This window comes from Phytophthora infestans, genomic scaffold, assembly GCF_000142945.1.
Source record: "Phytophthora infestans T30-4 supercont1.9 genomic scaffold, whole genome shotgun sequence".
NCBI classification, from domain to species: domain Eukaryota; phylum Oomycota; class Peronosporomycetes; order Peronosporales; family Peronosporaceae; genus Phytophthora; species Phytophthora infestans.
The window spans coordinates 1,118,430-1,227,010 of NW_003303750.1; the positions used below are offsets into that span (position 1 = coordinate 1,118,430).

Sequence of the window (108,581 nt, forward strand, 5' to 3'; positions counted from 1 at the left end):
TTCGTGTCTACGTAGACAGTAACGTATCGTAGCGTGTAGTACTCACTTATTACTGTAGTTTCAATTTATGAGCGCCCATTAGTGGAATACGCGCTGTGAAAGGTTGATGGTACATACAGCATGATTTAGCTTATGTCCCAATGAGTGAGTGTACTTGTCGTCTACGTGACGTGTATGCGGATAGGAAAGGCCAGCTTGCGGCTGCTCCGCAGTAGATACCATGTGCTAACTATCATATGAAACGCGCTACGTTCTTTAGGTGCGTCAACACGCTTGGTAGCGCCACAGTCAGTTTACCGTATGTGCGGTCCCAAGCCTTGCGCTGCCCGCCGGTATACAAATTACAAAGATAAGCGGGGTTAAGGGCCTAAAAGGGTATATTTACCAATTACTTTCTCTTCTGCTGCTTCTTTTGCTCGATGTACTTGACGTTTCGGGCGGTCAGCTTGCGAAGGCGACTGCGCTTCTTCTCCTTCTTGGGGTACCAGTCAGGACCCATCGCCTTCTTGATGTTCGCCAGGCTTTCCTGGCGGCGCACTTCGGCCGAACCAGGTGTTCCTTCCAGAACTCAACCGCTTTTTGGGCCGTTCTCGCAGGCAATACAGCGCCGCACGATGACCCGCCCAATGATTGTACGGAATGCGTAGCCGTACTACAGCTTCCCGCAACCGACGCAGCGCGCCCGGGCATCCGTCGTAGACCGTTGCGGGTTCAGCAGAAGCGGGTCAATCTTCGCCTCGCATTGCTTGCACGTAGGGCCCACCATTTTGCAAACTGTGAGTATGTTAACAAATTATATTGTTTTAACCAATTGCTTGCGTCCAAATATTAGCCAATAGCACGGTACTGTAAGACTGGTATTTATTATTAGACAAAATATTAAAATGTTTTAAAAAATTACAATTTGGCTTTGCTATAATATATTATTATCAGATTTTTAAGCAAATACATACTTTACATGCAATATAAATTGACTAAAACAACTATCTATCGTGCGCGCATGCATTCGTCGGGTGGGGTGCACGGGAGCAGATAGCGCAATGAGCGTGCAGCCGCGCCCCTTCATTGCACGGTGGCAGTGGTGAGTGCCAAGTGAAGTAAGAAAGATATATATTCGCAAAGTCCCTACAAAAAGCGCTGGTCGTGAAGCCTACTTTAATATTAAAAATACTATCGTCTCCACTTTAATGAGTGTGTGTGGAAAATAGGATCGCCGAGCTCTTACAAATGCGGCCTGTCAAGCCTATATTAATATCGTCTTTACTTTGAAAAGTGTGTGGAAAAAAGCATCCCAGAGCTCTTACAAAATACTGGTCTGTGAAGTCTACATTAATAATAATAAATATCTCTATTTGCAGAGCTCTTAGAAAATAAAGTGGTTACTGTGCCCGATTTTCAGTACTTACGACAGGTTTTGCGTAGCTAAATGTCAATAATCAAGTATCTGCGCAGCTCGCCTGGCTGTTTGCAACCAATCGGTGCGTTTCGTGCTCGGTAAAAATGTTTGCATCACGTCCAATCGGAGGAGCGAGAGACGGTCTGATCGTGCGACAGATCCAGTCAGTGTCGCAGGTCGGCAGGTATTGCCCAATCAGGGCGCGAGTTAATTGTGTCACGCTTTTGGATATATTTGTAATTTTGGCATAGTTAGGTCGAGTCAGAAAGGTAGGCGCGGTCGGTAAGATAGGACGAAACTGTATTAGACAAACCGGGTGTAGCCATGCGAAAGGGTAGGAAAAAGCTGAAAGAGAGGAAAGCGACGGACTGATTGACAGACGGACGGACGGACAGACGGACGGACGGACAGACAGACACGCTGCAAGGTTAGAAGCGGAGCGACTAGCGCTCTGGGCGTCCGCTTCGCGGACGCTAGGGCATGGTCGGTTGGTGTAGTGCGAGCTGACCACCTCCGCTGCGCTGCGGTGTGCTTAGCGTTTCTACGTACAGCAAATCAACATATAGTACATGTATACTGTGATCTACGTATTTTACGTTCCAAAACAACACCGCACACAGTATCCTTAGTGTTCACGTGTTATGGTAGATATGACCAGGGTTTAACGTGATCTGCAAGATGAGCACCATCTTACCCGGGAAGGTTTTGTCGATAATCTCGTTTGAGCGCATTGCTCCCAAAATGACACCAATCGGAGGCGCGCGTGGTTGCAAAGCTAATATATGCTGTACGGAAGACGGGTCAGTATCAATGATGCTACGAAATATGCGTAGATCGGTGAGGAATCCCAGTGTAGCTAGAGTAAATACGCCTACTCACACATATTACCCATCTGCACGTCATCGCCGTGAGGCAGTCGACACATATCATCGATTGCGACGGTCTATTAGAGCAATGTTTTTTAGCTTCTCGCGCGAAGTATCTTTTAGGATAGGTAGTATTTGCCGATGGTCGCCACAAACATCAATATTATGCTTTAAAATTATTATGCTGAGCTGTTTGTGATGTTACTGAAGGGTCTTTCCACTATCTTCCGCATACATTTATCTTACTTGCATAGCTGATGTACAGGGCTCGGAAAAAATGATTATAATATAATAACTGTGCAATTGTATTGACGGAATAATGGATTATTGACAAATTGATCTTTCCGTAAAATATGCAATTGTGCCCGTAATAATTATATTGAATTTTTACCCAACGTAAAAAGCAACAGAGAGTAAAGTAGTGGTTGTCAAGCATGCAATCAAAACAAATGGTTTACGTGTGTTTGCCAGAGGCATCAGGCTGAGCTTTCGTGCCTCTCATTTCTCATTTCGCCAGTGCCATGTCAACTTCTCGCGCCATCTCCAGCTTTTTCTTCACGGACTGCAACAACGGGCAGTTTTCCTGCAAGCAGTGCGGCAAGGCTCGCAAGCAGACGCCGGGGACTGGCTACACAAATCTCATCAACCACCTCGCAACGAGCCATCCCGGCTACAAGAAGACTTACGACGAGAGCCAGCGATCGTTCGGCCAGTCCCTCGAAGCACACGGCTTCATTGACCCGCGCACTATGGAGATCTTCAAGTGGATGGAGTGGGTTCTCGTCCGGAACATGCCCCTGAGTGAGGTGGACGACGCCATGACGCGTGCGCTGGCTGCAATCAAGCCAGTGTTTTCGAAGACGTTGGTCAAGTACATGCGTCACGTGGCGGGCAAGGTGGGAACGCGTATTGCGGCAGACATGGGCAACCAGTTTGGCCTCATGTTTGACGGCTGGACTTCAGGGACCTACCATTTCATCGCTATCTACGGTGTCTTCACGAAGGACGGGGCGCTACACGAAGTTTTGCTCGGGCTGTCTTCTGCCGAGCACGGCCAGACCGCTGATGCTCACATCGACATGATTGATGCGGTGCTGGATGTCTACAAGAAGGATCGCAGTATGGTCCTGTTTATGGTTGCTGACAACTGCCCTACAAACCAAGCCGTCGCTACGCGCATGGGAGTACCGCTCGTAGGATGCGCAAGTCATCGCTTCAGCCTCGCTGTCGGCCGGTACCTTGAAAACTACAAGCCGCTGATCGACCAAGTGCAAACGCTGTGTATTCAGCTGCGGCACGCCAACAATGCAGCAGATTTGGCTCGGCTTACGAAGTACAAGCCGCTGAAGGCAAACGCTACGCGCTGGTCATCCACTTACCAGATGCTGGCTCGTTATGTGGAGATCCGGGACGCTATCACAATGGTGACAGCTGTGGAGGACCTCTTACCCCGACCAAGCACCCATCGGCAGATTGGCCAGCTTGTCACTAAGCTTGAGGCGCTAGACAGCGTCTGTGTCAAGCTACAGGCCGAAGAAGGTAACCTTGCCGATGTGCGACTCCTTTTCGACGCTGTCATTTCCAAGTACCCAGGGACGGCACACCACCTTAGTGCATCGGCTCGAATCGTCCACTCGCCGGCCTTTTGAGAATGCGGTTGTCAAGCTGCTGTCGGATCGACCGTTAAGCGCCGATGAAGAAGAAGCTGTGGCTCGTTTTGCTGGCCCTGCTGATCGCGAACCAGCAGCACCGAACACGAAGAAGAAAACAGATTTCGCGACGGAAACGCTTCGTCAAGCGAAGAGACCTCGCCGAACCGCTGGAACCAAGTACATTGACGTGCTACGAAAGGGTTCTCCAACCAGCAATCGCTGTGAGCGCCTCTTCTCGCAGTGCAAGTTGGTGCTCAACCCTCTACGCTCCAGCCTGTTGCCAGCTAACTTCGAGATGTTGGTGTTCTTACGCGCTAACCGTGAGCTCTGGGACTTCACTTCTCTGTTGGGGTTCCATGAGTCGGCCGATGAAGACGCAGAGTAGATGAAAGTCACTCAAGAAGGATAACCTCTTATTAGTGATAATATGTATTATCATTAAATATAGCAGGTATAAAACTTTCAGATACAAAACCCATATCCGCTGGTGGACTGCCTGCCGTCGCCGGCGCATTTTTTGTTTGCTAGAGTCTACCCTAAGCCCGGACAAAAGTCCCGGTGGTAGCCACCAGCTTCTCTTACAGGTGTGGGCCTTGAACCCTGTGCAGTGGATTGGTAGGGTCATCCCAAACCACTGCACCGCTCTGACCCTACCAATTCCTGACAATAATTGCAGTACTTATTATTGTTTTTATCGATACGGAATAACGGATTATTTTTTTTCTAAATCCAATACAATATTTTATTTAATTTTCCGAGCTCTGCTGATGTACTTTCGGACTTATTTGCATAGCTACTGACTGACAGAGTGGCGTAAATCCTTTCCGACTGACATTATACTGGGTCCGATATGTACGATAAAAGGCCTCGTCCAGATCGGACGAAGAAGCACCACTGCGTGCACATTCTTTTAACCGGTTGCAACATATGAAGATATATGGCTGTAAGGGGAGTATCAAATCGTAGTGATGGTTAGACTTGAATTGAATAATACTTCATGTACATTAGATGGAGTACTTTCGCTGCCTACTTATTAGCTCGGCGTGCTATTTGATGTGTCCGTGCATATATCGCGAGGTCGTTAATGAGTGTATTTGCCACGCGCTCGTGATACCCAACCTATGCGTGGGGTCCCTGTTTTCTTATCGGGACGTTTGCATCGTTGTGCTAGCTTTCTGTGCTTACGCTATTGATATTTTAGTCTGTATAATCAAGCGCGTCACTAACTGGGCACAGCAGCGATACAGGTACGCTGAACGCGCGTCTCTTAGCAATAGCCAACGCGATATATCCGCGCGAGGCGGGAGTACCTTATAGTCATCCGCGACTCAACCGAGCTCTCATCTTGGCCATTATGAACAGGACACTAAAGTACAATATTGCGTTCAGACACATCGACTTGCCACGTTCATCTGTACGGTCTGCACTGTCACGCAGTGGTAGTATCTATGTCAACAGCAGCTTATTCGTCGCACGTAGCTCCCACTCAATACTGTAGTTTAAATTTGTGAGCGCCAATTAGTGAAATATCCGCTATAAGAGCTGATGGTACAGATTGCATGGTTTTGCGTGTGCCCACGTGAGCGAGTGTACGTGCCATCTATGGTGACGCGTATACGGATAGGAATCACCAATTTGCAGCGGTGCACAGTTGATTCCATGGCTGATTATCTACGCTCTGTAGGTGCGTCAACACCATAGTCAGCTTACCGTATGTGCGGCCCCAAACCCCGCACCGTCAGTCAGTATACTAAATACAAAAAAAGGTAGGAAAATGGGGGCCTAAAAGGGTATATTTACCAATTACTTGCTCTTCTGCTGCTTCTTTTGCTCGATGTACTTGGCGTTTCGGGCGGTCAGCTTGCGATGGCGGCTGCGTCTCTTTCTCTTCTTGGGGTACCAGTCTCTCCTTCTTGACGTTTGACAGGCTTTCCTGGCGGCGGACTTCGGCCGACTCAGGTGGTGGGGGCTTTTCCTCCCAAAACTTAACCGCTTTTGGACCGTTCTCGCAGGCAATACAGCGCCGCACGATGTCCCGCCCGCTGATTGTACGGAACGCGTAGCCGTACTACAGCTTCCCTCAGCAGACGCAATGCGCCCGAAATCCGTCGTAGACCACTGCGGGTCCAGCAAAAGCGGGTCAATCTTCGCCTCGCATTGCTTGCACGTAGGGCCCACAACTGTGAGTATGTTAGCAAAATATATTGCTCTAACCAATTACTTGCGTCCAAATATTAGCCAATAGCACGGTGCTGTAAGGGTGGAATTTATTCATTAGGCAAAATATTTAAATGTTTTATACTATTACTATTTTGCTTTGCTTTCATATTAATATTATAAGATTTATAAACAAATACATACTCTACATGCAATATAAATTGACTAAAACAATTAGCTATCGTGCGCGCATGCATTCGTCGGGTGCAGGGCACGGGAGCAGATAGCGCAATGACCGTGCAGCCGCGCGCCTTCATTGCACGGTGGCAGTGGTGAGTGTCAGTGAAGTATAAAAGATATATATCACAAAGTCCCTACAAAAAGCGCTGGTCGTGAAGCCTACTTTAACATTAAAAATACTATCGTCTCTACCTTAGAAAATGTGTGGAAAATAGCATCGCCGAGCTCTTACAAATGCGGCCTGTGAAGCTAGTAGTCATATTAATACTATTAATATCGTCTTTACTTTAAAATGTGTGTGGAAAATAACATCCCAGAGCTCTTACGAAATACTGGTCTGTGAAGTCTACATTAATAATAATAGATATCTCTATTTGAGAAGTGTGCAGAGCTCTTAGAAAATAAAGTAGTAACTGTGCCCGATTTGCAATACATACGATCGGTTTTGCGTCGCTGAATGTCAATAATCAAGTATCTGCGCAGCTCGCCTGGCTGTTTGCAACCAATCGATGAGTTTCGTTCTCGGCAGAAATGTCTACCTTACGTCCAATCGCGAGGGTGAGAGGCGGTCTGATCGTGCGACAGATCCAGTCAGTGTCGCAGGTCGGTCAATATTGCCCAATCAGGGCGCGAGTTAATTGTGTCACGCTTTTGGATATATTTGTCATTTTGACATAGTTAGGTCGAGTCAGAAAGGTAGGAGCGGTCGGTAAGATGGGACGAAACTGTATTAGACAGGCCGGGTGTAGCCATGCGAAAAGGCAGGAAAAAGCAGCACGAAAGGAACCGGACGGACTTATTGACAGACGGACGGACGGACGGACGGACAGACAGGCTGCAAGGTTAGAAGCGGGGAGACTAGCGGTCTGGGCGTCCGCTCCGCGAACGCTAGGGCATGGTTGGTTGGTGTAGAGAGGGCCGACCACCTCCGCTGCGCTGCGGTGGGCTCAGAATTTCTACTCAAAGCGAAGCAACATATAATAAATGTATACTGTGATCTACTTATGTTACTTTTCAAAACCACACCGCACAGAATTCCCTTATTGCTCACATGTTATGGTAGACATGACCAGGGTTTAATGTGATCTGTAAGATGAGCACCATCTTACCCGAGAACGTTTTGTCTATAATCTCATTTGAGCGCATAGCCACCAAAAGGACACCAATCGGAGGCGCGCGTGGTAGCAAATGTAATATATGCTGTACGGAAGACGGGTCAGTATCAATGATGCTACGAATTTGCATAGATCGGTGAGGAATCCCAGTGTAGCTAGAGTAACTACGCCTACTCACACATATTACCCATCTGCACGTCATCGCCGTGAGGCAGTCGGCACATATCATCGATTGCGACGGTCTATTAGAGCAATGTTTTTTAGCTTCTCGCGCGAAGTATCTTTTAGGATAGGTAGTATTTGCCGATGGTCGCCACAAACATCAATATTATGCTTTAAAATTATTATGCTGAGCTGTTTGTGATGTTACTGAAGGGTATTTCCACTATCTTCCGCATACATTTATCTTACTTGCATAGCTGATGTACTTTCGGACTTATTTGCATAGCTACTGACTGACAGAGTGGCGTAAATCCTTTCCGACTCATATTATACTGGGTCCGCTATCTACGACAAACATACGAAGATATATGGCTGCAGGCAGAGTATCAAATCGTAGTGATGGTTAGACTTGAATTGAATAATAGTTCATGTACATTAGATGGAGTACTTTCGCTGCATACTTATCAGCTCGGCGTGCTATTTGATGTGTCCGTGCATATATCGCAAGGATGAGTGTATTTGTCACGCGCTCGTGATACCCAACCTATGCATGGGGTCACTGTTTCTTTATCGGGACTTTTGCATCGTCGTGCTAGCTTTCTGTGCTTACGCTATTGATGTATCAGTCTGTATAATCAAGCGCGTCACTAACGGGGCACAGGCCATTCCGCAGCGATACAGGCATGCTGACCGCGCGTCTGTTAGCAATAGTCAACGCGATATATACGTGCGCGGCGGGTACACCTTCTGTTAGCAATAGCCAACGCGATAAATTCGCGCGCGGCGGGTACACCGTGATCCGCGACACAACCGAGCTCTCATCTCGGTCATTATGGACAGGACACTAAAGTACAATACTGCGTTCAGACACATTGACTCTGTACGGTCTGCACTGTCACGCAGTGGTAGTATCTATGTCAACAGCAGCTTATTCGTCGCACGTAGCTCCCACTCAATAATGTGGTTTAAATTGTGAGTGCCAATTAGTGCAATATACGCTATAAGTGCTGATGGTACAGATAACATGGTTTTGCGTGTGCCCACGTGAGTGAGTGTACGTGCCATCTACGGTGACGCGTATGCAGATAGGGACGGCCAGCTTGCAGAGGTACACAGTACATACCTCGTGCTAGTTATTATATGAAACGCGCTACGCTCTATAGGTGCGTCAACACGCTTGGTAGCGTCACAGTCAGCTTACAGTATGTGCGACCCAAGCCTTGCACCGTCAGCCAGTATACAAAACTATGCGGGGTAAGGGGATATAAGGATGTATATCCAAATCACCTGCTCTTCTGCTGCTTCTTTTGCTCAATGTACCTGACGTTTCGGGCGGTCAGCTTGCGAGGGCGGCTGTGTCTATTTTTCTTCTTGAGGTACCAGTCAGGGCCCAACACCTTCTCGACGTTTGGCAGGCTTTCCTGGCGGCGCATACTGTAAGTCTGGTATTTATTATTAGGCAAAATACTATAATGTTTTAAAATATTACTATTTGGCTTAGCTATAATATATTATTATCAGATTTCCAAACAAATACATACTTTACATGCAATATAAATTGATTAAAACAATTATCTATCGTGCGCACATACATTCGTCGGGTACGGTGCGAAGCCTTCTTTAATATTAAAAAATACTATCGTCTCTACTTTAGAAAGTCTGTGGAAAATAGCATCACAGAGCTCTTACAAATGCGGCCTGTGAAGCTTATGTTAATACCGTCTTTACTTTGAAAAGTGTGTGGAAAATAACATCGCAGAGCTCTTACAGAATACCGGTCTGTGAAGTCTACATTAATAATAATAAATATCTCTATTTGCAGAGCTCTTAGAAAATAAAGTGGTTACTGTGCCCGATTTGCAGTACATACGACAGGTTTTGCGTCGCTGAACGTCAATAATCAAGTATCTGCGCAGCTAGCCTAGCTGTTTGCAACCAATCGATGCGCTTCGTGCTCGGCAGTAATGTTTACCTTACGTCCAATCGCGAGGGAGAGAGAATGTCTGATCGTGCGACAGATCCAGTCAGTGTCGCAGGTCGGCAGGTATTGCCCAATCAGGGCTCGAGTTAATTGTGTCCGCTTTTTTGGTCATAATTGTAATTTTGACATAGCTAGGTCAAGTCAGAAAGATAGGCACGGTCGGTAAGATGGGACGTAAATGCATTAAAAAGGCCAAGTATAGACATGCGAAAAGGCAGGAAAAAGCAGCAAGAAAGGAACCGGACGGACTTATTGACAGACGGACAGGCTGCAAGTTTAGGGAGCGGGAAATTAGCACTCTGGGCGCCCGCTCCGCGGACGCTAGGGCATGGTTGGTTGGTAAAGAGAGGGTTGACCACCTCCGCTGCACTGCGGTGGGCTTAGAGTTTCTACTCAGCGCAAAGCTACATGTAATAAATGCATACTGTGCTATACTTATGTTACGTTCCAAAACAACTCCGCATACAATAACCTTAGTGTTCACATGTTATGGTAGACATGACCAGGATTTAACGTGATCTGCCAGATGAGCACCATCTTACCCGGGAAGATTTTGTCTATAATCTCATTTGAGAGCATAGCTCCCAAAATGACACCAATCGGAGGCGCGTGTGATTAAAAAGTTTACATATGCTGTTCGGAAGACGTGTCAGTATCAATGATAATCCAAATTGGCATAGATCGGTGAGAAATCCCAGTGTGGCTGGAGTAAATACGCCTACTCAAACCTAATGCCATCAGTCACGTCATCGCCGTGAGGCAGTCGACACCATATCTTTGATTGCGACGATCTATTAGAGCAAGGTTTGGTCAGCTTCTCGCGCAAAGTATCTTTTAGGACCGATAGGTTTTGCCGATGGTCGCCACAAACACCGATAGTATGCCTTGAAACTGTTCCGCTGAGCTGTTTATGATATTACTAAAGGGTCTTTCCACTATCTTTCGCATGCATTGATCTTACTTGCATAGCTGACGCACTGACAAACTTATTTGCATAGATACTGAATGACAGAGTGGCGTAGATCCTTATCAAGTGGCATTTACTGGCTCCTATATGTATGCCAAACACACAAAGCCACATGGCTGTAGACAGAGTACCATATTGTAGTGATGTTTAGACTAAATTTGAAAAGTAGCTCATGTACAATATATGAAGTATTTTTGCTGCCTACTTATCAACTCGGTTTGCCATTTGATGTGTACGTGCTTATAGCGCGAGGCCGTTAATGAGTGTGTATAACACGCGCCCGTGAGAGCCAAAACATATGTATAGGGTCACTGTCGCTTTCTCGGTACATTTGCGTCGTCGTGCTGACTTACTGTTCTTACGCTTCAGATTTATCAGTCTATATGACCAGGCGCGTTACTAACTCGGCAGTGGTCATACCGTAGAGATACAGGCTAGCTGACCGCGCGTCTGCTAGCAGATATATACGCGCGCGACGGGTACACCCTATAACCATCCCAGCTCTGATCTCGACCAATTTGAACAGGGCACTAAAGTACGGTACTGCGTACAGGCATATCGACTTGCCACATTCCCTTTATTGGTCTGCATTACCGCACACGTGCTCGTGTCTACGTAGACAGCAACGGATTCGTCGCATGTAGTGCTCACTCAATACTGCAGTTTCAATTTGTGAGCGCACATTAGTGAAATTTACGCAGTGAACGTTGACAATACAGATAGCGTGGTCTTGCCTTAGCCCAAGTGAGCGAGTGTACGTGTATGCAGATAGAAACGGTCAGATTGCAAGGGTACACAGTAGATACCATGCGCTAATTACTATATGAAACGCGCTACGCTCTGTAGGTGCGTCAACACCATCGGTAGCGCTGTATTCAGTTTGCCGTATGTGCGCCCCAAGCCTCGCGCTGCCCGCCAATTTACAACATACAAAGATAAGCGGGGTAAAGGGGCCTTTAAGGATTAATTTCATAATTACTTGCTCTTCTGCTGCTTCTTATGCTCGTTGTACTTGGCGTTTCGGGCGGTCAACTTGCGAGGGCGGCTGCGCCTCTTTTCTTCTTGGGATACCAGTCAGGACCCATCGTTTTCTTGACGTTTGACAGGCTTTCCTGGCGCCGCACTTCGGCCGAATCAGGTGGTGGAAGCTTTTCCTCCCAGAACTTAACCGCTTTTGGGCCGTTCTTGCAGGCAATACAGTACCGCACGCTGCTTCGTCCGCTGATTGTACGGAACGCGTAACCGTACTGCAGCTTCCCGCAGCAGACGCAGCGCGCCCGGGAATCCGTCGTAGACCGCTGCGGGTTCAGCAGAAGCGGGTCAATCTTCGCTTAGCAAACTGTGAGTAAATTAGCAAATTATATTGAATTGACCAATTACTTGCGTCCAAATATTAGCCAATAGCACGGTACTGTAAGGCTGGTATTTAATATTAGACAAAATATTAAAATGTTTTAAAATATTACAATTTGGCTTTGCTATAATATATTATTATCAGATTTCCAAACAAATACATACTTTACATATAATATAAATTGACTAAAAGACTATGTACCTTGCGCGCATGCATTCGTCGGGTGCGGTGCACGGGAGCAGATAGCGCAATGACCGTGCAGCCGCGCGCATTCAATGCACGGTTGCAGTGGTGAGTGCCAGGTGAATTAAAAATATATATATTCGCAAAGTCCCCACAAAAAGCGCTGGTCGTGAAGCCTACTTTAATATTAAAAAATACTATCGTCTCTACTTTAGAAAGACTGTGGAAAAAAGTATCGCCGAGCTCTTACAAATGCGGCCTGTGAAGCTTGTGTTAATATCGTCTTTACTTTGAAAAGTGTGTGGAAAATAACATCGCAGAGCTCTTACAGAATACCGGTCTGTGAAGTCTACATTAATAATAATAAATATCTCTATTTGCAGAGCTCTTAGAAAATAAAGTGGTTACTGTGCCCGATTTGCAGTACATACGACAGGTTTTGCGTCGCTGAACGTCAATAATCAAGTATCTGCGCAGCTCGCCTGGCTGTTTGCAACCAATCGATGCGCTTCGTGCTCGGCAGTAATGTTTACCTTACGTCCAATCGCGAGGGAGAGAGAATGTCTGATCGTGCGACAGATCCAGTCAGTGTCGCAGGTCGGCAGGTATTGCCCAATCAGGGCTCGAGTTAATTGTGTCCGCTTTTTTGGTCATAATTGTAATTTTGACATAGCTAGGTCAAGTCAGAAAGATAGGCACGGTCGGTAAGATGGGACGTAAATGCATTAAAAAGGCCAAGTATAGACATGCGAAAAGGCAGGAAAAAGCAGCAAGAAAGGAACCGGACGGACTTATTGACAGACGGACAGGCTGCAAGTTTAGGGAGCGGGAAATTAGCACTCTGGGCGCCCGCTCCGCGGACGCTAGGGCATGGTTGGTTGGTAAAGAGAGGGTTGACCACCTCCGCTGCACTGCGGTGGGCTTAGAGTTTCTACTCAGCGCAAAGCTACATGTAATAAATGCATACTGTGCTATACTTATGTTACGTTCCAAAACAACTCCGCATACAATAACCTTAGTGTTCACATGTTATGGTAGACATGACCAGGATTTAACGTGATCTGCCAGATGAGCACCATCTTACCCGGGAAGATTTTGTCTATAATCTCATTTGAGAGCATAGCTCCCAAAATGACACCAATCGGAGGCGCGTGTGATTAAAAAGTTTACATATGCTGTTCGGAAGACGTGTCAGTATCAATGATAATCCAAATTGGCATAGATCGGTGAGAAATCCCAGTGTGGCTGGAGTAAATACGCCTACTCAAACCTAATGCCATCAGTCACGTCATCGCCGTGAGGCAGTCGACACCATATCTTTGATTGCGACGATCTATTAGAGCAAGGTTTGGTCAGCTTCTCGCGCAAAGTATCTTTTAGGACCGATAGGTTTTGCCGATGGTCGCCACAAACACCGATAGTATGCCTTGAAACTGTTCCGCTGAGCTGTTTATGATATTACTAAAGGGTCTTTCCACTATCTTTCGCATGCATTGATCTTACTTGCATAGCTGACGCACTGACAAACTTATTTGCATAGATACTGAATGACAGAGTGGCATAGATCCTTTCCGAGTGGTATTTACTGGTTCCGATATGTATGACGAACATAGGAAGCCACATGGCTGTAGGCCGATTACCTGATCGTATTTATCTTAGACTTGAGTCGAATAGTAGCTCATGTTTATTAAATGAAGTACTTTCGCTGCCTACCCATCAGCTCGATGTGCTATTTGATGTATATCGCAAGGTCGTTAATGAGTGTATATGCCACGCGCTCGGGAAAACCAAAACATATGCATAGGGTCACTGTCGCTTTCTCGGTACATTTGCGTCGTCGTGCTGGCTTACTGTGCTTACGTTTCTGATGTACCAGTCTATATGACCTGGCGCTTTACTAACTCGGCACATGCCGTACCGCAGAGATACATGATAGCTGACCGCGCGTCTGCTCGCAGACATGTACGCGCGCGGCGGGTACACGTATAACCATCCCCAGCTCTGATCCCGACCAATTTGAGCAGAGCACTAAAGTACGGTACTGCGTACAGACACATCAACTTGCCACATTCACCTGTATGATCTGCATTAACGCACACGTGCTCGTGTCTGTGTAGACAGCAAATTATTCGTCGCGCGTAAAGCTCACTCCATACTGTAGTTTAATTTATGAGCGCACACTACTGGAATATACACCGTAAGCGTTGATGGTACACATAGCACGGATTTGCGTGTGTCTAAGTGAGCGAGTGTACTTTTCATCTATGGTGACGCCTATGTGGATAGGGACGGTCAGTTTGCAGCTGATAGCACGTGTTAATTATTAAATGAAACGCGCTACGCTCTGTAGGTGCGTCAAAACGTTTGGCAACGCCAAAGGCAGCTTACCGTATGTGCGGTTCCAAACCTCGCACTGTAGTCGGGTATACTAAATACAAAGTCGGGTATACTAAATACAAAAATAGGTAGGAAAATGGGGCCTAAAAGGGTATATTTACCAATTACTTGCTCTTCTGCTGCTTCTTTTGCTCGATGTTCTTGGCGTTTCGGGCGGTCAGCTTGCGAGGGCGGCTGCGCCTCTTTTTCTTCTTGGGGTACCAGTCAGGACCCATTGCCTTCTTGACGTTCGCCAGGCTTTCCTGGCGGCGCACTTCGGCCGAATCAGGTGGTGGGGGATTTTTTTCTCCCAAAACTCAACCGCTTTTGGGCCGTTCTCGCAGGCAATACAGCGCCGCACGATGTCCCGCCCGCTGATTGTACGGAATGCGTAGCCGTACTGGAGCTTCCCGCAGCAGACGCAGCGCGCTCGGGGGTCCGTCGTAGACCGCTGCGGGTTCAGCAGAAGCGGGTCAATCTTCGCCTCGCATTGCTTGCACGTAGGGCCCACCATTTTGCAAACTGTGAGTAAGTAAGCAACATATATTATTTTAACCAATTACTTGCGTCCAAATATTAGCCAATAGCACGGTAATGTAAGGCTGGTATTTATTATCAAGCAACATATTAAAATGTTTTAAAATATTACAATTTGGCTTTGCTATAATATATTATTATCAGATTTCCAAACAAATACATACTTTACATGCAATAAAAGTGACTAAAAGACTATGTATCGTGCGCGCATGCATTCGTCGGGTGGGGTGCACGGGAGCAGATAGCGCAATGACCGTGCGGCCGCGCGCCTTCTTGCACGCTGACAGTGGAGAGTGCCAGGAGAAGTTAAATAAAATAATATTTGCAAAGCCCCTTCAAAACGCGGTGGTTAGCGTGCCCGATTTGATGCACATACGACAGGTTTTGCGTAGCTGAATGTCAATAATCAAGTATCTGCGCACCTCGCCTGGCTGTTTGCAACCAATCGATGCGTTTCGTTCTCGGCAGAAATGTTTACCTTACGTCCAATCGCGAGGGCGAGAGGCGGTCTGATCGTGCGACAGATCCAGTCAGTGTCGCAGGTCGGCAGGTTTTGCCCAATCAGGGCGCGAGTTAATTGTGTCACGCTTTTGGACATATTTGTAATTTATGCATAGCTAGGTCGAGTCAGAAAGATAAACGCGGTCGGTAGGATGGGAGGAAACTGTATTAGACAGGCCGAGTGTAGCCATGCGGGAAGGCAGGAAAAAGCAGGAAGACAGGAACCGGACGGACTTATTGACAGACGGACGGACACGCGACAAGGTTAGAAGCGGGGAGACTAGCGCTCTGGGCGTCCGCTCCGCGGACGCTAGGGCATGGTTGGTTGGTGTAGTGCGGGCTGACCACCTCCGCTGCGCTGCGGTGTGCTTAGCGTTTCTACGTACAGCAAATCAACATATAGTACATGTATACTGTGATCTACTTATGTTACGTTCCGAAAACATACTGCACAGAATATCCTTAGTGCTCACATGTTATGGGAGACATGACCCGGGTTTAACGTGGTTTGCAAGATGAGCACCATCTTACCCGGGAAGGTTTTGTCTGTAATCTTATTTGAGCGCATAGGTCCCAAAATGACACAAATCGGAGGCGTGCGTGGCTGCAAAGTTAACTCTTCCGTTAAGAGAGCAAATCTTGAATGCACAGACTATTTTTCACATGCTTGATATCAAGCATGTTAAAAAAATTCTTAACGTAAAATTTGTATAGGAAAAAAAAGATCGGTGTCTGTATATTTGTACAAGATCCTACAATCGTACGTATTATGAACCCACATGCTTTATATCGAGCATGGTGAGTAAATTTCGTAAAGCCCACACGCGACATCATGCATGAGCAAATGGCTCTTTTATTGGGAATGAATCGTTTTTGACGGAGTCACGTGCAGAACGGCTACGAAAGCAAATTTGTGTATTGCATCTGTTTGCTAAAAGCAAGTCATTTGGACTATTACCTACGCAGTTTCACTGTTTCCTACTCTTGGTGCTCTCTCTCTACCGCGTCGTCACCCCCAGTTTCCGTTGTCTCGTTCTGATATCTATCAGAATTTTCACCACCATCACTTCCCTCATTGCCGAGGCCTGCGGCTTCCTCCTCGTCCCCACCGCCCCCCCCTCCCCTTCACGGCCCTCTTGTCCTTCCGCCAGCTTTTGGGGGGGGGGCTCAGCTGGATACCGCGGCAGTGGCGCGGCTGTGGGCGCTCGCTTCCATTGCGCCAAAGTTGGTGCCAAATGGAGAAGCAAGTCTGGTTGTTATTGGGGTAATGTGCTTGGCGCACCTTGTCACACAAGTAGACACTGCATTATACGTGTTAGATAGCAGTAGTAAGAAACATAGAGCATAGCAACGTACCGTTTTGAGCCTTTACTGCAGCCAGGACAGTAGAATCGCGTCACCTGCCGCTGTGTACTGCTTGTTTTCCGTATAGTACAGACCTTGCACTGCCGTTGACGTCGCTTTCGAATTCCATCACCTTCACCCATTGGTCGTCCATCTTAAGCTGGTGGGTGGACGGTGAAGCGTCGCCATGCAGTGGTGTAACTAGTCTAGGTGAGTACATCTTTGGACACATACAGTAATAGTTAGCAAAGAGAATAACAAGCAGAATAAGCACCTTACTTTCCGTGTTTGCAAATTCGGCTGACCCCCTTTGTAGTAGCTGGGCTTGCAACTGAGCGATGAAACCGGTTAGTTTGAATGGTCCCACAGAATAGATGTTCCTCTCAAGAAGCTGTAGCGAGCTTTGTATCTATTATATTAGATAAATCAGACCCTTCTACGATGCGCCAATTGTCAATGATGCCCTTCCAGCGTTCGGCCTCCTCCTTACTTCGTGGAGGTCGCTGTCCCCCGCGACGGTTTGTTGTAGAAGCTGCGCCAACTGCAGGTGTAGAACTCGGTGAATCGCCAGTTGGAGGCGCATCTAGTGACAGTTCATTACTCGTCTCCGTGTCGCTCTCGCTTGGAATCTCAGCATCCACAACATCTTCAAGATTGTCCATGTCCTCGTACCATTCTGCTGACCCAGTGTCTGAATCATCGTAATCCGAATCCAATGCACCACCATCATAGATGTCATCATCGTGACGGGAATCTTGACGGGAATAGAGAGGAGGCGGGGTTGTGGGAACCGCAGTTGCGTGAATAACCGTAGCCATATCCAATGACCTTGCAGAACCAACAGTAATATACAGCATGCTGTCAGAAATAAATCTCCCACATGCTTGATATCCATCATGTGACACCGTACCTGGCAGCCGAAGATTGAGGTGGCGTTAGCGGTGAAGTCTGTTGCGCAGAGGAAGCACCTTCCGATGTCGACATGGGTCCACGATTTGCCTGCGTTGTGTTTGTTCCACATGGCGGAGATGGCGACGTGTCACTATAGTCCAAATCGCCACCAACAGACGCATCGCTACAAGCAATTACGAACATGAAGTGTGAGAAACACATCGTACGCAAAACGCATAATCTCCTCACCTGTCGGCTTCGTCATCAGCAGCGACGTGTGGACTTGTTGTCCGCGCAGATTTGTCAGCTCTTGAGCTCTTCGATGCTGCGCGCTTACGCTTACCTTTTGCTTTGGTCGTGCCAGTCGCCTTTGCCGGTCTTTTCTTCTTCGCCGCCCTCTTCGGTGTTGTTATCTCTGCCGCTGTCGCCATGTCAAACTCAGCTTCGTCGTTTCCTTGGTCTTCTCCCGTTTCCACGTAATCTTTATCTCCGCTGTCACTCCCATCCTCATCAGCAGAAGCAGCATCGGCAGCAAGCTCTTCTGCATACAATGCTGCGACAGGCGCCTTCCCTTTCAATCGCGGCGCTCTTGCCAGCAAGTTGTAGTACCTCACTAGTGCACCCTTCTTCTGGTACGTAGCTGGAGCAGGAGGCTTGCGTGAAGCCACTGTCATCCATGGCCGCCTTTCAGTCGTTGCTGACGTAGGAGCTGAAACAAGCGGTTCACCCGCAACGTCGTCGCCAAAGTCAGCATCGCGGTCACGCGTACCGTCGACATACGCACGGTGCTCTTCAAGCAGCCCAGCGCGTTCTGCGCCTTCCTTCCCGTCGAGACAACGCAGGAACGCCTCCGCTTTAGCGCGCGTGACGCGGCGGCATCTTGGTCCCGCGTTTCGTTTTGGAGAATGAATGGATGGCTCAGAGGCCTCTCGTTTGAAGCACTGTCTTTACGACAGCGTATCTCCAAGGAACTTTCTCTTTACAGTTAGGACCCCAAGCCCTGTACACCGGGGACTAAACGGACTAAACACCCATTCTATGACAATCCTCACATGCTTGATTATCAAGCATGTGAAAAAAAAACATGCTTCCTTATCAAGCCTTAGTAACGGAAGGGTTAACAAATGCTGTTCAGAAGACATGTCAGTATCAATGATGATCCAAAATTGGCATAGATCGGTGAGGAATCCCAGTTTAGGTGGAGTAATTACGTCTACTCAAACATAATATCATCTGTCACGTCATCGCCGTGAGGCAGTCGACACCGTATCATTGATTGCGACGGTCTATTAGAGAAAGGTTTACTCAGCTCCTCGCGCGAAGTATCTTTTAGGACAGGTAGATTTTGCCGATAGTCGCGACAAACACCAATACTATGCCTTGAAATTGTTCCGCTGAGCTGTTTATGATATTACTGAAGGGTCTTTCCACTATTTTCCGCATGTATTTATCTGACTTGCGAAGCCGACGTACTTACTGACTTATTTGCATAGGCACTGACTGACAGAGTTGTATAGATCCTTTTTGAGTGGCATTTATCGTTTCCGATAAGTACGACGAGCATGCGAAGCCACATGACTGTAGGTAGATTATCAGATCGTAGATATCTTATGCTTGAATCAAAATGTAGCTCATGTCCATTAGTTGAAGTACTTTCGCTGCCTACCTAACTGCCCGGCGTGCTATTTGATGTGTCCGCGCATATCCCGCCATGCCGCCAATGGGTGTGGCCGTGATAGCCAGCACCCATGCATTGGGTCACTGCTGCGATCTCGGTACTTTTACATCGTCGTGCTAGCTTACTGTACCTACGTTTATGATGTATTCGTCTATATGATCAAGTGCGTCACTAATTGGGCACAGGTCATACCCGTGGTGATATAGGCAGCCTGATACAGGCCAACTGACCAGGCGTCTGCTAGCAGTAGTCAAAGCAATATATACGCGTGCGGCGGGTACACCTTGTAGCCATCAGCAACTCAACCGAGCTCATATATCGACAACTATGGGTAGGGCACTAAAGTACAGTACTGCGTACAGACACATCGACTTGCCACACCCACCTGTATGGTTTGCACTACCGCACACGTGCTTGTGTCTATGCACACAGCAACGTATTTGTCTCGCGTAGTGCTAACTCAATACTGAAGCTTACACTCGTGGGCGCATATTAGTGGAAAATAAGCTGTGAGCGTTGGTGGCACAGATAGCATGGGTTTGCGTGTGCCAAGTGAGCGAGTATACTTTTCATCTACGGTAACGCGTATGCAGATAGGGATGACCAGAGGCAAGGGTACACAGTAGATAACATGCGCTAATTATTATCTGAAACGCGCTACGCTCTGTAGGTGGGTCAGTACGCTTGGCAGCGGCATAGTCAGTTTACCGTATGTGCGGCTCCAAGCCTCGCACTGTCAGCCAATATACTAAATAGAAAAATAGGTAGAAAATGGAGCCTAAAAGGGTATATTTACCAATTACTTGCTCTTCTGCTGCTTCTTTTGCTCGATGTTCTTGGCGTTTCGGGCGGTCAGCTTGCGAGGGCGGCTGCGCCTCTTTTTCTTCTTGGGGTACCAGTCAGGACCCATCGCCTTCTTGACGTTCGCCAGGCTTTCCTGGCGGCGCACTTCGGCCGAATCAGGTGGTGGGGGATTTTTTTCTCCCAAAACTCAACCGCTTTTGGGCCGTTCTCGCAGGCAATACAGCGCCGCACGATGTCCCGCCCGCTGATTGTACGGAACGCGTAGCCGTACTGCAGCTTCCCGCAGCAGACGCAGCGCGCCCGGGAATCCGTCGTAGACCGCTGCAGATTCAGCAGTTGCAGGCCAATATTGGTCTTGCACGTGGGCCTCGCCATGTTGCAAACTGTGAAGGAAATTTTATAATTGCTAACGTTGCGTAAAAATATTAGGTATTCTAACGGATATTGACTGCTGGGTGTTTAATATTTAGCAAAATATTAAATAGTATTATTATATCATAAACATGAAATTATTTTAACCAATAAAGTACGTCAAAATATTTAGCCAATACACGGCCATTTAATGCCGGTACTCATTATTACACAAAAAAAGTTTTATTTTATTTTTTGGCAATCGCTTAAATAATGATATTATTATTTTTAAACAAACATACATTTCAGCAATAATAGCACCATCACGTAAGTATCATTCGCGCATGCAGTGCTGTGTCCGGGTGCAACTATAATAACGCAAAGGTCGTGAAGCCTCCTTAAGTAACATTAATACTAATAAATGAATATATCGTCTCTACTTTGAAAAACGTGTGAAAATAACAACGCAGAGCATCAACTGCATGGGCTGGTTACGGTGCCCGATATGCAGTACATACGATAGATTTTGCGTAGCTGAATGTCAATAATCAAGTATCTGCGCACCTCGCCTGGCTGTTTGCAACCAATCGATGCGTTTCGTTCTCGGCAGAAATGTTTACCTTACGTCCAATCGCGAGGGCGAGAGGCGGTCTGATCGTGCGACAGATCCAGTCAGTGTCGCAGGTCGGCAGGTTTTGCCCAATCAGGGCGCGAGTTAATTGTGTGACGCTTTTGGACATATTTGTAATTTTCGCATAGTTAGGTCGAGTCAGAAAGATAGGCGCGGTCGGTAGGATGGGAGGAAACTGTATAAGACAGGCCGAGTGTAGCCATGCGGGAAGGCAGGAAAAAGCAGCAAGAAAGGAACCGGACGGACTTATTGACAGACGGACAGACACGCTACAAGGTTAGGGAGCGGTAAACTAGCGCTCTGGGCGCCCGCTCCGCGGACGCTAGGGCATGGTTGGTTGGTGTAGTGTGGACTGAACACTTCCGCTGCGCTGCGGTGTGCTTAGAGTTTCTACTTAGAGCGAAGCTACATATAATAAATGTATACTGTGATCTACTTATGTTACGCTCCAAAACAACACCGCACACAGTATCTATAGTGTTCACATGTTATGGTAGACATAACCAGGCTTTAACGTGATCTGCAAGAAGAGCACCATCTTACCCGGGAAGGTTTTGTTCAATCCCATTTGAGAGAATAGCTACCAACATGACACGAATCGGAGGCGCGCGTGGTTTAAACGTTTATATATGCTGTTCAGAAGACGTGTCAGTTTCAATGATGATCCAAATTGCCACAGATCGGTGAGGGATCCCAGTTTAGCTGGAGAAAACACGCCAACTTAAACATTATACCATCGGCCACGTCATCGCCGTGAGGCAGTCGACATCATATATTTGATTGTGACTGTCGATTAGAGCACGATTGGGTCGGCTCCTCGCGTGAAGTATCTTTAGGACAGGTAGTATTCGCCGATGGTCGCCACAAACACCAATATTATACTTTGAAACTGTTCCGCTGAGCTGTTTATGATATTACTGAAGGGTAATCCACTATCTTCCGCATGCATTGATCTTACTTGCATAGCTGACGCACTTACGGACTTATTTGCACAGCTACTGAATGACAGAGTGGCATAGATCCTTTCCGAGTGGTATTTACTGGTTCCGATATGTATGACGAACATAGGAAGCCACATGGCTGTAGGCTGATGACCTGATCGTATTTATCTTAGACTTGAGTCGAATAGTAGCTCATGTTTATTAAATGAAGTACTTTCGCTGCCTACCCATCAGCTCGATGTGCTATTTGATGTGTCCGTGCATATATCGCAAGGTCGTTAATGAGTGTATATGCCACGCGCTCGGGAAAACCAAAACATATGCATAGGGTCACTGTCGCTTTCTCGGTACATTTGCGTCGTCGTGCTGGCTTACTGTGCTTACGTTTCTGATGTACCAGTCTATATGACCAGGCGCTTTACTAACTCGGCACATGCCATACCGCAGAGATACATGATAGCTGACCGCGCGTCTGCTCGCAGACATGTACGCGCGCGGCGGGTACACGTATAACCATCCCCAGCTCTGATCCCGACCAATTTGAGCAGAGCACTAAAGTACGGTACTGCGTACAGACACATCAACTTGCCACATTCACCTGTATGATCTGCATTAACGCACACGTGCTCGTGTCTGTGTAGACAGCAAATTATTCGTCGCGCGTAAAGCTCACTCCATACTGTAGTTTAATTTATGAGCGCACACTACTGGAATATACACCGTAAGCGTTGATGGTACACATAGCACGGATTTGCGTGTGTCCAAGTGAGCGAGTGTACCTTTCACCTATGGTGACGCCTATGTGGATAGGGACGGTCAGTTTGCAGCTGATAGCACGTGTTAATTATTAAATGAAACGCGCTACGCTCTGTGGGTGCGTCAAAACGTTTGGTAACGCCAAAGGCAGCTTACCGTATGTGCGGTTCCAAACCTCGCACTGTAGTCGGGTATACTAAATACAAAGTCGGGTATACTAAATACAAAAATAGGTAGGAAAATGGGGCCTAAAAGGGTATATTTACCAATTACTTGCTCTTCTGCTGCTTCTTTTGCTCGATGTTCTTGGCGTTTCGGGCGGTCAGCTTGCGAGGGCGGCTGCGCCTCTTTTTCTTCTTGGGGTACCAGTCAGGACCCATCGCCTTCTTGACGTTCGCCAGGCTTTCCTGGCGGCGCACTTCGGCCGAATCAGGTGGTGGGGGATTTTTTTCTCCCAAAACTCAACCGCTTTTGGGCCGTTCTCGCAGGCAATACAGCGCCGCACGATGTCCCGCCCGCTGATTGTACGGAATGCGTAGCCGTACTGCAGCTTCCCGCAGCAGACGCAGCGCGCTCGGGGGTCCGTCGTAGACCGCTGCGGGTTCAGTAGAAGCGGGTCAATCTTCGCCTCGCATTGCTTGCACGTAAGGCCCACCATTTTGCAAACTGTGAGTAAGTAAGCAACATATATTATTTTAACCAATTACTTGCGTCCAAATATTAGCCAATAGCACGGTAATGTAAGGCTGGTATTTATTATCAAGCAACATATTAAAATGTTTTAAAATATTACTATTTTGCTTTAATAGTAATACTATCAGATTTTTAAACAAATACATACTTTACATGCAATAAAAGTGACTAAAAGACTATGTACCGTGCGCGCATGCATTCGTCGGGTGGGGTGCACGGGAGCAGATAGCGCAATGACCGTGCGGCCGCGCGCCTTCTTGCACGCTGACAGTGGAGAGTGCCAGGAGAAGTTAAAAATAATATTTGCAAAGCCCCTACAAAACGCGGTGGCTAGCGTGCCCGATTTAATGCACATACGACAGGTTTTGCGTAGCTAAATGAATTGTCAACGCAGCTCGCCAGGCTGTTTGCAACCAATCGATGCGTTTCGTGCTCGGCAGAAATGTTTACCTTACGTCCAATCGCGACGGCGATAGACGGTCTGATCGTGCGACAGATCCAGTCAGTGTCGCAGGTCGGCAGGTATTGCCCAATCAGGGCGCGAGTTAATTGTGTCACGCTTTTGGACATATTTGTAATTTATGCATAGCTAGGTCGAGTCAGAAAGATAGGCGCGGTCGGTAGGATGGAAGGAAACTGTATAAGACAGGCCGAGTGTAGCCATGCGGGAAGGCAGGAAAAAGCAGGAAGACAAGGAGTGCGACGGACGGATTGACAGACGGACGGAAAGACAGACAGACACGCTACAAGGTTAGGGAGCGGGAAATTACTTGAGTTGCAAGTTGCAAGTTGCAACAACTTGTTGATAACTCAGATGCCATGTTTTTATATTTTTTACCAATGTGATGCTGTTAATTTGTCTGAAGCCCTAAACGCAATGGTGCAAAAGTATCTGCCATTTTATTTACTTTTTGAGCTCTAGCCCTAGCAAGGAGAGTGTCATTTGCTGGAAGATGGCGTCGCTCCTGCACGACATCCAGCTTGATGAGGCCTCCTACGTGGACCTACTGCGCAAGATCATCGGTGTATCCGAGAAGATGCAAAATGCGCCGAGTCTGGGGCTTATCCCTCAGGTGAATCTCGTGTCCGATATTGTGCTAGCCGAGCTCCAGCCCTACAACAAAACGAACGGTGGATATCTGACCGTCGAGCGCGTGGAGTTTGTGGCTGGTCGTGGCAATGCTTATCAGCACCCGGATTTTGCTCACAGCGAGAGGACGGTGGCGTTCGTAGGCTCCCACATGGACGTGGTGCCTTCCAACCCCGAGGGCTGGGAGAGAGACCCCTTCACGCTTACAGTGGAAGGTGACAATCTGTACGGACGTGGTACAACGGACTGTTTGGGCCATGTAGCACTCATGACGGAGTTGTTTAAGGGACTGTCCCAGAAGAAAGTCAGTATCGAGACTAAGGTGGTCTGTGTACTCATCGCTTCCGAGGAGAACTCGAAGATTCCGGGGGTAGGGGTGGAAACTCTGATGGAGTCTGGCAAGATCGACTTTATCAAAAAGGGACCCGTCATTTGGGTCGATTGTTCAGACAGCCAGCCTTGCATTGGCACTACTGGTGCGATCACGTAGACTCTGAAGGCCACTGGGAAGCTGTTTCACAGCGGTCTACCCAATTTGGGTATTAATGGCATTGAACTGGGCATGGATGCGCTGACCAAAATCCAGGAACGGTTCTACAAGGACTTTGGTCCTTTACCTCAAGAAAAAGAGTACAATTACTCGTGTCCATCGACTATGAAGCCGACAAAAATTGAGTCCTCCACCAACGGACTGAACCAAATGTATTTTTTTACGCAAAAATATGCTCAAAGTGTATGTACTTACAAATGTTCATGTTGTGTGCCAGTCCGCCATGGGTGAAGATCACAGGCGGCGTGCGCTTATCGCCGTTCTACGAGATGAAAGATGCGCGTCGCAGTTTTGCTTGCCACTTTACAGGGTTGATGAGGATGAACTAACCGTCTTCGTGTTGCCAGTTAATTGCCAAGTTGCACTCGTATGTCGACGACCTGAACGCCAACATCACGTCACTGGAGGGAAAACGGGGTCCTGTGTCCAAATATACGCTACCAGAAGAGAGTTGGAGCGGCAAACTGGAGCTGACATTCGCGAAACATTACTTAGAGGGAATCGCATGCTCGCTCGAATCTGTCGGCTACAAGCACGCGCCATCATTTCTACACCACAATCTTTGCACTACAGATTTTAACATGCGTATCCTCCACTTTAAGGTCGTTGCATGCTGCTATCGCCGATGTGCTAGGCGAGGCTAAGCCGTTCTCCATCAGTGGCAGTTTGCCACTAGTGCGCGACTTGCAACGTGCCGGTTTGGATTTGACATTGACAGGTTTCCAGGGGGTCCGAAAATGATATTGTTATTTATCGTAGTAGCATCTTCACGATAAATTATCGCGAAGCTAGCTTGTATGTTGGCAATACGTTATGATGCTTTAGCTAGAAGACCAATAAATTATTGAGTTACTGCTGCAATAACCAAGGTTTAATGAATCAATAACAGGTATCTACGCTCGAGTTGCTGTGTCAAGTGTTTGTGCGTCCCAGTAACCAGCATTTTCGCGCAGGAAGAGAATCATTTCTAAAGTAATGGGCTGCAGTCCATGGCGTTCTTGGCCAAACGTGGTACGAGCAACGCTAAAAAAGCGCTCCACCACGTTGGACGTCGCAGGGATTGCATGCAAGAGCTTGTACTTGGTCTCCTTCGCGGCAAGTCGGCGTCTCTTTTAGAGCAGCTGGGCGAACGAATTTTCGCCGTCGTCCTCGTCTTCACTCACTGCAGGAGGGCCTGTCGACTTGAACGGAGTCAACACTGTTTTTTCAGCTCGCATGAGGCGGGCTGCATTGCCGCCTAAGACCGTACACACTCTGACTCAAAGTCAGAGCTGTGAACAATTTCAGCGCGTGAGCCTAGTGTTCATAGTGAATACAAAACAAATTAGCAATGGATACTAGAAAAGGAAAAAAATATGCTGCACGTACCAATGTATCGAGCGTAGTGTGGTTTGATGGAAATCAAGCCATCCAGCCACACTCGAGCATCAAGTAGTGATACTTCGTTTCCCTGCAAAGCCTTTGCAACGGACTCAACCTTCTTCAAGTCTGCTAGCAGAGCACGCAAACGGCGGTTGTACGAAGGGGACGGCAGCAAATCTGCGATGTCGTCGTCATTGCTGTCGATAAACTCCAGCAGTGTGAAGTACCGCATCACCATAGCGAAAGTGGAGCTCCATCGAGTATCTTGGCGGGTGACTGGACAGAACGGCGTTTTAGTTCTACATTCAAAATAGAAACCCAATTAGAAACGTTTCTAACTACATCATTATCAGCTCAAACTTACCTCAGCTTGGCACTTTGCTTCAGGTTACGAAGCTTGATCATTAACTTCTGGACAGCATCCAGCTCGTCCTCATAGTCTTGCATGTCAGCTTGCACTGCTCGGTTAAGGCGGTGGCTGGCACAGCCGATTAGCGGCACACCCATCAGCGTTGCGAGCCGCCGGTTAACCGAGCAGTTGTCTCCCACCAGGAAACAGCACTGGCCCAGCTGCTTGCCGTAGTCCCGAGGCAGCATAGTGGCAAGAAACTCCATGTGGCCGCGGGCGGAGAGGTCTTCCTCCTCCTCGCTGAGCAGTGGAGCCATACAAAGAAGAGGAGTCTTGACGACCCCGTCCACCTCGTAGCGAGCGTACACTGCAATGTAATGCTCTGAAGCATGAGACCACCCATCAAAGATTAGCCCAAAAAGGTCAGGCATCTCTTCAGCGATGCCACGCTCCACGGCCCGCGTCACACTACTCATGCCAGAGACGAGCGTCTCGACACAAATTGAGTCAAGGTTAGAGTACCTATAGAAATCAAATAGAAACAGAAGTTAGAAATTCATAGGCAACTTTAGAAATGCGTATGACTTACCTTTTGGCCGCCTCATTCTCACAGAATGATAACGGAAGATTGCTCTTTAGGATCCACTCCATCCAGCTGAATAGATTGAGATAGGAGCACCGCACGTAGTTGAGGATAGACCTCGTCTCGGCCGAGCCGGCGGCGAGCATGAGGCTCTCATGGGTTGGGTGCTCGCTTCGAACGTGCGATACCAGGTTGGAAAAGCCATTGCGGCTAGCCTGCTTTCGAACCGTGCCGCAACGACATCGGTAGTACTCGAGGATGACTTCATCAAGCTCGTCGCGGCACGGTTGAAAGAAGAACCCAGCAGTTTGTGCTGGCGTGAACGTAGAGCGCACACTGCGTCGAGACGAGAAGACCATGGTAACGGGAGTGTCAGCGTGGGAAGTGAGAGAAAAGAAAATGAGTCTGCTGAGATCAGCCGATTCGGCAACAAAACGACTGGTTCGTGGCGATCGATTGACTGCTGCAGATAACTTCAGGAAACTGTACGCATAAATTACCGTATGTAATATGCAGCCACCATAAATTATGCACGAGCCTAGTTTAGGGTAGCAACATAAATAATGTCTGCTTATTTATTGAAATTACTGTGTCGTCAAAAAAAATTTCGGAGGCCCTGCAGGTTTCGGCAAGAGCTCGGTCTACCACGGTGATAATGAATATTGCCAGCTGAGCGACATGAAAAACGCTATCAAGATCCTTGCACGCACGGTTGCCAATGTCGAGGCAGCCACCTCGACGTAAATACTCACTCTGTCTATAACACGTTGAGTATTGAGTCGAAAGTCTGGCCCTGGCTGCATTGTGCAAGATTAATGTATTAATACCGGTAGTGTACACAGTAACTGATCTGTTCGTCTACATTTCTATATGATGAGAGTGCTCAAAAAGGTATCTGAACCCTGTTCACGTATACATGTACCGTATACAAGAACATCAATTTTGAAGTTCTTGGCTTTCTTACTGACGATCTTCCTGGAAGATGACGACGCTGCAAGATCTCGTGCTAGACGACAAGGAGTACGTGGAGCTTCTCCGCAAGCTCATTAGTGTGTCGGTGCGTGTGTTCACAAGCCTCTCACATCTGTCGTCTCTGTGGCCCGCACCATCTAACGTTAAATCCTAAATTTCGCTGACAAACCCAAAGGAAACAGTGCAAAATGCGCCTGGTCTGGGATTAATTCCTCAGGAAAACCTAGTGTCGGACTTTGTACTGACAGAGCTCAAGCCTTTTACTGGATCGGAGCTGAGCGTCGAGCGTGTCGAGTTCGTGGCTGGACGCGGCAACGTCATCATCAAGTACGCGCCACCTTCGGCTGCTAGCGACAAGACGCTGGCTCTGGTGGGCGCCCACATGGACGTGGTGCCTGCAAACCCGGAGGGCTGGGAGAGAGACCCCTTTACACTCACCGTAGAGGGCGACAAGCTCTACGGACGCGGCACCACGGACTGTCTGGGGCATGTGGCTCTCCTGACCTGTAAGCACCGCATTAGGGTTTATATTAGGGTTTAGAATTAGGGTTTGACAAACGGCTTGCTAGTGTTGTTCCGGGAGCTAGCCAAGCACAATGTGCAGACCAAGACGCAAATCGTGTGTGTGCTCATCGCGTCGGAGGAGAACAGCGAGATTGAAGGCGTTGGCGTCGAGACGCTGATGGAGTCCGGGAAAATCGACTTCCTCAAGAACGGCCCCGTGTTCTGGGTCGACTGCTCCGACAGCCAGCCTTGTATTGGCACAGCTGGAGCTATCACGTGGACTCTCAAGGCTACGGGCAAGCTGTTCCACAGTGGGCTGCCGAACTTGGGCATCAACGGACTGGAGCTGGCTATGGATGCCATGACTAAGATCCAGGAGTATTTCTACAAGGAGTTTGGACCAGTGGACAAGGAGAAAGAGTACAACTACTCGTGTCCATCGACTATGAAGCCCACGCGCATTGAATCGTCGGTCAACGGACTCAACCAAATGTACGGAGTGCTGCAGAGTGAAGTGGGAGTGAAGATAGATGGCTAACGGGATACTTGTTGTGTCCTTTTAGTCCGCCATGGGCCAAGGTCGCAGGTGATGTGCGTCTCTCTCCCTTTTACGACATGAAGGAGGTTTGTTTTAGTGGGTCAAACTAGTCTGATCAGGTTAAATTGGGCTAATTCGTTGCTGCCTTATGCTGCACAGATGATTGCTAAGATGACGGCGTTTGTGGACGATCTTAACGCCAACATCACGTCTCTGGAAGGAAACCGTGGTCCGGTCTCGAAGTACACGCTCCCGGATGAGAACCGCAAGGGTAAGCTGGAGCTGGTGTTCGACAAGAGCTACTACGAAGGCATCGCCTGCTCGCTCGACTCGATTGGCTACAAGTACGTCGCATCGATATTTTAACTCATGCCTCTTTTGACTCGGATCTGACGATGTTGTATTCTTCTAGGGCCCTGCATTCGGCGATCAGTGAAGTTCTGGGAGAGGCGAAGCCGTTCTCCATTAGCGGAAGGTAACACCTTTATATACCTGGTGAGGCATGTTCCTTGGCTTGTGCTAACTTAAATGCGTGCTTTGTAGTCTGCCGCTTGTCCGTGATATGCAGCGTGGTGGCTTTGACCTGACGCTCGTTGGCTTTGGTAAGAGCTCGGTATACCACGGGGACAACGAGTACTGCCAGCTGAGCGATATGAAGGATGCCATGAAGATCCTTGCGCTCACGGTCGCCAACGTCGATGCTGCTCAAGAGTAATCGGCCAATACGACTGACATACATAGGACGCAGTATATCGAGATGAAGCGGTAGTTTTTTTACTGACTTGTGTTTATGGTGGGCAATGAAGACAAAATCAAACGTGTGTGAACTGTGAAGTCATGTTTTATTGTAGTTGCTGAGGTTTTATTACGAGACCAGGAGCTCAGTCGTCCGTGTTGGGGACTCTTTTACGCTGCCAAGACATCTGCGAGAACTGAGGACTGTGCGGTACCGTGGCTTTCTTCCGGTTGAGAGCTTCTGCAGCGGCGCGTTTACTCGCGACAGCTTCACGGCCGAGGTTGAGCATGGCAGCGGTGACTGACGACGGGAGCTTGGCGTACGAGCGGTTGGTGACCAGGTTGACGTAGAACAGACGTCCAGTCTTGGGGTCGGAGCGGCGAGCCCACTCCTTCGGTAGATTGCTGGACGTACTGGAACCTGTTCGTCGACTAGAAAGCATCGAGCTGCGACTCGTAGAGGACTCGGGCGTCATTGCACTGGACGGAGAAGAGGCCGTCGACGACGTGCCTGGCACGACCTGGACATTCTGGCGATGGCCGTGCGCGACTCGAGAAGTAGACGATGCAGTCGAAGCACTCGACGTCCCAGCGAAGAGGTTGTCGAGCTGCTGCTGCTTGACGGGCAGTTTCCAGGACGCCACTTTGTTGAGTGTGTCGTAGAAATACTCTCGGCCACTCTTGGAGTGAGTGCGACGTATCCAGCCCTCGGGAAGCGGCTCTTTTCGAGCAGATAACGTCCGCACCGTCCCGGCAGAGCTCGTTTGTCGACGTAATGAGGACGCGGTGGCCGCTGTGAGAGTGGAGCTGACACGCTCAGGACCTCGGACGGAGTCACTCTTGACGGACTCGCGGTCGATGGATTCGTCTCCACGTGCACTTCGCTGGTTGCTGCTGGACACGCGTGCGGACCCAGTGCGTGTGGAGATCGCTGCCGTCTTGACTGCCCCGCTCCGACGGTCGTGGATGGAAGACGTCGATGAGCTGTGACTGGATCGGTGAAGTCTCGAAGACGCAGTGGGCGCCATGACGCTGGAGCGAGAGTGACCCCACTTCCCTCCGCGGTCGACGGACTCCAAGCCGTTGTTGCTGCTGTGGCGGTTGTTGCTGCTGATGCTGGAGACGGACGAGACCTCGTCGTCCTCCCGTTGCGAGCGGTACGACATCCCTCCAGAGCTGCTTCGGCTCGTTGAAATGTAGGACGAAGACGTCGATCGACGTGACGTCGCTCCAGCACTTTTCGGACGAGCTAAAGAGCTCGCTGTAGCAGTCCGGGACGACCGATGTGTCGCTGCTGAAGGCGGTTCTGAGCGAGCAGAGCTCGTGGTCTCTTTGCGTGGCTTCTCGTCGTCGTCGTTGGTCTGCGTGGTCGGTTCTACAGCCACTGGCTCCTGAGGAACAGCTTCCGTCTCCTCATCCTGTTGCTGTCGATGCTTGGTATCCGGTTCCGAATCCGAAGACATAGGCCCGTCCGTCTCCGGTTCCGCTGGCGTTTGTGTCTTGGACACGACCTCCGGGTTTTGTTGTACCATGACTACAGTGGACTCCATGGCCTTAACGTGTTCCACCTCGTCGTTCCTCTCCTGTTTGACCTCTTGTTCGTCCTCCAAGTCGTCCACTTCTTCGGCAACGGCAGTCGGAACCGGTTCCGAATCCGGAATGGGTGGAGGGAGCCCGTACTTCTGCAACAACTTGACTTCGCTCTGTATCAGCGTCTTCAAGTGCGTAAGCGAGAACTCTTGGTAGTCGAACTCGAAGTCGAAGGCCTTGTCCACTCGGAACACTGGCGGCTCACCCAGTTGCGCTCTTATACTCTTGAAGTAAGGATGCGCCAGCGCCTGCTTCGCCGAGATGCGACGCGCAGGATTCACGCACAGCAATCGACGCAGCAGACTCACAGCTTCTGGCGACGCACGACGGAATAGTTTAGTGAGAGCGGAGGGGGAACAAGGCGGCAGACTGTCCAGGAACGCCAAGGCGTCTCCTTCCACGTCGTAGCCGCGTTTGTCCCGCGCTGGAACGGGTAGAGCACTGAAGACACGAGAGAGTTGATCCAGGAAGTCGGAGCCAGGGAACATGGGTCGACGATTCAGCAGCTCGCCGAAGATACAGCCAATGGACCACATATCCACCGCCTCATTGTATACTCCCGAGGGTGCCAACATGATCTCAGGCGGTCGGTACCACCGCGTGACGACGTACTCGGTCATCAAGGCTTGGGTTTTATCCACTGCACGTCGAGATTCCGCGTCGGTTGGAGACGTGACGCCGTCCGTACGAGCGCTGTGTGGGATGTACCGAGAGAGTCCGAAGTCCGTGATCTTGACGTCGCAGTTCTTGCTGACCAAGATATTTCCTGGCTTGAGATCGCGATGCAGAACGCCGTTCTCGTGCAGCGTTTGAGCGCCACAGAGAAGCTGGTACATGATGGCTGCAATGTGCGCGTCTTCGAGCTTGGTCTTGCTCTGGATGAGCCGGTGGAGATCCGTGTCCACGAGGTCCATCATCAAGTACAGCTCGTCCTTGTCCATGCACGTACTCAAGTTCTGCAGCGACGCGATGTTCGGGTGTTTCCCGAAGTACCGCATGAGGCGAATCTCGCGTAACGTGTGCTTGGCGTCCCACTCGTCCCCTGCCATTGGCGTGATCTTCTTGATAGCCACGTTCTTCTTGGTCTCCGTGTCCGTTGCCGCGCACACGATGCCGTACGAGCCTTCTCCGAGCACTTGAAGTGGCTTGTACTTGGCTGGCACGTTGAACTGGCAGCTCTTCAGAGTGAATCCCGAGCCTACAGGACAGTCGTTCTCCGGCACTGAAGGCGTATCGTTGTTGCTTGCTTCTGTCGATACTGTAGCCATCTCCGGATTAGCTTGAGGCTCCTTGTCCTGTGGCTCTGATGGTCGTTTACTTGCTCGCTCTCCGAAGGCAAGAACCTCGTCACAAATGTACTGACGTAAGGTGGAGAGCGGTAGAGATTGAGTCTCGAAGGCGAATTCGAGGGAATGAGCGAGGTGTAGAGCGGTGATCTCCCCCCACTCTTCTTGAACACCCTCGAAAAACGGATGCATCAGTGCGTCGTCCGCTGAAATCCGCTCTTTGGGGTTAAAACACAGCAGCCGACGTAGTAAATCCAGAGCTTGAGGACCTACAGCTTCGCCTAGTTTCGTCTCGAAGGCACCTGGAATAGGAGCGGGAAGTGACGAGAGGAATTTCAGCGCATCTTTCTCGATAACGTAGCCTCGATCTTCAGGTTCAGGCACTGGGAGCACTTGGAACACACGTGTGAGTTGGTCCATGAAGTCTGTACCTGGAAAGAGTGGTTTACGGGACACGAGTTCTCCTAAGATGCAGCCTACCGACCACATATCGACGGCTCCGTCGTAGCTTCCGTTGGGTGCGAGCATGAGCTCAGGCGGTCGGTACCAACGCGTCACTACGTACTCGGTCATCATGGATACACTGTCGTTTGAAGCGTGTTCCGGTCCCAATTGAGCTTTCTTAGGCATCATTCGGGCCAGCCCAAAGTCCGTGATCTTCAACTCGCAGTCCTTATTGAGCAAGAGGTTCCCTGGCTTCAAGTCGCGATGGAGAACGCCATTGTCGTGCATCGCCTTGACACCAGAGAGAACCTGGTACATTATGACTCGAATGTGTCCTTCAGTAAGAGGACAAGAACTCTGGATAAGGCGATGCAAGTCCGTATCGGCAAGTTCCATCATCATGTACAGCTCGTCCTTGTCCTTACACATGCTCAAGTCCTTGAGTGATATGATCTGTGACGATACAATAAAACGTTAATAATTTTTATGCTACGAAAGTGAAAAAAGTGAGTATACTCACATTTTCATGGGCTCCAAGACATCGCATAAGGCGAATTTCACGCAGTGTATGCGTGGCATCCCACTCATCGCCAGCCATGGGTGTGATCTTCTTGATAGCCAGCTTTTCATCGGTCTCGGTATTGCGTACAGAGCACACGACACCATAGGAACCTTGTCCGATAGCGTCGATGGGTTTGTACTTGGGGTCAACGTTGAAGCTACAGCCGTTGATAGTGAAGCCGTTCTCGTTGATCACCGGTACGCTGCGATCATCTTTGCCCATTTTTAAGCTGGAAGGAACGATCGAATAGTTTACAAGACTAGAAGCAGTCACTGCATGCGGGGAACAAGGAGAAGCTTGCTTTGCCTAGTCACCCAGCTCAACTCGTTTTGGTGTGGGACCGACCAGACCTTGAACAAAAAGCAACAAGCTCAAGGCCAATTTTAGTGCTCGTTTGTCCGCTGACATTTTCACTAGCACGGCATGCGATACTTCGGATCGAGTCTGGGGATCAAGATAGCTACACAAAAGAACGGCCACAGTCGTTTTGAAACGAAGAAGGCGACCAAAATATCGCGAAACCAACATCGATAGGTATCCTTGACATGTAGAATTGATAAGCATTTCAAGTTCCTTGGCGTTTGGTCTTAAAAATAAGTGAGATCGACGCTATCGAAGTACTATTCTTCTCTTCTTCTTGCCCTAGAACGGGAGCTTCCACCACGCGATAAACTCCGCCCAGCTGATTGCGCCACTGCACAAGACATGCGATGAGGCCCATGCACTGCATCTGACCAAGACACGTCAATTTCGTACCTCTCGTCTGTGTCAAATTCCTTAGCCAGATATTCCAACTCGACCTCCGAGAGCGGCTCACCGAGATCCTCGGCGATGTCGCGTAGCTTGCAACTAAAACGTTAGCTCACTATACCACGCGTCGAAAGAGAGAGAACGCGATCTACCTCGTCAATATCGATATCCCCCGACCCATTCTTGCCACCAGAGGCTTTTATGTCAGCCTCGATTCACCCAGATCAACCAAAAATGGCGTCACTTTACCTGGTCGTAGTCGTCAAAAATCTTTTTGAGCTCGCGCTCGTGCTCCTCCGAAAGCGTGGCTGACTGTTAAACACTGGAGCTTTAGCTCATCCAGACCAAGATCAGCTCATAGACACCCCACCATGTTACTTGATTGAGGCCGTTCTTCTGTGGAATGGACGGTCTCCTTTGCGTCCCTTCATGAGCGATCTTTGGTATCTGATTCCCGACGCTTCTCACTTTGGCTTTAGCGTGTCAAACTAGATCCAACGTCATGCTGCTGTCGACATTCCTCTTACTATTAACGTTTTCACTTGCGTTCGCTGAGCGCAACACTCTGTGTGACGATGGTGGACCTTTGACGTGCTCTGTCATGTCCAACACTCTCACCGACTATCGATGCGGTTCTCATGGACTCTGGGCGCTTCAGACCGGCTGCTACGTCTGCGTTGACGCCACGACATGTCACGTTCTCGACACAGCGATAACATCCGCCGAGGCACAGGAGAACAGTCGCACGCTGCCGAAAGCCAATGGCAACGATATCTCGATACTGCTACAAGACCAAGCCGACCGCAACGCCGAGGATCCTGCATTCGAACACGCAGCCATGACGAACGCGGCGTCACCTCGAGCAGAGGAGACGACGAAGCGCTCTGAAGTGTCCAACTGGCTGTTCTCCATCCCCGTGTGCTTGGCAATTGTGTCACTCGGCTTAGCCATCCGCGCTCGACTTCCTCAACGACGTCGTGGCTTCCAGCGTCTACAAGACCACAACCGTCCGAATCGAGACACGAATGCTCTTTCTCAGGACGATATCAACCCATTCTGCTCCAACGAAGTAGAAGAAGACGTCGATATCGAGACGGCTGGACACTTCCAGGGTGAACCAAGTAACAGTGAAAGCGAAGACACACAGTTTCTGTCCGTGGAAGAAGACGCCTTCACGCTAGCGGAATCCGAAGCCATCAAGCAAGCTGTATTGCTACACATTAAGGCGTTTGACGAACAAGAAGCGGGGATTTAATCTACTCATGTGTAGACTAATCCTGTAGGTTAAAGACTCATTCTCTCACTCTCTCTCGTACACTACTGTTCCATCTCTTTTTACCGCTCGAAGAAAGTATCGACGATCGATCGTTCCTGTGTCTACCATACCAGGACTCAGGAATACGTTGTTGCTGGACTTGTAGAACTTGATTCCGTCCTTCACCGCCATGGGGAAGTCGATGTACAACAACAAGTTGCAGTTTGACCGCATGCCACTCACCACGTCATCGTCCACAACTTCCCTCTCGGCAAAGTGGATGTGGTTTCTCTGCATTTTAGACAGCCCAGAGGCCCAGATATTGTCCCAGAATTTAAGGTACGTCCCGTGAACACATTTGTCAATGGCGTTGGGGTCTTCCAGCGGGGTCAAGAGCTCTTCGTCCTGCACCAATTGGAGCGTGTGTCCTTGATTGGCTCGGATAAATTTCACGGCTCCGGACTCGTCCGTGGTCATTGAAAAGCGCTTTTTTGCGTTGGTACGCACAACTTCCTCGACTTGTTGCTCCGTGAATGACTGAAACAGGGGGAGAGCGAGAAGTTGGGCTAACGGGACGAACCCCGACGGTCTAATGTCCAGTTGGAGATCCTCCGCGCCGTGACGCAAAGCGTATGCCAAAGTTTTGGACAGACGAACTTCAGGAGGGTCATCTTTACGCCCGGCTGGGCGAGTTTTACCTCGACGAGGCTTGCGCTGCGCAGAACTCGGCGTCATCGAAGCGAAAAACAGACAATGGAGACATTTTGACTTGCTTTCCTTATGTAATGGCAATTTTTGCAAAATGAGTGATGGTCTGTATCCATCTTTACCAGGTGCAAAATGGTGCGTTGTCACTTGTCGTATGCACAGGCGGAATGTGCGTGTGTGTAGCTGACGTTGAAGGACTGGCGTTGGTTCGAGTAGGACAGTAAGCTACCGAGCTTGTTCCCGCGCAAGCACTTCCTGGATATCGTGGACGACGACTGGATCACGGACACATTGTCGGACGATGGTAAATATAATGATATTGACAAACAATGTATGTTATTAAACCCTCATACATGTTTTAATTCTTACTGTTGACCAGAGATCGAGGTGCCTCCTGCTCTAGATGTCGACCCCAATGGCAGTGAAAGCCCAACTGGTTAGTGTATGCAGTTAAAGTTTGCTGAAGTTGTATTAATATTGCTGCAGGAGAGCCTCCGATGTGGACTGCGGGTGAGAAGGTGGATCGCTGGAACGACCTTGGACTCGACCAGTGGGCCAAAGACTCTGCGTAAGATGGAGTAGCTTCACTTAGCTAGCAGAACGAAAAAAATCAAGTGATACTGTCTCTGCTACTTCGCGTTAAGTAGACAGTCGAGCGCGTCGCCTTCAAAGACACTTTGAGAGGCCTCGAAAGATCTTGCAAAGGAAACATTCCGCAGCACTTGGCACACCTCATCAAATGTTGGACGGCAACTTGGCTCGCCGTCCCAACATCGCTTCATTAATTCCTGCAACAAACAAACTAATTATCCAGAGAAGGCAATGGGAGCATCAAGTACCGGAAGGTATTTGTTACCTGACACTCGCGCGGGCAATCCACTGTCGGAACGCGGAAGCGCTCTCCTGCGAGGACACGTCTCTTAATATCGGAGACATCGTAGCCTCGAAACGGAATATCGCGGCTGAAAATCTATCAGCGTGGACACATTAGAGCAGCTAGGCGCCAAGTCACTAGTGATGTTTCTCACCTCCCATAGAAGAATTCCGAACATGAAGACATCCACAGCTTTGGAGAACGGTTGTCCGCTCAGCAGTTCAGGCGGCATGTAGCTGGGCGTCCCTGCCGTCGTGAATTTTGTGCTACTCAACAGCGTTGAGTTGTGTACAAGCGTGAACAATACGGAAGAAACTCACCGTACGAGACCAAAATCGCAGAGCTTGGCTACACCTTTTTGGTCAAGCAGGACGTTGGCACTTTTCAGGTCACTACGCAATTGACAGAAAAGGTAGTCTTCATTTCGAAAGAAAGTGTATGCATGAAAAACAAGACAAATGTACCGATGGATAACCGCAGGTCTCCTAGAGTGCAAGAAGCGCATACCGTCTGCAATCTCTCCCTTCCAGCGATTGTAAATATAATAATAATCCGGCAAAAATTGCAGGTAATTTGAGTTGACTCACGGCGATACGAGTCATTTGTTGGGAGCTCAAGTACGTATTGGTTCCGTGGAGCAAGTGATGAAGCGAAAAGTCGCAGAGTTCCATCACCATGCACAGATTGGGCGGCTCTAAGCATGCTCCGATCAAGTTGACCACATTCGGATGCCTCAGTTTGCTATTAAAGCCTGGCATGTTAGATTCGTTGACAACGAGAAGCTATCAGGAAGCAACGGACCTCATGACGAGCAATTCGTCCATGAATTCCTGTTTGAGCGCTTCGTCCACCCGCGGATCGAACTAAGTCGTCAACATTTGGCAACGTTTAGCAACAAAGACGATGATGGCTACATTTTAGTAGAAACGTACGAGAGTCTTCAAGGCGACCGAGTTTTTGCGGTAGATCCCACGATGCACCAGTGCGACTCCACCGCCACCGATTGTCTCGCAGACAGTCAAGTCGCTGAACGGAATATTCTCCCAACACGGAGCATTGCTGTCGTCGCTGTCCATTGTAGCGCAGGTGGCAAATGCCAACGGTTTTCGCCTTTTCAGACTAAATGTAGCCATTTAATCAAGGTGCTAGCCACAACGGCCACGCATGATAAAATTTTGGTACGCCCTGTAATTTATACTTTCATCGTGTAAACGACTGCTACCGTAGCGACTGCTACCGTAGCAGTCGTTTACACGATGAAAGTACTGCTACCGTAGCAGTCGTTTACACGATGAAAGTATAAATTACAGGGCGTGCCAGAAAAAAAAAAACTTACGTAGCAGTGCTACGTATGTTTTTTTTTTACGACGAGGTGGCCACCTCCACGCTCGCGACTGTGCGTGCGAGGATCTTGATAGCGTTCTTCATTTCGCTCAGCTGGCAGTATTCATTGTCGCCGTGGTATACCGAGCTTTTACCGAAACCTGTCAGTGTCAGGTCCAAACCGGCACGTTGCAAGTCGCGCACTAGTGGCAAACTGCCACTAATGGAGAACGGCTTAGCCTCGCCCAGCACATCCGCGATAGCAGCATGCAACGATCTAAAAGAGGCACAAATGTTACGACATTTAGTGAGCTTTGCATGTAGACTGAAAGTGATGGTACGTACTTGTAGCCGACAGATTCAAGGGAGCAGGCAATACCCTCGAAGTACTGTTTCTCGAATGTCAGCTCCAGCTTGCCGTTCCAATTCTCCTCCGGTAGCGAGTACTTTGACACAGGACCACGTTTGCCCTCCAGCGACGTGATGTTGGCGTTCAAGTCGTCAACATACGAGTGAACCTTGGCAATTAACTGACACCATCAAGACAAGTTAGCTGCATATTACCCACTAATAGCGAAGCAAATTGGTACGTACGTCCTTCATGTCATAAAACGGCGACAGACGCACGTCGCCCGAGATCTTGACCCATGGCGGGCTGTACTCAACATATAATTTTTAGTAATCCTGCAGCTCCAGCACCTCAAACGGCTTTTGACGTACATTTGGTTCAGTCCGTTGGTGGACGACTCGATTTGCGTCGGCTTCATAGTCGATGGACATGAGTAGTTGTACTCTTTTTCTTGAGGTAAAGGACCAAAGTCCTTGTAGAACCGCTCCTGAATTTTGGTAAATGCCATTAATACCCAAATTGGTGTGGTGCTGACGACGTTCTGTCAAGCTGAAGCTCGCTGAAGGTGACAGCGTGCTGTCACCTCACTTCTTCAAGCAGCACATGCATTCACTCCACTCGAGCATCATCAGCTGATGCTCCGGCGCCAACTGCCATGGTCGCCACTACATGTTGTGTATGAAGACGGCAAGAACTTCAAGCCTGCGTGCCATGGACACGCAAGTTGCTGATGCTCAAGGAAGAAGCGAGCATCACCATGAACATCATTGGTGGTTCTGCTACAAAGGACCGCAGTGGACGACTAAGGAGTCTCCTAGGAGACCAGCAGTAAGTTCTAACTCTTTGATATATCTCACTTTCCAATTCACCTTCCCGAGCCCAAGTCCCCGGTCTCGTGATAAAGAATTCTTTCGCTTGGAAGCGTTGAAACCTCTCTTTAGCAACCTCGTGCGCGTCGTCGACAAGGCTGCATCTCCCTTCAGTGCGCGTCGCCGACTGAAGAGCAAAACTGGTCGGATAAGTACGACTCTCCTCAGAACCTAGGCAAAGTTCGCCTTAAGTTCGCTACTGCTCCTTACCTTGAGATATGGTAGGCGGCAGGTTCCCATTGGACCCGGATGGAGACGTCAACATGGACGCTGGCCCTACCGTTCCCCAGCCAATTTACGAAGTCGCTCGACCACCCAAGCTTGTAAGCTGGGATCATGCCTCGCTAGTGTCATGGTACCGTGAGTGGAGCCACTATGTGACCAAGATACGTCACCGCTGCACTGTGACTGGTGAAATATTCGAGCGTGTGGTAGGAACGGTAAAGGGCGCTATACAGCCTGAAGTGCTGGATATCATCTCGGCCTACATTCTGCAACGCCCGCTGGAGTCCATCACGGACAGTGATGTCCTGCAGCTCATTCATGCTCGCAGTCAAGCTCTCGTCAATGAGTTTGTGCCCGACGTGAAGTCATTGGTTCACCAATCACTACACATGGATCTGACTACAGATGACTGTGATGCTCGCGTCTTTCGCTACTTTCAAGACTTTACAAAGGTAGTGAGAGAGAACGGCCTACAGGGTCTGATTGGCAAAACAGACCCGTCTCTACAAGGATACAGAGATCGTATGAAGGCCAGGTGTCGCCTGCTGATCAAGAATCTTCAGCCTGCTGTTTTAAAAGAACAGATCCAGCGTCTAGTTGAGTTGGAGCGCCGAGATTGCAAGACAGATGACGTGGCGCTATTCAATCTCATACTAGAGCATGCCAAAGCGCAACAGCGTTTTCATCGCCTCACCAAGGAGAGCGGTTCGTCGCGTAGCTCCCAGCGTCAACCCGCCTCCAGCACAACTGGCGCGTCAGGACCAAAACTAAGCACCAAGGCTGGTAAGGATGGACGACGCCGCGATATTACAGCTAGTACCGAGAGGAGCAAAGGCTCCCCGAAGCCTGCCAAGGCCGCGACACCGCCTGTGGACGGGTGCTTAGTTTGCCATGGCCCCCATTGGATGCGTGAGTACCCTACAGCCACAGCTGCGCAGCGTGAAGAAGCTCTAGCCCGCTATAGCGCTGCCAAGGACTCGAGCAGCACTATGGTCCGCTCGAAGGTTGTTAAAGGCCGCGAAAGCGCAAACACTGTGAAGATTAATAACCTTTTCGACGTCATGTTCATTCCAGACACGGGTGCTGAGCGCAATGGGATCCCAAGCTGTGTGATACACTCTTTACTGGGCCTCCAGCCTGACCTGCTCATTCAACGCTTGGACGTCCCAGTGGAAGTAGTGGTTGCTGACGGCCGACGACTAGAATGCGACTGTACGGTGGAAGTGGATCTCAAACTGAACACGGCTGCAGGTGTGGTGAACGTGCCATCTGTCACATGTGTGGTTATGGACAGCGAAGAAGAAGAACTTTTACTAGGCAAGGACACCCTAAATGATCTGGGTATCAATGTGGACGACATGCTGGCTCAATTAGCCAATGGGGCTGACTTCGTGGATGACAGTGACGACTATGAGGTGGGAGATACCTCGCAGGATCACCAACTGGCTAAGGACGCACAGGGCAGCATTAATGCGATGGTCGTTGACGCCGCTGCTAATGGCATGGCCGTCGAACAAGTTGAAGAATTGCATGGCGTTCTAAACCAGTATCCATATATACGGCAAGATAGTCTGAGTGACGATCCTCCCGCTAGGGTGGAGCCGCTGCGCATTCAGCTAAAGGAAGGCACCACTCCAATTCGCTGCAAGCAACGCAAGTACGCACCCCTGCAGCGGCAATTTATTCGTGAGCACGTGGCGCAGCTTGCCAAGAATGGACTTGTGAAGGAGAACAGGTCGGCACGCTGGGCAAGCGCGGTCGTCCCTGTTTGCAAACCAGGATCCAAAGATGAATTTCGCCTCACCATCGATTACCGTGCTGTTAATCAAGCCACAGTGCCAATTGCTGGTACCATGCCTGATGTAGCAGCAGTGATGAGCAACGTGAATGGTGCTGTAGCCATGGCTAACTTTGACATGAAGAACGGATTCTGGCAGTTGCCGCTCTCAGAAGAGAGCCAGGAGGTGCTGTCATTTATGACAGATGAAGGTGTGTATACACCAACACGGGTCCCTCAAGGTGCAATGGCATTTCCAGGGTCAAATGCAGCGCGTCTTGGCCGACTTGATTCCCAACAATGCACAGGTGTGGATCGACGATGTGCTTTTATATGCTAAAACGATGGACGAGTTTATTGATGTCCTGCGACGATTCTTTATGCTGCTACACAGGCACAACATTAAGCCCAACGCGAAGAAGAGCGTCATTTTCAAGCGTGAGGTGACATGGTGTGGTCGCGTTATCTCTGGCGATGGTGTTCGCCATGATCCGCGCCGTATCAGTGCATTGACGGAGCTTCCACTGCCATCGACAGCCGCCGAGCTGCAATACTTCGTCTGTGCATCCAATTGGCTTCGTGATTCTATCGTGAATTTTGCGCGTATATTCTCTCCCTTACTGGCTAAACTCGATGCCGAGAAGAAGAAGGTCGGTCGGCGCAACCGCAACGCACTCAATGTTAATATCCAATGGACGGAGCTTGAGTGCGCGGCCTTCAGTGCAGCTGTTGCTGCCATCAAGTCCACGGCCATGATGACTTTTCCAGTAGAAGAAAATGACCTGTGTATGTTCACGGTCGCAAGCCTGAATGGATACAGCATTGTCGTTACAGCAGTCCGTAATTGGGACGGTTCCCGACCAGTCGATGAATAAGATCACTCGCTGGTTATATGTAAAGGTGGTGTTTATCGCGACGCTCAACTTCGTTGGCCTATAATCGAGAAGGAGGCGTTCCTGATTATCAAGGTCTGCTCAGATCTGGAATACCTTCTGCTGCGTCAGAAAGGATTTAGGCTCTATTGTGACCATGCCAATCTCATCTACCTATTCTCGCCTACAATGGATGTCAAGCAACATGTCCACGATCGTCTGCAGCGCTGGTCGCTGCGTCTCCTCGGGTTACGATACACTATCGAGCATATTTCAGGGGAGCGTAACTTGTGGGCCGATATCATCTCTAGGTGACTCTCACGTGAGATGGTTCATGTCCGTGCTGTCCAAACCCGTCGCCAGACTCCATCGGCCGTTTCCAACTTATCCCGCCTAAGGCCGCTGGCGGACGCTGAGTTTGTAGACCCAGGGTCTTCGGACATAATAGACGCACAGGCATCAGCTTCTCGGCTTTCTACTTCGCTGCCGGTCGTGGAGGAGGGAGGGGTGTTGGTTGTGGACCACAAACCATGGATTCCGACAAGCGCTAAGGATCTACTATCTCGCATTATGGTAGTGGTACACTGTGGTGCACAGGGTCACAGAGGTGAAGCTGCTATGGTGGCGCTACTCTCCGACAGATTCTTCGTGGTGAATCTCAGCAAGAAGGTGTCTCAATTTGTCAGATCGTGTCTAATATGCAAGCACGTCAAGGCCCCCCGACAGATCCAGAGACCCTATGGCCCTACTTTCACAGCAACGACAAGGAATCAAGCACTGCATTGGGACTTCACCTACCTTGGTGACACCTTCGGCGAAGCGAAGTATGTGTTGGTGCTCAAGGACTCTTTGACACACTTTTGTGATCTGTTTCCATGTTTCAGCCCGACGGCATATGTGGCCGCAGAGGCTCTTATCGATTGGTACAAGAGGTATGGATGCCCAACCATTTTGATTTCTGACCAAGGAGTTCACTTTCGGAACCAGACTGTGGATAACTTCTGTGCACGGCTCAAGATTGAACGTTCATTCTCGCCTGTATACTCGCCGTGGCTCAACGGCACCGTAGAACGCGTCATCAGAGACCTGCTACAGGTACTGCGCGCGCTACTCATTGACTACGGGCTCGATTTTCACGAGTGGCCCTATTTGTTGCCTGTGGTCCAGGCGAATCTCAACCACACACCGATGCGTTCGTTAGCTGGTCATTCTCCCACTGAGCTTTTTACAGGACTGCAGTCACCATCTGCCCTCGATATGGTCGTTCGTCCGGCCCAGAATGGCGAAGAAATTCTGATTGTGGATCTCGAGGACGTGGAACCTCAACTGGCCAAGCTGCGGCTGTCGCTGGAGGGATTACACAAAGAAGTCGTGGACATTAAGGAGCGCAAGCGGTTGGCGGACATGCAGAAGAAAACTGTCGTGGTGTGCAATTTCGATGTTGGAGATTATGTTCTGTGGTCCAAAATCGATCAGCGACTACCCAACAACAAGCTACTTGGCCAGTGGCTGGGTCCATTTCGCATTACGAAGGCACTTTCGCACGCGTTCAAGGTGGAGCATCTGGTGAGTGGTAAAGGGTACGAAGTACACGGCTCCCGTCTGAAGTATTACGCTGATGCTGACCTTAACATGGACGTAGAGATGATGGAGTTGGTCACGTCGCAAGGTATCGTGCTGGATGTGGCAGCTTTCGAAGATCATCGCTACAGCAAATGGCTACAGCTCTGGGAGCTGTTGGTGAAATGGGCTGGCCTACAGCCTATTGAGAATAGCTGGGAGAGCTTTAACACGATGCACAAGGACGTGCCACAAGCAGTGGTCGACTATGTTGAGTCGGCTGGAGACGACCTACTGCGTGCTCAACTACAGTAGCTACAAGCGAGACGCGCGAGCTGCAGCTTTGTGGGGCTGTGTGGTGCTGACGACGTTCTGTCAAGCTGAAGCTCGCTGAAGGTGACAGCGTGCTGTCACCTCACTTCTTCAAGCAGCACATGCATTCACTCCACTCGAGCATCATCAGCTGATGCTCCGGCGCCAACTGCCATGGTCGCCACTACATGTTGTGTATGAAGACGGCAAGAACCTCAAGCCTGCGTGCCATGGACACGCAAGTTGCTGATGCTCAAGGAAGGAGCGAGCATCACCATGAACATCATCAGTGGTCCTGCTACAAAGGACCGCAGTGGACGACTAAGGAGTCTCCTAGGAGACCAGCAGTAAGTTCTAACTCTTTGATATATCTCACTTTCCAATTCACCTTCCCGAGCCCAAGTCCCCGGTCTCGTGATAATTGGGTAGACCGCTGTGGAACAGCTTGCCAGTGGCCTTCAGTGTCCACGTGATCACACCAGCTGTGCCAATGCAAGGCTGGCTGTCGGAACAATCGATCCAAATGACAGGCCCATTCTTGATAAATCGATCTTGCCTGACTCCATCAGAGTTTCCACCCCCACCCCCGGAATCTCCGTGCTCTCCTCGGAAGCGATGAGTACACAGACCACCTTAGTCTCGATACGGACCTTCTTCTGGGCCAGTCCCTTAAACAACTCCGTCATGAGTGCTACATGACCCAAACAGTCCGTTGTACCACGTCCGTACAGCTTGTCACCTTCCACTGTAAGCGTGAAGGGGTCTTCCTCCCAGCCCTCGGGGTTGGCAGGCACCACGTCCATGTGGGAGCCTACGAACGCCACCGTCCTCTCGCTATGAGCAAAATCCGGGTGCTGATACGTGATGATGACATTGCCACGACCAGCAACAAACTCCACGCGCTCGACGGTCAGATATCCACCGCTCGTCTTGGTGTAGGGCTGGAGCTCGGCTAGTACAATATCGGACACGAGATTCTCCTGAGGGATGAGCCCCAAACTCGGCGCATTTTGCACCTTCTCGGATACACCGATGATCTTGCGCAGTAGGTCCACGTAGGAGGTCTCATTGAATGGATGTCGTGGAGGAGCGATGCCATCTTCAACTCATCCCGTCGGCGACAAAAACTGCGAGTGACACGCGCAATCAGATACTTTTTGTACTCCTCTGGTTGGCTGAAATTGGGATGACAATGATATGTAAGCCACTCTATAAGTGCGTTTCTTACACCAAAGCAAACCAAGACGACATTCGCGCGACAACTAGAAATTTTTGAAAATTGTGGTCACCAAGCACTTGCCTTTTCGTCTTCTGTCGTGTGTTGCGATCTCTAATAGAATCTCGGCTCTGCTTCGGTTTGGGTCAGTGACTGGCAGTCCAGCGGGCTGCCAACCTGTCGCAATGTCCTTCATGCATGAGCCAATAGTAAAAGCTCAATCCTTTGGTGCGGTGGAGAGTCTGCTAGTACTTGGTTACTGTGCTCCAGCACTGGAGGATTAACATACTTTGATACCATATCACTTTACGTATTTAGGTAGCTGCACTCTATGTTTATTTAGGCAGATCATCGTCGGCTGTACAACTTCTCCGTCGAGTTGCCTTGGCGCGACGAGCGCGTGTGCTTGAGCAGCAACGACGCTTGTGTCGTGCTAGGAGTAATCAACGCCCTATAACAACAGCAAAAATACGCGTAAAGTTAGCGTACGATGGCTTCAAAACGGGGCAATACAGACACGTACTTGATGTAAGGTTCCAGCTGCTTGATGGTCCATTTCTCCTGCATCTTGAAGAGCTGCTCGAAGCGCTTCTTCGGCTCAGGGGACAACAATTCCTCGGGGAAATATACGATGCGTGTGGGCTTTCCAGCCTTCTGGGGTTTGACCAGCACAAGTCCATTGAGCATCTCCAAGGTGACGGTCACGCTGTCAGGAACACGGAGCTTCCACTTCTCCATGAACCGGTCCAACTCCCACCCAGCGTCGGCAGGATTCAGAGCCACGTGGTCTTGTTGAGCCTGGAATTGCGCTTCTGCTGTCTGCTCGTCAAACAATGACTTGGCTCGGAACGTCGCAACCTTCACAGGGTCCAGTGTGCAGTGATCCTCGCCGTTAACAGCCTTCAATGAGCCATACAACTTGCAGCACTGGCGAATCGCCACTAGAGGCTCATCGATTTCATTCAGGAGCTGCTTGACAGGCACACCGGGCTGCGTCAATACATTCCAGTCATGCTGGACGATGGCATCCAACATGTCTGTGAAAACCTGAGACTGGTACATGGGTCCCAGTAAACGCCATGTACCGGCCTCCTCAAAAGCATGAACCTCCTTCAGCATAGCCAGAACCTCCTGCTCACTGACTTGCAAAGCAGAGACCAAGTCACTTGTCGAGTATAATTTGCTCAACTTCGCTCGCTTGGCTTGAGCTGCATCCCGCTTAGGTTTTTCGTATGGCGCCTCTTGCAATAAAGCTCTCAACGTCGTGGGATCAGGGACCTTATGTTCGAGCTATGCATAGCAATACGACATGAGAGTTTTCTTGCAAGATATTTAAGGTGTTCAGCTGAAGCTTACCAGGTAGTGGAAGCGAGCAGCGCCGGACACTTGAATGCTTCTCTTGTCCGAGGCCTCCTTTGGCTTGCTCCAGTCCGTATGAGTCGTAAGGAGACGCAAATTCGACGTATCCTCCTTTTTTATGTAATACGACTTGTCCTCCGTACACAGAACAGCTCGAGCGTCGGGTTTGCCAACGATAAAGACTCTGTAGTTGAAAAATGATCAGTTCATGTATCACAAAAGCACTGGTATATTAGCGAAGTCAGAGAGATAAACGCACTTGCTGCCCGTAGTAATGGCGTTCTCGATCTCAGGGTTCAGCTGCAGCAGTTTGAGCTTATCTTCATTGAAGTCTGCAGTCGTCACGATCATCGTGTCCGTGGCGTTCGCTGCCACAAGTTCCGCCATCTTGCTCCCGCGTTATTTTGACAAGAACCTGTTTCAATTAAGTGCGAAACACTTTTTTTTAAACATGGTTTTACATGGTTTTATGTGCTATCTGCAGTTTAGGAGAGTTTCGATAACTGCGTCGAGTCTCTCCGTGATTTCTTGAATGCCTGTGTCCCCGACGAGTTCGCAAGCCTCTGACGTTTCAAGCACTCGCTTGAGTTTTAGCAACGATGGTAGTACCTTGAGGTCTAAAAGTCGAGAAGCAGTCCCTTCAAGTTGATCCACTAGCACACTTAGAAGGGTGATCGTCAGTCTCAGCACTTCCGCAAATTCCGATAAGTCGAAGAATGTTGTCCGGATTCCGGGTTCAGACTCGTCTTCGAAAGCTGCAGGCAACGGCTCAAGAAGCTTGAGTATTAGGTCTTTCAGCATGGGCAACGCCTGCTCCAATTGCTCCGCGAAGACGTCGACATGTCGTTGACTGAAGTTTAGAAGCAGTACCAGCGCATACACTCTGAAATTAGAGGCCTGTTCCGAGGAGGCTAACGCAGCTTTAGATCGTCTTGATGCCATCTCTCCGTCATTTTCACCCTCAATTTCTATCGACAAATTCACGTTACGATGCAAATGTTTAATCACTGTTGGTAGCAGTTCGGCAATGGCGGTCAGCGTTTCTTCATCTGCAATGACCACCATCCAGCCGAGAACAAAGAAGGCGTCACCCTGCACCCACTGGTTCTTTCTTGTAGCCATTTTCGAGACGCTCTTTAGTATTTGTTCTCCATAAATTCCGAGCAGTTGCTGGCCTGCCACCCTCGAAATGCACAATGAGCCCACCGCATTCGCAGCCTTGCACTTGAGCTGAACGTCACGTGCACTCAGTGCAGCAATAATGTTGCGTAGATGTACATGCTGCGATTGGATTTCGACTATGTGATCCCTTTCTGGGTCTTGCGCTGGTTGTGTGTTAGCAACAGCATTCGAGACGACCAGCAGTCGACGGATCTCCATGCTGATGCTGTCCAAAGGCAGCGCCGCGATCTCTGTCAGCGCCTCGACAAAAACCTGCTTGTTCTGTCCTTCCGCGCCATTGACTGGATCCCACTGCAGACAGCGCTGCAGCTGCTGGGCATACACACCCAGGGTCGAGGGCTCTACTTCCTCCGATAATGCAGCCATCTCTGTTTTGCCATAAAATTTAGTGTTCGATGCAGAATGAATTTCTAGATATGTGGTCCACACACGTATTTCAAGCCACAAATAACTGCCATTTCTCTAGAAGCCAGAAAATGGTTGCCAAAAGGCAAGCGCCATTCCGCCCAAAATATGGCGTGGAACTGGGCTTGCGTGTTGGCGACCGGGACCCGGACACGAGCGAGGTGCTTACAGCCACCTGCTTGTTCTGTCAGCTGTTCGGCCGCGAGAACAAACCAGGAGCGCAGCGACGCGCCACAGAGAAAGTGGCGGTGTTCAAGCCTCCGTTCCGCAAAGACTCGATCCAGATCCACCACGTGGGGCAGCACCCGACTAAGTGGGCTGAATACTGCGCCTTATCCAGCGATGACAGCAAACGCGCCTTCTTCATCGCTGCGGGGGCGTCCATGGAGCTCACTCAAGCCAGTGAGTCCACACAAAGACCCCGCAAGACACAGCGGACGCCCACGACAGCCTCAACGCCCGTTCGACCACAAGGAACGGTATTGCCTGCAAATACCGGTCACACTTTGCATTGGCTCATAAACCGAGACATCGTCACGGTACTCATTGGCATCATGCTGCCATATGCGGCATCTCCCGTTATTGCGGGACAGACGTACCAGCTGCACGCAGTAGCAGACTTTGAGGACATGGTGAACGCAGCAGAAGGTGTAGCGGTTGACATGCTGATTGCCAGATACCGTATTGTGATCAAAGACCCTGTCCAGTTCCAGCAGTTCGTGGACTATTTGAGTCTTAGTGGGTCTCTCAACAACACATCCAGAATGCTACTTGCTAGCTCGCAGCCAACACCTTTGGGTCCGTTCTTCGACGACGAAAGACAATTATCGCCGATCAATGTGGCGCAGTATTCGAAGTTTCTATGTGCTATTAATTTTCAGAGGATTTCTGACATTGTCAAGAGCTCAGGGGTTTTCTCGATCGGTCTTCAAGTGGCACCGATTGCCCCGGCGTCGTTCTTTGAAGCTCAAGTGGAATATTGTCTACATCTGCAGCTTCGAGTGTTTGTAGACGGACAAATCTCGAGTTTCCATGTGCTGTCGATCCCGTTAAACAAACGGCGGCGATCGGACGCTGATGGGTCCAGTGGGGTCTTTGAAATTGCCGAAACAGCGCTGAATGCTATTGTTCCTCGATGGAAGGACACGATGCTGGCTGTGATCTGCGACAGCGACGGGATCACTGCGCACGAATCCGATGATCCGCGACTGTTACTCCGTAACGCAGTGGCTAGTCGCTTCGAGAGTGTCGCCAAGCCTGGATTTCTTCGAGTTTGCTGTGCTGCTCGTCAACTCGATGCAGCTATGCAGAGGTTTTTCACCAGAATTCTCGGTAGCGACGAGGTGTATTCAAAGCTCACGACGTTAATCGCGTACGTTAGTCGTCAACGTGTGCTGCTTACTACGATCAAGACGAGTGCTCCGAGTCTCAACGACAGTCGCTGGAAATCGGTTGCTACTGTTGCGATGTGGTTTCGACGTTATGGTGCGAGTATCCGACAGCATTTTGAGCGATCACAGTCGAGTTCTGCACCGCCTGCTTCGTGGTGGATACGCGTGTTAGTTGCTGCTCGTATCGGCCAGCAAGTTTTACCAATTCTGGAAGATATTTCGGGTTTTACTTTAGAAACTTCTCAGCAGCGAGATGCCGTGGTTAAGCTACAAACGCTCTTGATCAAGTGGTTCAGCATCTCGGGGCCTGTGGAACTTGACGATCCTGCTGTGGCTGCAGCCACCGCTCAGTCAAGAACGGATAATTCCATCATTTCGAAGGATGGCAGGTACTCGATCGACACGAAGGACGTTTGTACAGGGCTGGAAGATCTGGGTACCTTCGTCTCGGACGCGCTACAGACCGAGGACGAGGCCGTTAATTTAGTGGTGAATGAGATTGCTACAGGTGTGGTCAACCTCGTGTCTGGGCTCTATTCTATCACGCTTGATATCGATGGAATTGGCGCGGTTGTAGCGGACTTACCGGCTGTGTTACCGCAAGATCTCGTTAAGCTACGTGGACGTCAATTTTCAGCGACAGTTCGTCCTCAAATGCAGCGACTTCGACTTGCTGGCTGGTCACGACAAGATATCGACTGGATCGAGCAGGATTTCCAGGATCTGTGCGCTTCTTATTGTCGGGATTCGATGTTGCAATCGACCCTGGATTCCAGCACGAATAAAAGCTCCTTCCCAGTCTCGTGGAGTTATTTCCAAGGGCGATTTACGTATCTGCAGCGGTTTTGTGGAGTCGTGGCGACTGCGTACCCCATGGCTGATATCAGCTCCGACTTTATTAGTGCTAACAATATTTCGATTATGGGCTGCAATGCGTTGGCTCCAATGACACAAATCACCAGTTTACCCGGAGACGTGGAAGCCGGCGTGTCTGATCTGTCGGTGCAAGCAGCACTACAAGCTAAACAGTTTCGACGGCTACAAGCCGTGAAACTATAGACTTTGGTTCAGTATATAACTTGGCTGAATTGAAGAGAGAGAATGTTTTGAAACGATAATGGTGAGACTGACAGCCTTCATTTTCATATCGTTGCATACAGCAGGTGCGTCGAGAGCTCAGTTTTCCCACGTAGAAGACGCGAGAAAAGCATTGCCGTCACCCCCCTGGGTGCAATGTGAAGGGTCTTAATTTTTTTTTGCCTTGTCCTAACTTTCGTCTTCATTTACAGAAGTTAATAACCAAAATGATTTGGACTGTTTACTGTCTTGTCCTAACTTTCGTCTACATTTACAGAGGTTAATAACCTCTGTAAATCGAGAGGTTAGTAATAACCTCTGGTAATGGAGACGAAAGTTAGGACAAGACAGTAAACAGTCAAACTTCTTTTTCAAAAGCGGCATAAAACCTTGTTTTTTAAATGTTTAAAAACTTTAATTCAGTAATCCAGATACAGTTATTGTGTCGGTCTAACTAAAGGAGGTGGAGTGCTGATAGCCATATAGTGGTCGTCAACCAAGAGAAAATAAAACAATTGGTCGTACTCACCGCAGTAAATAAAACTCAAGATTGTCTGTAAATTCGTCTCGGACGGATCCATCAAAATCGGTGAGTGTTCGGGAGAAGATGAGACGCTGAAGGTATTGCTGGTTCCACTCTGGATTCTCTCGAGATCTATGCAATATGGAGAGCCTTTAGCTACCACGAATGTCATGCCTGCCTTTACGAGTTGATCAATCCACGACCAAAAGAGCGAGATATTGGTGTTTCTAAGACACATCCAGTACAGCGAAGAAGTTACATAAGTGACATTGCGTGGCAGCTCGTCGATATTCATCTCACTGATCTTAAGAGTCAATAAATTAGGAAGCTCGAAAACCTCAGCAGGAATTTCTGTAATCGGGTTACCAGACACAGAAAGGGTTGTAGGCTCCAGTCGCAACAGTACCGAGGGAACATTTAATAGCTGGCCGTATTCCACCTGGATGATCGAATTGTGGTTCCATTTCAAGTCGAGATTGTCGGGCAACGAGTTGAGATTTGTTACGCATATTTCAATGTCGTATAAATTCCGCGGGAAATCTATTGACTGCAACCCGGTTGGCAATACTCCACCTGTCATGTTGGTACGAACAACATACAGTGACACTATTTCTGGGTGATTCGTATTCGTAATAGCAGCAGATTCGCCCCAGTCAATGATAGTCGAGTTGTATACTTTGATACCACGAACGCCATGAAATTCATTGATAGAGCCTACCATTTCTAATGCCGGACAGTGTCGAATTAATAGCTGCACAACAGTGGAGCCGTCAAACTCGCTGAATTTATCTTCCACTTCGTCAGACTTGCCAGAAATGGCCAAGGTGTGGCAATCAAGACCCACAAGATAGCATGATGGTCGAGAGGAAGTCCACGGTCTCACTTGCATTAAGCACTGCGGTAGTGATGGTTGAACTGATGCGTGAATGTGGAGACCCAGCACCACAAGACCCCAGGCTGCGAATAGCAGATGAACTGTACGCAACAAATGTCGTCGAATATGAGAACGTAAGTTTATATTGCTGCGAGGTGGCAAAAGGTCCAGTTGAGGCATTACTGACGTCGCCTTGGCAGAATCGAGATTGCTACCCCAACACATTTCACGAGTTTTGTTGTGCACATTTGCGTCATCTTTGGGAACAGATTCGGTCACTTGATTACTCTTCCGTGGTACGTGCTCGAGCAGCTCCTTCATATTGGTAGTGGTCAAGACCAACCCAAACGAAAAGAAGGCGCGACTTATCAAATCCGACCACGACACAACGACTACCATTCGAAACTCATTGAGAGCTCGCGCTGTCCACTGTTCGTTTTGCCACAGGAACCCCCAGAATCCTTGAATTTCGACAACGTAATCGCTTGAGTAGCTCAGCAAAATCATGAGCTCGACACCCATACAGGACATGAGATCAAGAACGCAATCTAGCACAATGCACACGAACCGTCTGCGTGCTTCGTCACCTTTGAAAAAAGCAGAATAGACGATGACGGAAGACCAACAGTTGGCAGCGAGTAACATGACGTAGAATCGGTTGAGCAACGTTCGTGGTAACAGCGAGCTCATGCGGTAAGCTTGCACGGTCTGTAGGGCTGTCTCTATGATTTCTCTGCACACCAGCAACGTGTGAAAGTATCCTCCGTTGACCCCAAAAAATCCATGTCGATCGGTGGCCTTCACGTAGACTTTCGAGAAACTTTCCATCAAAGCTGACTGTGTTCGGGATGTTTTTTCTTCTGTATTCTTGGAGTCGACTGCGCATGATGACCACGGAGTGAAGACAAGAGAGCGCAGCCATATTGATCCCCCCCAGCATCGACAGGATACACATTTCGTGCAGTGCAGACATCGAGGCATGTACAGCGCTGATCGTTCTATGATATGATGATGACATTCCAATTTGGTACGAATCGAGATAACTGTTTAGATACGTGTCTTTCAGGACCCAGTAGCAATAGGCGTAGAGAGCAGTATACACTCCGGTGACAGCATGTATACCGAGAATGATGAGCCACCAGACCGTGAATACCCAATACGAGAGCTTGACGACCTCCGTGGGAGCCATGGTTAGAAGACGTGACATTGAGTTCACTTCGAATGAGGTACTAAGGTGGGGTTCTCTTCTGACCAAGATAGAACATTAAAAAAGGATCAACCCGTTGAGCCCCGCCCTTTGGTACAGTACAAAGCTTACTGTCTGCGTCGCACGGTGATCCATTTGCTGACGCTAGTAAATATAGGGCTTATTACGGAAATGAATGAAGTCACTTAGAATTATTAGCGTACCACGGTTTTACTACAGTACTAGTACTAGTCAGTAAAAACGTAGTTCCTGATATGTTGTAAGTGAGCTTCATTCGTACAAATGGAAAAAGCGATTCATCCTGTCACTAGTTTGAAACTGGAGCTTGCTTGTTGACCCTCTAGAACTTCAGCGTCTTTAACAGCATTCAAGCAGCACTATAGGCCTCCAACATTGAGAACGGTCTAAATTATCTTAAAAAAGCTTCCAAGATGCCTAGACTAAGTGTAGACTACTTTCGTCGGTCGACCAGTAATTTTCAGCCAGATCTTGTACAAACGCTCAACAAGGGTGGCCCAAACCTTCTTCATCGAACCCGCCACCTCGTTCAAACCAGCTCTAACCGATCGCTCTTCGTCGTAAGCATTGAAGCCTCCCGTGGTCATCTTGTTGTTGTCCCCGCGCAGACGGCTTTTCTCAGAAACGGTGTGCTGGGGGCCGATCTCATTAACGGTGTGCTCGGTCGACAGCGCACGAACAGGGACGGAGGAGGCATCCCCACAAGTTGCTAAGAGCAAACACAGAGTCGCAATTATAAGCAGCAGGAGCGGACGCATGGTCGAATGTATTAACCTTGAAAAGGGATTTCGGAAGTGATCACAATGCTGTCCACCAAAACACCGGGTGGCTTCCCTGAAACCGTACACTACTGTATCTGATCGGGCCAGCTCCCAATGATCAGCTTGCAAGCTCAGGTGAAAAATAAGAGGTTGGTGATTTGAATAGCTGAATTATCACTAAGCAAAGGTCGTTATTAAAAATAAATCTTACAAGAAAAGGATGATGGGATAAAATTATTTTAGCTGTGCGTTGAAATTCACATGAAATGGTGAAAAACATGAGTATTATGCAAACCCTGTCCTGAACTTCACGTAACCCATTATAACATTATCCGATAGCAAACAAGCCTGGGCGCATACGCAACGGCTCCATAGACTGCGCGCAACTCCGGCTTCGAAGGCTAATCTATTTGACGTCTACAAATACAATGACAACGAAATTGGCGGATCTGGCTAGGCTACAATGAATAAGTCGATGCGACTACCTGTGATACGACGCTAAAGATATTGGGTAGCTCAGTGACAGAGTTACAGGGAGTTGTTTGGGCCCCTAGAGCTTGGAACGTGCTACTTGTTAGATTGAACATTTTGAAAGACGTCCTCCTCCCGTCCTGACAGCAATATTTTGTGCAGGGCTTCATTAATGGACTCCTATCACGGCGACGAGCAGCGGGATGCAGAGAAAAGGCATTAATTAAACCTAATCGGGTGTGACGAGACTACGCTCACTCTGTTGTACCCGAAGAGATTGTGCAGAGGGCAGAATGTTTCCACACAAGACGTGAGGTCATGCGAGGATACTAGGCGTCTACCGTGCGCGCTGAGGCTTCTACGCTACATTAATACAAGAAATAGCCAGACCGTGTGAGCCAACTCGGAGAATGTTCCGCGTTCGGTCATCGCAGGGCTCATGGTAAACGAGAATAACTCGCCTCTGCACAAATACATTTGCACCTTGAGCTCTGCGCATGCACTACATGTCGTTATTTACATTATCGTTGAAAATGGCTGCGCTGCACCGCTAGCTGTAGCCGGTACCCACTCCAGCTACAGCAGTGTGGTCGGCGTGCCAAACGTGGAGCTTGTAAGCTTTAATACACAGAATATATGTCAATAAGGTTTGTGGTGGAGCGGGATCAGCAAACTTTGTGAGAATGCTTGATCCGACTTCCCACCAGCTCGACTTACGTAGGGTCTCCCGATGATCTGTGATCTGCCGAGCTTTTCTCACCTTGTGTACCCGTCGATAGAGCATGATCTTTCTCCTCTAGTAACTGCAGAGACGTTCAAGTCGTGGAAGCTTGAGCGTCTTGGCGAGACGCGGGGATGGGGTGGAGCAGGAGTGGAAGATCTTTAGTATACGTCCGATGTAGGGTCCGGATCACAAGCTTGTACGATCTAGCGGTGTCGATCTGCGATCTGACCGTAGGGATGCTTGCGGGTGTGCTCGCTTGGCTTTGATTACCTTTTCGTCGTACTTGCCGCTTCCTATATCGGGATCTTTACAGTTGATATCCTCTTAGATATACCCGGCCAAGTAGTAAATTTGGTTAACCTTACGGATCTGCATGCATCGGGAAAGCTCACTAGGTGGTAGGATCTGGCTTAAGGATTACCCAGTTATCACTACCAACAATAGATCTGCTTTTCCCAACCTTCACCGAGCTCGTACGACCAATGAAGTTCCGATTTCTGAGGGCAGGAAGGCACTTGCGTGATACTGTGCGAATTGAATTCTGAATTAGCCCTTTAACTACCCGACCATTTTTAGGGGTCCACAGAGTCCTCTACTAGAACAAAGGAAAGCATGGAATTTTGGATTTTTGAACCAATCGTGAGAGCGCAGGAAAGAGCCGCAACCTCTTACTACAAAATCCCCCTCAAAATTGCATTACCTCATTCTCCACACCATGGACGAAGCGGAGGTTTTGTGCGGTTGGTGCGGAGCACCTGTGAGTGACTGGAAGCGGTACGGCTTCGAGCTTCAAGAGGCCGGGTGTCGCCTCCAAGTCAAGCTGTCGCGGAGACGGCGAGGGAATCGTGCTGTCCGCCAGGCACTGTGCTACTTGTATCTGTGCTTGAAAAGTGGAAGCATGCAAGGGAACGTTCCCAAGTGTCAAACGACAATTGCACACGATTTGGCCGGACGCCGAGAAGGTAAATATATTATCAAGCTGAAGGTAGCGTTAGTGATTCTACGCCTGTGATTGACTTATTGGTTCGTTTCCGTGTAAATGCTAAAGGGGCATCGGTCATCGCGCTGCAAACCGTGTCCAGCGCTTCGCGAACTCCGTGCGAACGCGCTTTGAAGACGTCTTGGTAATGGAATGCGCTAAAACACTCTACGCGAAACCCACATTCGCATTGGGTGCATCCATATCTTGCTTTCTTTGACATCCCTCTAAGACTGCACAGATAGCACGTGAGCTTGCCGTTGCTGTGCTTGGCCGAGCTGAGTGTGATAATATGCAACGACGCGTCCGCTCCCACAACGTCATCCACGGTTTCGTGCTGGCGTTTCTTCTTGCGTCGAAGTTGTTGACGCCGAAGCGCTTTCTCATTGCGCGTCAGAGTGTCCGCAATTCCTTATTTGAACTCGCGTAGTGTCAAGGCTGTCGTTGTCGTACGCTTCAAAAGCGCAAAAGCATTGATTGTAGCCATATCCAGCAGCCACGTAAATAACGTCATGTCAAGCCTCTTCTCGCGGCGTCTGTTTGGATTCGTTGAGCGCAATTGATCGACACGGTCAACGCCGTTCATGAACCGATTGTAAACGGCAATGATAGTGGGGGCCATGAATATTTTTCGGTGCAGTACACGGTCGTTGGTCCATCGCTGAATGGGATACAGGCCGTGGCAGCAAGCTATCGCCTCATCAGAAGTACCAGGTAGTGTCCGAGCCGTTGGTGTTGCGCGTAGGTCGTTACTGTAGAAGACTACCACCTTGCGATCTTTGTATACAACATATCCAGCTCGGTCCGCAAACTGCAAAGTTGGTTGGTACTTTGTTTGGCGTGCTGCTGGAACATTTATCTGTGTTTTCTGTTGAGCAGCTTCTTTTTTCTTCCAGTCAGACGCTGCATCGACCGCCGCTACAAGTTCCCATTCTCCTCTATCTGCTTTTGCCACTCGCTCCACAGAAGCCTCCACAGCAATTTTGTTCCACTTGTCGATTAGGTTGAGCCGGACGGCCCCGATCGTGTGCATCTCGCCATCCGTGAACGCAAGGATAGCTTTAGCAAACGTGTGTCGTGTATAAAAGTTGTCCGAAACTGTAAGCCGATAACCACTTGGTGATAGGAGAATCTTTGCCTGATGCCCCACCATTGCTAGCCACAACGCCGTCGCTGAATCAGCTCCCACGGCAACTTCATCGCGACGCAGCGTGTTGAAAAGCGGCGTGCAAAGTGATGGAAAGTGCTGAACGTATCGCTGTGCTGGTGTAGCTGTCTGTGAATTGCCCGAGGGGTTGTCCCAGAACGTATGCACATAAAGCGAGCCTCAACTGACCACTGCGTAGAAACGCACTCCGTACTTGTCGGGCTTGGACGGCATATAAGTCCGGGCTTTCGACCTTGCCTTGGTCGCCACCGTCATTCTATCAATGATGCTCACTCCAGTAGGCACAGTAAACTCGGCGAATCGTTTTTGAAAGTGTGCCAGTATCAACCTGCTGTGCCACAATGGATCATGTTGCTTATCGAGTGTCGGGTCGTTAGGAGGGTAAAATTGTAACGCGGATCGGATATTCTAAAATCTTGTCCTCGGCATAGTATCTATAAGGGCAACTTGACCAAGAAAACGACTGTCAGACCAATACTCAGCAATATCACTCAGCGAACAAATACTCATTGCGATTTCAAGCCCGCTATATGCATTGAATTCACTCTCAGTAAGTTTGGGCTGGCCTCTAGCAGTAAGAACATCCGATATCCATGTCAGGGGACTGCGAAACGTGGCCGTCACAAATAGGGCAAACACTCCGTATTCAGCGTTTTCACGGTAGGCTTTCGGTCAGCAACGACATGGAGCCCGCTCTGCATGTCCAGTGCATCCATGTAGACTCCGCCATAACCACTAGACTCATAGATGCTTGGCACACTGCTACGGGCTGTCTCCGCCGGTATCTGCTGCTGCTCTCCGCTTGTTTCGCCCTGCTTTGAGCTGACATTGGGGTTGCTTGTCGACTGGAGAAGCCACTGCATGCTGCTACAGTGAGGTCCGTCTAGGCATCTGCTGGAGGTGCTGGCGTGTTGATGTGGTGGGCTTGAAGGTTGAAGGCTATCTTCAGGAAGCTGCTGGTAGCCATTCGTCGTGAGTACACTCGTGGCGTCCTGCAAGTCGATGGGCTCGATGTGCAGCTCGTCGTCCACTAGCGTATCCCACGCGTCGACGAGGGAGTCCACCGCAATCTCATCAATGCAGTACGCTTGCTGATGCTCCAGTGCTTCCGCTGTCCATTGTTTCTGTGGTCGAGGGAAGGAGAAAACCTTTGTGACGCTTATATCTCTGCTTGTGGTCCAGAGCGGACAGAATTTGATGGCCTGGCTAGCTCGTGGGAGGTCTGTATGAACCTCTACGGCGACGCACGATCGCCTGTCGCACAACTGGACAGAGTTTCAGCCAATACGCGGCGTCTGTTATGGGTCTATAGGGACCCGTAAATGAACCAGTAGCTAAAGGGTTAAGGCTAAGTCTACACCAGCCTGGATCTCTATCCTTTCATCCGTTTTGCTAAAATCGATGAAAAAAATCAAATAATATACGATTTACTATTCCATTTGTATGCCCTAAAATTGCACCAGGGTATACTATTTGGAGTGGTATTATACATTTGAGGCGCCATCGGTGGTGAAGCAAGCTTCTGGCCTATCAAGATAACCCCCCAAATTTAACTATCGAATGCCCTGCAAAAACTTAGCGTCTTTAGTTTGATGTACTTTAAGTACTGTAAAGTGACTTGCATGGCGCATTGTGTTCCCTCTAAATAAACGTCTTTATGCTCGCTTTACAGCGTTATTATCAATAATAGTGTTCGCAAGGCGTTTGGGAGCCACACGGTAGTGTACTCAAGCGAAGTGAGTGAAGCAATGTTTGTTTACTAACAGGGAAAAGAAGTCGTGTCATGGATTGCTGCTTTTGGAAAAAGAAAATCCTGTAGAAACAATTTTGACAAAACGCAGTACATAACACGTACAGATCGGGAAATAATCTTATCTACATGGACGAGCTCGAGAAGTTAAGACATATTATTAAAGCATGTAAGCTTTCTTGGCACCTGGTCGACAATAGAACGAGGCATGGGACTATGAAGAATGGCCCGATTCGAATGTCGCTATGGCCGGATCAAGATTCCAGGCCACGTTGCATTAAACCTTGCGTTTGCAATTTGATGGTGTATACGCCCTGTCTAGGATATCGTTTCGACCTACTATACTCCACCGACGTTGCAGCCTGCAACTTACAGGTGACCTAAACTCTAAACGCGCAATATAAATACGTGCGCAGGGTTCCGTCGACATTTTGTGTCGACCTTTTCTTTCCTTAGCTCGATTTTTTTTAATTTCTATACCTGGGGTGTGTTAACACCCCTATAATAGTTAACCCCTCCAATCCCGAATCTGAGAGCACGAAACGCCTTATTCACGGTACTACAAAGTCGTATCTTACGACTTTCCGTTTCACTTCGAATTTGTAAAGTGTGCATAGTAAGACCATGGACCAGTCTATAAAGTCTCAGCAGGTTTTTCCAGCAATGTCGTAAATGTTACTACTTTTTACTTTTGATCAGCTACTGCATGTCGTAAGTGACCACGTGTCATAAAAAGCTCAGTACAAAAAGAGTTCAATGTGTCCAGATTATGAGCATAAGAGGTGCAGTGGTTCAGTAAAATGTGCATTACGATCGTTTCCTGGTGAACACTCATCAAAGCTTGCACTCAACAGATCATCCAGCTATTATTACAGCGTTTCATTTTCGTTCTCTCCTTCCTCATCATCAGCATCTCCGTCCTGCAGCTGGAGTTCACGACGTGTCTTCTTTCTCTTACCTGCTTCCTGGCCCGGACGACGCAGGACTACTCGCTTTCCCAGCGTAGGTGGAATCGCTTGCCCACGATCAAACTCGTCGTGCCAAATGGCAAAACAGGTTTTTGCTACCCCCTTGTACTCACGGCGTATTTTGTTGCACAACCAGCACTTAGCATCATCCACAGAACACCGCTCACAAAAGAATGTCGTCGCAAACGATTTCTTCTTTCGGTCCGTTCGTAAGAGTGCGCACACCTTACAAGACCGCTGGCGACGCTTCTGAGCGCCACTAACAGTCACCCAATCGTCAGCTTGCTCGGGCGCGTGGGTTATACGGAGGGGTGTCCGCTTGCGCTTGGTATTTGGAGGCGGGGTTGGAATCACACCAGCAAAATCTTCAGCCCTGAGCTGCAAAAGCTGGTTCTGAAGGATGCCATACCACATGCCACGAGGCATCGCCGCCGTTCTGTTGATTCCTGCCGTCTCTCGGTGTGAAATATAGGCATTCACAAGTGCCAGGTCAACGAATCCCAAAAACAAGCTCTTGTAGTATTTCCGGAACCTCGTAGAAGTCTGCAGGGAGTATTTCTGGAGGCGGAGTTGGTCATGAACGTCAACTCCGCCCATCCAGCGTTGTAGTCCTTCACTGCTGCCGGACACGAGACGGTCACGCTTGATCTTTCTTTTCACACTCTCCTTTGCCATCGAAGAGCCCGTGCAAAGATAATGAACTGGTTTCTTATCCCACCACTTGAGCGCAATCATACTGAGCACGGCCACAGAGCGCAAAAACGTGAATTCTCCATGGGAAATTGTCGCGGGACGTGTCTTGCGTACAACTTTGATTTTTTGGTCGAAGCCGAGCCGGTTGGTCATAATCGTGCCGATGACATACACGTTCATTGCGAGGAGCTCAATTGCCAGCAAGATCGAGGAGTAGAATCTGTCAACAACTACTGTGTGCCACGATCGCCGAGCGTCTGAACCCTGAAGCAAAATTTGAAGGTTGCGAACGACTGCTCCAGCACCGGCGTTGTGGTCAAATGAAGCTTTCTCAGAGCCGCTAGCATCACGCTTGCCCACGTACATTTCAAATCTGGAAAGTTACGACATACAAGTCAGTGACAAATATAAAGGCGTAAGTTATGACGTAAAATATATTACCTGTGACAATACGCGCTTCTTGAGTCACACACCATATACATTTTAGAGCCGTAGCGGTGGGGCTTGTCCGGCATGTACATACGGGTTGTATTCCGCTTCGACGTTGAGGGAAGAACGCCTTCATCAAACGAAAAAAACGGACGGGAGGGTCCATCCTGAGAGAAAGCGCTGCTGCAGCTTGTCAACAAGTAGACGGAGTTTCCAGAGTTTATCACGCGTAGGCTCCGATTCGTTATCCACAAAATGTAAGTCTCGCAATATGTCTTGGCATCTATTTCTTCCCATGAATCGTCCAAAGGTTCCTGCTGGTACAGCGCCGTCTTCTACCATAGACCAATGCGCAGCGAAACGTCGCTTCTGGGGGCACAACATCCGTGCGATAAGCAACCCAATGACGTGCAGGATCTCATGAGTCTCGTATCCTGACGCTGCTTTCAAGCGTCGGCGAATTTGCGTCAGCGTCTGCTCCTTTTTTCGGCGGCCTCCGAACTTCTCCAGAATGGCTTGAGCACGTCGGTCGACTTGCTGGAGACTGTACCGGCTCGTTTCCGCGCTGATAGTTACCCATAGCGACTTCGGTAAGAAGTAGAAAAGCGTACGGAGCGGTGAATCGGAGAGAGCCCGCAACTCTGGTATGGGCGACGCTTCTTCCAACTCCATCCCTGGATATGAGGGAACACTCTCCTCGAACTGCGATGACTCACGGGTCCACTGCATGGACCGTAGAGCTCTCTCACGCTGCTTTGTGGCTTCTTTGTCGAGAGCGCTATCTCTCACTTGCAATGATGCGACAAAGGCCTCGTCCATGTCTGCGGCATCGTCATCAGACAGGACTTCATCATCAACTTCCTGCCCATTGCGAACGACGCCTTCGCCGTCTTCATCGTCCTCATCGAAATCTCCGTCGTCGCTTTCACCTGAACTGAGGCTTTCATACGCACCCATGTCCTCGTCTGGGGGGATGAAGTTGATGTCCCTCTTGGTGGGAGCACGCGGACGAAGAACTGGTCCCAGTGGCCAGGCTGGAGCAATGTCTTCTTCAGGCTCAGTATCGGCACCAGACGCCTCTGACAGCAGCTGCAAACTGACCGCCGCTTCGCGATGGGAATCGCTTGGTGATAAACCAAACGCATGCGCAACAGCTTGCTGTGATAACTCGACTTCAGACTCGCTGGATGATCCGAACAGCTCGTTCAGAGTATGCTGTGACAGCTGGGCAGTCGTGTCAATCTGCGAAACACGCACGTTGTCTTCAAAAGCAGCGTCTTCTTTCTCCTCGCTATCTTCCACGCGGTCGTCCTCTTCACTCGCGTCTTCTTCACGATCATTGTCTTCTGCCTCATCACCAGAGCTTGCTCTGGGCTCTGTCGTGTCTAACAAGCCTGTCTTCACGGCGAAAGTTACCAATTCATCAACTCCCACAAAAACCCTCGTTCGATCCGGACTAGTGTAGCTCCAGTCATTCCCAAGACCAGTTGGACGTTTAGATGTCCACCCTGCCGCTCTCAGCTGCCGCCAAAAGGGCGGGAGGTCGATGTCCTGAGCGGCAATGGGAGGTACACGGTCAGCGCTTCTTCTTCTTGGGCTCGACCGTATGCGTGCCATCGGTAGAATTGTCGAATGACTGGCTCGAGTGGCTGGCGGCATGTAAAGTCGTACGCGTTTTCCTTCTAGTCCCCTTCCCCTAGTTTTCCCGCCGTTCAGTTTTTGAAAATGCAACCTTGACCTCTTGCATCTTATAGGTTTGAGATGACTTGATTAAAGTATTGATTTGTTTGTTTCGAGCCAATTCCTATTGTTATGTACCGTACGTCGTAACTTACGACATCGCAATTTTGGTATGGCTATGACGTCGGGATTGGAGGGGTTAAAAAACAAATTACATTTTTTGTGCGCAGTTATTATCAACGGGCTTGTTGTTGCCACATTTCAGAGTCAATACAACGATTTCCGTTACTACACTGAAATACATAGCACTATCATGTATTTCAGTATTATGTACAGGATAGCAGGCAGACATTCTTTATTCCAGTGAAGCTGTCATTGCCTGAGCTGCGCTCATACTAGGAGGGCGAAGAACCCATTCGTATTGATCTCAAGCACCGGCAACTTGCTCTACCCAGCTCCAGCGAGTGGCTCACCAAGATTAATTAAGTTAGGCAAATGCGTTGGCTAACATCACATTCAAGGTTTAACCATATATGTGTGATTAAAGAAACGATGAAAGCTATCAATAATACAATGCTGGACACGCTGGTGCATTTAACATGACAAACACAACTACTTTAGTATGCTGTTGTGTACTGAACGCTAAAAAAACTGTCTGCTAATAATAACTAAATGAACGGAATAACGGATTTTCCAGCTTATGATGGAAGTATTATACTAGTAAATATTTTTTAAACTGCATTGTAGACGTAGGGGCTAAGTTTTAGTTTAAGTCCTAAACCTTCTCCAGATATTTCAAATTGTGCAAAAGGTAGAGCTCTACACACACTACATGTATCGAGTTTACATGTAGTATTGGTACTTTAAAACTCTGTAGTTTGCAAAACCAAATCGCTTCCTAACAAAAAATTATAAAACTGGATAAAACGCTGATTCATTTTTGATTTCCTAAAAAAATAATTAAAAAGCGTTTATCCAGCTCGGATATTAGCCTCTCATTTTGCGACTCCCCTCGTTCCGTCGGTACAGGCCAAAAAAGCGCTTTTTAGCGCAGCGTCACTATGGCTTCAATGCCAGGCGTCATTGGGTCGACGTCTCCGCGCTCCGACGCGGCCAGCGGCCACGACACGGACACGCCGGGTTCTTTCCAGCGTGGCAAGCGGAAGTACTCGCACACGACCGCGGCCCAGCGTCAGTGTCTGCTTGAGTGGCTCGAACTGCCAGGCAACTTTGAGCTGCTGACGAAGCCGGTGAGTGTCAAGCTCTTTGAGACCAGCAGCAACGCGGCGCCATCATCGCCACCGCTGAAGCGCGTCAAGAAAATTGATGGCTATCGCTCACTGGCTCAGTATATGAACCGGGTGGCGGTCGCCGATTGGACGGAGAAGACAGCGCGTAGCCGTTTCGAGAGCTTCATGGCGGCATACAGGAAAGCCAAAAGGCAGTACCCTCACGACCAGCTGCACACTTTTTATCAGCGTGTGGATGCACTCTTCGGACCTGACGGGGATAGAGAGGCAACGCGATTCGAGTCCGAGAGCTTGGGTCAAAAGCTGGAGGGCAGCAGGTCGCCGCTCTTGCCCAGGGACAACGAGACGGAGTTTCAGGACCTGTCAGCGGCGATATCGGAGGTCGCTAGGAAGGAGCAGGGCGTGACGTCTCCACCGAGACGGAGGGTGCGGACGACAAGTAACAATTCGGTTGAGGCTGGTACTGTGCCGGTCGTTGCAGATACAGGAGAAGTGGGTGAACCGCCCATCCAGGAATTGACGCCGACAACTTCGATGCCAGGAACTGACCAGACGTTGAAGCTGGAGAGGCAGCGACTTGCCGTGAGACAGCAAGAGCTCGAGCTCAAGCAGACTGAACTGCGTGCGAGACAGGAGGAGAACAGACAAAACCTACGCGCCGAGGTGTTGACCAAACTCGTGGAGGCCGGCAAGTCGCCAGCGGAAGTGCGCGAGTACCTCGCCATCATGGACCCAGTCGACACCCCGGCCACTCGACGTTGAAAATCAACAACGCTGATGACAACCAACTATACGTAGGGCCTTAACGCGACGTTAAAAGTCCGAAAACAGTCTGAGTAATAATGCAAACTTATCGCTTGATAGGCAACAACAGTTGCAGCCTGCCAAGTAACAATTGCTTGTCACTTTGTGTATCACACATTAAATAGGTCAAGCCTCATCCTTGGATCTGACTGTCCTCCTGTCCCTCTTCCTGACTACATCACTTCTTCCTTCTACGACGTCTTTCTTCCCCGATAAAGCAGCAGCATGCACTTACTGGCACGCGATGAGCGCTTGCTGTATGACCGTCGCAGTGAAGAAATTCTGGGTGAAACGTTGGCGGCGTTCGCGGGTTTCGACAGCTCTCGATTGGATCCAACGGAGTGGAAATTTCTGGCCAGACGCGATCAAATCACAGTGCACCGCGCTGTATCAGCCACTCGTGAGGGCGTCGACAGTCACAAACGTCGAGTCATTGCCAGCGGGTTACTGAACGCGCGTTTAACAGACGTTTTAGGCGGGCTCTACGTGGAGGATGACAACGAGCTGTTGACAACGCAAGCTATACTGAATCCAAGTGGATGCATCGCTGTGGACGCCGCAGTACTAATGGTAGCTGAGAGGAGACAAGTTCGAGCCACTCCGTTCCGGTTTGCAGGCGTAAAATGGATTTCCTGGAAGAGAAATGTCAAAATTGGTAGTCCACCTCTGACAATTGGGGAGGGACAAGAATACGATTTATTGACGTACGAACGTATGGGTATGGCGCTAGCAGAGCAAAGTGACAAAGAAGGCAGCCAGGAAGTGGCGTACCACGTGATACTGTCGCTGAACAAGCCCGAATGGCCATTAAATGTGGCTCGAGGACCTGGCTTACGACGAGCAGATATGGCATTCTGTTACCTGTTCCGTAAAGTGTGCGAGGACTTGGTGGAATGTTTTACACTAGTGGATTATGATTGTCGGACGTCTGCATCGTCGAGAAGAGCAGCAGATACCGAGATGGCGGACAGAGTTCTCATGATCACGAGGTTGCCGGATTGTGCATTGGCGAAGAGATTGTCAGGGTGTATACGGAAGGCAAAAGGCCGCCAAGTGTTGATGAGCAAGACTTGTCTGCGTTGCGGATCCAAAAGAAAAGTCACGGATCCTTTGCGTTGTTGCTGCATTTGCAAAAAATCGGTTTGTCACAAATGTTACAAGCTGAAAGTTACTTTTTCCATGAACTCCCGGACACATGAGCCGGAGACGGATACTTTTTGTAACAAATGTCTTGCTCGCATCGCTATTCTTACGGCAAAGAAGAACGCACAGCACAATACGTCGGCTTCAGCTAACAGCAGTAGCAGCGGGAGTTCGAGAGACAGAGACCGGGAGAGCTATTCGGGAGGATCCAGTGAGAGCAACAGGAACAGCTTTAAATTCTGGAAAAAGAGCAAGGATAAAAGAGTTCCAAGTCCTCGATTAGAGGTGAATAGACGGAGACACAGCTCACCGGCGACAATGATCAGACAAGCTGAAGAACACACGCCAAATTACGAAGGATTGTTCCAGAACTACGACGTTTTCGGTCGAGCTAGCGACAACCCACGCCGATGGCATCAACAGGAGGAGCAGGAGCCGGAAAGAGAGCAGGAAAATATCCAGCCGCAACATGAGAAACGATGGAGACAGACAACGTTCCTCGCGAATCCGGAGGCGGCAGCAGCGGAGGCTGTAGCTCACTTTTTAAAGCAGCAAATGATCCCTCCAGTGACCAGAGAAAAAGAATACACGGCCGAGGTCTATCCTGTTGCGAAAACTGTGCTGAAGAAAGACGGAGACTCGCCCCATTGTGAAGCGGAACGAGCCCATCACTTGTATCTTGAGCGACAGCAACGCCTTGATGAGCTGGAAGTCCACCAAACCTCGTGTCATCGTGCTCAACACGTCCCAATAACAGCGTCACTCCGGTTAGACCCGGAGACAAAACCTGGCACAATATCTGCGGATAGAATCCCTGTGGCGTCCTCCAGAATAATCAGAAGAGCTCGTCAACAGGAGAGCGATGACACCTTCCGAATGGATCTCTACGGTCGCTTCTAACTCGACGGCAGAGTAGTATTAATGCAAATAACGTATAGTAATCCCCATTTTACCTGTTGGCTGGTAGACGTGCAAAGTCGCGAATGAATTCGAGCTGAGTCGCGGGGTCCAACACGTTGTACATTTCAGCTTCAGCGACGTTGTACGTCAAGTGCTTGGCAAACTTTAAGCGCATAGCAGGCTGCTGTAGCTCGTCGTCGTAATGGCGCAAGAAGTGCAAGGTGGCTTCTTGACTGGCCGTAAGCTCGGAAGATAATGCTCGCGTCGTCTTGCTGACTTTTGCACGGTTCGTATTACCAAAGTCGCCGGCATTCTCGTTTCTGGACATCGCACTTTCATTCGCCCCATCTCATTTTCTCTTTGGGGTAGAGCTCCTATAATCTTTTTCTGAAGATGTCGAAGAAGCCACGGAGGTAACAGAATTTCCAGGTTGCAGCTCATTTCTAGAGTCAACGCTAGTTCTAGCAGCATCTTCAGCAGCGATATTATCACTATGTGTTCGTGGCTCTTGTGTTGATGTTTGCTCGGTCAACTGTACGTCATTGTCTGTCCACAGTGATTGCGTATTCTGACTTTCTGGGTGAATTCTGTCAAGATGAAGCTTCCTCATATGTCGTAGCGGGGCGCTCGTGGTACGAAAGGAGAAGATAATTCCGCAGTAATTGCACTTGCGGCGTTCAAATCGTTTGCCAAAGTGGTCAGCTAGAGTCTCGTGGAGTGTGGTGTGATGATAAGCGATCTCCACTATTGGTAATAGCTAGGTAGCAACTCCGTTCAGTGTCATTGAATCCGACGCGGCGACATTCAAGAGACTCGCATTGGTATTGGAAACCATGGTACTGCGGCTGCTCCGTGAGTGTGTGGTCATTGAAGAATCGTGGTTAGAGTAAATGGTTGCCTCGGACGCCCCGTCCGCGTACCTGCGAAGACAACGTGCGCATGAAGTTTCAAAAAGCGTTATGGGTAAGAACAAAATGGGTGGTGCACATAATTGTTTTCTTCACCTTTAGAAGCTCAATATTGCAAATAATCACTTTTTAAGAAACAATTGGGTTTTGCAGATAGAATGTCACTCCGTTTTATGGCTTAGGGTCGGCATATAAAATCTTGCATAAAATTGGGATAGAAAAAGACAGACATGATCTGCGCTTGAATTGCGTTTTCAAACACGCACAAAGGATCTATTTGCAGGAGATCGATGTGGTTGCTTGGAAATATCTCGAGCGCTCGATTTAGTCTATCGTTGCTCGATTAATTGGCCTCCCTAGCTAAATCGATTTGCCTTTTTAAAGACCTCGATAAATAAAACGACCTCATTTATTTTAAATCGATGATAAAACTAAGTGATAACGACAAAAGCACTGAAAAGCACAATTCTTGTATTAGTTAAACAAAGCTTAGTACAAAAGCACTGAAAAGCACAATTCTTGTATTTGTTAAACAAAGCTTAGTACAAAGCAAAAACTCAGTGTTAGCGATGTCAATTACCAAGTCGACATAAAATCGTTAGGACTAACGACTTCTGTTGCTCTCGCTTGTTCGCATATTAATGGCTTGTCATTACCACTTCTACAAAGCGATATCTGCATACTACTATTAGATACTTCAAGACTACCTCAATGTTACCTAGACCCGTTTGTCATCGGAAGAGCATCCCTAAAACATTTTACAGGTAGAGCCGACATGACCCCATGGACGGTACATATAGTTTGATGCTGCGGAGTTTTTAATAACAGCATCTACTATACAAATCTACTTGTATTTCATGTGGAAAATCTGGTGTCAGCTGAAAGCATTATCATGATATAAATTTGTTGTGAAAGGTCAGAGAGATTTCATTTCAAATTATTCAAGCCAACCGAAGTACTGCGCGATCGATATATGTAGTCTAGGTAGAAGCAATTTGTTGGCATCTGTCGGAGTGCGGAGTTTCAGGAGTCTGAAATGGGGGTTTCCGTGTTTGGATGCTCAGGCGCACGGGGCGGACCACAACTGCCGCCGCGGAAAAGCCGTCTCTCATTTCGCATTCAGCACTTAAGCACTCCTTTAAACTAAGCAGCTGTGTTTCCACCATGGCGTCTCCTTCAGTTCTTTCTTCGCCTTCGTCTCCAGCGGGTGCCCGGCCCGCCCAGGCGGCAGGACACTCGACCCCGTTAGTGCCAGCTGCACCGTCCACCAAGGCTCCTGGTCATTCGGCCTCTTTTCCTTCCGCCTTTAAGCCCCCGGCCCTCCGGTGCCCACCATGCGGGTCCATCCTGTCGTGTCTTGTGTGCTATCCAGCACGAGTATCAACAGAGAGCACCACCGTCGCTATACCTGTTTATGTCTGCAACCGTTGCAGGTTACGTACGGACTACACTAACGTGTGCTACCATTAATCAATCGCGTACACATAAAGGCTTAACCCATTGAAGGTCGGACCTTGATTTAGGAATTTCAAACCCACTTTATTCAATAACCTCTCTCGACTATGGTTCTTCGCCGCACCCGTGACTTCGACAACGACAATTACCTCGACTTACGTCCTGCTTAACGCCAGCGATACGGCTACCGAGAAGAAATCGAGAACATACTTGAAACGCTAGACCGCGTTCGCAAAATTATCTTAAAGGGGGACGAAAAAAACGACTATTGCAACAACCTGTTTGTCCGTCACGCTTACATTGTCGTGTCTGACACGCTTTTTACACCCACATCATAGGACCTCGCATTTGAAAAAACAAATATGATTGGTAAATAAACTTTATGTGCTGGTAATACCTCGACCATGGAACAGCCGAATTTGCGTTACGAACCAAAACATTGTGTGAGACAATTTATTATTCTGAAATGGTTTATCGGCAGCTACATTTTCTCAGCGGCAACACAATTATATTTTTTGCGAACGCACAATTACTTAGCGTCACCTCAAATGCAGTATTGCGAGTACATACTTCCTGCACTCCGATCGACAGAAGTGCGGGTGTCGTGCCGTTTCTTGGGAGACCACGCTTTTTAACGAGCACGATTGTCAACAGAGAACACCATTGTCACTTCGCCTGTTTATGTCTGCAACCGTTGCAGGTTACGTACGGACTACACTAACGTGTGCTACCATTAATCAATCACGTACACATAAAGGCTTAACCCATTGAAGGTCGGACCTTGATTTAGGAATTTCAAACCCTCTTTATTCAATAACCTCTCTCGACTATGGTTCTTCGCCGCACCCGTGACTTCGACAACGACAATTACCTCGACTTACGTCCTGCTTAACGCCAGCGATACGGCTACCGAGAAGAAATCGAGAACATACTTGAAACGCTAGACCGCGTTCGCAAAATTATCTTAAAGGGGGACGAAAAAAACGACTATTGCAACAACCTGTTTGTCCGTCACGCTTACATTGTCGTGTCTGACACGCTTTTTACACCCACATCATAGGACCTCGCATTTAAAAAAACAAATATGATTGGGAAATAAACTTTATGTGCTGGTAATACCTCGACCATGGAACAGCCGGGTTTGCGTTACGAACCAAAACAATGTGTGAGACAATTTATTATTCTGAAATGGTTTATCGGCAGCTACATTTTTTACGTCCTGCCCAGCGATACAGCTACCGAGTCGAAATCGAGGACAAGCGTGCAACGCAGGACCGCGTCCGTGAAACGATCTTAACCGACTATTGCAACTTGGCCGTATTCGTTGGGCAGATAATATGCGTTTTCTCATATTAGCTTGATCGGTAATCTAAAGAATCCATAGTGGGATTATGTGGTGAAGGGTCGCCATTCGGCAAGACGTATTCGAGGGAGAAGATCGCAAATACGTAAGGCTCGATATAGTTTACTTGGGATCTCGACATGGAGAAACAGCTCCTTGAGTTGGTGCTGACGGCAAGGGCGGGTTCCGGGAAGAGGCTAAAGCAAAAGGCATGGCACAGCATTGATGAAGCTATGACAGCTCGATTTACCCGAGATATGCAAGGCAAGTGAATCGTTTTATTTGTTTCGACTGCTCTAACTCTCTGATCAATTAGGAAAGTGCCAGTCTAAGTACCAGCGTCTGATGGCTCAGTACAAGACATACCGCTTCACCAGTAATCTCAGTGGGGCTGGTGTTGACTCAAAGTCGCACAGGGTGCTGGTTGCGGACAGTGTCTGGAGCGATCTGATCGCCAAGGCAGACGCAAATACGGGGAGCACTTACCGACAACTTCAGAGGACTGGATTTGTACACGCTGACGTGTGCGCCCTGATTGCTGGTGATTCTGTAGCTACCGGGGAGGAAGGTGAATCCTTCACGAACTTTGCTGCAGAGGGTCTAAATAAAGCTGCAGAATCTTTAAGCGGGTCTGCTGAGCAGGGTAGCGGCAACAGTTCGGTCGCAAGTGATGAGGAGAAACGCCAACTCCCTCCAAGTCACCAGCAACGCTCTAGCAAGGTGAAGAGACTACGAAAAGGGAGATCTGAAGCGGCGGCAGTTGCCACGGCAGCTGCAGCAGCGAATGATAGGGCGCTGGAGGCATTCATTGCTGCATGTAACGCGAGTGAGCCGTTTTTCAAAAAGCGGACCAAACAGATTGAACAAATTGGTACGCGCACGCGTGACGAGAACGCCGACTCTGACGGCTCCTATTTGGACGAATAATGCCAAAAACATCCACGGCCAATGTCAAGGTTGGAAATCTCAATAAAATGGAAATAACAATAAATTAATGTTATTTTGTCATATAAGCTTTACGTAACCACGTTCGGTTAACTAGAAGTAATATTAGTTTGGGACTGCTCGTTGTACTCAGTCAACATTTGATTTGCCATGTATCGCGCCAGGAGGTCCCGGTCTCGAAGTCGATCGGGATTATGTTTTGTTCTTCGTGCTGCTCTGGAACAGCAGCAAAAGCTTCACCAGCATCCATCGCATAAATTTGACGGATGACGTTGTGTAAGCAACAGCACGCCAATATCGTGGCTTTCACCACCACTAACTCGCACTCATTAACCTGGCGCAGCACTCTAAATCGACGCTTAAGAACTCCAATTAAACGCTCAACGGCGTTTCGTGCTTTGGAATGAATCAGGTTGAAAAGTTCACTGTAATTTTGAGGATGCTTGTGACTTGGCCACCACTCCTGAAGGTGACATCGTACACCTTGGTTAGGTGTAAGAACGTGTGTCGTAAGCGCATATCCTGCATCTGCAAGAACAAAGTAATCTGTCGGAATCTTTGTCAGAAATCCACTAAACGAAAGCACCGAGGAATCGTGTGCGCTGCCTTCCACACCAGCATTCACAAATGCAACTCGCAAGTTCATGTCACTGGCGATCAAAACATTTGTCGTAGTTACTCCTTTACGAGATCGAAATCGGTCAGCATCTTCTTCTGCGGCTTCGCCTTGAAAATGCACTCCATCAATCGCATACAGAGCTTAATTGAAGTGTGGAAAGCGTAGGGCGAATTTCGGACACACATCAGACGGCATACGAATGAGTTAGTGCAGTGCACTAATGATGGCTTGCATACCGAGAAGACGGTATTTGTGGCACGTTGAATATGCAATCTTGAAGGTGTTTTCTTGGGCTCTAGCTGATAATCCTGTTGCCATCCAGTCTAGAGTTACACCTAGTAGCTCGCGCTGACTACGTACTGTTTCGGTGATGTACGGGGCACATACGGGAAGCAGGGAATCGAACACGGGGCGATTGATTCTACAGGCATCGTGTCTATTGCAGTTATTCTGGTTCAAGGGGCGCTCAGCCTCTGCTAGCGTAGGTGAAAGACGCGGGATGCGAGCACAGGGGCGGGGACTGCTGCTGCCTTGTAGGTCTTCACGTAGCTTGGAGAGCATGACGTAAAGCATGCGCAAGCTCGCCATTGCGTCGTGTTCATCGTCGCCCTTGACGGTCATCTTGCCGAAAGCGACCCTTCGTCTGGTTTCAAATATACTTTGGCGGAATTCAAACACACGTGAACAGAGCTGATGCTATCTTAAAAGCATACTAACCGCTTAGTATGTATTCTATGATAATACGCGTTATCGGCGAACACGGCACGAAAACGAAGACCTACGTGCAACGCTGGACCGCGTCCGTGAAACGATCTTGCAACAACCTGTCTGTCCGTGACGCTTCCACTGTCGTGCCTGACACCCTTTTATCACCACATCATAGGACATATAATATGCAAATAACAGACATGACTGGTAAAAACGTGCTGGTGATAGCTCGACCATGGAACAGCAGGTCTTGCGTTACTAACAAAAACGTGTGTGGGGCAATTTATTATTCTGAAATGGTTTATCGGCAGCTACATTTTCTCATCGGCAACACAATTATAATTTTGTGAACGCACAATTACTAAGCGTCACCACAAATGCAGTATTGCGAGTAGATGCTTCATGCACTCCAACCGACAGCAGCACGGGTGTATCGTGCCGTTTTCTTGGGCGACCACGCTTTTTAACCAGTGGCACGTTAAATCTCGAATGAGCTCGAGATGCAGCGTGCTCTTGATCTCCTACTAGAACTATCTATAGAGCCACCACAACAGCAGGAAAATATGTTTTCGTTTGCAACTGCTTTCAGGACTGTTGCCTCTGCAACCGGCGGTTTCCAGTGCTGTCACGTTGGAACAAAAGGTTTATCTGGTTCATTTTGCCACGTCATGAACGTGGCGCGGCGGCCGCCCCATAATGATATACCGCTAGTCGCGCTTCCACCGAGTCGCATGTCAGTCTCAGCACACATCTTGTTATATATCCGCCAATCTTCTTGCTGATCACACAGGGTTATCCTAAAACGCGTTGGACAACCACCAGTACATCAACTTCATGACGAGACGATCGACACCTGCGTTGAGTAGCGCCGTCGCCCCGCCTATGTGAGCTGAATGAGCTGCGTATATAGTCTGATCCAATCCGGCTTTAGTAGCAGCTCTCTTGATTACAGCCGTCACCGCTTCTGCTGTAATTCCACCACCCCGCATTGTGAGCGCGAGGTCTTCTGGTTTCACTGCAAACGCTACTGCTGCCTTGTTTATCCACCTGGCAGCTCTGACTTGGCAAATGACTGGATCATTTGACTTGCAATGGTACCGGACTTCCTCGCGACCGAATCGATTGTTATTTGCGCCATGCAATGTAGCACCGACCATCTCTGCACGTGCCGGTGGTACGGCATTCTCATCTTGGTCGAACAATCTAATCCCAAATAATTTTAGTATGTATTTGTGCATCTTTTTCCGGGTCAATATACTCAGAGCGTCTCAACAAGAGAAAATACCCCAGTAGCAGCCCACCCCACAGAAGCTGATCGCGGGGCTCAGTAAGATCGACTTCCGTGAAAATGACGCAAAGAAGCTGAGCGGTCAGGGGCTGCTGCTTGATGACAGGGTCTGGAAACCGATGTATCCCTCGAAGTAAGATAGCATGGCTGGCATTGACTTCCGGATCGTACCCCGCTATGTTGCGATGCACGCAGTTTGGTGTTGATCATGGGGTAGGTGTTGCCGATTCGTTTACTATTCATCCCGTACTGCCAAAGGTACGCTGCAAGTGCACCAAGCTGATTAGCATTGTGGTCCGACGCTGTTGCCGGTAGCCATGAATTGTAATTTATCATCATGCATCAAGCTGTCTACTGACCCCAAGCTCTAGAATAAATCTTGCGCGATGAGTGGGCTAAATCCCCCGCTCGCAATAACACTCCCAGAGACGCGAAAGATTTCGACAGCCGGTCGGGACCGCCACCTGTGTCCATTCAAGTGTTAAGTTAATATAACTAAGATTTAAAATTGGCGACTGCCACACCCTGCTTTCCGCATACGCCATTTGATTGTCGACACCGGCCACGTGGGCTGCCGTGGCGTTACAAATCACGCCTGACTTCACAAATGCTAAATATGCGAAGTAGCATTTGAGCAAAGCTGTTTCGACTAGCCTTGCGATAATTCCATGTCATTGCCGAGGTATTATCGATCCAGAACCGTATATATGTGTCGACATTGTGATGTTTGCCGCTCCCTACACAATAGTAGCGAATACAGCGCTCATTAACTCACTTATGTTGATACAGATATCGTTTGTTCTGTTCTCGTTGAAGTTCCGTATTACACTCTTCACCTCGTAAATAAACCCGGCTTGTATGTATTCCTTGCGTGATAAGAAAAACGCGCAGATACATCGGTCACTTGCATCCAAACTATGATATTCAGGTACATGCCGCTGCGTAATCCTTGCTAGCGGGTTTGAGTTGTATATCCCTATTCGCATAATTGCAAACCCCCATAGGTCTTCCTGTGCCTCACTGGACACTTCCGTAGTACCAAATCACGGCGCCTTTCGTGCCAGCTCGACCACTCGTTGGAAGAAGGGGGATCGAGATCGAATGCAAATGACGACATGACGAAGTCTCCCCATTAGCTTAGCAGCCGCGTTCGTATGGCTCTTGTGCGGTCGAGTATGTCCAGCAGCCGAGAAAGAGCGTCCGTATATTTTCTGCTGGTATGGATATTGTCAGCGCTTGCAAATCCCAATCCAATCCAAGAGCCCTGCCTCGGACAAACCAACTGTACATTTTTTCGCTGCCGCTTCAGCACCTAAGACAGCACCCATAGCCGATCGAAGTGCGAGTTGTGCTACAGGTAAGCTCGCTCTAATGTATGTTCCATTGCTGTGTGATCATAACACCAAGCATTGGCGTCAAATTATCTTGTGTTTTAGCTGGTTGCAGTGACCAACATGAGGCTGAACGAGAGTATAAATGCGTAATCTCTGCACCAGCAAACCAATATGAAGCGGGGGAATTCTTTCGGCCGATAGGTCGACACAGGATAATGACATGGATCCATGGCTCAGGTATCGTACCAGCAAATCGTCCAACCGCATCAGCTAGAGGGGGTTGGCGAAATGCCCCCTTTTCATGCGTCGTAGATTCGGGTACCTTTCAGCCACATCTACGATGCGATTCGACAGTGCGTCAGGTCCGTCGTATGAAATGCCAATATTCAAATACGGTACTGAATTTTCGTTGACCGATCCTCCAGGTTGAAACGAGAGGTCATGAATGATCCGCGCGTCCACTGATAATTTTCTTTCACTTTTTTTTTATTGCCCAAAGGGGCCACTTGTAACCCCTTAAAGTAGAGAGAGCAGCCTAATATCGAGAATGAGAAACTGGTTCGCGTACTGACCTGCGCGTAGATTCTTTATGATGATATTTAGAGCTCGTTGAGCGGATCCGTGGTTCACCGGCGGTTGTGGCTGATGTGGAAACGGATCCTTCCTGAACATCCTGCCGTACGATAAATTCCCACTGAGCATGATACTATTAGGTGATCCAGGTAAGAACTCCTCCCGGTATTTTTAGATAATTGCTTGGACGAGAATCAAGTGCCGTTTCTCTGCGTAGTAGACGCACAAACGCTGGCAGCTGCATTTCATATTTACGAATTAATTTACTGTAAGCAAACTGTTTACCACAATCGAGCAAATGAACCATATTCCCCTTTTTGATAACTGATGGTGGTGCTTTTAGAGGTACCGCGATATCGTGCATCTTGGTTACCCGCCGTAATTCAGGGGCGGCATTCTCCGTGTGCGGATCGGTAATCCGTCGAGGTGCGAGCAGTGTATGGTCAAACGTAAGCTGTTGACGCTGCTCTAAATGAGGATGGAGCTCCACCGATACGAGTATAGACTCTATCACAGCTGAAGGGTGCTCGCTTCCACAAGGAGAGGATTTGAATGAAGAGGCTAATTTAAAATTAGTCTTCTCCGATGCCATTGAACCCGTCATGTCGACTTCAATTGCATTTTGGTTTCGTATTTGTGCTCCATTATGCGTGAGGGCTTATCACACTCGTGTTTAGCTTTTATGGACCAACAAGAAGGTTTTTCTCCGTCATGGTCCATGGACGTAGTTACTCCCGCGGGCCCGATTCCGCCGTCGTCTCTTTTCAGCTCCGACGGACGCCCCCGGTCGTGATCACCTGTCCAAAGCTGACACAGGGGCCTGTCTCTGTCGTGCAAGCTTGATGAATGCAAACATGCGTATTTGTTTCCGCTTGAGCTGCACGCCGCATGTACGCTGACGAAGTCCAGTCGGTGCTGACGCTGGCCCCCCCTCGGAAGTGGCTGGACCCTTGTGCACTTCCGGGCACCTTCACCGCATATCTGATGACAGCCCACCGTTTTCTTTACATTGATTTTACGGGAAATTGTTTTGGCAAGGTTGCCGGCTTGAAATGGCACAGGTTGTCAATAACGCAGTTGCTATTTTTGTCTCGACAACCTTGGGCAGATTAGAGCAGAGGCAAATCTGCTTTGGCCTTGCTTCGGGAGGACCTTTCACACAGGGGCTGGAATTCGTACATGCTGAGCCCGCTTATCGGCTCACCCTGTCGGCCCCGTTCACCGCGCATAGTTGCCGCTGATAAAGCATTGATGGGGTGTAAAGCGGCCACAATATCCTGCCGCAAGATCATCTGGCTTACACGCACAAATTACTCGTGCGACGAAGTAGAATGGGTCTTTATCGACGAAACTTCGGTCCAACTTGCTTCAGGTACATGAATGCGCAACAACCCGAGTCGATTATCATTCCAAGTGGTAATTTCAGATAAGCAGATGCTGTCGTTGGCATGTCACTGAAACGCAGATCGTTCAAAACGTTTGCTGCAGCTTCAAAACATTATTGCACTGCATTGTACCTCGACGGCACCAATCAATACTGAGAGGTCGACCACCGTTGGGGGAGTAGGTAGCGTGTTCTTTCTCAAAAGCTTGCTCATATCATGTCGCCGGACAGCAGCTCGCTTCTCGATCTCGTTAACGCGGGCAAAGTGCACCACGAAGACATCTCTAGCTCCAAAATCTTAACCAAATAGAGCTCGCAGTACGGCAGGGTGCGGGAAGAAACCAAATTGACGCCAATGAATCTGGACATATTCCACAAACCGCTGTGGTATCATCCACGAGTACTTCCGCTAAGGAGAAACGGGTGCATTGCCACTTGGGTCCCGGTTGGTTGAAACTGGCACTTCTCCGCGATGCCGGTCGAGTGTCGAGCATGTTCAGAAACGGGGTTTCGAGAGTTCAACCTGCCTCGCTATAGCGTGATTAACTAGTCGATGTTCTCGCTTGTCTCATTGCAAGAGATCTATGATCTAGTAGTGCGTTTGCCATCGAACGACGCGCGAGTTGTAACAGCCTGCGTTTAGACTCCGGCGCTTCGACTTTGACCCGTGTGTCCCCACCTGGCTTCGCTAGGATTCGCTAGCACCAATATCGAAATCACTGAGTCCGTCACTGAGACCTACGTCGCTCTGTACTACTGTTGAGTGCCGAAACGGCCCATGATACACGTTACGCAGCTCAAACGCTGCAGAAATACCTGCATCATCGAATATCTATTCGCCTATAAGTACTTGAGCTGGGGGTGTGCGCTCACCGCTTTTGAAGTAGACAAAATCAAAATATGGCGTATCGTCACGTGGATCGCTCTAAAACTTGTAATGTCGAGAAGCGGAAGTGAGACATTCTCGACGATACTGCTTTCACCTTGCACACCGAGGCGCTCTCTAAAATCACGGGTGGATGGTTGTTCCACTCCGTTAAACCTGTTATACAGGTGCTCATGCATATATTGCATGTCTAAAGACATGATGATGCTGACATTGCACCCCACACACGGTTGCAAGGCGAATATCTGGACCGCCACGTCTTGAATAGCTAGTGAAAGATAATCCAGAACCACCTCTGACCCCTCGAAGCTCATATCTAGCTTCTCTAGCTCTTGCTGCGCTTTTCACTTGTATCCCACGACAGCCCCGTAGTCCCATACCCCTCCTGGTGGCACCCGTGACGTATAAATGGTGCTACCAACGTATGCACCAGCTCCTTTTAATGCTTCCTCGGCAGTCACCACCCTAGGGGCGATTTAAACGTACTGCATCTCCGCTGTTTCGGCTGGCGTATCACCCCATCTGCCCTACGCACAGGTTGGACCTTGTCTTCCCCGGCTCGGGCCGACATACTGGCTATCTTGTCGTAAGCGAAACTAATGAAACTGAAGGCCCTTGGACGCAGATAAAAATAGGTCGCTGGCATAGCTGTCGGACGGAAACTTGTCCGGAAAGACGTGTCTTGGAGTCTGTTAGCTGTGGCGAGTATAATCTCGATCGTATCCTGTCGTTTCTTGGGTAATCAGGCTTATTTATCAGCACGATTGTCAACAAAGAGCTCCATTGACACTTCGCCTGTTAATGACAGCAACCGTTGGAGGTTACATACGGACTGCACTAACATGTGTTACCGTTGATCAGGCACGTACACCTGTAGGCTTAATACATTCAAGGTCGGACCTAAGTTTAACAATTTCAAACCCTTATAATTCAAATACCTCTCTCACCTATGGTTCTTCGCCGCACCCGTGACTTCGACAGCGACAATTACCTCGCCTTACGTCCTGCCCAGCGCCAGCGATACAGCTACCGCGAAGAAATCGAGGATCTACGTGCAACGTTGCACCGCGCTCGCGAAACAATCTTAAACAACTATTGCAACAACATGTCTGTCCGTCACGCTTACATTGTCGTGCCTGACACGCTTTTTTTCACCTACATCATTGGAAATAATATATGAGTATAATAGATATGATTGGTAAATAAACTTTACGTGCTGGTGATAGCTCGACTATGGAATAGCCGGGTTTGCGTTACTAACCCAAAACTGTGTGGATGATGATTGTTTTAATTGTTTATTGGCAACTAGATTTCCTCTTCCTGGCTCTTCGGCCCCTGAGTCCTGGAAACTTTGGGTTTTGGTGCCCGCCCTAACGGCGCTCGCTTCTTCAGCCACACCTTGTGCGACGTCGCTCGCAGCGGCGTCTGCGATCGTGGAGGCAGCCACCGCACGGTACCGGCTCTAGCCATCACCACCGACAGACACCCATCCTTCACGCCAATAATGCTTGAGACAAGCGTTCTCCCGGCACAAGCTGTCTCAGCCTTCGCTCCAACGACGCCGTCCCTCACTAGCATTAAGGTCGCGGCGCGCAGGTGTACCGCCGTGGAGCTCGCGGAGGTTCGGCGCCAGAAGCGCAAGTTGGTCAGTGGTAGCCGCCTTTCCGCGCTCCCGCTAGACGCCAGAGCCCAACCTCTAGGACCGAAAGCCTCGTTCGTTGCACCATCGCCTCCCGTGGCGAAGTCGGACTTATTGAGCCGTGCTTGTTCCTGACTCAGGAACGGTGACGGACCTCACCACAGCGTCAAACGTGGAGTCCTGATTCCGACCAACACAGCGAAGCACTTTAAAAAAGCGAAGGCGAAACAGACCAAGGCGGCGAAGATAGACAAGAGACCCAAGGTCGCCAAAGAACCCAAGACGGATGAGCATGCCACAGGGCTCCGGTCTGCGGGAGCCTCAGCATTAGCACCTACCTCGTCGTCGTTAACGCCACTCGCGCCACCGTATGCGACGCCCGCGTCGGGCATACTTGCAGCTGCATGTGCCGCACTAGCATCGACCACACCCTCCCACGTCAGCTCCCATTCTATCCCTGACCCCGCTCGGTGCGAGAATCATGTTGCAGTACTACCCTTCGTGTCGGCACCGGCCGCGACCTAAAGCTCTAGCTTCAGCCCACACGACGCGTCAGATCGCCCGATGCATTTGTCAACCGGCCACTCCGTTGAGGTGCGGGAGCGTACAGCCGCGGCCGACGTCTCGGTCGCACGCCGATGAGTACGTGGTCGCGCTTTTGTCTCCACTGCAGTCGTCACGTAGCGTCGAGTGCAAGGTGTTAGCCGGTACCGCCTTGGCGCCGACCACCGCTTTGTTCGATATAAATGGCTTCCTTCGTCCGTTCCACGCAGATATACAAACTTCAGCAGCCCGGCTTCAGCAGTCTTCTCGTGAGAGAGCACCAACATCATCACAAACACGAACGGACATGGGCGTGCAGAGCTTTCTTTGGGCGAGAGTAAGTGTGGGTACAGGCAGTGCCCACCAGCCTGTAGACAACCGCTGTGACAAAGTCGCCACGCACGCGGTATCCAGGTGGTAAAAGAAATCGGCGGCTCGCAGGCGACACAGTGCCGCGGGAGGAAGAGCCCCTCTAGCATGTGGAAGCGGCCTCGAGTCTGCGGCGATGGGGCACGGGTCCTCCGGAACGTTTATGTGTCTGTTAGGGCTGGCGCTCAGCCACCAAAAACAGGGCGAACCCCTCGAGGGAGTGGCATGTCGGTGATGGGTGCTGGATTGGGAGGGGGGCGTGTGGCCCTTGCCGAGAATGCGCTCACTGGATGAGCTACGGCTCCCCGACGAGCCGCAAAACTTTGCCGCTAGTTACAGCGCGGCTGAATCGATACGGCATCACAAATATGCACTAGCAGCGCGCCCATCGGACAGCCTAGCTGAGAACTTGCTCGACTGACTCCAGCTACAGTCTTGACTTTAGCGTCAATGTGGCACAACCCCACATCCGATTCTTCGGATTGGCCTCTATCCAACTGGCGAGTGATTGATCCGGGTGGTGGAGAGATTTCTGCGCCGCCTCCCACTGCATTCATTTCACGCCGGCGTCGTGAGCATTAATCCTCCGCGATATCTCGCCGTCAGTGTCACCAGGGCCTAGTCACACGGACAAAACTAGCGCCCGGCCAGCATCGGGCGACAGCCGTGTGAGTCGAGACACGACGAACCACCCAACACAGGCGCACCCCAGCGGCATTAGCGCATTAATTCCGCGCAACACTGACGGACAGGAATTCGGCCTTGGGTTTCTTCGCGAGGTCGATGTGAGCTGCAGAAAGAGGTGGTTGAATTTAACGGCTAGCGCAGCGTCGGTGACCGCTGTCTCTCTGATGGTCATGTTTTACTGGATTCTTGCCATAGCGGCTAATTCTGGAATAAGAATCAGTCACTCATCGGAACGGAGAGCTCATCACATGATAGCGAAAGCGATCGGCGGCACACACACACACACAATGTCTTTTTCCGGTCCAGATTTGACCCCTTTCAGCTTACATATTTTCCTTGTTGATTTTGACTTGCTTTCATCATGGGGTCCATTTTTTCGAGTCGTTTGCTGTTTAAGATCAATTCTTCGTCGTAACTTACGACGTTGGTAACGGAGGGGTTAATTATGATTTTGATTTTGCTATATTATGCGGTTAGCACTAGGGCGAGCTTTGTTTCAAGTCATTTGTACTTGAGCACAATAATTTGACTTAGGCTTGAAAGAGGGTATTCGGATACCACTCTTTCTTTCGATTTGCGTGTCCAAAGCGACAAAGGTTAGGATTCAGACTTAGCTTTTTCGAAATCCGTACAACGTTTGTCACAAACGGTTTTGTGTGCCAAAAGACAGTACCGGTAGCGACGACTATGGTATATATTTCTGGTCCGCGAATGGCTTACGCTTTCCTGAACCGCAGAATTATAAATTTGTCACAGTATTTTAATTTAATATTTTCAAATCAAACAAAACGTTGTCCGCGCACTTTGGTAACTCCAAAATACAAAATAAGCAAACTTCTAAGCTTTCGTAAACTTCAAAACCTGCGAGAATATTTATATGTAAGTCCTTCTGGACAACATAGAAACAAAGCCATGAACATAGAACACGATACGTTTCCGACATCTGTAGTATTTGAGACTGCCTATTGGCTGATAAATGAGTAACGTGGAGCCAAAGTCTTCAGTAGATCAACACTCTGCACTTTTGATACGGCTGATGAAGCTGCTGGCGCCAACCCTTGTGGCTTCCATAAAAGACAGTCTGGACAATGTGTATAGAAAAAAACCAGTTCCTAACTAACGGATGAGTGAGGAAGAGCTGGGCAAATTATTCCATGCTTCAATGTTGCTAGAGCTAAGCCCCCCACCACCACCACCACCGAGTCGCGCCCAGCGACTCGCGTAGATCCGACAAGCAAACATTAGATATCCAGCAGTATAAAACAGATTTGAGCTTGACTGACAATGGCTTATTCTGAATCGCTACGGCTCATGGCGTTGGCCTCACTTGTTCTACCTTTTATGAGTCCACTCTCATCGCATTACTGGTGGTGTCGATCCTTCTTTACTGTCGTAGGCTCCAGGCGGCTTGTACAGCGACGTGACGTAGGTATTTGGACTACAATACCCTTCAAAGCCGCACGCATCAGTAGCATCGAGAAAATTATCCTCGTATCTTGCTGAGCACCGCATTCATCGCTCGCGTAGGGTAAGAAACGTTGTACGCCGCGCAAGTACTATACGATCGCGTTAGCTATGTAGCAAGATAAGAACGCCAACATATCTATTTTGTAGTAGCTCACGCACCTTCTTAAAGCAGACGTCTCGTCCTGATTCGTCAAGACGTTCCTGGGTACTTAGCTTCATGTAGCACACCTTATAGACGTTGACGTCTCGCCCGGATACGTCAAGACACCTCTTGTGCACTCTTGTCTCTCTAGGACAGTTTATACCTCCAGTCCTTTGGGCAGCTTCTCTTTGGAGCAGTCTATTTTGTGAGTGAGGTAAATGGAGTGACCGACACACCTCGACGTTGGTTTTAATTTAATTTTTTAAACCTATATGAGGTTTAGACTCGTCTTCTATCATCACTGGTATCTCCGTCTATCTACCCCTCGCTAATCTAACAGGAAAAATTTACTGATCCGATCCTTTACAAACTTTAATAAGCGCAGATTACCTCTCTTCCGAAACTATTATCCCGTGGAAAGATTTATTCTGTAGAATACACAATACCGCCTAAGGGGCTAAAACCCTCTAAATTATGTAAGCATAAAATAGCAAGGAATATATAAGAACACAGCACAAGGATACGAATAGATCTGAATGCGCTCACTGGATGAGCTACGGCTCCCCGACGAGCCGCAAAACTTCGCCGCTAGTTACAGCGCGGCTGAATCGATACGGCATCACAAATATGCACTAGCAGCGCGCCGATCGGACAGCCTAGCTGAGAACTTGCTCGACTGACTCCAGCTACAGTCTTGACTTTAGCGTCAATGTGGCACAACCCCACATCCGATTCTTCGGATTGGCCTCTATCCAACTGGCGAGTGATTGATCCGGGTGGTGGAGAGATTTCTGCGCCGCCTCCCACTGCATTCATTTCACGCCGGCGTCGTGAGCATTAATCCTCCGCGATATCCCGCCGTCAGTGTCACCAGGGCCTAGTCACACGGACAAAACTAGCGCCCGGCCAGCATCGGGCGACAGCCGTGTGAGTCGAGACACGACGAACCACCCAACACAGGCGCACCCCAGCGGCATAAGCGCATTAATTCGGCGCAACGCTGACGAACAGGAATTCGGCCTTGGGTTTCTTCGCGAGGTCGATGTGAGCTGCAGAAAGAGGTGGTTGAATTTAACGGCTAGCGCAGCGTCGGTGACCGCTGTCTCTCTGATGGTCATGTTTTACTGGATTCTTGCCATAGCGGCTAATTCTGGAATAAGAATCAGTCACCCATCGGAACGGAGAGCTCATCACATGATAGCGAAAGCGATCGGCGGCACACACACACACAATGTCTTTTTCCGGTCCAGATTTGACCCCTCCCAGCTTATATATTTTCCTTGTTGATTTTGACTTGCTTTCATCATGGGGTCCATTTTTTCGAGTCGTTTGCTGTTTAAGATCAATTCTTCGTCGTAACTTACGACGTTGGTAACGGAGGGGTTAATTATGATTTTGATTTTGCTATTTTATGCGGTTAGCACTAGGGCGAGCTTTGTTTCAAGTCATTTGTACTTGAGCACAATAATTTGACTTAGGCTTGAAAGAGGGTATTCGGATACCACTCTTTCTTTCGATTTGCGTGTCCAAAGCGACAAAGGTTAGGATTCAGACTTAGCTTTTTCGAAATCCGTACAACGCTTGTCACAAACGGTTTTGTGTGCCAAAAGACAGTACCGGTAGCGACGACTATGGTATATATTTCTGGTCCGCGAATGGCTTACGCTTTCCTGAACCGCAGAATTATAAATTTGTCACAGTATTTTAATTTAATATTTTTAAATCAAACAAAACGTTGTCCGCGCACTTTGGTAACTCCAAAATACAAAATAAGCAAACTTCTAAGCTTTCGTAAACTTCAAAACCTGCGAGAATATTTATATGTAAGTCCTTCTGGACAACATAGAAACAAAGCCATGAACATAGAACACGATATGTTTCCGACATCTGTAGTATTTGAGACTGCCTATTGGCTGATAAATGAGTAACGTGGAGCCAAAGTCTTCAGTAGATCAACACTCTGCACTTTTGATACGGCTGATGAAGCTGCTGGCGCCAACCCTTGTGGCTTCCATAAAAGACAGTCTGGACAATGTGTATAGAAAAAAACCAGTTCCTAACTAACGGATGAGTGAGGAAGAGCTGGGCAAATTATTCCATGCTTCAATGTTGCTAGAGCTAAGCCCCCCCCCACCACCACCACCGAGTCGCGCCCAGCGACTCGCGTAGACCCGACAAGCAAACATTAGATATCCGGCAGTATAAAACAGATTTGAGCTTGACTGACAATGGCTTATTCTGAATCGCTACGGCTCATGGCGTTGGCCTCACTTGTTCTACCTTTTATGAGTCCACTCTCATCGCATTACTGGTGGTGTCGATCCTTCTTTACTGTCGTAGGCTCCAGGCGGCTTGTACAGCGACGTGACGTAGGTATTTGGACTACAATACCCTTCAAAGCCGCACGCATCAGTAGCATCGAGAAAATTATCCTCGTATCTTGCTGAGCACCGCATTCATCGCTCGCGTAGGGTAAGAAACGTTGTACGCCGCGCAAGTACTATACGATCGCGTTAGCTATGTAGCAAGATAAGAACGCCAACATATCTATTTTGTAGTAGCTCACGCACCTTCTAAAAGCAGACGTCTCGTCCTGATTCGTCAAGACGTTCCTGGGTACTTAGCTTCATGTAGCACACCTTATAGACGTTGACGTCTCGCCCGGATACGTCAAGACACCTCTTGTGCACTCTTGTCTCTCTAGGACAGTTTATACCTCCAGTCCTTTGGGCAGCTTCTCTTTGGAGCAGTCTATTTTGTGAGTGAGGTAAATGGAGTGACCGACACACCTCGACGTTGGTTTTAATTTAATTTTTTAAACCTATATGAGGTTTAGACTCGTCTTCTATCATCACTGGTATCTCCGTCTATCTACCCCTCGCTAATCTAACAGGAAAAATTTACTGATCCGATCCTTTACAAACTTTAATAAGCGCAGATTACCTCTCTTCCGAAACTATTATCCCGTGGAAAGATTTATTCTGTAGAATACACAATACCGCCTAAGGGGCTAAAACCCTCTAAATTCTGTAAGCATAAAATAGCAAGGAATATATAAGAACACAGCACAAGGATACGAATAGATCTGAATGCGCTCACTGGATGAGCTACGGCTCCCCGACGAGCCGCAAAACTTCGCCGCTAGTTACAGCGCGGCTGAATCGATACGGCATCACAAATATGCACTAGCAGCGCGCCGATCGGACAGCCTAACTGAGAACTTGCTCGACTGACTCCAGCTACAGTCTTGACTTTAGCGTCAATGTGGCACAACCCCACATCCGATTCTTCGGATTGGCCTCTATCCAACTGGCGAGTGATTGATCCGGGTGGTGGAGAGATTTCTGCGCCGCCTCCCACTGCATTCATTTCACGCCGGCGTCGTGAGCATTAATCCTCCGCGATATCCCGCCGTCAGTGTCACCAGGGCCTAGTCACACGGACAAAACTAGCGCCCGGCCAGCATCGGGCGACAGCCGTGTGAGTCGAGACACGACGAACCACCCAACACAGGCGCACCCCAGCGGCATTAGCGCATTAATTCCGCGCAACGCTGACGGACAGGAATTCGGCCTTGGGTTTCTTCGCGAGGTCGATGTGAGCTGCAGAAAGAGGTGGTTGAATTTAACGGCTAGCGCAGCGTCGGTGACCGCTGTCTCTCTGATGGTCATGTTTTACTGGATTCTTGCCATAGCGGCTAATTCTGGAATAAGAATCAGTCACCCATCGGAACGGAGAGCTCATCACATGATAGCGAAAGCGATCGGCGGCACACACACACAATGTCTTTTTCCGGTCCAGATTTGACCCCTCCCAGCTTATATATTTTCCTTGTTGATTTTGACTTGCTTTCATCATGGGGTCCATTTTTTCGAGTCGTTTGCTGTCTAAGATCAATTCTTCGTCGTAACTTACGACGTTGGTAACGGAGGGGCTAATTATGATTTTGATTTTGCTATTTTATGCGGTTAGCACTAGGGCGAGCTTTGTTTCAAGTCATTTGTACTTGAGCACAATAATTTGACTTAGGCTTGAAAGAGGGTATTCGGATACCACTCTTTCTTTCGATTTGCGTGTCCAAAGCGACAAAGGTTAGGATTCAGACTTAGCTTTTTCGAAATCCGTACAACGTTTGTCACAAACGGTTTTGTGTGCCAAAAGACAGTACCGGTAGCGACGACTATGGTATATATTTCTGGTCCGCGAATGGCTTACGCTTTCCTGAACCGCAGAATTATAAATTTGTCACAGTATTTTAATTTAATATTTTCAAATCAAACAAAACGTTGTCCGCGCACTTTGGTAACTCCAAAATACAAAATAAGCAAACTTCTAAGCTTTCGTAAACTTCAAAACCTGCGAGAATATTTATATGTAAGTCCTTCGCACTAAGCGGTCAAGGACTGGACAACATAGAAACAAAGCCATGAACATAGAACACGATACGTTTCCGACATCTGTAGTATTTGAGACTGCCTATTGGCTGATAAATGAGTAACGTGGAGCCAAAGTCTTCAGTAGATCAACACTCTGCACTTTTGATACGGCTGATGAAGCTGCTGGCGCCAACCCTTGTGGCTTCCATAAAAGACAGTCTGGACAATGTGTATAGAAAAAACCCAGTTCCTAACTAACGGATGAGTGAGGAAGAGCTGGGCAAATTATTCCATGCTTCAATGTTGCTAGAGCTAAGCCCCCCCACCACCACCACCACCGAGTCGCGCCCAGCGACTCGCGTAGACCCGACAAGCAAACATTAGATATCCGGCAGTATAAAACAGATTTGAGCTTGACTGACAATGGCTTATTCTGAATCGCTACGGCTCATGGCGTTGGCCTCACTTGTTCTACCTTTTATGAGTCCACTCTCATCGCATTACTGGTGGTGTCGATCCTTCTTTACTGTCGTAGGCTCCAGGCGGCTTGTACAGCGACGTGACGTAGGTATTTGGACTACAATACCCTTCAAAGCCGCACGCATCAGTAGCATCGAGAAAATTATCCTCGTATCTTGCTGAGCACCGCATTCATCGCTCGCGTAGGGTAAGAAACGTTGTACGCCGCGCAGGTACTATACGATCGCGTTAGCTATGTAGCAAGATAAGAACGCCAACATATCTATTTTGTAGTAGCTCACGCACCTTCTAAAAGCAGACGTCTCGTCCTGATTCGTCAAGACGTTCCTGGGTACTTAGCTTCATGTAGCACACCTTATAGACGTTGACGTCTCGCCCGGATACGTCAAGACACCTCTTGTGCACTCTTGTCTCTCTAGGACAGTTTATACCTCCAGTCCTTTGGGCAGCTTCTCTTTGGAGCAGTCTATTTTGTGAGTGAGGTAAATGGAGTGACCGACACACCTCGACGTTGGTTTTAATTTAATTTTTTAAACCTATATGAGGTTTAGACTCGTCTTCTATCATCACTGGTATCTCCGTCTATCTACCCCTCGCTAATCTAACAGGAAAAATTTACTGATCCGATCCTTTACAAACTTTAATAAGCGCAGATTACCTCTCTTCCGAAAATATTATACCGTGGAAAGATTTATTCTGTAGAATACACAATACCGCCTAAGGGGCTAAAACCCTCTAAATTATGTAAGCATAAAATAGCAAGGAATATATAAGAACACAGCACAAGGATACGAATAGATCTGAATGCTTCCTTCTTATCGATGCAAGCACAGCCAGCTTAAAGGGTTAAGCTTTTAAATGGCTCTAGTTAATGCCACCAACATTTAGGGATAGGACAATAAGCCAGCTCTTTAATCTAAGCGTTTTAAGCCTGTCCGATTAAAACAAGGCTGATTTCGGGAGGCATTGTTATTACTACAGTATTAGTAAACCTTACGTGTAGTACTTACAGATTTCCGACGATTAGTTCCACTCGTTTTTTAGCCAAGCCACCATGCGCAAAAATTAACTACCGTGTCTATGCAGTCACTTACATGTACCGTTGCACATTTCCGTCTGAAGCAGGTTTCTACACTTCCGGTCAGGTCAACTCTGCTTTATGGGACATATTCTGGTCCGACTTACTGGACTCAGTTTTAATCCGATTCTAATCAAACTTTTACAAGGAAAACCCACGATTATCTATTTTGCTTGAAGCATTCTACGTGCTGATTGGCTGTGAGCAACAACAAGCGAGGTTAGTGTCAATGAAAACAGAGCAAGTTCGCAAACGTTTCGATTAGGCATTGAGCTACACCCAATCAAATCGCAGCAATTGTCAGCTACTGTAGCCGAAGGATCAGTGATGCAGGCGTGGTCCGGTTGATATAAATTCAGTGTGTTCAGTGAAAGAGAGAGTATATACAGGAGCGTGATGATAGCTTCAGTCAGCTTTAGAGTCGAGAGTTACGACTCGATGCTAGCCTACTTCGGACGTGCTGCACAATAGTGACATTTTCCTTTGTAAACCACCTCAGAACAGTAATAATTTTGTCTTCCATATTACGAAGGGTGAGATACGCTTTTATCTTAGCCTTGTAACCTACAAGATTTCGGAAACTGATATTTTAATCCTGTCGGCGGTATTTCAAGAGTAGGGACTACTACCGAAGGCACTTGTTTTGTTAGTCCTCCACGCGCAAAACCGTGCAACACGAGCTCATACCGTTGTAGATTTTGTTTTTGCAAGAGACAAGTACGCTTTACATCTCCATTTGAGCTTGTACATATATCAGAAGCAACATTTTTACTTTAATCAAGTAGTTTTGGTGATGTATAGCTGGTAGGTTGTGTTAGTGATGCCACCCAGGCGAATGCTGCTTGTTATGACCAAGAGTAACATCTGCAAACTACGACAAGCCGAAGTAATTAGACCCTCGTGAATATTGCTTAACCAGACTTCAGCTTACAGAGCGCAGATCATGTTGACGACATGCAGGTACCATAATATACCTGGTGTTTTAATGTACTCCCTCAGTTTCAGATTACTTGATCACATCGTGTTTTTTGAATATTGAATTTGATTGGTGGAATATGGGAAGGCTTCACTGAAACCTCAGCATCCTATTTTTCCATCAAATCCCATGAGTGATTGAAGGACTCGTAAGACTGGTGGCGGCGGTTTGACACATTTGACGATGTGATTGACGATGCCACGAAATGTGGAATTGGGAAGTGAGGAGTGCAGGCCAAATTTTTGACCGCTGAATTTTTTTGGGGAAGTCGGATAAAGAAGCATCAAACATCTTGTTAAGAATTGGTTTAAGACCTAGGGATCTCTATGACAGTTGGGATTGTAAAAAAAAATGATGCCAAAAAGTGCTTCGTCCAAGTTGAAAGTAGCATTTCATCCAATTTTCCATTTTCTAACGCTCGTGTGAGCTTTCCCTACCACACTGCGCTCTAATGTTTTTCTTTCTCAAAACTGCATTCGAGTATGCCACTAGGAAATCACGTCCAGCATGTTTAAGTACGCAAATCGGTATTTAAAGACACTTTTGTTGTGGGTGTTTTTTAATGGGACTGTCTAAGGAGGGCCATTTCTAAATAAGGCCAAGTAAAAAAAGTCGAAACGGAGCATAACCGGAGACGTGCTTTGAACTCAACTGAACTCAAGTATGTCAAACGGCAAGTTAACGAAAAAGAATATACTTTTGAAGCGTCCATGTCCCAGTGAGCCGTTCCCGCTGCAGGTATATTTATAAAATCCAGTATATTTGTAAGCGTTCCCGTCCCAACGTACCGTTCCCACTGGAGATACATCTACAAAACTCAGTATGCTTGTAGGCTTTCTCGTCCCAACTGACCGTTCCCATAACGGATGTGCACACAAATCCGACGATCCCGTCCCTGACTGACGTTCCCGCTACATAGTTGCATATCTAAAATAAGTCATACACTGGGTTCCCTTTACAGATTGTGGTTCACACTCTAGTCTGCAATTGGAGTCCAACCAAGCATGCTACCACCACGCGGATACCAGATTGTATATCTGGGCTTCTCAGACGCATTTACAGCCGCCCTTGCTAGAGACGCGCATTATCTACAGTGCGAACAGGTATTTGGGAAGGTAGGTGGTGAGCACGACGACGCCTACAGAGGATAGTGCAGGGTGAAGTCGTCTGCTGCCGCAAATGAGCTCAAAGAGGTCCTGATTGAGAACTCAGCGTACTTTGATGCAGCTTGGGTACCAAGGGCGTTCTCGTACATGCGGTTTCTGGTTGGTGGAAAGAAACAAGAGGCACACCAAGACTACCCCACGAGCGTATTAAAGTATGCGACCAAGAAAGATACCCAGCGCATCCCTGCCAGCATCGTATTTGCTTTCGAGGAGGATATCAAGCTCAAGGTATTCGAGGGGTGCTTCGATGCTCGGGACTACTCTAAAGGTCGATTTGTTGTCATTCCTGTGGGATAGTGCATCGTCTTTCGTGGTGATTTAATTCACAACGGCATGTCTTAAGCCCATGAGAATCACTGAATCCACTGTTATCTCGCCTACAAGGGCCTGCGCTGGAAGCCAGATATCGTCACAAGCGTTCTGCCGATAACCTACGACTGTCAGTATTGTGGCGACAAGATGATGCACGGACCCAAGATGCGCAAGCACCGCATGTACTACCCCAAGAACCATAAGGCAGCAGAAACCAAAGCTAAGCGAAAGCGAGAGAATGAGCCAAGAGTAAGCGGTCCCAGTGTTTGCTGTGTGTGATATGGATTTTGACAATCCTAGCTCGTACAGATCATACATTTCGCGTCCTCATTACAAGCTTTGGGTTTGGCAGCCACGCATCAAAGATAATACAAGGTTGGACACTATTTTAGAGTAAGCAGGGCCGGTCATTAACGGGTCTGAAAGTTCCCGCGCACGCATCTCTTTTAAGCCGGTTGAAGACAATCTTGGTCGCATCTTGCCACAACGCTTCGGTTGCTGTCAGTGCATATGATGGCACGAACTACCGCAGAGTAACGACTAGGTTGTAGGAGGTAAGGAGTGATTACAGCATTTCGTGCCGACAACATGCTCGTGTCAGATGCAGCTCCTTCCCACCACGGAAGCAGACACTTGTACACAATATACAGGTCACCACGACCTCTCCGGAGCCATGTCTTGCATTTTGCGTGTGTACCTTCAGCGATAGACGTGTGTCGAACGCCAAAATGAGGGTAGCTGTCTGTCCACGTCTTCACAATTCTTTGTTTGTACTTCCACCAGTTTGCATTTAGATCCCCCGCCGAGTACTCAATGTGACTCTTCAAATTACCGCGTAAAATGTCAAACTCGGCTTCCGTCATTGCATCTACCGCCAAGAAAAGCGCAGCAATGAACGCATCCGTTTCCCATGAGTTTGCTTTGGAGGTGAGACCGGTGATAGGATGAACTGCTGAAACCTGGCCTAAGTGCTTACGTCTCATTGCTTCCACATTCTTGATCATGTGCCAACGGCACACCATGGCAGGTATTACGTCAAATACGGTGTCTACGGCACTCATACACGCTTTAGTTTGGTCTGTTAGAAAGACACCGGGCAAATCCACATCCTTTTCGATCATAAAAAAGCGTATCATACTCAGTGCCCAGACGTAATCTACGTCTTCTCACCAGGTAGCCAGCATTGTGCAACTGGCAGCGCAGTGTTAAAACCAGTCACGCTTATAATGTTCAGTTATGAAATCTTGTACTTGTTTGTTGTGTACGTGCAATCCATGACTAACACGTCATTATGGCGGCGAAACCAATTACCCGTACTATGATGGACCCACAATAGGTACCTCCACTCCTGCGATTCTCCAGAAACAGCGTAGCGAAAGAAATTTGTTGCTCTTCAAACTTGAAAACAGTTCCTCCAGCACTGTCTGTGTGAGCTACTCACGACGTCTTACAGCGTTTTTAGTGCTCGCTATGTCCTTCAGAATGAAAAACGAGTGTGGGTCCGCCTGCAGAAGTGTAGCAAGTATGCTCGCCACAGAGACACCAGCAGCTATCGAGGCTTCTACCAGTTATTGCACTGAGGAGTTGGCAGCAGTTCTTGTCTCCCTAGCAGCATGTTGTCGATGACATGGATGAACGCGGGCATCTTCAGACTCAGGATGGTTATGTAGCCGGCTCCCGTGGCGGGTGTGGACTATCTCCCAAGGCCCAAGGGGGGGCGATAAAGAAACGGCCATGAGCATCAGCTTCATCTTACAGCCGATTCCCTTCTAGCCTCGGATTATGCGAACGCGTTCTTCTGTAATTAGGCGTTGGGTCTGTTTTGGGGTGCCAGTACGATCACAGTCTAAACCTCGCTTCCACACAATAGGCTTCGTGTCGTCCGTATAGAAGGCGCGCAGTTTGGTCAAGTTGTGATTGTGCGCCTTCGTCCACCAATGGACCGCTTCAAGTGCCTCGGCCTCGGATGGAAATGTTTCCTCGGGTGGTGACGGGATCTCGAAGACTCCTACGCCGATTTCTGGGTCAGTTGTGGATATAGTCGTTGGTGGATCAAAATCGGTAGCCATTGTAAATAGAAAGTGGAAAGCCGACAAGACTGACAGTGTTGTGCGAGTGTGGTGTTGGTCGCAAAATACAACAGTGAATACTGTAAGATGGAAAAAAAACTCGAGCAATTAAACATGAACGCTCTCTAGCGTTATATACGAATAATCGGTTTTTAAGCATATGCTCTAGCGGTATAGTCTGTTCTGTATCCACCACGACTTTTTCTGGTCCAGATTCTCTATCTGGAGCTCGAGGGGTGATGTTCTATGGTCTACAATTAACACGGCCTTAACCCTTTCGCGCCAAAATTTTGTAAAGTAGTCTGCAGACATATTTAAGTTTAAAGCCCAAACCCGTGAACAAAAACTGTGATGACTTCTTTTTTTGAAAATGACCTTATTTAGAAATGGCCCTCCTTAAAAAGTCCCGTGTTTAATTAGTGTTGATTTGCCATGAAGGTCGAAATGGAGAATATTGTGGGCGTACTATTTACGCACCCTCACTAACACGCTGCACATGTTAGTTGGTTCCTCGTCCAGGCCCCCAATCAGGTGGTTATTGTAACGATCACTTGATGAAAATGGTACCAATCAGTGTGCTGCTGCCAGCATTTAGGGCAAAACTCAATTTCCCTCCAACTGTCAATGCAGCTTCCCTATATCTTCGCACTATTGATAGTGGCGTCACTTACTGGTGGCATCGAAGTATCAGCTGTCGCTTTGCAAAGCTCACGATTAAATGGTTGGTACCCCTGTGCCGAATACACCTTCTTCGACGCCGGAAGTTCCGACCGTCAGAATGCGGAGTGTGCAACATACACTGCCCCGCTGTGCTACCCCGGTATCTGCGAGCTCCCCGTAATCGCCGACCGGACAGTTGACATTTTTGTAAAGCGTTTCCCGGCCACCAAAGGCGACCAAAAGACCGCATCGAATGTGTGGGCTTATTGAGGGAGGACCCGGACAGGCTTCGAGTGGCCGTGAGTTTTTTTCTGTTTTCTTTAAAATCTTTCTTCTCCCCTCTGTTATTTTAACTAACAGCATGTGTTTTTTTACCATCAGTGGAAATGGATATACTGGAACTGCACTCGATTTTGAAAGGTGAAGTCAACGTCTACACGATGGACCATCGCGGAACTGGGCGGAGCACTCGGCTTGACTGTGTGGCGGCCCAGGCGACAACCACCGGCTCTCCGATGGGAGAAAACCGTTGCGATTTCCGAAGTAGCCGCGTGCGCCAACGCATTGGAAATTGAATACGGAGATCTCTCTTCATTTTCGATCATTAGCGCTGCAACCGATCTCTCAACAATTATCTCCGACCACACGAATGGAGCTAGCACCATCGTGTACGGGGTAAGCCATGGCACTGCTTTGGTGGAAAGGCTTATACATTTGGCACCTCCCAAAGTCACGGGGTATGCTTTAGACAGTATATCAGCAAGCTCAGGGGCGGGGATTAACAAATATGAGTACATGTCCATGTGGGATGTAGACTTTGGTGAAGTTGGCGATATTTTTATGGAGCTATGTGAGCAGGATCGAGAGTGCAAGTCCTACTTTCAACCGTCTGGCCTGTCCAACACGATAGAAGATTTGTTTACCCGGTTCGACAGCAATCCAAACTCGACCTGTGCCGCTCTGGTACCCGACATCGATGATAATCGGATCGGCGACCCACCTTCATTTAAACTACGGCGCACGCTGGGTAGCCATCTCGCGGCATACTTGAGAAAGCTTATCCCGCCAGTCGTCTACAGATTGAACCGCTGCGAGCATGACGATGTGAAGGTGTTGTCACATATCTTTAAGACAATCAATGCAGCCCCCACCGCTGCCCAGAAAGTCGTACATGAGTCGTCACTGCTCTATGATCTCATAATCTTTTCTGAGTTTTGCCTACACCGTCTATTTCCGCGATGCAGCAACGGTTTACGAAAGCAAAAATGTCCGATGGTGGTTTGTACGATACTGTTTCGAAATACTGTGCTTTTACGAAAGAGAGATCAAAGGTGGGCAAAACGTTGGGTGGAGGTGATTATCCTGGCAATGGTATCGTCTACAAGCGCGACAGGTACTGGAACAAGAGTGCTACGATCCCGAGCAAGGCCAGTGTGCTGCTACTTCAAGGCAATCTGGATCCCATTACAGCACCCAAGTACGCGGATTACCTGCTTCAGGCGCTAATTGGGGACAAGAAAGAATTGGTCTCCTTTGAGTATGCAACCCACAGTGCGCTGATATCAACCCCACTCTGGAAAGGTGGACCGACCTGTGGCATTCAGATACCTGCGTCGTATGTGTCTATCGAGCGTGATTTGAATCATCTGGACAAGTCTTGCATAAATGAAATCTTCCCATTCAACATGACTGCGCCACAACAATCTGTGGAGAAGTACCTCGGCACAGATGATCCTTACCACGGCACGCTCAAAGATTCAAGTAGCGCGCCGGGGGACGTAACGATGAGCATGTCTAAAGAGCGTTAGCTACAGCGCATGTGTACAGTGTACCAGCTGATCGATTAAAAAATATTCTTATCACTTGATAGAAAAAAAAATTATAATTGTCCCATCTAACTTCGTACTGCCACGACAAATTAGGTCTGGTGTCACTGTAATAAGCTTTAGGAGTTTTGACAGCCTTTCAGCAAAGCTGGATGGTGGTTGTACAGCGCTTTCTGTGAGTAGATTATTTTCCACACACCAACCCGGATAGTCAGGTAAAATAGCTATGTGCGATCCAAAAAAAAAAGATCAACCACAAGGGTATAAGGGGTTGATAATATACCTTAAATTCCAAGACGTACGTGTATAAAAACGTATGTTCTTCTACAATCACTCTATTCCAGCACCAATACTGTTCAAGACGGCACCACAAAACCTCCCACGGACATCTTAAAGTAGCTAACTTGCATCCAAAGAGAGTGGATGTCGAAATATCAGATCTCGAAGACAACACCAGGAACGGGCCTCAGGCGGTACATATTTCTAATCGGTGCTTTACAGCTCGTCAACTCATAATTGTTTTAGAGGGTAGCAACTGATGCTAAGCGATTCCGCAAAGTCGTACTTGAGTATGCAGTACGCTAATGGGGTAAAAAGATGTTTACACACTTAACCCTTAAAAAACTTTAATAAAACTAAATAATGCCACGTGACAGCATCGAGTCTGTCACGATGATTGTGTTGTCGACGACTCCAGTAGTGACGTCGCTGGTACTGCTCATTAAGAGCGAGTGGTCGCAGAACTTTTGTTGAAGTGTATCGTTTGTCCAAGCAGTAGCGACGGTTCTGAGGACAGCATATTTGATCTCGGAGCAGCAAGGAGCGTGTCCATGGATATCCCCGAGCCTCGCTTTTATCAACTTCGGCGTGTCTTGCAGCTCTGTCTTCTCTATTGGATTGCCCAGACCGTGGAGGAGGATGCACGGTCGCGGCGTGGACGGACAAATTTCACAATTAGTTTCTTCCATTGCCATGTGAGTTTCCTCTTTCAACTTCCTCGAAGAGCTACCGAATTCCTCGATGAGTTGGCCCCCTCAAAATTTGAATTTGAGTCAAATTTCACCGAAGAGTTGGCCCCCCCCCCACCCGGGTTTCCTATACTAAATGATGGGCAACATTTGAAGAGACTTCCTCGATGAGTTGGCCCCCCCCCACCCGATTAACGTCCAATCACAGACTTGCAGCCGACACTGGTAGGAAGAGCATGGTTAGAATCTTTATGGCATTCTTCGATGTCGTGTTCTGATGACCTGCAATGCTACACAGGAGCGAGCGCCAGCGCCGTTGATACCCGGTGTCGATGTTGTCGGATGTAACGATGGCGATGGAGGGAGAAGCTGCGCCACGCACGATGTTTGCGGCCAATACTTGAAAGTTGATGATGTCCTCGTATTCAGAGGGGAGGTTATTACGGCGGAGGGAGGGAAAATTGAGTATGTGCTGAAGGCGTACGTCATTCGCTCGGAATCGCAAGCATGTCATGAAGGGTATTTACCCCGCCGGCTACTACGATTAAGCGCTGCATACGAAAACAAAATGGCTACAGTCGTCGAGGACCTACGAAAGTCTGACAACAGCCAGAAACGCCGTCGATCTGAGCGCAACAAGGGGATTGCTCGTTGTTTGATGCTAACGGACGTGGAAGAGCATTCTAGAGCCTAACATGCAGCACTAAATCTGATAAATCTATCTCTTCGTCTTCTCCTTCTTCGCCGGGTACACTTTGCCCTTGCTGATCGTCTTGATTGAGCTCACTATCTGTCTGTTGTACTCATATATAACCAATTGAAGCAAGCGTTTTCACAATCGACTCACTTGAAATCGATTCCCACGAGTTGACAAGCCACGACATGCGTGCGCGAAACATAGAAACTTGCAATGGCTGGCGGCGAGCGTGCGCCAGAAGATCCGTGCAGTTTTAACCAATGATATGCATGTGTGTCTGAAGGGTCTTCATCGATGAGTTGGCCCCCTTTGCTGATGTACCACGGGGGGCCAACTCATCGAGGAATTCGGTAGTCGGTAGCTTACACCCAGTAGCCAGAGCGAGTGCCGTATGTGTCAATGATGTAGCCTTCTGCACAATGGCGCACGATGCAGACTTATCGGTCAACTCCGGCTCTGAAACGGTGATTGTACCTTCAAGATACTCCACAGCAATGTCCAGATCGCTACTAAATGCCGCGAAGCCAGTTCCATTTGACACACAAATAGCGTATTGAGTTCCCACAAATATAGTCTTGAACAGGTTTCCACTCTCACACTCGATAGGCTTGCCGCCAATTGAGGCACTGGTAATGGGTGTGGCGTTGTTGAGAGCAGGCAGAATCTCGTCGAACGGCATCACGTCGGGCGGAAGATATTGAATTGTTTCATCGCCAAGCGCGTCCGTCGTCGTTAGATAGCCAGATCTATTCACAAGCGTGTAGGTGAATTCGGTGTCGCCGTCATGGAACGTCGCGTAGCTGTTGTAGAGAACACTTGCACCACTGAGAGACACGACAGGTGTGGCGTATATATCGAACTCGGACTGTTCGTGGAATTTCATCGTCTTCCGTTTAATGGTGACATGAAATTTTACGGATGGCATTTCGTCTAGTGACAGCTCTGCTGGTGAACTGAGTGAAGGGGTTACTGCCTTCGTGAGGCCAACCAAAGCAAAGATAGTGGCGACTGCGGGCAGTATCATTTTACCAGACTTGATTTCTAATCGACAAAACGGCTAGTGAGGATTAACGAGTTTGTGTTGGTGGAGTGAGCGCTCTGCCTGTTGCTTATCCGAGTACTTTCAGAGCTGTCGGGTTTTTGTTAAAACCCTTTTTAATTTTAATTAATTCAGAAGCTGAAAACTAAGTTTTCGCCCACACGAGTATTGTAAAAATCTATTTCCTGTCAAGCTAATACCTCGGTTGGGAAACGGGATTGGTGCTAGATTACGAACTGGTACTGCCACGGAACAACAGATTATGCAGAGATCCCATGCCAACTTGGTTACGCCAAAAGCTGACTTCCACTGTGGAAGCTCGTGACTCTGCATACTACGGCCTGGCATCAACAAGCGACACGCACTACTGTGGGGTACAGTACTGCATTTGCATGCATAAGCTTTTTGTTCAATAAATAAAAAAATTACAAAATTACAATGTCGTCTGAATTTATCATCATTTCTCGCTTTCAAAATAAACAATTCCCTACCCATTAGGTAGAAAAAAATGATAAACGTTTGAATTTCCTGTAGTGATGCATCTCCTGCGCCTGCTTTGAAACCGCACCATGATGGTATATGGTGACCATCTACCTTGCGGGAGCTGCATTGGCAGTTGGAGGGAAGTTGAGTTTTTTCAAAATGCTGGCAGCAGCATACTGATTGGTACCATTTTCATCTAGTGATCGTTACGGCAACCACCGGATTGCGGGCCCGGACGAGGAACTAGCTTATATTTGCAGCGTGTAGGACACAGTTGATCTCATCATACCTGCCAAAACAGCATTTATCCAAGGCAGGATCACTTCTCATTCTTATCCGCAGGACCCAAGACAAGAACCAAAGAACCCGATGCATTTGCTAAACGTGCTACTGCTAAAAGTGGGCATTTTAATCACTGGATCGGATGCACTTCCCGTAACTGCATCGCCTGAAGCTGTGTCTCAGCAAAGCACTCAGCTTCGGGGGTCTCCTTGTCCGGAACGAGCCCAGGGCGTGCCTTGCAATCGGCAGATATGGACAGGCAATTTTGGATCGAAAACGAGGCAGCTGAGCATCAAGGCTGACAAGTGGCTCGCCATGAAAGCGTCCGAGGTTAGCGACTGGATCGGTCACTCGCTGCTGCGGATCAAGTACAAAATCACACCCTACGAGTCAGTCGATCATGTCACCAAAAGGTGGATGCAGGAAACGAATAGCAGAGGCCAGATTTACGATCGTTGGAAAGAACTGGGAAAGTCGGATAAAGAAGCATCAACAATCTTGTTGAGGAATGGCGAAAGTCAGAGGGGTCTCTATGACGTTTTGAAGAGTCGATTCAGGAACAAGGAGGAAATGGAGAAGCTTTGGCGAGACTTGAATCTGGACATGGATGCTTTAGTCGCGTTCCGCAAACACCCACATTTGGTTTTCGGAGCTTGAGCAGGTGTAGGACCTTTTCCACTCTGGAGGCTCTCCAGAGTGACCTACGTCTGGCTTTTGAACCCCCGCAAGATTAATCCCGTGTCCGAGCCCAATTTCGCTCTCCAACAGGGTAAGATGTCGATGCGGGACTATGTTCAGAACACTCGACACCTCCACACAGAAATGTTGAGAGATTTACCTGATCCCTGTTTGTAGTAAATTTACATTCTACAACAAATGAGCCTACGAAGTAAATACGTTTATGATCTCGCACAAACCTTTTTTCAGCAGAGTAAAGCTAGCCGCAGCGACAACCCGTGCAGCATATTGTACCAGCCAAAAGAGTGTCTGGACGTTTATCATGATCCCTTTCCACGGTATCTGCATCTGCAGACCCACAGAGTCAGCTGCCATCATAACACCACAAATCTCCCACAGACATCTCGATTGAACAGCACGCGCAGCAAGTAAAAGGATAGGCTTCCTGGTACTAAATGTAGGCTCGCCTGGTTGAGGTCGAGTTGCTTGTAAATGTAGTGGGATCCGATTGAACACACTTGCGAGGGAAGCTGGCGCTTCCTTTGAACTCTTGCTTGTATTGTACTCTGCAAAATTCAGAATGAGATAGTTGAGACTCTCTCCAGCTACTCCTACATCATCGTCTAAGTATATGCCTCAAGTCTTATTCTACGCCAGCTCCTGCTGGGACCGTCCTCGGCCGCCAGCACAGTGCGTGGTCAGGTCCTGAAGACCGTCGCCCCACTACACCGCCTCACCAAGACTTGACCGCGCACTTTGATGCCGCCAAGCATTGGATTTGTGTCGATGTTGCTCGAAGGTACCGATGTACCAATTACAGGGTACCTTGATCCAACGACATAACCTCTTCAAGTTGAAGTCCTAAAGTTGCTCCAATGTTACAGTTAGCTCGGCATCACTTGCCGCAGCTATGTACTGTTTCACCATCACTGGAATATCCCTGTACAATGTATTGAGCGACTCCCACGAGTCCTTAATTGGCTCTAGACCTTTCCACCCTACCAGTATCTCGTGACACTTCTTCGCCGAGTTCCACCGGTGCTCTTTGAGCTCCGCTACCGTAAGGACGATTTCTTGAGCTGCCACGTGCTCTCGGATCTCCTCCGTTACTTCGAAAGACGCATCTGCGTAGAACTTGAGGCGTGAGGCGTGCACGTCTGCTTCCGCTCAGTCACTAAGTGCTGTACACGAAAGGAGTGATCGTCTGTACCAATTACCTGGTACGGGCCTATCCATGTGACCAGTAGCTTGTCATTGTGTTTTTGGTCCACCCTTGACCTCAAAACGTAGTCACCAACATCGAAGTTCGCCTTTCTGGCTGTTTTCTGTGCCTTCTGATTCCGTCTCGTTTGATTCGCCCTTGCTTCCTGCACAATCTTGTGCATCTCTTGCACCCTAGCTTGCAGCGATGCCAACTTCTTCATGATCTGGCTGGAAGTGGTACCGAGCTCAAGAAAAGCGTTGTCTTGGGTGTTAAACCCAAAGTCAAGCGGAGAAGCAGCAGGTAGGACACAGAAATGCTCCAGTGGCGCCTTGTTCCCAAGAGATGGAACCGGGGTATGGTTCAGATTTGATTGGACCACCGGAATGAAATGTGGCCAATCACGAATGTCCGCCTTGGCTTCAAGACACATTGCTCTAAAGACTTGCACTAAGTCCCTATTGAGCCTCCCAATTGATCCATTTGTCCATGGGCTATACGCCACCGTAAATCTCTGTCCACTAGTGAGACGTCTTGCCACTTCAGCCACAACTTGGTTCTTGAAGTGACTGCCTTGGTCACTTATCCACACACGAGGTGCCCCATAGCGACTGTGCCAGTCTAGTATCGCCTCTGTAGTTACAGCTGCTGTTGGCACTGCGCACGGCACCAGCTCACAAAAACAAGTCGCATCGTCCTTAAGCACCAACAAGTACTTGTAGTCACCGTAGGAATCACCTAGCGTCACGTAGTCCCAATGTAAAGCTCCGTTTCGTTCATTGCACCGGAATGTATCAGCCCACGGTCGCATCACTACCTTCCCCCCTTTGACATGCTGGCATAAAAGGCAGCCAGTCAGGAAAGTCTTTACCGTAGCTGAAAGATTCCGTATGAAAAACCTCCGATTCACCACGTTCAGTAACGCTTCACGACCTCGATGGCCCTGTGCTCCACAGTGAGCGATCACTAGGAGCCGTTGCACAAGCTCGGTTTCGCTAGCCGGGACCCAAATTCGGTCGCTACTGTACAGTAAGCCTTCACTTCTACATGTCAGCCCTTTCGGGCGATCCACAATGTGCCGTTGTTGAGCTACACGCAGTTCTTCGACTGTTGGCCACGCAAAATTTCCATCACTAAATGGCCGAATCGGCACCGGGATGGCGTATGTCCTACCGACAGGTTCGTCACTGTGGTTTTCGTCACGTTGGCGCCGCAAGGTGATATGCTTTACAGTAACACTGGGTGAAGGGCGTGTTCCTGCCCATCGAGATACCATATCAGCCCAAGTGTTGTGTGTCCCTTCAATATGTTCGATAGTGTAGCGATACTCCATCAACTTCATTGACCATCTCAGCAGTTTTCCACGAACATGTTTTTACTTCACGACCTGGGGCGAAGACATGTATCAGGTTGCGGTGGTTGCAATACATGCGAAATCCACGCGGTAGCAACAGATAGCTGAGCTTGTCACAAGCCATGATAATTGGGTAGGCTTCTTTCTCTATGACACTCCAGTTCTTTTGTGCACCAGTGAAAGTACCACCAAGACGGATAAGCAGCTCGTGCTGCTGGTCCTGGATGTCTGCATCACTTTTCCAACTGGGCACTTGCGATACAATCACTGACCATCCAATGTCTGAGGCATCCGTCAGCAGGACCATCTCGCTGTCTGGATTTGGGAACGCCAGGGTGGCCGTGTCAGCCAGAGCCTGCTTCACCGCATCATACGCCTCGCATTCCTGCTCGGTAAGTGTGATCAGTATACCCGCTGCCACTCGCTTGGTCCGCCGGGAAGTCTGAGTCATTGCCTCATCCAGTGTGTCCTGTAGTGGACGTGCCAATCGGGCGTAGTCCACAATGCTGTCTCTCATCCAGTTCGTAGAACAGAGAAACGGCTGAAGTTCACCAGCGTTCGACGGTTTAAGCATGCTACGTAGAGCTTCTATTCGCTCAGGGTCATGTTTCACACCTTCACCATCTATCAACTTTCCACACCATTTTACTTCACGCTTGTACACGCAGGACTTGGCTACACTTAGCTTGAAGCCGAATTTCGCCGTGAGCTGTAGCAGTTCCTGCAATTTGTCGAGGTACGTGTCGATATCCACAGCATACAGCAGTAAGTCATCTATCCAGACTAGCAGGTGCTTGTATAACAGCGCCGCAAAGCATCTCTCGATCGTTGACTGAAAATACAAGGCTGCGTCCGCACTTCCTTGCGGAACTCTAGTTGGGGTATAGATCTTCCTGTGGGTCATATAGGACAGCAGTTCCTGGCACTCTTTGGCGAGGGGTAGCTGCCAGTAACCTTTAATGAAGTCGAGCAGTCCAAAGTGTCTGCTACCGCTAACGTTCTCCAAATCCACGTGAAGGTTTGGCATCAAACCTGCTATAACCTCTGTCTGAGCGTTAAAAGGTTTGTAGTCGACAGTCTGGCGAAAACCACCATCACCACGCTTGCGCAGTGGTAAAGCAGCACAGGCCCACCGACTGGTGGGGTTCTCGTACACCCACCCCAGTTTGACGAGCATGTCGTTGAACGACTCGAGGAACGCCTGGTATTCCGGCGCATACTTGCGAGCCTTCGCCTTGTATGGTCGACAGCCCGTCTTCATCTTAATTTTCATCGGCTCGACCTTTGCAGGGGGGTCATTGCCGAGTACGAGTCTCCAGACATCGTACGCATGCACAATTGTGCGCAACCGCTCGAGTTTATCAGCGCGAAAACCTTCCTCCAAAGCCCGCTGGAGCATTGCCTCAACAGCGACTCGGATGTCCTCAGTGTCGTTGCCTCCTGCCATCACATCAGGCGTTTCTTCGTCATCATCTCCATCATTGCAGTTTGGTGTTGCCAATAGCTCCAACTGTCTCTCGACGTCAATGCCCAAAAACTTTAGCACATCATCTCCAAGTAGAAATTCATCATCCTTATTTTTCAGTATCAGACACGGCACAGGTTTATGGATATTAACAGGTCCCGCTGCTGTCATGAGCGACATCTTCAACTTTGTCGTCTCATGAGCCCACGTCTTTCTCACCGCCAGGCAGTCTGCACTCGATCGGGTTTCCTAACCGCTCAACCTCACACTTCACACCTTGTTCTTTAATTTTCTTTAAAGTCGTGGAGCTGATACTCGATGTCTCTGCTCCAGAGTCTGCACAATATTCCACATCGACAACGCCACCGACACGTAGAAATCGGGTTTGTCCCGCTCGACCAGGTACACACTCGCTAATCCTTCTTAGGTTTACGTTGCCTCCCTTTTTTTGGCTTCCTGGTAGCGACAGCGTCGTTTTCGGCCATTTCGGGGCATTCGACTTGCCGGTGCTGGCCACCACAAGTCCAGCAACCTCCTTTTGGCCCGGGATGGTTCTTCTCCGATTTGGTCCGAAATATCCGCGGTGCAGCCTGAGTTCCAGGTTCGCGAACGACTCGCTTACCGAGTCTAGCTATTTTCGATGGTCGTGTGGTTGCTGATTGCTTCAATTCCACCGCCTGAGAACGCCTTTTATTTCTTGACAAAGCTTTGACCTCACGGTCTATCTCCAAGGCCTTCTCACTCACAATCTTGAACAGTACCGACACGTTGGACTTAGCACCTGAAGTCAATCTCGTTTTTCACTCGATTCTTCAATTCGCCAGGCAGGCTATTCAATAGCACCTTGCACTTCTTCTTAGTACCTTCCTCATCCGAGAACAAAGTAGCTAATCCATTGATTTTCACAATCGTGTTGCACAGGTGGAAGTAGTCCATAACTCGTGCATCGATATCCGACTTGGTTGTTGACATTACTAACTGGTCTTGAACAACTCGTCAATGTTTGGTAGAGCTTTCTTTTTGAAGTTTCGTACTGTATCCATGACCCAGTTCCAGATAAACTCATCGGTAAGTTCATCTTTTGTCTTCTCCCATTTTGTCTCACACAACGTCTCGAGGAAGCTGTCGTCGAACGAGTTCTTCACAGAACGCATGACGGACTTCAAGTCTTCTCCTGACGAATCACAGCGCGCCCTCATGATCTCTTCGTACTCCAGACGTAGATCTACCCATTGGGTAAGCGCTTCATGCGAGATATCTTCCACCTTCGGCGCCACAGTGACCGCAAAGATCGGATGGGCCACCGTGGGGTAGTCCGGCTCCAGGTTCGCAGTCCTCGACATTGATCCAGTGCTTGACCTGTTAGGAGCTGGTGGGGCTCCAGATCGTCGTGTCATGCTTTCGCCTACATTGCGCGCGGGTTTCTTGCCCTTGCTCTGCGTTGGCTTGGCTTGACCCGCTTGTTCCGTTGAGGAACCGACCGTTGTCCTTGGCCGTAGTGCTCGACTCGTGCTAGTGGTCTGTAGGGTCGGTCCGGCAGCACCCACAATCTGCTGCGTCGCTGCTGCAGCGGCGTCAGCGGTTGCACTCGTCGTAGTTGCTTCGTTGTTCATGTCGTTTCCTTTGGGAACTAAAGTTAACTTTGTAATGGGATCCGATTGAACACACTTGCGAGGGAAGCTGGCGCTTCCTTTGAACTCTTGCTTGTATTGTACTCTGCAAAATCCAGAATGAGATAGTTGAGACTCTCTCCAGCTACTCCTACATCATCGTCTAAGTATATGCCTCAAGTCTCCGACCTCTGAGTCTTCTTCTACGCCAGCTCCTGCTGGGACCGTCCTCGGCCGCCAGCACAGTGCGTGGTCAGGTCCTGAAGACCGTCGCCCCACTACAGTAACGCAAAAAAACTTGCGCACCATGACTTCTGTTATTCTCTACAAAATACCCGGTAAGGACAGTATTACTTGCCTGGATTCCGCGCCTTAGCAGTAATTTAATACACTCCCCGATTGTTTTGTTGTCCCATGTTCAAAAGCAACACCCAGCGACTTACTTTGTAGTACATGTATGTGGTACAAGTACGGTGTAAGATGCGATGTTTGCGCCTAACTATGAGAGAAAATGAAGAGGCTACATTTGCCTGGTTCGACCTAAAGGCTCAACGTCCGACAGCCTGACACGCCACAAAGACCAGGGGTGGACTCGATACGATTCAACAGAAGCATCACAAACCAGAGACTTGTTAAACTTCACCAAAATCACTTTATTTTTTACACCAGCGCGCGTCACACATACATTACACACACACATCGCCACATCCCAAAATCCACATCGTGAACACAAAGAGAGCAGCCTCCACCGTGTTCCGTTCTACCGAACCTCACACCCATCTTCAGCCTTCGCTCACTACAACAGCAAACATGCATGAGACAACATATCCAACGCATAAAACACATCCTACCGTTCAACTCTTCTCTAGAGAGACGTGCCTACTTCCAGCGATGGCTACACCAGCGACGCTTTTGCCACGCCAATGATCAACCTCAGAGGCTTCGGCACTCATGTACAAGTAAATGGCTCCTTCAGCTTCTCCAATTGTGGATTTCCCACAGCACAGCCGATAACCACAAAAACGACATACTACCATGTTCACTATCAATCGGATGCATCTTCATTTAGCCCGCTCTTCCGTAAGTGTGCTTGGTGCTGCACAGAACGCTTTACGATTGAAGAACACCGCTTCGTGAACAACAGAAGCGCTCCACTGGCCATCGAGAACCAGCAATCATCTTCGTTTTTTAACGTGAGTTACAACAATTTTTAGCAATCCACTTTTACGCAACTGTAGTCTAAAGCTCAAATCATATCTGAAGCCAACGCCAATGCCAACACGATCGCTGACACTCCGTTTGACTTCAAGGCCGACTCTCCAAAGGTCCCGCAGACACACATACCACAGTTTCGATACTCACCCCAAACGAAAAATCATAGCGAGAAAAGACAATAATATTGTCTTTTCTCGCTATGATTGGTTGTATATTATACAACTTATAAATTTAGTACTCGATAAAAATTCACAAAAGATGAGAAAGGTAATAAGTCACGAATTCAGCTCCATAATAAAGCTTCGAAGTCATTAATCAAAGTACACTACAAATTAAATACTTCGAAGTAGCTCCTTCCACTAAGGCCGCA

General features: G+C 48.7%; 15 protein-coding genes across 15 annotated transcripts; 8 read left to right on the plus strand and 7 right to left on the minus strand.

The window, feature by feature from the left end:
• Positions 1-24,529: 24,529 nt before the first annotated feature.
• Positions 24,530-25,860, plus strand: PITG_05858 (uncharacterized protein; the record flags this gene model as incomplete). The annotated part of the gene is made up of 4 exons (XM_002998050.1): positions 24,530-25,036; positions 25,166-25,368; positions 25,434-25,461; positions 25,564-25,860. The coding sequence occupies 4 exons, from the start codon at positions 24,530-24,532 to the stop codon at positions 25,858-25,860; spliced, it is 1,035 nt and encodes a 344-aa protein (XP_002998096.1).
• A 2,610-nt stretch (positions 25,861-28,470) lies between these two features.
• PITG_05861 (uncharacterized protein) lies at positions 28,471-30,003 on the plus strand (the record flags this gene model as incomplete). The annotated part of the gene is made up of 6 exons (XM_002998051.1): positions 28,471-28,567; positions 28,658-28,988; positions 29,052-29,478; positions 29,550-29,610; positions 29,684-29,868; positions 29,937-30,003. 6 exons carry the CDS (start codon positions 28,493-28,495, stop codon positions 30,001-30,003), a joined length of 1,146 nt encoding a protein of 381 aa, XP_002998097.1.
• A 402-nt stretch (positions 30,004-30,405) lies between these two features.
• Positions 30,406-34,363, minus strand: PITG_05862 (mitogen-activated protein kinase, putative; the record flags this gene model as incomplete). Its single annotated transcript, XM_002998052.1, has 3 exons — positions 30,406-31,770; positions 31,828-34,032; positions 34,073-34,363. 3 exons carry the CDS (start codon positions 34,361-34,363, stop codon positions 30,406-30,408), a joined length of 3,861 nt encoding a protein of 1,286 aa, XP_002998098.1.
• Positions 34,364-35,492: 1,129 nt separating this feature from the next.
• On the plus strand, positions 35,493-36,146 carry PITG_05863 (uncharacterized protein; the record flags this gene model as incomplete). The annotated part of the gene is made up of 1 exon (XM_002998053.1): positions 35,493-36,146. One exon carries the CDS (start codon positions 35,493-35,495, stop codon positions 36,144-36,146), a length of 654 nt encoding a protein of 217 aa, XP_002998099.1.
• A 364-nt stretch (positions 36,147-36,510) lies between these two features.
• Positions 36,511-37,485, plus strand: PITG_05864 (uncharacterized protein; the record flags this gene model as incomplete). Its single annotated transcript, XM_002998054.1, has 5 exons — positions 36,511-36,567; positions 36,747-36,776; positions 37,071-37,158; positions 37,234-37,290; positions 37,341-37,485. 5 exons carry the CDS (start codon positions 36,511-36,513, stop codon positions 37,424-37,426), a joined length of 318 nt encoding a protein of 105 aa, XP_002998100.1.
• On the minus strand, positions 37,484-38,804 carry PITG_05865 (serine/threonine protein kinase; the record flags this gene model as incomplete). The annotated part of the gene is made up of 8 exons (XM_002998055.1): positions 37,484-37,642; positions 37,711-37,824; positions 37,883-37,994; positions 38,049-38,120; positions 38,193-38,251; positions 38,316-38,469; positions 38,530-38,591; positions 38,661-38,804. The coding sequence occupies 8 exons, from the start codon at positions 38,802-38,804 to the stop codon at positions 37,484-37,486; spliced, it is 876 nt and encodes a 291-aa protein (XP_002998101.1).
• Positions 38,805-45,399: 6,595 nt separating this feature from the next.
• PITG_05866 (uncharacterized protein) lies at positions 45,400-46,114 on the minus strand (the record flags this gene model as incomplete). The annotated part of the gene is made up of 3 exons (XM_002998056.1): positions 45,400-45,513; positions 45,594-46,014; positions 46,071-46,114. 3 exons carry the CDS (start codon positions 46,112-46,114, stop codon positions 45,400-45,402), a joined length of 579 nt encoding a protein of 192 aa, XP_002998102.1.
• A 465-nt stretch (positions 46,115-46,579) lies between these two features.
• Positions 46,580-47,974, minus strand: PITG_05867 (sister chromatid cohesion protein DCC1, putative; the record flags this gene model as incomplete). The annotated part of the gene is made up of 4 exons (XM_002998057.1): positions 46,580-46,682; positions 46,755-47,521; positions 47,588-47,774; positions 47,850-47,974. 4 exons carry the CDS (start codon positions 47,939-47,941, stop codon positions 46,580-46,582), a joined length of 1,149 nt encoding a protein of 382 aa, XP_002998103.1.
• Positions 47,975-48,064: 90 nt separating this feature from the next.
• Positions 48,065-49,138, minus strand: PITG_05868 (uncharacterized protein; the record flags this gene model as incomplete). The annotated part of the gene is made up of 4 exons (XM_002998058.1): positions 48,065-48,272; positions 48,357-48,532; positions 48,575-48,871; positions 48,950-49,138. The coding sequence occupies 4 exons, from the start codon at positions 49,136-49,138 to the stop codon at positions 48,065-48,067; spliced, it is 870 nt and encodes a 289-aa protein (XP_002998104.1).
• Positions 49,139-49,248: 110 nt separating this feature from the next.
• On the plus strand, positions 49,249-51,627 carry PITG_05869 (uncharacterized protein; the record flags this gene model as incomplete). Its single annotated transcript, XM_002998059.1, has 2 exons — positions 49,249-49,579; positions 49,706-51,627. The coding sequence occupies 2 exons, from the start codon at positions 49,249-49,251 to the stop codon at positions 51,625-51,627; spliced, it is 2,253 nt and encodes a 750-aa protein (XP_002998105.1).
• An 853-nt stretch (positions 51,628-52,480) lies between these two features.
• Positions 52,481-53,732, minus strand: PITG_05870 (uncharacterized protein; the record flags this gene model as incomplete). Its single annotated transcript, XM_002998060.1, has 3 exons — positions 52,481-52,519; positions 52,575-53,143; positions 53,330-53,732. The coding sequence occupies 3 exons, from the start codon at positions 53,730-53,732 to the stop codon at positions 52,481-52,483; spliced, it is 1,011 nt and encodes a 336-aa protein (XP_002998106.1).
• A 957-nt stretch (positions 53,733-54,689) lies between these two features.
• PITG_05871 (uncharacterized protein) lies at positions 54,690-55,025 on the minus strand (the record flags this gene model as incomplete). Its single annotated transcript, XM_002998061.1, has 1 exon — positions 54,690-55,025. The coding sequence occupies one exon, from the start codon at positions 55,023-55,025 to the stop codon at positions 54,690-54,692; it is 336 nt and encodes a 111-aa protein (XP_002998107.1).
• A 9,896-nt stretch (positions 55,026-64,921) lies between these two features.
• Positions 64,922-65,958, plus strand: PITG_05874 (uncharacterized protein; the record flags this gene model as incomplete). The annotated part of the gene is made up of 1 exon (XM_002998062.1): positions 64,922-65,958. The coding sequence occupies one exon, from the start codon at positions 64,952-64,954 to the stop codon at positions 65,900-65,902; it is 951 nt and encodes a 316-aa protein (XP_002998108.1).
• Positions 65,959-66,169: 211 nt separating this feature from the next.
• On the plus strand, positions 66,170-67,482 carry PITG_05875 (uncharacterized protein; the record flags this gene model as incomplete). The annotated part of the gene is made up of 2 exons (XM_002998063.1): positions 66,170-67,358; positions 67,457-67,482. 2 exons carry the CDS (start codon positions 66,170-66,172, stop codon positions 67,480-67,482), a joined length of 1,215 nt encoding a protein of 404 aa, XP_002998109.1.
• Positions 67,483-71,476: 3,994 nt separating this feature from the next.
• Positions 71,477-72,619, plus strand: PITG_05876 (uncharacterized protein; the record flags this gene model as incomplete). Its single annotated transcript, XM_002998064.1, has 2 exons — positions 71,477-71,489; positions 72,009-72,619. The coding sequence occupies 2 exons, from the start codon at positions 71,477-71,479 to the stop codon at positions 72,617-72,619; spliced, it is 624 nt and encodes a 207-aa protein (XP_002998110.1).
• Positions 72,620-108,581: the final 35,962 nt, after the last annotated feature.